The following is a 144,179-nucleotide window of genomic DNA, read 5'->3' as shown; positions in this document are numbered from 1 at the left end:
GCATTTTTATGTCAGATTTTTTTAAGTAAGTTTCATTTCACTTAAAAACTACTTGGTGGTACGCAAGACAAATCAAACTCCTGAAAAGGGTACAGTCATCTGTAAAGGTTGAGAACCATTGGTTTACACCATCTTTGTGTCTTCCAAGTCCTTGGCTGCTTCTGAAGCTGGAGAGGCCCCCAGCATAGCTTAGACAGGCCTAAGGGCCTGTCTACGCAGTCTAAACCTAAGCAGATGTTTACAGTTAAAATATGTGACAAACCTCACTAAAATCAGAGGTCAAGCCCTTGAAGACCAAGAGTCTGGGGCTCTGGTGACCTGAAAAGGGACAAAATTCCCCAGACAAAGGCCCTGAGCTTGCTTTAACATAGATTCTGTAATTTCAGATATCTTGGCTGCCATTTTCTCTTTGCCTGACTCCATGTGGCCCATTCTCATATCTAATGATTCCATTGTACCCCAAAGACAAATCCCATGGGACGGGCTTCATGAAGAGAAAATCTCCCCAAAGAATCTAGTTCTTCATAGACTATTCCATCTGGGGGTTTGCCATTCCTCAAAAGAAGTTCACGCAGTGTGACCCCAGATCTGAAGGCCCCCAACAATATGTGTGGATCCCAGTGCAATCCATGGGGAAAACTCATGCACTGACTTTGGCCTCTGGTTATGTCCCCTGGTCACTGGCAGTGCAGCTTCAGTAGAATTCTCCTGCCTTTACCTGCCCTGGAGCCCCAGAGAAGGGGGTGGGCCATTGCAAAAATGGTGCAACTCCAGGCTTTTTTTTTTCCCCCCAAGGAATCTTCACACTCTACACTAGGAATGATGTATATACCCTTGACCCTGTCCTTGGTCTGCAGTCTAGCATTCCTGCCCTTTGCCTCTGCAAGCCCGTCCAACACCCCTTTTCCCAGCACAGATCTCAGGCCCATAGAGCAGTGCCTTCTGCAGGGTCCAGAGGAGGATGAGTGCCACAAAAAAGGGCGGACCCCACTCCTGCATGGATGGGGAGATCAATGCGTGATGCGTATCTTGTATATGTGGCTCTGAAGGAGGAGCATCGCACCCACAGTTAAGAATTTAAAGTGCTGGAGATTACACTGTCTTGTCTAGTAACCTGGAGTTTACTCCAGATGGCTGAACTGTGTGGATTATTTTTTTAAACAGAGATTCTAGATGCTATCTTCTCTCCAGCCATAGGAGCTGGAGGAGGAGAAGAGGCCTTGCTGCAACTAGAGTAACTGGAAACAAAGGGTTTAAAGTAGTCGTTTTTGTCCCTTTCTCTCTTTTTTACACCCATCCTAGATTTCTGGGTAACTAGAGTTGCAATCTCTCAGCAGAGGTCAAAACCCTAACTATTATAGTGGGAAGCAAGATATCAAGAACTTTATTTACTCAGAATGGATTCTTCCCTGAAACTTGCTACATTTTCTCATTTGTTCCCTCTTTTTATATGTAACAAACCAATGTTTTCACATTATAAATATTAATACAAAGAAATCACTTGGCTTGAGCTTGTGTGCAATAAGATTCATTGATGTATAAGTGTCCCCAGCCAAGTTATAAGCCGCTGAAAAATGACATTTATAACAGAACCCCTGACATGGTCCTAACATTAGCATCGCAGATGGCACTGGTGTAATAACAATGCTATTTTCACTATTTCAGTCTCATCACTGTGTTTGTTTCTCAGTGCACTGTCAGAAGTAATTGAGAGCAATTTAGCTTCACTGTTCACATATATGGAGCATTTTCCATCCACCCCCTGGGATTTGGGCCATAATTTACATAGTAGCCTCTCTACACATCCCAGTGGAAGCCTTAGGATTTTCTTAACCCTCTTTTTTTCCCCCACATTTTCTCCTGGCAAAGGCTGTATATCCAAGACATTAATCTCCTTACTAGGGATATCTTAAGTGACCGGTATTCCCTTTGAAGCCAACACAGCCGTGCCGTTTGTTGGAGGGATTGTTATTGAGTGATATGAGGCTTTTTCCTTTCCACAAGGGGCAGGGCGTGTTGTCTGAGCCCAATCCACAGACTGTGATTGGCCCTGAGAGTGACAAATAAGTACCAACTATGAGTATTCTGTTTGGCAATGCAGAACATTGCTACTGAGTCACTCAGCCTTGTCTTTCCAGGCTTTAAACTCTCCTGCATTCTCTTAATCCCCTCCTTGGGTGTGTTAACTTCAAAGCCTGACAAACACTGCTCCTTAATCAGCTAGAGAAGTTGTTGTGCAGCAACATGAGGCACTCTGATAGGTTCTAGAAATACTGAGCACCCTGCCTGGACATCACCCAATCCTGCTCCTGCCCCCAAAAACCCTCATGGGTAATAAGCACTATGGATGGTAGTAATTGTTCAAAACTCACAGCTCAGACTTGCAGAGCATTAAGTTTGGATCAAGCACTGAAGCAGAGGCAGCCATGCAAAAGGTGGTTGAACTTACATACTAAATACCTTTTGGCAAGTGGAATTTTTCTGAGAACTACTGATACAATAATCCCAAAAATGAGAGCTGCACAGATGAATCTGCACTGAAATAAGTAAGGGGAAGGAGTAATGGCCTAGTAGGCTGAGCACAGGAATATGAGCCATGGGCTCCTAAATTCTAATTTTAGCCTTGAGTAAATTGCTTAATGTCTCTGCCCCAGTTTCCCCAATAGAATATTTTCTTCAGAGGGGCAAAGTCTGTTAACTATTTAAAATTTGTAAACCACGAGGTGATTTTGCATTCCCATAATGTGGATTTATTTTCAGAAGTTCAGTAACTGAAAATTATTCACAGTAAAGCAAGCAAAAATCTCACTGGTTCAAATTTTCTTATGTAGATGCAATCCCAGGATTCACAAGACAATATAAGATGCCCTAAAGGGCCTTAACAATGAAAACCACATCTCAAATTCCACTTGAAAACACATGTGAAGCCAGTGCTGCTTCTAAAACACACTTTTACAATGCTTCTTGCAACAAATGTCACTAAATGGACAGACATTTTGCTGTAGCTGACATGTTCAAGCATTCTTCTGGGGGCAGCCCGAAATACAGCACATTGTGGATGGTTGTGTCTTGAATGGTAATTATTGATGGAGTCAAGGCCCTGATCTGTAGCTCTTTGGAGTGAACAGGAGTCATTCCTTTTACTTCAGGGGACTTAGGATCAGGCCCCTCCTGCCTAATTCATTCTGTGGTGCTGAAATAGCCAACCCCCTTTGCAAAGGATAAGCTTCACTTGTCTCTCTCCCTAACAATGAGGGGTGAGAAGGTCATAACTTTTTTGAGTTTTCTTAGTGATTGTTGTACAGGGGATCCAGCTGTAAAAACAGTGATGTAGAGAATGCTAAATTCAAACTGCAACATATTAAAAAACAACAACGCTATACAACTTGCAACACAATGCAATCCCACAGGTGCCTTACTCACAATGCTCAGATCCCGCAGTTTGTGTGATATCTGATTTGTTGATGTGCTCTCAACAATAAATATTTTGCAATGTTGTAGCCGTGTTGGTCCCAAGATCTGAGAGACACAAGGTGGGTGAGGAAAAATCTTTTATTAGACCAACTTCTGTTGGTGAGAGAGAGAACTTTTCTTCAGGCCTGATGAAAATCTCTGTGGAGTTCGAAAGCTTGCTTCTTTCATCAACTGATGTTGGTCTAATAAAAGATATTACCTCACCTATCTTGTCTCTTAATAAATATTTTGGGTATTTAGGAAGTCCTGTTACAATATGTCTAATATTAAATTGTATACATGTATCCCTCCCACATTTTTAATACAGCTATATTATCTCTGTCCGTAAGTCTGGAAATCAAAGTTTTAAGTGACACAATACGTTTATATGACCCAATAATTTCTTAATAGAGGGCTTTTTTAAAGCCATTTGTTTTTACAAAGGGTAACAGGGTGAGCATATATAAACCTAGATATCACCAGAAGTAAATTCAGAATAAAAGTAATTACATTGCTGAATGCTGATTTTGAAAGTAGTTAGCTAGGATGACAGAAATCAGGTTAAAAATCCGAACATCTGTTTGCAGATAGATTTTAAAATATTTTTAGACACACATTTAGCTGTGCCTTTGTCTGTAAATATTGCCATGGAACTTACCAGGGTTAAAGAGAATAATTCCTTTCAAATAGGCATATTCTTTTGCACATATGTCCGACTTCCAGACCTTCTCCAGGAAATTCTTCATCTTCTGAACGTCTGCTAATGATGCTCCCAGGGAGGAGTTCTCCACTTTGTCACTATCTGTCAGAGACTGATTGAGAAGGATTTTTTTCAACAAACTAGGGACTGAAATCTCTTTCAGTTCAAAATTCACCCACTCCTGTGCCAGGCCCAAGACAAAGAGAGGGGCCCAGCATTGTTGTACTAGAAGTGCCTGATCCTCCTGGGGCAAATGATAAAAAGAAGGCAAGTTTCTTATAAAAGTTATAGTTTTTAAGAGCACTTCAGAAGCTCTCATGCAGGTGACTTCTGGAGTTCTGAGGGCAACTTTCCTGTTCCCCTCACAGGGACAGCCAGCACTTGATATCGAGTAGCAAGGATGGTAGTACTGGGCATGCCATCTGGTCTCATCCTGCTCTTCCTTGTTAAGGATCTGGTAAAGGATGCTCTGGGGATGACTTGTCTCACACTGGCATTTTCTAGACTTCTCAGGTGACTGACTAGCCATACCCACTTCCTTGAGGGTTTCCTGAGCAGTGCACTCACTGCATCAGGATATTATATGCAGAACTATGCTGCTGTAGTGCAAGAGAGTCTTTCTGCCAAACAGCTAGGCACTGTGTGCTTTTTATACACTTAGCTGAACTGAAATGTGACCCTGAGCTGTAAAGCTACCTTGAACTTTATTTGCTCCAGTGTGGTTTTATTCACAGCCAAACAAGGCGTGGCTTAACCAATCCCACTATCTTGCATGACTGAAATTATCTGAATGAGCGAGCCATGGCTGGTTGACTGAGGAATATAACAATAGAAGAGGTATTCTGTGCTGTCAGGCATCACTGCAATTTTGTAGTGACTGTCCCCATGCCATGACACCAAGGACTCTAATGCTGTCAATCGTAGTGATATTTTTACAATTGCAGGCTATGTATCATATATAGCTTGCCCTTGAGGGGAAGGTCAACAGAAAAATATGCTAACTGCAGAAACAAGCTACTTGTATTTTTATAGATACATTGACCTTGTGCATGTCCATGACAAAACAAGATGCAGAAATGTATTTATACATATTAATGCTATTGATTGATCTCAGTGAATCAAAATTTTGATTTCTGTAAATTTGAAACATGAGAGGGATATATTTGCAGGCAGTGTGGTCTTTTATAATTAGTAATGCTTATTTCTTACAGAGCACCAAAGTGTGCTAGACTGAAAGGTAACATGATCCTGCAGAGGTTTTTACACCTGCACTTGTGCATGAAGTTAAGCATGTGCTAAGTGTTTGCAGGACTGGGGCCTAATTTCATCCATGATGCAATAAAGTGAGCAAAAATGTTAGAGGGGGAAAATCAGGGATAACATCAGTAAGGTAAAATGGTTACTCAGCAAGCGCTACAGCAGGATGGAGTAAAGAATTTTTATTACATTAAATACATAGATGTCTATCAGATGAAGCAACTCACTGGACTGCTCTGTGTCTCATTTTCCCTGACTGGAAACATGCCCACCTTGGGGAGTGTGTTTGGATTAAAAAGCACCAAAGAAACCCAAATTGTAATAATTATTATTAGGGCTTTATGAATTGCTGTAGATATTTCCTTCTGGTTTGATCATAAAACCCTTCTTCAGTTTTCATTTTGAGTCTCAGGTTCCAAATCCAAATCCAGTCAAAGGTGCCAGATTTCGCCAGAGTCGCAATGATACATGATTTTGATGCAAAGCCATCGTTCGGCCCAGGTTCAACTGCAAATGGGACCTTGTATGTTCAGAACCAGGCCCCTTTGCAGTTAATTTTTTTCTGATTACAAAGGCCTGCATTTAGATGTTGCAACGCAACCTGAAATTCAGTCTCCAGAGGCTTGGGGGTTACACTAGGGTGACCAGGTGTCCTGATTTTATAGGGACAGTCCTGATATTTGGGGCTTTATCTCTTATAGGTATCTATTACCCCCCACTGCCTGTCCTGATTTTACACACTTGCTGTTTGGTCACCCTAAGTTACACTGACCATTTTCACACAGCTCTATTTAGAACAATGGGAAATTTTGAAAAACAAACAAAAATTTTACTGTTTTTCATGGCAGTACTTCCACCTACATTTCACGTCTGGTCATATCCAAGATAGCACACAGGGACTCATCCCATTAGCCTATATACAGAACATATGAAGAAATAAAAGCAGAGGCACCTAAAAAATGCTTGGTGGTTTTGGATAAATGTCTCCTAGTCCTCTGCTGCATGGCTCAACCCATTCCCACTGTCTCCTTGTAAGCTGTGCAGCCAAGTTGGCATATGGCCCACATAATGGCCTGGTGCCTCTGAACTGACTGCTGAAAACAAAGTAAACAATGTGTCATACTGTCTCTTCCCTTCCTATTTGCTACCAATCGTATGTCAGTTTTTTTAAAAAAATAGAGTACAAGTCTGGTGACACACAGATCTGTTTAGCTATATTATAACAGAGCTAGTAGACAGGAATGATCATGGCCATTCCTTCTATAGTTAAGGGGCTAAAATACATCATTAGGAGCATTATATATAACAAAACAAACACTGTGAACACAATGAACTGAATCTTTAACAAGGGGAAAATTATGCTTGAGCTCTCCATTGCATAGAGCTCTCTCATCTGGTTTTACATATGGGAAAGTTTATTCAGATTTTATTATGAAGCACCCACATTTATATATTTTCCACATTTAGATCTTTATAGACACATCCTAGCCGGTCTTAAAGAAAATCAATTGTGCTGTTTAACTTCAAGTTTTAGCTCTGCAAAAGGCGTATTCCAAGCATATTGCAAACCCACAAACTTGACCCTAGTTAGAATTGGGTTTTCTGTGCTAGTTCATTGAGTTTTGAAGAACATACCCTGTTATTTGCATCTGCGTGATGTTTATGTTGGGAGATTCTTCCTTTAAGGAGGAGAAAGAAGAGAAGAGACAGAAAACTGCCCCAGAAATGGGAAGTCTAGGGGCTTGTCTACACTATGCAGCTTTTATCGACAAGGCTGTGTTGGCACAGCCTTGTCGCTAAAAGTCAGCGTGTGTGAATGCTCTTTTGTGGTATTGTATCAGCATTTTTGCTGACAAAATACTTCCAGCCCCGCGAGTGGCGTAAGCTTTGTCAGCAGGAGAGCACTCCTGCTGACAAAGCCGCGTTCATACTGCATTTGCATCGGCACAACTTTTGGTTTTTTTTTTTTGGGGGGGGGGGGGGGGGATTTTTTAAGTACCCGCAAAAGACAAATGTTTTGGGTGCAACTGTGCAATGTAGACATACCTGAGGTGTCCAATCCTGCCAGACAATGAGTGCCATCAACACCAATTAAGTCAGTAAGTTGAAAGTACTGAGCACCTGGCAAGATCTACCTATTTGTTTGTCTGACAGTTTTGTAGTTGTGCAGATCTCCATAGTACGAGAGTGCCTTCTAGGGTGATTAGATTAGCATGACATTCTGAGGTGCATTCCAGACCAGAGACGGGCTATCACGCCTGCCCTGCTACCTGAGGTATCTCACAAGGTTTTGCTGCAGTAGCTCCCGATCTGGGCTCCTCACAAACAGCCTCCCACCATGCAGATCACACCCTGAGTGTCTATGTGTTGCCACAGCCCTGGTCCAGCAACTCTGACCCCAGCAGCTTGTCAGCCACACACCAGCCACACTCTGGTTTCCAGCAGCCTTGGTTACCACTTGCAGGGTAACCCCAATACACTCCCAGTCCCAGATTTCCCCCAAAAAGCATGTTCTCATGAACAGTTCAGATATATTATGTCCATTGCCCCTCTAAGGGGATCAATGTACAAGAGTTTGCTGCCTTAAATGGAGTTACCTGCACAGCTCACAAACACTGGATTAGTTTTGATTAAGAATAAAACAAATTTATTTAACTACAGAGAGAGAGGCTTTAAGTGATTACAAGTATAAGGCATTAAAGTCAGGCATAATCACTAGAAAAATAAAGATAAAACATTTCCTAGCACTAAACTTAAACTAGGCTTGGTCTGAGGTGAAATTCTTACCACAGGTTCCCGGTAACATTGCTGACAAAGTTTCAGGTCAGGATCTGCTCCCCAAGTCCATAAGCTGTTTCTTTTGTTTCTTAGGTGAAGGGAAGAGATGGATAGGGAGAGAGAGATTTGGGGTGTTTTGTCCCTCACTTTGATAGTTCAGTCACCCTTTGAAATGTACTTTGCTGAGGTCCTTCCAGCTGTCAGGACAGAGACATGGGATCTCCTGGTGAAAGAGGTTTCATACTGTTTGTTAAAATGCAGATTTGTGCTGTTTCAAGGACATGTACTACTAACATGTAAATTAAGATAAATACACATTCCTTTGTTTAAGACCTGCCTGACCAGTTCTGCCTAATCAAGGCTACATGGGTTTGAACATGTTCTACCAACATCATTTGGGGAATTCATAATGTTGCTACATATATGTCATTATGATGTTATTGAGTTATTAGTTTTCAAACGATACCTTAACCAGGCATATTTTGTACACAGATTATTACAATAGCGCATAGGGTGTAAATGTAAGGGTGCATTCAGTCACAATTAGCAACAAAAAAGTCCCCAGTAGATATACAGTCTCTAGATCATCTTACTTTTCATGTTATAAAAGTTCTGCTTGAGCATGTGGGATTTTTTTGTTTTTTTTTTTTGTAGAGGGTAGAGAATTCAAGCTGGACAGGTAGGCTGGCATTTGCTGTGATCAAAATCTAGGCTGGAGCTACTATGCTCATTCCCTCTCATGACTTACGTTTGTGAGTCCATCAAAGAATAGATTTTTCCATCTCCTGACTCAAAGTGTGCTGTCAGTGTTTACACATTACTGTTGTGCTGATCCAGTTGGAACAATAGGCTCTTATGCCTTAGGATAGATCCAGTTCCCACTGAAATCATTGGAAAATAGCCCATTGGCTTCAGTGGGACCAGGTTCAGTCTATTACATCACAAATAATAATTATGCTTATTAAAGTTCCGTCCCAGATTATTTTAACTCCTTTCCCACTCATGTTTGGTATACATATTAGTCACAAGCAGAGTCCGCTGGCAGTAACATATGGTATAGGACATCATTCCTTTTTACCAACATTGATTTTCCTTCATAGTGTATTACATGGAAAGGAGAGAAAATCCTGTTATAAAAGTATAATCTCATGTTCCAGTACATTTTAATAGCTTCATAATTGTTTACCAAATGATACAGAACAAAAGTTAGTGCCAGGGAGAAGGTTCTCATAGTAAAATTGGTAAAGGATCATCAGTATTTTCATCTACTTAATAGATTGCTTAAAACAAAATTGTAAAGCAAAATATAATACTTTGGAAACAAACAGTGACCAAGATTTTGAAAAGCAAGTGTCTAACATTCAGCTTCTAAATGATCCAATTTTCAAAAATGCTGAGAACTATGCAGTTGAATATAGACATGCTTTTAAATTAGGCAGCCATTTTTTAAAATCTTGGCCACTGGACTCTCTACAATACATTAACTGACTGGGGAGAACATCTGCACCCAAATTGCAATGATGACATTTTCTGTTTTTAAATCTGAAAAAGAGAATGCACAAGGTAAAAAAGATTTTTCAGGTGTTAGGAGTCCCCAGATATCCTCACACCAGGCTTTTTTTCATACTCCAGCTATCTTTGGCCAGGTAGACAGGCCTTGACAAGGCAGTTCATTAAAATTACAGCCTGAGCTGGGGTCATGTGTTTTCATCCCACTGTTTTCTGCTTTGCTCCTACACATACTCTCAACCAACAGTTTACAGAGAGAGAAGGGGTGAGTGTGTGCAGCAACAACTGCTCCTTGTGTACACTGCATTCTCCTTCCACTCATCAGTCTTGCTACCCAAGGGAAATTTGGCATACTCCTCACCATTTGGATTACCTATAATGCATTGTGTCCACACAAAACTGCTACCAATGAGAAACATTCATGTCCTTGTTTGGATTACTCCTGATCTGACTGCATTTTCTACCACCATTTGAGGTAGGTTAGGGTTACTGGCCAACATTTCAAACAAATGGGTCCCTAAGGTAGCCTTACAAGTCTATATTTGGGCACCTAAATAAGTGACTTGATTTTTCAAAAGTGATGAGCTTCTAGCAGCTTACATTGATTTCAATGAGCTGACACCAGCATTGCAGCAACAGACCCACTGGGATCAGAGCTCTGCTCATTGTGGTTAGGATGGTGATGGTGATTGCTCTTCTTTTCCTTAAGCCAAGAAAAACAGATACAATAAGATAAGCAATAAGTATCTACTCATATAATTCCTATTTGTATCATTTTCTGTTTCAGGAGCCTGCCTGACTTAAGATTTTATATTGCAGCCCACCACTGTAGAATTTGAGCACCTTTCATGTAAAAATCAACAGTTATAGCAAAGTCTCTAGTTGACTTCATGGAATGCCTGGCACGCCTTCCTTTCCAAAGCTTTCCTTGGGGTAGGCTCTTTTTCTGGTAAGGATTTAAGGGCACCAGGGAATATTAGGCTATGCAAGTCTTACACTTCCAGCATGTTTACTGAAAAAGTTGTTGATCTTTGTTGTCAGATGCTACTGGTGTGGTGCTCTGCTCTGTTCAATGTTGATATCACTCAGCTGCGTGCGTGTGTTCCCTCTGTGTGATGTCCCAGCTTTGCGCAGATAGCTGACACAGTAGACCCAAAGAGAACCCCCAATGACCACAGAGTCTAGTAAGGTACAAAGGCACGTTGACCAGGTTTATCGTCAAACGAAGCACAATGATAGTTCCCTGTAGATTTCTTAGTCTATTTCAGGGCATACTACGAATATGTGCCCCCTGGCAATGGACTCAGCTCAGTCAGTGGCGGGACTTTCTACTGCCCCCTCGGCTGAACAAAGATACCGCCCCAGGGATACATTCTTATACACAGGTACAAACAAGCTACACATCACTCCTGAAGTATGAGGTGCAACCCTCTACATAGTAAGGTACAACCCCTCTATGTAGTAAGGTGCCACCTTTCACTTTGTACATGTTGGTTCGAACAAAACAACTCTATCCCATCATATTACCCTTTTGCCCCTGTCATTGGGATGGGTCAGTCTGTTCCTTGTTATCTGTGTGGAACGTACAAGTTTGTGAATGTTCTGATATCTAGTGTTCAGTACCTTTTAGGTACGTATCTTCTTGTAGCATCAGCCCTTTCCTTGCCAGCTTCTGTGAGCAGGGCCTGCCTCTGGCTCACAGCTTAACTTTGCTTTATGTTAGCAAAGTCTTGACCATTACTTTAGTTCAGGCCTTAGGCCTCATACCAGGCCTCTGATACCAAGGTTTATATCTCAGGGCCTCCTCTTACTACAATCTTCATAAAGAGTGGGGGAAAAATCCTATCATTCAGGATAAATCACCATAGCAGATGGTGCTTGCCACTTTTCCGGAAAGAAAGCCAAGTGCATAGTGTTTGTAATGCAGCCCTTATCAATGGTAGAACATGCACCACCTGCCATAGTAAACAAATAAAGATATGACACCAATGACTGCTCAGTGAAGTCAAAAATGTTAGAAATCATAAAGTGGCAAGTATGTATTATTTTCAAAGTGTGAAAAATCAATGTGCCAGTCTTATCCAGCATCTCTGGAGCCCCTTGCAAAGTCCATCTTTTCCCAGAGGCCAGTCCACAGTAACAGTAACTACAAGGAGGAGGGAAGGGAAAAAACCCTCATAGATTGGCCAGACCACTGAAGAGCAAGAGTGGAGTCTACTTTCATTTTAGTGTAATACCTCTCCTCTTTTCCCTGAAAGCGAGTGCCTAGAGCTAGTGATTAGCACTCTATAAATACCACAGATTAGATAACACAAACATTTAGCATCTAACATTAGATATAGGCAGCCTCAGAGAGAAGAGCATTCATGCCCTTTGAACAACTACAGGAAATGGATGGCAGAATGGAGAACAATGTTAGTTTGTGCTCCTTTCAGAGATTATTAAGTTTGCTGTCAGGCATCAATTAACACTAACTGGAGCCCAGAGCTAACAAATCTTTAATTCTGTGGTTTTCAACCTTTTTTCCATTTGCGAACGCCTAAAAAATTTCAACTGGTGGTGCGGACCCCTTGGGAATTCTTAGACGTAGTCTGCAGACCCCCAGATAACAGAAGCTAAGACAATAACAGAAGCTAAGACAAGAAGGAAAGGAAAGAAAAAAATCCCTACTACAGTGACCAAATTGCTGAAAAGCAACTCCAAACAGACTTTGCCAACACAGATTTCTTCCTCCCAATTCACTTAATCTTCCTTCTATCTGACTCCTCTTTCTAATTTCTGGGAATTTGCACCACCTCTCCTCATGTTTCTGGTCACTGGTAATTGCATTATCATCCAGTTATAGACCAGGACCCGTTGTGCTAGGTGCTGGGCAAACACAGAACAAAAAAGACAGCCCCCACCCAAAAGAGTTTACAATCTAGGTATAAGATAGGAAACTGGTGGAAGCAGACAGACAGATGAGGGAGCACAAGGAAACAATGAGACAATACTGGTCAGCATGACAGAGGGGTTTCAGTACACCAACAGTCTCACCATTGTCAAGTTTTTTGTAGGCCTCATGGCAAAGGAGGATTTTAGGAGGGATTCGAAGGAGGATAATGAGTTAGTTTGGGGGATGACGACAGGGGCTCCTCCCTAGCATGAGGGGCAGCATGGAAGAAAGCATGAAGGCGCTTGTTTGAAAATTTAACAAGTGGGCAATGAAGATTCCTTCTCTTTTCTCACCCTTCTTCCAGTTTCTGAAAGGGGAGGACTGAGCCATCCTCCCATCTTGGTGGATGAGAAGGTTTGGAGCTTTCCTCACATAGTGGTGGGAGAGTTTCTCCTGCTACTTTCTGGCCAGGGGTCACAGCAGCTACTCCTAACCACCTGCTACCTGATGGGGCGAGATGCCTGCTGTTTCCTGTCTCATCCACTACTTCACATTTGGTCATAGGGAAGAAGAGGCTCAACTGGTGGTTCCAAGTACTCGGTCTTTGTGCTGCCTGGAGGAGATCACGGCTTAGCTTGCTACTTATCACCACTGCAGTGTGGATGGAACCTCCCTCCCCTGGCATAGGCAGAAGTCTTTACTAATGCCTCGCATCAAATATTGTGGATCCTCAGAAATTAGTGCTTCCAAACTCAGGATCAGTTTTCCAGCAATTGGTTTTGGGAGCTTATGCACCCTGGCCCAAGCTACAATTCCAAAACCTGGTACATATTTTTGCTAAAACAGTTTCAGTTGGTTTGGACTTTCGATTCTTTAACATTATGAACAAGTGGCTCCAGCTGCTAAATTTGAACATAGATTTCAAATGCCCTGTAAGAGGGTAATCACTCCTGTTTAAAGGCAGTAGGGACTCTGGGCCAGCCCTGTTCCAAGGCATGTCCCCTTGAAGAAAGCTATTCTGGGAAAGATCACTAGATCACACTGGGAATGGGGACCTGAGTCATATGATTGCCTGGGGAGTTAAAAGGAGCACTCTTAGCTCAAATGGGGGGAACCTAGAGCCAAAAGAGAAGGGGCCTGTGGTAGAACCAGCATAATGTAGGGCCGGGAATGTCTGCAAGGATTCAACAGTGGCCCTAAGAAGCAGAGCTATGGAGACCCTGCTCAAGGGCAGTCAGAGCCAAAGCAGGAACCAGGACAGGAAAAGACCTGGAGGAGGTCTCTCCAGAGGAGTCCAGAGTGGGACTGGCAGAGCTCGTCCGCCCAGAAGGAACTGAAAAACTGGAGCCTGAAGACATGAAACAAGAGTAAATTTGAAGCCCTAAGGAAGGAAGGGTTTGAGTCTACGGGCCAAAGGATCTGTGTGTATGTTGGGAGGACTTAATGAATCAGGACCCAAGAGGGGGACATTATTTTAAAACTCCTAGGTGTGTGCAGGTTGACTGGAGAGCTAAGAGGGGAACTGAGGTCTGAGGACTGCAGTGCCATGCCAGTGTAACTCATCCAAAGTTTGAGGGGCTTTCACATCAAGGCTTTTGCTCTGGACCCATTTCTACACACAATATTGGGAGTTTCTGTGCATCTACTCAGGTCAGGACTGTGTTTTTAGTGCTGTGATCAAATCCTCATTACGCTGGCATTTACAGTACTCCTGTCTCTTTGAAAAATAGCCATAAAGTTGTTCAAAGTAAGCACATCTGCAGGAGCTGGACTCCATAGAGCAATCCTGGTGCAGTTTGCCACAGGAAAATCTGCACATAAGTAAAATGCAAGTATTTTAAAACCCAGTGGAAACTCCATGAAAGTGTTTCAGGAAACCTGGAGATCATTAGACCAATGGAAATGAAAATAATACATGCAATTTATTGGCGTGAAATGCACTATAAAACATAACCAACCACCAATTCTCAAGTGTCAGGAAGCACTGGGAATATTAGTAATACTTGTGTAAAACCAATAAAATGATATTTCGTAAATCTATTAAAAATTCACTGAGTGGGACTAGACCTTTGATATTTTGAGTAAGTGTCCAGGATGATACTGGCTCTTCGCAAAAACAATGATACTGTATATTTGAATTACTTTGTGCAAGAACCAAAATTGGCTCTCTGAGACATGTCCAAGTATGTGCAACTCCCACCACCCTACACATACACACCATATTGATGTCCATGGGAGTTGCATGCACATATCTGAGAGCATAATATCAGTGACTACATGGTGTGGGCAAAATGAGTAATTGTGTGCCCAATGGAACGGGCTTGCGCGCACATTTCCAACATGTGGCACTTAAGAGCATAAAACCTATTATGGGCTCAAATGAGACTGTGTGGGCAAGGGAGAGGGTGTGGTCCAACACAGGGCCTGATCCTACAACGAGAGCTGTGCGGGGTTTCACTGAAGTAAATGAGGTATGAAGGTCACCTGTTGTGGGTCTTAGACTGTATGTGGGCTCGAAGGCAGGGCCCTGCCACCTCTTTAGACTGTACAGTACACAGAGTTGGTGACTAACAAAGGAAAATGCTGGGGGTAAGTTCATTATAAACACACAGTGCAGCTCACACTCCCTGAGCTTACAGTGCACACTGCCAAACACAAGGAATGGCAAACTCTGCTATTTGCAATTATAATGGGGATTTATACTTTTAAATCAACGTGTGTTTTATTTTAAGATGTCACCTACATTAATAATGGCCAAAGAAACCTAGAGGAGGTGCCTTTGAGGCTATGTCTACATTGGGATAAAAAACCCACAGCTGGCCCAGGTGAGCAGACTCAGGCTCCAGGGTGCAAAAATTGCTGTGCAGATGCTTGGGCTCCAGCTGGAGCCAGAGCTCTGAGATCCTGCAAGGATGGAGGGGCCTGGAACTCAACCTCCAGCCCAAGCCCAGACATGTTCACAACAATTTTTAGCCTCACAGCCCAAGCCCTGTGAGCCTGAACCAGCTGGCTGTGCCACGAGGCTTTTATCCCTGTGTGGCCATACTCTGAGGGAAGTGCCTTGCAGAGATTTGTTCTTCATGATCCCCCTGAGAAGCACATAGCTTTAGCCCCCACAATGGGAAAGGCTGTGGGACCAGTCACCAAATCTGGTGGATCCATTGGAGCAGCACTACTGGGGATTCCCAACACTGCGCTTCCCTTTGGAACTATATTAACTGTAGCACACTGACTCTACAGATGATTCAACTAATAGCAATATTTAGATGCATATAATGCAATTTTGCTCTGTGTCAGAGTCTTCTGGCGTGCTTTAAACTTTTGTCATTTAGGGTGATTTTATCGCTGTTTGATGTTTTTCCAATTCTATTAATAATTCAATTATCTATTTGTTTTTCAAATCAAATATCAACAAAAAATCAATTACCACCATGGGATAAGGCAAACCCTGGGAATTAACCAGTTATAACTCCAGAAACACTGTGTCCATGTGTGACTTATTAACGTAATATAGTCAAACACACAGTGAAATTAACTGTAATGCAAAGAACCTGCAGGAGGCTCTTTGTGCCACAGAAACTCCACTTAAGTATTTAATGAAGGGCTTGAATTGTACATGCAGCCTTCTGCAAATCCTCTGCACAGGAGGCAAATTTAACGCTTCCTCCCCCCCACCCCCTGATAAATAACCTGTTCTTGGAAAGAGATTGACTTTTAATCTCTCTCTCCCAGCCCAAGTAAATATGAAAGCTGTCACAGCTCTCCAAATGCATCCTGTACGCAGTGTTGTTGTAGCTGTGTCAGTCCCAGGATATTGGATAGAAGATGGGTGAGGTGATATCTTTTATTGAACCAACTTCTTTTGGAGAGAGATACAAGCCTTTTGAGCTACACAAAGCTCTTCTTCAGGGCTGGGAAAGGTACTCAGAGTGCCACAGCTAAATACAAGATCAAGCTTATGCTAAACTATCTGTTTGATCTTGTATTTAGCTGTGACACTGAGTACTTTTCCCAGATCTGAAGAAAAGCTCTGCGTAGCTTAAAAGCGTGTCTCTCTCTCACCAAATAGATCCTAGCAATCTCAAGTTTTCATCCCATTTACTGGCATGAGGGTGGGGTGGGAGGAGAAAAGTTATATTTGTCATAGAATATCAGGGTTGGAAGGGACCTCAGGAGGTCATCTAGTCCAACCTCCTGTTCAAAGGGGGACCAATCCCCAGACAAATTTTTATCCCAGTTCCCTAAATGGCCCTCTCAAGGATGGGAACTTACAACCCTGGGTTTAGCAGGCCAATGCTCAAACCACTGAACTACCCTCCCCCTGTCCTGCTAGAAGGGCATGTAGGCAAAGAGTTATCTTGTAAGCTCTTTGGACCATAGTATTTCAGAGGCATACTCTCAAACTCTGGGCCAGATCCTGTATGAGGCTTGTGCTCTCAACTCCTTTTGAAGTCAATAGGACCACTTTGCAGGATTAAGTCTTTGTGTAGCAAAACCCCTCATTTCCAGATGCATTCGATTTGTGATTTCACTTGACAAAAATACATTTCTTTGAGTGTGCAATATTAAGCATTGTTGCTTTTAACCTGAGCTGTCAAAAATTTGTGTGGAAAGTTTTTCCCACTGAAAAATACAATTTAGTTTCTTTAAATTATTTTTTTCTACAGGAAAATGTCAATTCCAACACACAAAAAATTCAATTTTCCTTACAGGAAAATTTTCATTAAATTTTGACTTAACATGTACTTCTGTTTTTTAAACTGAAGCAAAACAATTTAAGTAAAAAACTGTCATTTTGTTCCGAAATTTTGATCTTTTCATTTGGATCAGTTTGAAACTTCCTGCAAAAAACCAAAATTTAGCAAAAAATGTCTAACAGAGATTTTTCATTTGAAATTGCACAGAGGAATAATTTCAGTTTTCTGACCAGCTCTACTTTTAACAGAGTACTTAAAACATGCTCTGAAAATTAGACCTAAAAAATCTTTTTGGAAAATGTATCATCTTTACAAAATTGATGTTTGCATGGCAGCTTATACGACTTGACATTAGAGATTGTAAGGTTGAGCAACAGCTGTCTTCACAAAAGGCCAAGAATAAAGGTCCAGATGTTTCTAATTTTGTTTCGTAGCTCCTCTGTTTCAAGGTACATTAAGTATTAGCAAAATCTTAATACTTTCTCAAAAAACAGAAGCAAGATCAAGAAGGTCATTTAAAGCAGCAAGAGTAGAAAAATAAAACATGAAAAACCCCCACCAATTTCTTATCCTCATTTTAATGCTTACTCTGTTGGGGCAATCAAGGACTGTGTAATGTTAAACTCAACTCTGACAAATATTATAAAGGCACTTTGCCAAAATACATCACCGCATGCATTGACATGAAACAACTTAATGACTTCCTTCAGAGCAGTAGCACCCATCAACATGATAAAACATTACAACGGTTCCTAGTTTACTACTCATATGCCATTTGTAATAAACATCATAAAAAGAATCAAAATGCGCCACCCAGTCACGCAAATACTCTGTTAGTGACTGAAAAAGGAGAGAGCAAGGTTAAGGGTAGGGTCTTTGTGCATTGTGTTGCACATATATTTCTGAGGCACAAGTTTAACAGGCGGGTTTCAGAGGAAAGGGAAAAGTGGAGAAATAATCATAAAAAGCCTTAGAAATATTTTACTATGAGAATAAACATTTTTTGGCTGGAGTAAGACACTCCTGAGAGTTTTAATTGGAGAAAAGGAAGAAATAAATTCAGAGACATTTTTTTACTAGCAAAATAAATCTTTCCAGGGAACAAAACATTCCTGTTAAACATTTGCTTTGATGCTTACAGAAAACCAGAAAACCTATGATGATTTGGTTGTGTATCATCTGTGAGGAGTGAATATTGTGGTTTTTAAGTTTCAGAAAATTAGTAGTGTATGGCCAGGCACCAACAAGTGATGCAATACTTACCTAGTCAATTGTTCTTAGTTGTGTTACCCTCTGTCTCATTTTTGTTTTACATACTCATTTGTTGCATATTGTCTCAAATTAAGTGATCAACTCTCTAGTCCACAAACCATCTCTTAATAAGTGTTTGTACAGCACTTACCACAATTCAACCTTGATCCTGTTGGGGTCACTAGGCGATATCCCCATACAAAACAAATACACCTCTACCTTGATATAATGCTGTCCTTGGGAGTCAAAAAATCTTACCGTGTTATAGGTGAAACGGTGTTATATTGAACTTGCTTTGATCCACCAGAGTGTGCAGCCCCGCCCCATGGAGCACTGCTTTACCGCGTTACATCTGAATTCGTGTTATATTGGGTGGCATTATATCGAGGTAGTGATATAAATTATATGATATAATATTCAAGGCCCTTATGCTCAAATATAGATCCAGAGTTAATGTTTTCCACCCCCTCAGAACATTCCTAGGTATTAAAGAATAGACTGAGGGCAGAGAGCAGCCTTAGCTCTGAATGTCTTCTTTTTTCTTTACGTTAAATAAGATTACTAATGTTACCTGGAAACAGCTGGTGTGTCCATACATTAGAAGAGTGGCAAATTATTTTTTTGTTATTTGTTGTGATAAAAATACAAAAAATAGCTATTGTACCAGTGTTGGAGAAATAAATGAATATCCTTGAAATATGATGCTGTCCAATGGCAGAAAGATTTCACGACTGTGCTTCTTCCTTAGACCATCTGGCAAATCCAAATAACCTTCAGAATCTTTGGCTTTGTGTACAAATTGAATATGAATAGAGAATTCACCACATTCCTAATGCATATGTATGTGTATGTACGCACACATGCATTTTATCTGGCCAAGATTATACCTCATGATTTTAGTTCTAACTAACCTAAAGGTTAACCCAATAACCTATACAGTAATTGTGAAATCCAAGGACAGAGAATTATATACACATCAAGTTTATAGATCTCCTGCAAAATTACAGCAACTAAAGCATCTGATAGGAAACAAATGATAAGAGAACCAGATAACATGAGACAGCGTAATATAGTTAACGTTTAATTGGGATTCAACAGGAACAAGTATGAGCTGAATATTCTGATTTTATAAACCAAAACTACGTAATCCTCTCTCACTTAAGTTACAAGTGACATTTAATTAAAATTTAAATCCTATCACCTAATTACCACACAATTTGGCACTATTTAATACTTGTCCGCAGCTAATATCCACTGTTTCTCCTGTTCTTCTGAACAAAAGTTTTTGAAAATCAAGAATTGTGTGAAACAAGCAAAGCACTTGTGCACATATTTAACTTTAAACCCTAGTAATCCCACTAACACAGGTGTAAGCAAGAGCTTCTGCCTTGCGGGATTGGGCCCATCAGAAAGCATAGGTCAGTTTTCCTTGAAAACAAGAGAGAGAGATTGTGATTAATCCACTGTTTACTGAATCTCTCCCCAAAGGTGCAATACAAATAGTAATTATTTGAAGAGGGTTCAGAGAAGAGCCACAAGAATGATTTAAAGTATTAGAATACATGCCTTATTAGGGGTAACACAAAGAGCTCAACCTATTTACCTTAACTAAGGCTAGGTCTGCACTGGGAGGGGGGTCGACCTACGATATGCAACTTCAGCTACATGAATAGCATAGCTGCAGTCGGCGTATCTTAGGTTGATTTATCTGGCCGTGAGGATGGCGGCGAGTCGACTGCTGCCGCTCCCCCATCAACTCCGCTTCCGCCTCTTGCCACTGTGGAGTTCCGGAGTCGACAGCAGAGTGATCAGGGATCTATTTTATCATGTCTACACTAGATGTGATAAAATCGATCCCTGATAGATTGATTACTACCCGCTGATCCGGCGGGTAGTGTATACATACCCAAAGAGAAGATCAAGGGGTGACTTAATTACAGACAGTCTGTAATTCCATACCGGGAACAAATATTTAATAATGAGCATTTCAATCTAGCAGACAAAGGTATAACATGATCCAATGTCTGGAAATAAGGTAAATTTTTAACGGTGAGAGTAGTTAACCATTGGAACAATTTACCAAGGGTGGTGGTGGATTTTCCATCACTGACAATTTTTAAATCAATGTTGGATACTTTTCTAGAAGATAAGATCTAAGAATTATTTTGGGGAAATTCTATGGCCTATATTATACAGGAAGTCAGATTAGATAACAATCGTTCCCTCCTTCCAGTCCTGGAATCTAGGAACTTCAATAAGACTAGCCATGTAGGGCATTTGGAAGAGGTAAGTTAAGGAGAGGAGGGGGCATGATGAAATGAGCCAGGGCGCCAGACTCATGGGACTGTTTGAAGGGAAGTCTGGAGTGGACAGTAGAGGGTGGGGGAATCACAAAGGAGCGGCTAGATTGAGTGGCATGGATATAGCAACAGGGCAAGAAGAGAATGGAGATGGGAGCAGAGAAGTAGATGGGATCTAAGTTGTACAGACCCTTGAGGTAAGAAGTAGCACAGGGGTGGGCAAACTTTTTGGCCTGAGGGCCACATCAGGTTTCCAAAATTGTATGGAGGGCCTGTTAGGAGACGCCCTCTCCCCTGATGGCCCCCCTGGGACTCCTGCCCCATCCAACCCCACCTGTTCCCTGCCCCTGATGGCCCCCCGGAACCCCTGCCCCATCCCGTGACCACCCCCAGACCCCTTGCCCCTGACTGCTTCATGGCCCCCCGCATCCAACCCCTCCTCTCATCATTCCTGATGCCCCCCCCGGGACCCCTCTATCCAACCCCCCTGCTCCCTGCCCCCTTACTGCACTGCCTGGAGCACCAGTGGCTGGCAGCACTATAGCCGCGCCACCCAGAGCACCAGGACAGCTAGCCACTCCACTGCTCAGCACAGACCACCGGCTCAGGCTGCGGCTCTGCAGCTGTGCTGCCCGGCAAGAGCTTGCAGCCCCGCCACCAGAGCATTGCGCTGATGATGCAGCAAGCTGAGGCTGCAGGGAAAAGGGAACAGCGGGTGAGGAGCCAGGAGCTAGCCTCCTTGGCCAGGAGCTCAGGGGCCAGGCAGGAGGGGCCCGCAGGCCGTAGTTTGCCCACATCTGAACTAGAAGCTTGGATTTGATCCGGATAGAAGCCAGAGGAATGTGAAGCTACCCAAAACAATTCACCTACAGTCACCAGTGCTGGTTCCTCAACACCCTGTTGAACTTTAAAAATGTTGGTTATTCAGCCCTCATCTCCAAGATATCGATGGGCAGAAGTCTGAAGTCAGAACCGGGTTACACGGTGTGAGACAAGGCAGGGGCCAAAGCAGGAGAGGACTGGAACAAGGCTAGGAACAAGGGGGTGCAGGAGTTATCACACATAGGCAAATGCTTTGACCAGTTGCTGAACTGCTGCTGTTGCTGGCCTTAAGAACTGGTCTTCTGACTCTTCCAACCAATCAGGTGGTATAGCCAATTAGTACAAGCCAGCTGCATTTGGTAGGTTGGCCAGAGACTTGCTTTGCTGCAGGCCCTCATTGCTGATGCTTTCTGTGTAAGTAATCTTTGAATACCCAAGTGTTCTTTATTCCTGTGCTGACAGGCCTAAAGCAGCCCTGTCTTTGAAAGAAGAAATGCAAGTGTTCTGTGCACAGTGCCGGAGCCTGCAGCATTTGCCAACTTCAGCAAGGTAACAGTTCCTTTGATCTTCCTGCTGGCAGTATGCACCTACCACTTCTCCTTCTGTGGAAACTGGCTTCAGATTAATGCACCCCTGAGAAAGGTTCGCTGGACAGCTTTCTTGTAGTGTTTTTGAGGCACTCTGACAGCCAACCATTCTTCATGGCAATCAGCCATTTCCCTCATCCATTCCTGGTTTAGTCAGACTCAGTCAGTCTTCACTGACTAAACTGGAAAGCGCCTCCTTCTCCCAGTGCTATAAACTGGACTTTGCATCCTCCTGACCCCCAACAACAGGTGGTTATTTTAGTGCCAAGTCAGAAACCTCATAGTTGTGTCAAGTTTAAACAAATCTACTAGTCCAGGCTGATGCCATTTACCCACTGGAGACTCTTCCTCAGTCTCCTACAGCCTCACTACTTGGGCAATTCCTGGTAGACTATGGGTTGTCTGAAGCCTGAAGAGAGATGACCCTCTTTTCCAAGAGGCTCTCTTTGTAATTCAGCTAATGAAATATACAAAATATACTCAAGCTCAGGCCCCCGGCTATTTTCAGCTGCTATGAAAGAGGCTGTTTGTTTGACAGGTTCAGTTCCAAACAAAAATGCCAGATTCACACATACAGTCTGTATCAATGTGAGATAATATTCTAGCGTCACAGAGTCTGAATGGGGAAGGCTCAGCCTCCTGATATTATGATGTGAGGTGGCAAGTAATCCTGCAGTCTTCATAACCAGAACCCCAGGCAGCCACTTTTGTTTTTATCCTAGAGGACTACAACTTGCTTGTTCTTGACATTATAAATTCCAACAGTTTTTATTAACCCATGCTCTCTATGGCCACCCAGGAGTTCCACACAACATGCCAGGTTGGCATCTGTGTTTGAGCCCATAGTTTTTTTTAAAAAACGTCTCTCCATTTGTGCGTGTTTGCACACAATACCTACGAACACTAACAGAAGCTACTGTTGGTGCTTACGTCAGACTGATAACGTAGCGTAGAGTATATGACCTTTTTGCTGGGGAGGATGGGAAAGACTCTGATAACCTAGGAGGAGGCAAAAGCGGTTTAGATACAGGTGTCATTACAAGTAATGGGGAAAAAAAAACCAAAAAAACAACAGAGCAGCTGATATTCCTAAACGATTACTTTTATGTTACAATGAAAGATAATTCAAGGTTATAAACTATCATCTTAAGCGAAAACTATGTTATAAGCAGTATGATAGTGCCCTCAAGTGGATGCAGAATGTTAAGATACTTGATGTATTCCATTGTTACAGTGCTGGATGGTTTTTAACTTCAATATTAAAATGAGTGTAAGTGTAATTCGTGCCCACTTTAAGGCCTGTTTACACTGCTAGAGTAGTAATTGGGCTTTCGTGTGAATGAGAATCAGGCCCAAAGAGTGTATAATTTAAAAAAAAAAGTTAATTAGGGAAGGAGTGAAAAGTAGAAATTGAGAGCCACTTTCATCTGTTTACCAATATAATTCTTTCTTTCCCACCCCTAGATGTTCCTTTTCTTCTCTAGCCAACTTGCTTACATTAAAGCATTGCCCCCTGCAGCTATAACAGGCTTTTTTATAGAATTATAACTAGGTTTAGAAAAGCTGATTGTGGCGTTGCACTCCTGCTGATTCAGCCAGGCAAAAAGGAATCAGGTGACTGTAGATCCCAGCTGCAACTCAAAAGCCTTAGACATTGTTTTCCTTTCTAGAACTGGCACCTTTTCCCTTGTCTTTAAAACACCCACTTGACACCTAAGTGACTGGGCCCTATCCCTTGGTGATATGCCACCCAATCACTTCCTTGTGTCATTAGCTGTGAAATTCCCTGTCCTACTTCCATAAATTTGCAGGCATGAACTGAAACACCCTGCCTTTCAAACAGAGGGTTGTGATGGGCAAGTGTTCCTCTTCTCCAAAAGCCTGCACGTGTGTTCCACAACATTCAGCCTGGTCATCTACCCTACTCAACAAGCATATGAAGCCACTGGGGGAGCTGCTAAGACAACGCAGGCCAAAATCTCAGCAACATCACACAATATCCATCTCTCTCTCTTTTTAATGACTGATGTCAACACTGCCATCTTCGAGCTCCCTGGCAGAGAACAGCACCTAAATCTGAATGCATACAAGAAAGAGGGGATACTTATGGGAAGAGAGAAGTACAGTAAAAGCTGTGTTATCCGGAACTTTACTAACTGGAAAGCTCTATAAACCAGCATTTCTGATCTTCATGGAAAGTCCGGTTTATAGTCTGGTTGGTGCAGGGCCAGCAGGCTCCCTACCTGGCTCCGCATGGCTCCCCAGAAGCGGCGACATATCCCTGCTGCATCTAGGCATAGGAATGGCCACAGGGGCTCCATGCGCTGCCTCCACCCCACCCCAAGTGCTGGCTCCGCAGCTCCCATTGGCCAGGAACTGTGGCCAATGGGATCTGCGGGGACAGCGCCTGCAGGCGGAGGCAGCATGCAGAGCCACCTAGCCATGCCTCTGCCTAGGAGCAGCAGAGACATGTTGCCACTTGCGGAGAGCTGCCCGAGGTGAGCACTGCCCAGATCCGGTAACCTGAAACCCCTCCCGTGCCCCAACTTCTGGCCCTGAGCCCCCTCCCACACCCAAACTCCCTCCCAGAGCCCGCGCTTCGCACCCTTTCCTGCAGCCCAACCCCCAGCCCTGAGCCCCTCCCACACCCAAAGTCCCTCCCCTCTTAGTGAACCAGAATTTTTGACTTACCAGCACCCACATTTCCTCAACATGCTGGATAACAAAACTTTTACTGTACTTTGAAAAACGTGCCTTTTTTTTTTTTTTATAACATCCCCTCTACAGAGGGCTCCAGCCAACTGTTCATAAAAACTGATTCACACATTCAGGGTTTGGTTTGGTTGTTGACTCCTCAATACTTCTGGACATTCAAATAGTCACAGTTGCAACAAACACCCAGTTCTGCCTGCAGTTGGTCAGAAGCCTGTGCCCCAACCTATAGGACACAGATGTGGTCACAGCAATCTATTCATCTCTGATTGCCAGACCTCACTACTGCAACTTATTGCATCTAGGAATGAAACCTAACCCCCAGAGCACCAGTTCATACACAATACAGCAAAGTGTCCCCTTAACAACACATCACCATGACCACATCACTCCAGTCCTCTGCTGTCTGCACTAGATCCCCACTGAAAGCAGAGTCCTGTTCAAGCCCTACCTAGCTGAGAGGTTTCCTCTCTTTCAATGACCACGACCTCCCAAAACAGCTACATTCCACTGCAAACAATGAAAATGTCTCTAGAGGGAGAGTCATGAGCCCAGGAGACAGAACTTACATGGGAGCCAGACAGAACTCGCTCCTGCAAGAGGCAAGAGTGATGTCAGGCCCCAGGTGTTCAAAAATAAATATAAAGATTATTTCTTTGACTTAGCTTCTCCTCAATAGCTCTTCACACGCATAGAAATTTTTAAAAAATCCCTTAAAAATGTCTGCTGTCTTTTTTCAACCTGGTTCAATGTGTGGAGAGAGCTTAATTGAACTATTTGTTTCTTTACTTACTTAAGAGGAACTCAAGTACAGTTTATGGCTCTCAGCACAGAGCACTCGCTATCCAGAATTACTTAGTAGTTATGTAGCATTATTCTTCAAAGCACTTGAGAGCTTTAACAAACCTCAGTAAATTAACTTCAGCTTAGTTTTATTTCTCGCCTTTGGCTCCAGAGAAAACAGGCAAAGAGGAAATTCTCATTGTTATTGTATGCAGTTCCAAGAGACCTCAAGGGTGAAACTAAAATCAATATTAACCTGTGCCAGAAAGTACCTCAATGTAAATGTCACTCTGCTGACTGTTAAAATTATAAAAGCCTCAACTTCAGAAGAACCAAATTACACCACTTTCAAGGAGAAAAGTGTGAACATATTTTGGGCAAACAAAATGCATAAGATCCCATCTGAGTGCACCCATGTTTTTTGTAACCAGATTGTGACATGCTCATCTGGTCTGATAAACACGGTTGATTTGTATTCACACATAGTAACTATGTTCACAGCTCACTTATATATCAACCATGTCTGTGCATCTTTGTATATCAGTGCTTTCTAGGAAAATAAGGTTTATCTCACTGGGCATCATTATGGAGTGAACATGTGCACACATTGCAAAATGTGAGGCAATGAATTCTGGGATGTCCAGCTGTACAGAGAACTCTGAAGAGGGAAGAATAGTCAAACCATTTACACTGGCATGGTTAGGGGGCTCCATTATACAGCAAAATTGGTTACTTGAATACAGCCATGGGCCAACAGAGGTGGTGCAGGAGTAAATCAGTGTTATCTGTCATTATTACTAGTAGAGTATTAGCTCAGCGTTATACATATTTTCCAGCCACGCTTAATACCAGCTAAATCACTGCCTGGTTACAAACTCAGTTAAAAGTTATAATGAAGATGGGGCCTGAAGGTGAACTTTTATACACTAGAGCAAATTTGAAAAAGGAATGAGTCATGCCACAGGCTTGGAGATTGAAATTCTCTAACAGCTCTAACACAGGCAGCACCAATGCATTCATTCCCGTACAAAAATGCACTTTGACCCTGTTCTGGAGATGACTTCCCAAGGAAAAAGTTAGCGAACTCTCTATATCTGTTCGGTGCTGTACCTCTGCTGAGACTACTAGTTAATGGCAATGGTTTTGCAGTGGACATCATGCAAGCCAAACACCCAGTCCCTGTACCACACCCCTGTTTCCCACAAACTTTCAAAAGAGTTTCTCTCTACCTCCTCCTTTCTTCCTCCCTACCCTCCAGGTGTGGGGTGGTGGTAGCAGCACCCAAACTGTGTGACCAAGCTTCTGGAAATTCAAAGGCTACACCTGTTTTGCATAGTAATTCACATTGTACACCCGGGTAAATTAGAAACAAGCAAATGTTCTCCTTTCATCTCCCCTTTTCTGCCAAAGAACCACAGTATGCAGGGACATGAATACATAAAGTCCTGTGAAGCAGTTCAACTCTAATGTCTGCACCATTCTGTTTGGGCAGTATTATTATGAAGGGGCCGGTAGGTATGAGTACCACTGCCTTCTGCTGGATAGAATAAGCACTGCTCAGCTGTAGACTAGAGGTCCTTCACAGATAACATCCAATAGACATTTCTGTTTAGCTGAAAGTATACGACAAGGGGTGTAATTTTGGAACAGGATGAGATTTGTTCCTGCCACTGTGAAGTTGAAAGTACTTCTGGCATGTAGCACAGTGACAACAAAGAGAAGAGATTCGAAGTCCTAGCTCTCATCTCTTAGCTGTTCCTAGGCCAGTCCAAGTATTTTTTTCTAGTATTGTCTCCTGTACTGTCTGAACATTTTTATCATCACCTGGCTGGCATGCTAACCCAGTACAAGTTGTCTGCCATGTATTTCAACATTGCTGGACACAGAGAGATGTACCCTCTTGAAGCTTCTGCGTTTATCCATTTTTTTATTTATTTCTCTCTTCTCTTCCATTTTCTCCCTTTCTTATGTTCTATCAAATCTTCTCTCCTCTCTGCCTCTCCTGCATCCTTTTCCTCCTTCTCTCTTCTGCTTAAGAGTCCCTAACCCAGGTCCTCTCGTCTATCTTTCCCTTTGTCCCACACAAATCACTCTCCTTGTACTCTTTTCATCACATCTCATTTCTCATTCCCAGGTATGCCAGGTCACCCTCTCACAACTGGTTTGTTTCCTCATCAGAAGAATGGTGTCTGATCCATTCTTGCTACCCCATCTTCCTCCAAGATACATATCAGGACAGCAAATTACTTGGGCAATAGATACTTTATTATTTGAATGAATAAAACAGCATCAAAACAACCCTCTTGGACATGAGGAAGCAAGGAGGGATGACATTTTTTTGAAAAATTTGAGACAGCAAATTTGAATGGCTAAGATGACTGGTTATTTAATATTTACATTACAGCAACAACCAAAGACCCCTACCTGAGATCAGGGCCTCACGACATTAGGCACTGTACAAATACTGTAGACGCTGTAGTGGGAGACAGTTCTTTCTCCAAAAAGCTTACACTCTGAGTAGACAAGACAAAGGAGGTGAGGAGTAACAGAAATGCAAGAGGGGAAGTAAATTATCCAGAGTCACAAAGCAGGTGAGTAGCAGTGCCACAAACACAACTCAGGTTTCCTTACTCTTATGTGGTCACTTGTTTCACTGCACTTATTTTTTATCATAGTTTTCAACAAATACAAGAGCGTATGATAGGTAAGTACAACTAGGCGAATCAGGATATATGAAGTTTACGTAGGTACCTTCGTTTTCAGGAAGGGGAGAGTTATTTAATTTTTCCTAGGAATTTATCAGTGTTTATTATTACAACAACAAAACAACTGGTGAAAAATCAGTGCAAAACACTATTAATAATTTGTCTGGGTAAATATCAGGGTTTATTTTGATGGACGGAAAAACAGAGGGAAAAGTGTTCAGTATAGATTAATGCTTTGAATTGCGTTCATCAGTGTGGTTTGCTGCAGAACTATAACAGCACTCAAAACACAATGCCACCTCTGAATTTAAGAAAACAATACATCTCTGGTCTCCAAATAAAACTTTTCATTTGAATTAACAGTTTACTACTGTCAGCTTAGAACTATTAGCCTATAGATATTTAGATTTAATAATTGGGTCACACTATTTCCAACGCATACACTCAACTTCATCCTTTTCTCCTGTTTTTGTTCTTTTAAAAACTTTCAAATACTTCCTTGTGTTCTGAAACATATTCTGATACAGATTTTCGTTTTCTTCGCATTTTAGTGGGTCAGATCTTTAAACTGTTATCTGCTAAGAGCTTGAAACATGCACGTGGTGGGTGTGAGATTCATCAGTATGTTCAGATACGCGTGCACTTCAGAGCTTGCGTTCATGCTTATTTGTTTATTGTATCTTCTAGACTAATACATCGCCTTACGTCAACAGGCAGCTTTGCATATACACACAGACTGATGTATCATCGTAATGCGTATATCTCATGCAATGTGTTGTATTTTCTTAATAAAACGAGTTATTTTTTATATATTTGAATGACACAGAAGTAGGGTGAAAATTGGAAAAAATGAATAATACTTTTTGTAAAACCTGGGAATTTTTGGTAAAAATTGGTTCAAACTGAAAACAAAGGGGCTTAAGTTTAAGTAAGTAACAAGCAACCATGAAAAGTCTTTGTGCTTTTACTCAGCCACATCATTCACACATCTCAAAACAAGCATGGAGAGGCACAAGAGCTCTTTTTGTTAATGCGAGAGGTGAGCCAAGTGAGGTGATTAATATTTAAACATTGTCTTTTTCAATATATTTATCAACTGTTCAGACTTTTGGCACAGCAATCCCTCTTTCAATTGCAAGAGCCGCCCAGATTTTTAGCAATCCATCTGATTCAAGATGGCGTGTACTGATTGCACCATTCTGTGGCTATGACTGTGGAGTGAGGAATTGAGGTGAAGTGTCAGATTTTATCTTAGTTCTTATTTCAAAAATTCTCAGGCAAGCATACAGGGGAAATAGGATAAAGTGTCTCCTGCTTTATTGTTTATATTTGTGTTACTGTTCTATATTCTTGGTACATTTTCACTACATGTGAGAAGAGCTGCTCGCGGCCCTATTGCATCTTCTCCAACATTTATCTAACGCCCAGTTTCCAACTTTATTCAATTCAGATGGAGTAAGATAAGAAGAAGTATATGCAATCTGGAATTATCAATTGAGTGAGTTGTGCATAGATATTTCACAAATGCCTAAAAATAGCCAGGTTTTGTGCAGAACAAGATGCACTCTTGTCAGGACCTCATGATTATTTAATTGAGGGTGGATTGGAAGGGTTTCAAGTATTCATTTGCAATGAATTTCCTCATTATTAGTCACTTGCATTCAAGCAAAACAAGAGAAGCTATTTATCCGAGTGAAAGAGGTCTAAACTTCAAGTGTTAATAAAAAGAAGTGCCTGTTTTACCCCTATCTTTAGGTTAGTTCACATGTTTGAGGCCCCAGTTTTGCAGACACCCAGGCACATCTGTGAACCATACACGTTGAGTTCACTGGGACAACTCACCTGGGTGGAGATATACACGTGTGTGTTTGTAGTCTTAGCAACTAAGTGCCTGAGGGATGGCACAAACTTCTTCATTGGTCTGATTTTGAGTTTATCAGGCTGCACAGTTGGCATCATTATTACCCATCTTAGTCTCCATTGAGCTGGTGTACAAGGAAGCTATGCTTAGAAAATGGGAATATAGTTTAGATTTTCTTCCAGCATCATTAGTTCCATAGTTAGCAGATGTTGCCAAAGATTTTTTTAACAAAGAAAAGCATAGAGCAGCAAGAGGTAAAGATAGAAGTATGGTAAGGAAAGGCCTCCTCTCACCATCTTCTGGACTATTTTTATGGAGTCCAGACTTTTCTTGTTTTTGATCCTGAGAGACATTCTGACCAGCCCAGCCCAGAGGAAGGCCCAGCTGACATCACCACCCTGGCTCCAGCTGAATCTCAACCACCACATCGGATGAAACAGGATTGGACTTTAACAGCAGCCACAACAGCAGAAGCTCCAGCCCTTTTCCACTAATTCCTCTTGTCCCCCAAAGAACAGTTAACCATTGGCTAACTTAGGTAAGGAGCATCCTAGCTTCTGTGAATCCCATTCTGAGGCATCTGTCTCTCCCCATTCATTGTATAGGAAACCTAGGTGCCTAACCCAGGCTTTGTGCATTCCAGTGATTTTCTAGGCTCCTAAAAGGTAGCTGTGGAAATGCTCAGCACCACCACGCTTAATTTCCTCTGTGAATCTAGCCCTTAATTTTTGCCTCCATTTCCATAAGTGCAAAATGGGAACATCAGTTCTTAACCTACCTCCTCCAGTTTTTGTGAAGCTTAATAAAATCTCAGTTAAAGGTAACAAGATCCTTGCATTAAAAACTCTATAGAAGTACCCAATATCCAATATGTAACATTAGACATTTACCACTATATATATGGTGTATTCAATGACAAACGTTAAGACATTACCTGTTTGAAAGAGTACGGAAGGACTGGTTTTTACAACCGTGGTTCAATTTATCCGACCATTTGGGTAATTCTATGTGCCAACTAGGTAACTGCACTTGTAAAGAGGCCAGTTTTGCCTCTAACTGGCCAACTATATGCACAAAGTTCCCATTTTTAGACACAATTAAAAACAACCCAGGCCCTCAGTTGCCCAGGATAAAAGTAAATCAGTTTTACTGGAGAAGTGGATAATAGCCAGTAGGAAAAATGTCAGACAAATTACATGAAGGGTTTTGTTTTTATAAATTCATCTGAGTCTTTCAATTGAATAAGGAAAGAAGTTTTCTAATCTAGAATTTTTGTAGAGATTTTAATGTCCGAATGTATGAGGATTAAGAGACAGAAAACTGGGACAATTTTTCTAAACTGTATGGAGGGCCAGGTAGGGAAGGCTGTGCCTCTCCAAACAGCCTGGCCCCCACCCCATATCCGTCCCCTGACTGCGCTCGTCATAACCCCCGACCTATCCAACTGCCCCTGCTCCTTGCCCTCTGATCAACCCCTCCCGGGACCCCCCGCACCATTTACATGTCAATTTGGGTAATTCTGTGTGCCAACTAGGTAACTGCACTTGTAAAGTGACCAGTTTTGCCACCCCTTTTCGAACCCTCCTGTTCCCCATCCCTTGACCCCTATCCACTCCCCCGCCCCGACAGGCCTCCTGGGACCCCACACCTATCCAATCACCCCTGTTCCCCATCTTCTGACCCCTATCCACACCCCTGCCCCCTGACAGGTCCCCTGGAACTCCCACGCTTATCAAATAAAGTTATGCTCTTTGGTGTGAAAGGTGGGCAATATTTGACTTAGGCTCAGATTTTAAAGCCAGCAGGCTCACTGTGCGGCCCACAGCGGGGAATCAAAGGGCTCTGGGCTGCCCGCAGCCGCAGGGAGCCCAGAACCCTTTAAATCCCAGCCGTGGCCAGGATTCAAAAGGCTCTGAGCTGCCCGCAGCAGCAGGGAGCCCAGAGCTCTTTAAATCTCAGCCGCAGCCGGGATTCATAGGGCTCTGGGGTGCCTGCAGAGATTCCTGGCGTCGGCTGAGATTTAAAGGGCTCAGGGCTCCCTGCCCCAGAGCCCCTTGAATCCTGGCCACGGTTCCAGCGGATGAGCTGGGGCTGGGATTTTAAGGGCTTGGGATCCCCTCAGCAGCCTGAGCTCTGGGCCCTTAAAATCCCTGCCCCAGCCCCGCAAAGCTCCGGGTTCCCTCAGCTGCCAGAGCCCTGGACCCTTTGATTTGCCCCTGACAGCTCCCAGCCACCTCTTCAGCTGGGAGCCCCTGGTTGATTTAAAATCAAGTATCACCTCCCCACCCCCAACCTTCCTTTCTGGCCCACAGCTGTTTTGGTGGGGTGGCGCTGGAGAGGAGGTGCTGGAGGGGGTGTTTCTGCAGGGCTGGGCAGTGGTGGGGCGGGGTGTTTCCGCAGGCTGGGAGGTCCTGGAGGGGGTGTTTCCGCGGGGCCGGGGGTTCTGCCCTCAGCTGTTTTCTTTGGAGTAATGTGGCCCTCGCTGCTTTACGAGTTGTGCAGGCCTGATCTAGTCTGACCTCCTGCACATCACAGTGCCATAGACCCTCCCCCTCCCCACTCCTGTAATAGACCCCTAACCTCTGGCTGAGTTACTGAAGTCCTCAAAGACTTCAAATTACAGAGCATCCATCACTTACACTAGTTTAAACCTACAAGTGACCCATGCTGCAGAGGAAGGCAACCCCCCCCACCCCCCGCCAAGTCTCTGTCAGTCTGATCTGGGAGAAAATTCCTTCCTGACTCCAAATATTGTGATCAGTTTGACCCTGAGCATGTTGGTGAGACCCACCAGCCAGACACCTGGGAAAGAATTCTCTGTAGTAATTCAGGGTCTCTGCATCTAGTACCCCCATCACTGGCCACTGGGGATATCTGCTTCTAGCAGTCGCAAATCAGCTATATGCCATTGTAGACAGTCCTGTCATACCAACTCCTCCATAAACTTATCAAGCTCAGTCTTGAAGCCAGTTAAGTTTTTTTCCCCCACTATCTCCCTTGGAAGGCTGTTCCAGAACTTCTTTCCTCTGATGTTTAGAGACTTCCATCTAATTTCAAGCCTAAACTTGTTGATGGACAGTTTATATTCTTTGCTCGTGTGTCAACACTGGTGCTTTACCTGAATAACTCCTCTCCCTCCCTGATATTTATCCCTCTGATATATTTACAGAGAGCAATCATATCTCTCCTCAGCCTTCTTTTGGTTAGGCTAAACAAGCCAAGCTCCTTGAGTCTCCTGTCATAAGGTAGGTTTTCCGTTCCTCATATCTTCCTAGTAACCCTATTCTGTGCCTGTTCCAGTTTGAATTAATCTTTCTTAAACATGTGAAACCAGAATTTCACACAGTATTCCAGATGAGGTCTCACCAGCACCTTGTATAATAGTACTAACAACACTTCCCTATCTCTACTGGGAATTCCTCACCTGGTGAATCCTAGGACTGCACTAGCCTTTTTCATGGCCACATCACATTGGTGGCTATGTCATCCTGTAATCAACCAACACACCCAGGTCTTTCTCCTTCTCTATCACTTCCAACTGATATGTACCCAGTTTATAGCAAAAATGATTAATTCTCCATTGATAGCATGCAAGTCAAAACCATGATTTTTGATACTCCACTGCATTGCGTTTGTTATTATAAGGGACTTCAGCAGAATGTGACCCTGAATCTCTTATTTGTGCTGAGTAGTACCTTCCTGAACAAGTATTGCAACTGATTGCAGTGGGGGCAGGCAGGCAGAATCTAGTCCTGAATTAAAAATAATCAGTAAACCCAGATATTATTGAGCTTTGCCTTTCAAACACATATTATCTTTCCATTTACTTAGTCTATTGTAAACATGGATCTGCACTACCCTGATATTAACTGAAGTAGCATTAAGCCATCTGTCATTAGATCCAACGTGGGAATTAATAGACACTATGACATCAAAAACAAGTTATATTCTTGCCTAGCCATTCCCAGTTATTTTCTTTCCCAGGCTCACAGAGAGTTACAGTCTTGGATGAGATTTATTGTAGCCTTGAGGGCTGAGAACGGGGGAGGTTGTGGTGCTTTATGGGTAGTTTGCAACCTTAAGAAAGGGCTGTTACCTGGTAGTTATGCTTCCCCACATTAACAGATTGAGATTTTCTGACTTTTATAATAATGCAAATTTAGATTATCCAAGGATATTGGGCACTGTCCGTCTTTCACACTAGCAAAAACTGGTTAAAATTCAGACCTTCATTATAATGTCCTTTTTTTTTTTTTTAATGGTTTCAGTCTGAAGTGTCCTATGCTTAGTCACAGGCCAGCAGTTTATGCCTGTTCTTATTGAAAGCTAGTTGCTATATTTATTTTTTAATTATGGGAGGCCATTTTTGCTTACCGTTAACTCAAAAGTGGCAGAAGAGAAGAACACCAAAAAATGGAAGCTGGTTAGGCCTCTCAGACAAAATGAGCTAGTTAAGCATGAGAGATAAAAAGAGCTATTTCAGGTAAAAACTTATTAAAAGAAGCTGCTTCCAAAGAAGGTCAGTGGGCATCTGTTACAATCTTAGCACTGTCTAGTGAAACTTTTCCTTCTCTATAACACTGGAAAGATCACAGGGATAATTACATGCTCAACATCAGTGGTCTCCAAACTTTTTTGATCACGCATCCCTATCAGTAAAAAAATTCTGAGCATGCACCCTCTGCCGCGCTGGTGCTACCATTTTTGCCGAAACAAACAAACAAAAAAAAAAAGAAAAAAAAAAAAAGAGCACTCTTTCTGCTGTGCACCCCCAAGAATCCTCTTGCGCACCCCCTGTGGAGATGTCTGGCTTAAAAGGGGTAGCCTGCTGCTGAGACAACTTGCACAAGGGAGATTTTCAATGAGACATTTTTAATAAGTACTACCAAATAAAACCAAAAACCCCCTTCTTCATCAATAGAAAAAATGTTTCTTGTGTTGATCCCACAAAGAAAGATAATGTGTGTAATGGGGGGCACTTACCTCTTGGATGCTTCCTAGCAGCTGGGAGTGGTAATGCAGTGCTTTTCTCTCTCCTGGCGCCCTGTGTAGGTTGTTGACCTTGTTTGGTGGATCTTCAGGTAATTGATAGCAGCCTTCCAAAGAGGATGGAGCTAGGTTGTTCTCAGTGGTCGCAGATGACAGAACAAGAAACAATGGTCTCAAGTTGCAGTGGGGGAGGTCTAGGTTGGATATTAGGAAAGACTATTTTGCTAAGAGCATGATGAAGCACTGGAATGGGTGTTGGTGGAATCTCCAGCCTTAGATGTTTTTAAGGCCCGGCTTGACAAAGCCCTGGTTGGGATGATTTAGTTAGTGTTGGTCCTGCTTTGAGCAGGGGGTTGGACTAGATGACCTCCTAAGGTCTCTTCCAACCCTAATATTCTATGATTGTATGATTCAGTGGCTTAGCTTTCTGGCTGAGTCTCATAGTTAAAAATGAACCCCCTTCCTGGGTAGTGAAGAGTTCAGCAAACTTGTCTGCCTGCCCTCACCAGGACGTTCACTTGGGCTTCTGGGCCCTTCAAATGCAGCCCTTCACTTGGGCTTCTAAACAAGCCTTGTCCCCTTCTTGGGGTTTAGGACACTTTTCCAGTGGTTGGTGGGGGAACCCATTACTTCACGTTCCAAGTCTGCGACCTATCCACAGCACCCACATACTGCTTACTCATCTCCATCGCTACTATTTCCCTGGGCCTCGTCCTACCATATCCTTGTATCCTCAAGGCCAGTGTTCTCAGGTTCTTGTCTCGGCAGTCTCAACTAGGTAAACTAAGTCAAAAGTGATCTCCGGCTGATTGTTGAGCTCTTCTTCCTCCTTCTGGTCCCAGGCAGGAACTGACCTGCTAAGAACCTGCAGCTACTTTTATCTGAGCCTGCTGGCTCTGACTGGCTGCTTCCACACAGCCTCTCTAGGCAGACCTGGAGGCCCCTCCTTTGCTGCTGCTTTACTGGGATGAGGTGTAGTAGGACCATGGGGCTTCCATCCTATCACATTGTGCCAATATTAAAAAAGGGAAAATGGGATGGCCTGGATAATTATAGACCTGTCAGTCTGACATCAATCTCAGGCAAAATAATGGAGCAGCTGATATGCAACTCTATTAATAAAGAATTAATGGAGGGTAATATTGTGACACTACACTCCATATTCTTCACAGTAACATTATTATGAGCATCGCAAAATTATGATATATTTTATGCAAGATAAGGCATGTGAGATATCATTGAAAAGGTTTCAGAGTAGCAGCCGTGTTAGTCTGTATCCGCAAAAAGAACAGGAGTACTTGTGGCGCCTTAGAGACTAACAAATTTAATTGAGCATAAGCTTTCATGGGCTACAGCCCACTTCTTCAGATGCATAGAATGGAACATATAGTAAAGATATATATATATATATATATATATATATACACATACAGAACATGAAAAGGTTGAAGTAGCCATATCAACTTTCATGTAGATATTCCTGGGCAAAGCCCACTAGGCAAAAGACTCTCAATCTAAATGATTGATTCCCCGCCCAAAGAAGACTCCTGAAAACACCAGAGGAACAAGGAGTGAACTGGGGGAAAGTGCTGGACCCAGGCTGAAGGAATGTTTAGCTTGTGAAAGGAACATCTGGGGTTTTTAAGCTATAAGTAAGTGCAGCTGGCTCCTTAAGAAACTCTGCAGCCTGCTGGAATGATCATTTAGGGTGAGAATTTGCTTATATCCAACCTCTTTAATATATTAAGCTTTGATTGTGCTTTTATTTGCTAGGTAACCTGCTTTGATCTGTTTGCTGTCCCTTATAATCACTTAAAATTGATCTTTTGTAGTAAATAAACTTGTTTTTGCTTTGTCTAAAACCAGTGTGTGGGAGTCGTAACTTGCGGCAGAAAGCTTTTACATATCCTTCTCCGCATTGAGGGAGGGTGCGAATTTTATGAACTTATGCTGTACAGTTCTCTGTGCAGTGCAAGATGGTATAATTTGGGGGTTATACTCCGGCGGTGGGGGAGAAGGATGCCTTAGGGACTGAGAGGTGCCCTAGCTATGCCTTCCTATGCAGGGGCTGGTTAAAGAACCCATGTGTACGTGACTGCAGCTGGGCTTCACAGGCTGGTCACAGAAGTACAGTGTAAAGGGGGCCCAGAGTGGTGGGTCAGGGGAGTTCTATGATACCTCAGTTCCAGGTGGCACACCAAGGGGAACTGGTCACAAGTATAATTACTGTCAATCAACATGGGTTTACGGAAAATAGATCCTGCCAAACTAACTTTTTTGGTGAGATTACGAATTTGGTTGATAAAAGGTAATAATGTTGCTGTAATGTACTTTGATTTGGTACAATATGACATTTTAATTAAAAACTTCAATGCTATAAAAACTAACATGGCGCGCACAAAATTAAGTAGATTAAAAACCTGGCTAAACAATAGGTTCTCAAATGTAATTGTAATGGGGAATGTTCACCGAACAGGTATGTTTCTAGTGGTGTCTAACAAGCATAGGTTCTTGGCTCTATATTATTGAACATTTTTATCAAGGACCTAGAAGAAAACAGAAAATAGTCATGGATAGAGTTTGCAGATGACATTAAAATTGGGGGAACGAAGAGGTCAGGTCATTGATACTGAGTGATCTGGACCGCACGGTAAACTGCACACAATCAAAAAGAGTAGTTTTAATATGACTAAATGTAAATGTATACACCTAGGAACAAGAACATGAGCCATACTTATATAGGATGGGGGACTCTATCCTGAGAAGCAGTGACTCTTAAAAAGGTTTGAGGGATAATCAGCAGGAGCTCCCAGTGCGACACTGTGGACAAAAGGACTAATGCAATCATTGGATGCATAAACAAAGGAATCTCAAGTAGGAGCAGAGAAGTTATTTTACCTCGGTATTTGGCCATGGTGTGAATGCAGCTGGAATACTGTGTCCAATTAGAAAATATATCTTAATTTGATAGACTCCATCTGTTTAGCTTAACAAAGAGAAGGTCAAGGGGTGACTAGATTACAGTCAGTAAATACCTACAAATATTGATAACGGATTCATTAATCTAGCAGTCAAAGGTATATAAAATGATCCAGTGGCTGGAAGTTGAAGCTAGACAAATTCAGTCTGGAAATAAGGTGTAAAGTTTTAATAGTAAGGGTAATTAACCATTGGAGCAATTTGCCAAGGGTCTCCACCAATGACAATTTTTATACTTAAGATTGGATGCTTTTCTAAAAAAATACTCTAGGAATTATTTTGGGGAAGTTCTTGTCCCCTGTTATACAGGAGGTTAGATTAGATCACAATGGCCCTTGCAGCCTTGGAATCTATGAATTTTATGCTGACTAATTTATGCTTCTTTTTGCAATTTCTTTGATGTTAAACAATAAAAAAGCCTACTTATGTTCCATCACCCAGGTACAGTCATCACAGTGTAAGACATATGCTTCTTTCCTGTTAAACCAGTATTACAGAATAACCGTTTCCAGCCAGCCAGAAGCAAACAAGTGTGAACAGACCTCCATCTAAATAAAGATAAGCTTTAAAGTTCATACGTTGTTTATTCAAGTAATAATATTGAAGTCAAGGCAGATTTTTCCCTTTAACAACAAAAGCAGAAAAAGAAAATGAAGGGGGAAAACCCCCCACAATCAATGCAACCGTAAGATTTTGAACTTAAAACAAAAGATTAGGAAAAGAGCTTTGATGCCTCATCACTAGAACACTCATATTTCGTACACACTAGGTATACGTTCAGTAGATACACAAACTCACCACAGAATGGGCTTCACTGAAGACTGCTGACAATGCTAAGCATCCCTGGTGCAAAGAATTCAAGATAAGCCTTGTCTCATTTTAAGATGAGTTTGTACAAAATTCAAGTACATAGATAAAAATCAGACGTGCTGTCTCTCTCGTTGTTTCTTTCCTACGAATGAAGATTAAGAATAGCCCTGTGACATAGAACTGCAGGGTGAATGTTCCACCAGGCACTTAGTAGGAGACGTCCAACTGGGAAATCACAAAGGTTTCTTATAGTCTATTCAACAACTAGAGCAGTGGTTCCCAAACTTTAATAGCCCGTGAACCCCTTTCACTAACATGTAAGGTCTTGTGAACCCCCTCCTAAAAATGAATATTTCCAGGGTTTTTCTCTTTTACCTAAGTATAAATTATAAAAGCAGTGATCTTGGAAATATAAAATTTGTTATTATGACATACTTATTACACACTATTTAGTATCAATTATTATTTATCATTTACAGTATTTTTATTACATTATGAAAACGGCAACACTCTTCCAAGATCTCACTTTCGTAGCTTGTATCACTTTGAATAAGCCTGTTCTAAGACAAGGCTCCTATGTTTCATCGAGTATCAGATGTGAAATAGCATGACAGTATTTAAGAAGCCAACTCAAAGAGTTCCTCCTACACAAGCATTCAGGTCTTGAGCAGTCCAGGCAAACAGTGCACATTACAACAAAGTTTAAACTTGTTCTTCATAATAATTTTAAAAATGATACTAGCTGCCTATTTAATTTTAAAAACAGCAAAAAATATTCACCTCTCTTTCCGTTTCTTATAAGGAGTCTTGAAGTTTAAATCTCCTCAGTGTGACAGATATGCTTGCTTTGATCTGCTTAGCTCTTGGAAGTCCAGGGACTCCAGGCTGCTGGCCCTGTGCTGCCCAGGGTTCCTAGGGACAGCTCTGTCCGCTAGTAGGAAATTTTTTTCCCAAGAATCCCCAGTAATATTTTGTGAACCCCAGTTTGGGAACCACTGAACTAGAGGACTAGATAAAGTCTAGACAGAGGACAGATTCTATCTGTCACTGTGCAGGTAACACAATTTCAACATAATAAGGGGATGGGAATCAACTGATGCTTGGATAGGAAATGCTATTCTAGGCAAAAACTAAAAACTGCTATTATAATAGTAATAATTAATTAAAAAGTAAACATCCTGGGATCTCAGATCAAGTGAACCATCTATATTATGATTCCAATCAGGAAATCACAAATAGAATGCTTCTACATTAGGCTATCATCATAATTTGGCTGGTGTGTTATCACACAGTCTTGCAGGAGTGCTTACAGTGCATGGCTCACTGAACACTTACGACAATAACTCAAATGCAGAGGGAAAGAGTATTTTGGTCTCTTTAAGAGTCAAAAATGAATTATTTACAGATTTCTCCAAGCTGCATGGAATCAGTCAACACTCCTTTAGTGGTATGCAAGCCTGTTCCCCCCCATGTTCACTGACACCCAAATACAGTAGGACCAACCTAGTACAACCTGGGGCTTTACTCAGCAAATCAGAATAATTTTGAACATGGGCAGGGATTTCTCACTTGCTCCTCCTACGAAGGTGTAGCTTCATCGGGAGTGGAATCCTCACGTGCCTCTGTTCTGGTCACAGATTGCTTGGAGTGTTCCAAAGGCTTTGATGTGGAGGCAGCCTGAAGAGAAGGGGAGGGGTGGAAAGACTCCTTCCTGCTTTTCAGACTTAGCCCCTTTTCCTGGGAGAGTGAAGGTCTGTGACCAATGATTCTCTGAGGCACAAATCCCTTTCCACTGCTGTTTGAAGTCAGAGGTCCTTTGCCTGGCAGAGGGAGAGATTACGAGCCGAAAGCCAGACAGGCAATTCTCATTACGCTACAACCCAAGGAAGGGCTGTGCAGGAGTAATAGGCTTCTCTGCAGGCCCAGACATGCTGAAGGGTGGGATGAGTGAATCTGCTACAGAGCACTGTGAGCGCCTCTGTGCAAGAACAAAGCCCCAGCAAACACTGCCTGGGAGAGAGGGGAGGCAAAACAGAGGGTTTAGCTCCTATTTGCTCACCACTTCTCCCTTCATATTAACTGCTACCTTGCAAAGGGGACACTTGCTCTTGCCACTTTAGGGACTCAGAGGCTCTAGAGTTTGAGGCACAGTACTTACCCCATACGCATCGTGAGAATCTCTCCATTCATCATGGAAGTAGGGGGAGCTCTGTAGGCACCCTGCTTCTCTTCCTAGGGAGCGGAGGATTATGGCAGGGAGGGGAGAATGGAAGACAGCTTTGAATCCTTTCAGGGATTTTGTCTCCAGTGCAGGTATGTTGTGGGATTTACCTATGAGGTGGCCAGTTAGTGCCCACCTCAACATTTAGTTCCCTTCCTGAAACACTCAGAAGCTCCACAGTGGCATTTCTGTATTGGAGTTGCAACTGCTTGGGAAGGGAAAAGACCTGACTATGCCAGTCAAACTCTGAGTCCCATGACCTGGCAGCGTGAGGCTCAGCTGGCTGTGAAGAGGTCAGGCAGAAGAGTCCCGGAAGGGAGACTCTGTAGGTGGTTGACGCTACCATACTCCCAAACACCTGATCCACAGGAGGAGGAAGAGGAAGAAAGATTGTAAGTCATTAATGCACAACAACAAATACAAATTAAAGTTATAAAACAAAAATGGTAAGGAGAAAGTGAATCATCAAGTTGTTCCACTGCTGCAGATTAAAAAAAAAGTGGTGGCCTGTGCTGAAGTACAGGGTTCAGCCTGGAGCCTCCAACAATAACAGTAGGCAACAACACTGGCCCACATCCAATGAAAGAGAAGAGAAGCTGTGCAACTTGAAGTGCTGCTGTGACTAGCAACTGTCCTTTCTATTTAAGTTTCAGTTTGTCCTGGGACGTTTTCTGATATGCAGCGCTGGTATTTCCACACAACACCAATAAATCAGTTGAAAGAGCCACAATGAAACATCTCAAATTAGTGCTCCTTCTCAATATAGACATGGTTAGGGGACTGCCTGTCAGTGCCTGGCTCTAAGTGCACAGAGGGCTGGCTAGCACCAGTGCCTGAAAGCATAGTGAGCACGTTGAGCTTTTCAACCTGAGACTCCTAAACCTTGAAAAGACAGGGGAGCGAACTTTATAAGTCTCCATCTCAGGAGATTTAAAGCTTCCAGAATCTGGTGGCAGTAAACTTGAACACCAGGGTTTACCAATCACCAAGGCCCAGCTAAATCCTTTGTGGCAAGACAGTTGGAATAAACATTTTAGGGAAAACAGATTAAAGTTTCCAGTTTTTCTTTTCATAAGACAAAAACGGTCATAGTGGGTCAGACCAAAGGTCCATCCAGCCCAGTATCCTGTCTTCTGACAGTGGCCAATGCCAGGTGCTTCAGAAGGAATGAACAGAACAAATACTCATCAAGCGATCCATCCCATTGCCTATTACAAGCTTCTGGCAAACACAGGCTAGGCAGGGACAACATCCCTGCCCATCCTAGATAATAACCATTGATGGACCTAGCCTCCATGAACTTATGTCATAAACACACAGTAAAGTGTTAAGAAGTTCACCTAGCCTAGCTGATATCTGACCAGAGGAACCAATAGGGGGACAAAATGTTTCACCCAGGAACGAGGGAAGAGTCCTTTGTTCAGTCAGTCCATTAAGTTCTGTGCTGGAGTGAAAAGATCAAGGAATCACCCAGGGTAGTGAGTATTAGAAAAGGAATGAATTAGCTTATATTTATTTCCTTTTGTGACTTTGTCTTTTTGCATTAGAGGGATAATCAAATTGGGTTTTCTTTTGTGTAACTAAGGTTTTGCCCAGGGGAACATCCTGTGTGTTTTGAATCGGTTGTCCGTGAGAGTAACTTGTATGCTAATCTCTTAGAGGTATTTCTTTTACACCTTTTCCTTAATTAAAAGTCTTCTTTTTAAGAACCTGATTGATTTTTAACTTGTTTTAAGATCCAAGGGGTTTGGATCGGTGTTCACCAGGAAATTGGTGAAGTCTCTCAAGGTTACCCAGGGGAGGGTTACAGTACTTGGGAGGGAGAGATTTTATGGGGGAAGACAGAGTTTCCCAAATGATTCAAACAGCTGTTTTAAACAATTTGGGTGGTGGCAGCAAACAGATCTAAGCTGGTAACTAAGCTTTCTCATGCAGGTCCCCACATCTGTACCCTAAAGTTTAGAGTGGGGGTGAAACCTATGACAACTTATCTAGTTCTTTTTTGAACCCTGTTATAGTCTTGGCCTTCACAACATCCTCTGGCAAGGAGTTTCACAGGTTGACTGTGTGTTGGGTGAAGAAATAACTTCCTTTTGTTTTAAACTTGCTGCCTATTAATTTCATTTGGTGACTCCTAGTTCTTGTGTTATGAGGAGTAAACAACACTTCCTTCCTTCCTTTCTCCACACCGGTCATAATTTTATAAACCTCTATCATATCCCTCCCCACCCCTTAGTATTCTCTTTTCCAAGCTGAAAAGTCTCAGTCTTATAAATTTCTCCACATATGGAAGCTGTTCCAAATCCGTAATCATTTTTGTTGCCTTTTCTATACTTTTTCCAATTCCAATATATCTTTTTTGAGATGGGACAACCAGATCTGCATGCAGTATTCAAGATGTGGGTCTACCACGGATAAATAGAGGCAATATAATATATTCTGTCTTATTATCTATCCCTTTCTTAATGATTCCCAACACTGTTAGCTTTTTTGATTGCCGCTGCATATTAAGTGGATGTTTTCGGAGAACTGTCCACTATGACTCCAAGATCTCTTTTTTGAGTGGTAACAGCTAATTTAGACTCCATCATTTTGTATGTATATTTGGGAATATGTTTTCCCATGTTCATTATTTTGCATATATCAGCATTGAATTTCATCTGCCATTTTGTTGCCCAGTCACCCAGTTTTGTGAGGTCCCTTTGTAACTTTTCGCGGTCTGCTTTGGATTTAACTATCTTGAGTAGTCTTGTATCATATACAATTTTACCTTATTTCCAGATCATTTATGAATATCTTGAACAGGACTGGTCTCAGTACAGACCCCTGGGAGATACCACTATTTACCTTTCTCCATTCTGAAAACTGGCCATTTATTCCTACCTTTTGTTTCCTATCTTTTAATCACTTACTGATTGATGAGATGACCTTCCCTCTTATCCCAAGACAGCTTACTTTGCTTAAGAGCCTTTGGTGAAGGATCTTGACAAAGGCTTTCTGAAAATCTAAGTACACTATATCCACTGGATCACCATTGTCTACATGCTTGTTTACCCCTCTCAAAGAATTCTAGTAGATTGGTGAGGCATGATTTCCCTTTAGAAAAACCATGTTGACTCTTTCCCCAACAAATCATGTTCATCTATGTGTCTGACAATTCTGTTCTTTACTATAGTTTCAATCAAATTGCCCAGTACTGAAGTTAGGCTTACCAGCCTGTAATTGCTGGGATGGCCTCTGGGGCCTTTTTTAAAAATTGGCATCACATTAGCTGTTCTCCAGTCATCTGGTACAGAAGCTGGTTTAAATGATAGGTTACATGCCACAGTTAGTACTTCTGCAATTTCACATTTCATGGTATTCACCTTCAGAACTCTAGGGTGAATACCATCTGGTCCTGGTGACTTATTAGGGTTTAATTTATCAATTTGTTCCCAAACCTCCTCTAATGACGCTTCGATCTGGGACAATTCCTCAGATTCATCACCTAAATAGAAAGGCTCAGGTTAGGGAATCTCCCTGACATCCCCAACCATGAAGACTGATGCAAAGAATTAATTTAGTTTCTCCACAATAATCTTATCCTCCTTGAGTGCTCCTTTAGCATCTTGATTGTCCCATGGCCCACTGGCTGTTTAGTAGGTTTCCTGCTTTTGATGTACTTAAAATGTTTTTTGCGGTTACTTTGTGTCTTTGGCTAGCTATTCCTCAAATTCTTTTTGGCCTTATATTTTACACTTCATTTGCCAGATCTTATGCTTCTTTCTATTTTCCTCAATAGGATTTAACTTCCACTTTTTAAAGGATGCCTTTTTGCCTCTTACTGCTTCTTTTACTTTGTTGTTTAGCAAAGGTGGCACTTTTTTGGTCCTCTATGTATTTTTTTAATTTGGGGTACACATTTAATTTGAGCCTCTATTATGATGTCTTTTAAAAGTTTCCATGCAGCTCGCATGGATTTCACTTTTGGCACTGTACCTTTTAATTTCTGTTTAGCTAACTTACTCATTTTTTATAGTTCCCCTTTCTGAAATTAAATATTACCTTGGTGATTAAATGTTACCATGAAAATTCAAATCTATGCCTATACTAAAATGATATAAATGAAAAGGAGGAATAACCTTGGGCTTTGTGAGGCATCTCATTTGGTTTCCACAGCAGTTACCCAGTCTGTAATTAAAAATTAAATTTAAGTGGATAAACAGAATGAAATGAATGATACTACTTGTTCTCCTGAGACTTCTCTCAGAAATGTAACTAATTTTAGCTACTGATGCAGAAGCAGTCAGGGGAAGTGCCTCCAAACATTCTCTTTCACTGACTAGGGGATAGTACAGCCCGCAGTAGGGGAGGTAATCACTGTAGGACTTCCAGTCATTTGTACACTGGGAAACCTGACTCAAGAGTGGGAGTGGTACCTTTGGAGAAAAGGACACTAAAAGAGGACATGATGAATCACGTACATTGTTTTAACAAAAATGATTGTGCAAGAAGTTAAACTTGCAGTTTGCCAACTAGCTTTTAACAGCACAATTTTAAGGATGGCAAAACAATCTTCAAAATGATTTACCTTTCAAGCAAAAGGTAAATGGCTACTTGCTAATCTGATTACTCTTGCTAATTTATTTAAGCATAACTAAAATTCAATAAGTATTTAAAATTGAAACACGCTTCTAAATTAATGTTTAGAACAGTACTTATTAAAATCAGTGTAACAGAATAAAAGTATAAAAAAATCTTGGCACAAGCTTCCTCTTTAGACACTATACTGCAGCTTCTTGTAATAGGTCTACCAACTTTAAAGCATCTTACGTGAAGTTCAAAACAGTACTTTAACTGAAAAAGTTTTTAAAACTAGTATTAAATTTTAGCTCTTTTCTGAACACCACAAAAACTAGCTACTGTATATACTCGTTCATAAGCTGAATCTTTTTAGTAAAAAAAGGAAGCACCAGAGAAGGGGGTCAGCTTATGAACAGGTATAGAGAAGGAGAGGTGGGACACAGCCCCTCCCCTCCAACAGAAGGAGCAAGGAGAGCAGCACAGCCAGAAGGGAAGAGATGGGGCCAGAGTGTCTCTGCTTCTGGCCACGCTGCTCTCCCCACAGCCTCTGAAGCAGCTACAACTCCAGGGCTGGCAGCCTGCAGCCACGCTGCCCGGCCCAGCCTGCTGGAACATGCTGCAGCCACGCTGCCCGGCCCAGCCTGCTGGAACATGCTGCAGCCACGCTGCCTGGTCTGGCCCACCAGAGCAGGCTGTGGCCGCGCTGGCAAGCCTGCCGGAGCAGCTCCAACCAGGCCAGAGATATCCTCCCCGGCCCTCTCCAGATAAGGAGGGAAGGGATAGGATGTGGAGAGTGTGGGGGTCCTGGGCTAGGGGTGGAGTCATGTGGGGGGTGGTCGCAGGGGTTACTTCCCTGACCCCTAGCTTCTCCCCCCAAAAAATATCCCCACCAGTTGCTGTCCTGCCCATCAGGGTAAGCAGCTGGCATGCCAGGACACTTTGTTTACTTAGATTTACCTCCGTACCTGCAGACGTTCGAGGTAAACAAACCATCTTGGCCCGCCAGTGGCTTATCCTTGCTGACCCCTGAATTACAGGATTGGCTTATGAATGGGTCATAAAAATTTTCCATTTTTATTTATCCATCTTGGGGGGAGTCAGCTTATAAACGAACTGGCATATGATCTAGTATATATGGTAAGCATTTTTCTAAGAATATTTTGCACCTTGAAAAAAAACTTGCAAATAGAAAACTGAATTTACATGGAACAATTTTTATACAGTGTAAGCCACTTTATTTACATTGTTCTTCAGAGTTTTATCAATACTTCCAGTGCATCATTTATCATCCAATGACAACTGAAAATCTCAAAGGCAGGATGTTAGATTTACATTTATCAACAAACAATGCTGTGTTTTAGCACTTTAACATTAACAATATTACAGAAGTGTTTATCTTCCAAAAGTCTAAGACAATCCACTGGACCTAATGAAAGTCACTGATATTGACTATGTTTGACAGTAAAGAACCAAACTGTAGAATATACTTTCCAAGTGGCACTTGCAAGGACTCTGTCAGGTACTTTAGATCCACAGTTTGGGTTTTATAGAAATCTAAAAATCCCTCCCATCTTTTTTTTAAAGTTTCCTCAAAGTTGTATTTTATTTAGACATACCCACACAAGTATTTGCAATCCAAATACTATAGTCTTGTGCCAGTACCAGGACCATAAAGTGTGATGGACTAGCTCATTTTCACTATTTAACCAGTGACATTCAGATTATAAATAGACAGCAGATGGTAAAGAGTATATTTGATTTTTTAAATTCTGTATTAATAATCTATGGCATTACTCGCAACAGAGATAATGACCTTTACTTTAAAAATAGGATCTTTATGCTGTCAGTGTCCTTTTTTTAAAAGAGCAGATCAATATATATTTTATCAAAATTATTTTACACATTTCTAGTAAATCATGCATTACTGCACATCATTTCTTTGTCCGTGCTTGACTGCCAGGTTTTGTAAACGCAGATACATCAAGACTTTCACCACTGTTGCACTGTTCGTATAAAGTCTGAAATTTAAAAAGATAAAGGGGTAGAAATAGTCATTCCAAGAAGTACTTATTCAAATGATGTCTGTTTGTAAAATGATAGCATAGTTTGCAAAATTGTTTCGACAGACAGTAATGAGTACCATCTAAACCCAGAACTAAAATTTCAGATATATGCAAATATGAGGAAATTAATAGGAAGACAGGGTAAAGCAGTACTAGCATTAAATGCAGTTTAGTGTCCAGATGGTGAAAAACATACAAAGCAAGACCACTAAGAAAAAAAATGAACATGCAAGTAGGTAGAGTTCCACAGAGGAAATGGAAAAAAATTATTTGGCCCTTGAGACATCTTGGGTGGGTGTCCATATTGACATAGCCACATCACAGGATACAATTAGGGAGGTAAGATAAATTTGTTTCTGTTGAATGGCTGCCATCCATATGGACAAAATAGGTCTGACTACTAGAGATCATATCCAGGCAAGGAAGACCTATGGAGAAGCTAAGATATGTAACGATTCTGTTCTGGCCTAGCTGCCACAGAAGTGCATGAAGGATAGAATGAAACTGTTACTTGCACAGTAACTCTGGTTCTTCGAGATATGTTGTCCATATTTTATTTTTATACTTTACACCCACACCGTTGGTATACGTGTGCCCAATGTACTCAAGTGTACCTGTTGGGCTGTACCCGCTGAGGCAACATATCCTCACACACCTTTAACTGATGGCATTAAGGGCAGCGCTGCCCTAATTACCCTTTAGTTGTTTTGCCATATGGAATCCTGATATTAACAGACTCCAAATAATTAGGATAGAAAGCATGGCATGGAACACACATACAAACACCACATCTTAATCACAACTATTATACAGGTAAGTAACTTTGAGTGATTGTCCATCTATATATTCCACTGCAGGTGACTTCCAAGCACTGACCTTTGCTGGCAGTGTGTACCAGGAATTTAGCAAACACAGAACTGTCCTGCCAAGTTTGTGTCATCTCTGGATGCTCTTACCGTGGCATAATGTTGTGTCAACAAGTAGCTGGAAATAAGACATTTTACACAGCTTCATAATTGGTAGATTTCTGAAAGAGGCTATAGAAATAGACTGAGTCCTTGTGGAATGTCCAGTTACTCTTGAAGGTGGGTGTTTGTTAGGAGTTGGCTGATTGGATCTCCTCTTGTACTGGACTCTATTAGCAAGTCTTTGTGATGAAACAGCCTCATCTTTAACTCCCTCTGCTTATGTTCTCTGCGTGGTTGGTATATTGAAGCAAGTCAGGTTTGAAAGGGACAGAGGCGTAGCCTCGCGTGCTTGGTCACGAAGGTGTAGGAGGCCATGTGACCTACTAGGCTGAGGCAGGTGCACACCGACATTGTTAGGAAGGTTTGAAGACCTCGAATAATTGACACCATTGCTTGAAAACGCAACTACGGGAGGCAGGCTCTGGCCAGATTGGAGTCCAGAACCACTCCGATGAAGTCTATTCTCTGCGTGGGTGTCAGAGTCGACTCCTCTGTGTTAATCATCAGGCCTAGGCTCCCGAAGAGGTCTTTGACGATGCGCAGGTGCTGCAACACTTGTAACTGGGAAGTCCCTCGAATGAGCCAATCGTCAAGATATGGGTAGATGTGTACCTGACGACGCCGGAGGGAGGCAGTGACTACACCCATGCATTTTGTGAACACATGTGGAGCCGTAGAAAGGCCAAACGGAAGTACAGTGAACTGAAAGTGTTGATGGTTGACCACAAAATGGAGGTACCGTCTGTGTGGTGGGTAAATTGCGATGTGGAAATACACGTCCTTCATATCGAGGGCGGCATACCAGTCTCCTGGATCCAGGGACGGGATAACGGTCCCCAGGGTTACCATGCGGAACTTCAGCTTTATCATGAATTTGTTGAGTTCTCGCAGGTCTAGGATCAGTCGTAGACCTCCCTTTGCCTTGGGGATTAGGAAGTAGCAGGAATAAAACCCCTTGCCCCTCATGTCTTTTGGTACCTCCTCTATGGCTTCCATGGCTAGGAGCGACTAGACCTCTTGTAAGAGGAATTGCTAGTGAGAGGGTCCCTGAAGAGGGACGGGGAGGGAGGATGGGAAGGCAGAGTTGAAACAAACTGGAGGGCATCCCACTTCCACCGTGCACAGGACCCAACGATCTGAAGTTAGCTGGGACCAGGCAGGGAGGAATTGGGAGAGGCGGTTGAAAAAGGGAGGAGAAGGATCCGGTAGAGCAACTGGTGGGCTGCCCTCAGGCATCCCATCAAAAGTTCTACTTGGGTCCCACTGGTGGTTTAGGGGGCGCCTGATTTTGACCTCCTTGAAGGCCAGACTGCCTTCGACGATTCCCTCTACCACACCTTCTGCTGAAGTCCTGACATGGCCTAGGCGGTGCATAAGGACGGTGTGGCTGGGGCTGGAAGGTCCTGCATTGGGTCATTTGCGTGTGCATACCCAGTGAGTGCATTATAATGCGATTGTCCTTCAGACTTTGTGATGGGGTCAGTCTTATCTGAGAACAGGCCCTGGCCTTCGAACGGCAAATCCTGAATAGTTTGTTGTAATTCAGGGGGAAGGCCTGATATCTGGAGCCAGGAGATACGCCTCATCGTCCCTCCTGACACCAGAGTTCTGGCTGCAGAGTCCACTGCATCCAGAGAGGCTTGGAGGGAGGTTCTTGCTACCTTTTTACCCTCCTCAAGTAGGGCCGTAAATTCTTGACGGAACTATTGGGGAAGAAGCTCTGTAAACTTCCACAAGGACACCCACGTGTTAAAGTTATATATACTTAGGAGGGCTTGTTGGTTTGCCACCCTAAGTTGAAGGCCCCCAGCCGAGTATATTTTGCGGCCTAGGAGGTCCATGTGCCTAGCCTCCTTTGACTTAGGAGCTGGGGCTTGCTGGCCATGACGCTCCTTTCCGTTCACCGATTGCACCACTAAAGAGCAAGGAGGTGGGTGAATGTAGAGATATTCATACACCTGAGGGGACTCCCCTTGCTGTAGGCGGAATCGAGGCTGGGGATTGCCAAATGGTGTTCACGTTAGCCTGTATGGTGCAGATAAATGGAACAGCCACTTTAGTAGATGCATCAGCCGATAGGATGTCCATGACAGGGTCCTCTATTTCAGGGACCTCCTCCACCTGTAAGTTCATATTCTGAGCCACTCGTCTCAAAAGGTCTTGATGGGCCCTGAGATCAATTGGTGGAGGGTCTGAGGAGGATGTTCCTGCCACCGCCTCGTCAGGTGAGGAGGAGGGAGAAGAGGCCCAGGACCAGGGGGTCCTGTGGGGGCTCCTGTACTTGAGGAGCGTCATCTGCGTCAGGTGGAACCTCGGTGTCTGCAGATAGTATTGGAGCCTCATCCGTGCGCGCGAGTGGTGGGGCGTGGTGTAGTGTGTGTCTCTTCTGTGTCTGATGGGGCCAACTGTTGAGCCACTGATAGTGCACCTTGGCTGTGGTGGTATGCCCACAGAGTCCAGAAGGACCAGTGATGAGGCCCTTGCTTGTAGCTTTGGCTCTCTGGAAATATATGGCTGGGGACGTCAGAGTCACGCTCCTGAGGATAGGATGCACTACCAGCCTGCGATGACACCGATGTGTATCTCGATGGCCACGGCGGTGCCGATAGACCCTGGGAGGGCGCCACTGTTCTCGGTGCTCGATCCCGGGGTGGTACCAGGGAGTGATACTGGAAGCTATAATGGTACCGCGAGCGAGACCAGGATCTTCTACCGTAGTGGTGCCGGGAGGTTGACTGGGACCTCAAGTCCCTTCGTCTGGAGCAACTGCGGGATACACGGTGCCGAGAGCGATGCCGTGAGTCGGACTGGTACTGGGAGTATCTGGCTGGCGAACGAGATGTCGAACGGTGCCGCGAGTACAACCAGTACCGCGATGGAGAGCAGTGCCGCGACTGCGAGCGGCGCCGTGAGCGGGAATGGCGTGCTCGAGAGTGTCTTTGAGACCGTGATCTTGAACGATGTCTCTCTGTTGGACCAACGGAAGATGGCCTTACTAGGGCCGGTTTCCTGATGGATTGTATGATCCGCACCGGTGGTACCGGGGGTTGAGGCCATGTCAACTCCTTTATGGCGATGAGCTCCCTTGCCGTGGAGGTTTCTGGTGTAGAAGGGAGGGCAAGCTCAACCACAGCATGAGACGGGGAGCTGTCAGGTACCGGATTCTACGGCACTTGTGGGACCGGAATTGACGGTGCCGCGCTCACTGGAGCTGCAATCGGTGGTGCCACAGTCGACGGTGCCGCGGCAGATGACGGTGCCGGACGAACCGTCTTCGAAGAGCGCTCCTTCTGTGGAGCTGAAGCAGCTGGAGCACTATGTTGCTTCCTGGGTCTCAGAGACAGGGAGCAGTGCCGAGCAGATGTCGGTGCCGGGGCTCCTTCTCGGTACCGGAACGGTCTGGGGCTGAAGGGGCGCTCTTTACAGAAGCAGTCTGTTGGGCGCTCGGTACCAGTGCTGCAGGACTAAGTGCCGACTCCATGAGGAGCTGTTTCAATCGAAAGTCCCGCTCCTTCTTCGTTCTTGGTTTAAACGACTTGCAGATGCGGCACTTATCGGTAAGGTGGGATTACCCTAGGCACTTGAGGCAGGAGTCGTGGGGATCCCCTATTGGCATCGGCTTCTGGCACGCCGAGCACGGTTTGAATCCCGGTGCCTTGGGCATGGGCCCGTACTGGGATGGAGGAAAGGGGCTAATCCCCGATCCCCCTCAAACTATATACACTAACTATAAATACAACAACTAATACTAACTATAACTATAAGAACTCGAACTACACACACAATAAACAGCAAAGAACTATGAGTAGCTAGGGACGTGGAGATCAGGAAAGCCGTGCTCCACAGTTCCAATGACCGTCACGGGAGATAAGAAGGAACTGAAGAGCCGTTGGATTGGCAGGGGTATATATCCGGCACCATAACAGCGCCACTCCAGGGGGCAACCCAGCCGACCCACCGAGTGTTGCTAAGGTAAAAATCTTCCGACGAATGTGCATGTGGCATGCGCACACCTAACTGGAATTGATATGAGCAAGTACTCAAAGAAGAACTCAGATTTCCTAATGTACTCAGTTCTTTCTTAATAAAAACAAATTGCTCCATGTACAACTAAGAAATGCAATTTTTCTTCACCTTTGAGGTGCATTATTTGGGTCAAATGAACCCAAAACTGTTTTAGGTAAGAACCTGAGGTGTGGTTTCAGGATATCTAGTCATTAGGGAAAATCATGTATAGTGGGTCTGCCACTGGAGCCTGTAAATCTCTCATTCTTCTGGTCGACCTTACTACCACCAAAGAAGGATGTTTTTGATAGAGAGGTGAAACAGAGTATGGAGTGAGAGGCTGAAAGGGTAAAACCAGAGGACATAGTAGAATCAAATTTTAACAGCACATATTCCTTTTCTCAAGTGAAGGCTTATCAGACGTTTTAGAAACCTTGCCACCTTTGGGTGAGAAAAAGTAGAAAACCGCTGTATGATGGGCAAAAAGCTGTCTCAAAGAGCTCAAAGACAGGTGAGAGTTCTTGAGCTGTAGAAGGTAATCTAGGACTGAGATGTGAGACTGATGGAGACAATGGTGATGGCACCTATATTAAGACTCTTTTCCATTTGGAGAGGTAAGTGGATCCTGTATAGTCTTTCTGATAAAATCAGTTATTCAGCATCCTTGCTGTCAGATGGAGTGTTGTGGGATCTGGATACAGGATCTGTCCTTAACTCAGATATTACATCCAAGAGCAGAGGTAAGGTTATTTGGTGACTGAACTAAACCTTTGGAGATTTGCATACTAAATTGCCTTGGCCAAGTCGGGGATATCATAATTAAACGTGGCTCTATTCTGCTTGGTTTTCCTTAGAATTCTTGGTATCATGGCAATTGGGAGATACACACATAATAGTATCCAAGGGCCATGAGATTAGAATTGGATTTTGAGCCATTCCCCCAGAGCAGAATCAATGACATCTCATGTTTTCTCTAGTGCAGTGGTTCCCAAACTAGGGTTCATGAACCCCTAGGGGTTCGCGAAATGTTTCAGGGGGTTATGGGGAAAAAATTCCCTAATGGTCGACAGAGCTGTCCCTAGGGACCCTGGGCAGCACAGGGCCAGCAGCCTGGAGCCCCTGGACTTCCAAGAATTAAGCAGATCAAAGCAAGCATATCTATCACACTGAGGGGATTTAAACTTTAAGCCTCCTTATAAGAAATGGAAAGAGATGTATTTTTTGCTGTTTTTAAAATTAAATAGCTAGTATTGTTTTTAAAATTATTATGAAAAGCAAGTTTAAGCTTCGTTGTAACGTGTTGTTTTCCTGAACTGCTCAAGACCTGAATGCTTGTGTAAGAGGAACTCTTTGAGATGGCTTCTCAGATACCTTCATGCTGTTTCACATCTGATACTTCTTGATGAAACATAGGAGCCTTGTCTTATAAACAAGCTTACTCAAAGTGATACAAGCTACGAAAGTGAGATCTTGGAAGAGTGTTGCCGTTTTCATAATGTAATAAAAATAGTGTAATGATAAATAATTAATAATAGTGTGTAATAAGCATGTCATAAAAACAAATTTTATATTTCCAAGATCACTGCTTTTATAATTTATACTCAGTAAAAGAGAAAATCCCTGGAAATATTCATTTTTTAGAAGGGGGTTTGCAAGACTTGACATTGTGGTGAAAGGGGTGCACAGGTTGTTAAAGTTAGGGAACCACTGCCCTAGTGGAACAGATCTACAGAGGGAAAACCACATCTTGAGAAAATGAAGTGAATCACCTTTTATCTGAATTCCCTGCTGAGGTTATCCACTAGTAAATTGTGAATCCCTGGAAAGAGACTGGCTTTTAAAAATATTTTAAAAAAATATATGGAGATATACCTCTCTCATAGAACTGGAAGGGACCCTGAAAGGTTATAGAGTCCAGCTCCCTGCCTTCACTAGCAGGACCAAATACTGATTTTGCCCCAGATCCCTAAGTGGCCCCCTCAACGACTGAACTCACAACCTTGGGTTTAGCAGGCCAATGCTCAAACCACTGAGCTATCCCTCCCCCTCATGATGTGCAGGAATGCAGCAAGTGCAAAGTTATACTGCCTCCCAACACAGTAGGGAGGATCTGGCTCATCCCTGCTTGTTTAGGTAAAATATAACAGTTGTGTTGGTCATTACTTAAAACAGAGAGGCCTTTGATCTTTGCCAGAACGACTTCACAAATTTGATGGATAGCTCTCAATTCCAGTATGTTTATATGAAATGATGTTTCTTGAGGTGACCAAATGCCCTGAGTTCACAAATTGTCTATATGGCCTATTCATTCTAGGGAAGATGCACCCATCACATGGATCTTAGAGGGAAACGGACCTCTTTGCAGGCTCTCTTTGGATCTATCTACTATTTCAGAGATAGTAAAACTATCAGTGGAACATGCCCCCAAAATTCCTGGCAAGTGACCTGCACCCATACAGTGCAAAGGAAGGTAAAAACTCCCCAAGTTCACTGCCAATCTGACCTGGCAGAAGATTCCTTCTCAACCCCATGTATGGCGATTAGTTAGACCCTGAGCATGTGAGCAAGACCAAGCCACTAAAGCACAAGAGAGAGAGAGAGAGAGAGAGAGAATACTCAGTGCCATTTCAGAGCTGTGATCTTCCACATCCAAAGTCCCATCTCCACCTGTGGCCATCCCTGATGCTTCAGGAAAAGGAAATGAAAAAAACACCTCTAAATACATCGGGGGGGAAAAATCCCTCTGTGACACTTGCAGGTGGCCAGCTGAAACCCTGAAGCATAGGCTTTTAGAGAACATAAGAGATAATAAACCAGAAGTGAATCCCATAGCTGTTGAGGTGCTGGAAGTGGCCTCATAGGTGTTCTCTCTGGATGAGCTCGATGGGGAACTCCTCTTTCTCTGAGTATCCTGTTTCGGGGAGGTCGTGTCTCACTTCCTTGAAGCTTCGGAAGGCTGAGCAGTGCCATTGTTAGAAGCTTTACTGCTCTGTGACTGTTGATGTTCTCTCTTGAGGAGGGTAGTGGGACTTTTCCATTAAAATCATTTTAAGGCAGAGATCCCTCACCTTTAAATTGCTACAGTGAGCACATTTCTGGGGGATATGAGTTTCCCCCAGGCAACAGATACAAGATGCGTGGCTGTCAGAGACCGGTATTGCCTTGTGGCAAGAGTCGCATCTCTTAAAATCAGGTGAGCCTGGCATTACGTCCATTAATTTTTCCCAATCGGGAAGGGAAATGAAAAAAAAATCTAGAAACTGGTTAAAGGAAATGCTCTCTCTACTGCTAAGCTAAGGAACCAAAAGGATGCTTGTTTGTTTGTTTTTAAATAACTGGCTAAGTAAAGTCTAATTAAAACTACCTAAGAGATACAAAAATACTGTTTTTAGTGTTATAACAAGTTACACTCTTGGCACTGAATGAGTCGAGGCTGATGTTGGTATTGAGGTTGATGGCAATCAAAGGATCTGTACCGTATGATAGGATATTGCCAAAGACTGTAGCGGGGCCATAGGCATAGTAGTAATCCGCACGGATGTTATTGATACCAGCAAGTTCAGTGCATAAACTTCTGAAAAGAAACATCCTAAGATGAAATTCTCCTGCTCAATATATCTTCTTAGAAACAGACTTACAAACAGCACGTCAGTAACATACCCTTCACACAGATAAGTTAAGCATCTTGTATGGCCATTTAATAGCATTACTGCCTCACATCATGTACAATTCTTAAATCCTGGGGACTTGTGCTCAGTCATGATGAGACTGCAGCAGGATAAAGAACGTTACAGGAAAGAAAAGGAAAGTTTCCAAATCAAGAAATGGAAATGCTATAAAACATTTCTATCACTAAATCCAATCTAGGTACTAATCAACTAATTATTTACAAGACTTTACACATAAAAAGAGACTACATGATGTACAAAGAACCTTTGTGTGAAACCTCTGACTAGAAGCTATGGGTTGTGAGAAGGAACTATGCGGTGGTTGGGGCATCCCACTTTTAGAGCCACGAGGACATTCAGAGAGCATGTGCTGCCCCAACACACATTGCTGATCAAAAGACTCCAGCCTGAGTGCACTGGGAACACGTGCCCCAGCAGTGGTATTTACACAGACAATTACATGAAGAAATGATAGTGGTCACAGTGCTGCTCAGTTTGAACTATTCTGAACACCCTCCTGTCCAAAAGGGGGTTGGGGGGTGTTGCCACAAAGGGCCATGCTAGCTTCTAGAGGCAGGCCAAAGGATGTAAAATTGAAAGCCATTGCCAAATCTGTCTTCTAGTAGATCCTGGAAGTCAGACGTTCAGTTTATAGAGCCTAAGGTGGCTCTTGGATAGGGTGAAAGAAAATTTGGGAGTAGCACATCAGATTTCTACCGTCTTCCCAATAGGAGGATGGATAGGCTGTATCAGCTCTATGGGGCTGCCTTGGCAGACAACAAGAAGCTCTGTCTCAAACATTTCTGTTCAGTGGATATTTTAAAGATCTGTGAGAAACAAGTAACCCTCACCCACCCTTTATAGGGTTTTTGCAATATGGGAAAGTGCAGTACAGCTGGCTAGTTTGGATCTACTTCCAGCCTACCTTCTCAGGCTGACTACCTGAATTGGGGAGTGGGTGGGATGGAGAGAAGGATTAGGTTCCCCCTGGCCCATAGGGCACTGGAAAAAGTCCCTCAAAGGAATTGAGGGCCTGCTGAGAAATAGAAGATCTCTTTGGTAGATTTTATTCTTTTGGCAGGAAGATGAGAAGATTCTTTGTGGAAAAAGAGAAGTGTAGGAAGGCCAGGGCTCCTAATTGAAGTGATTCCCTATTGGGAGCGAAGGAGGTTCCCCCCTGCCAATCTCCCAGAGATAAAGTGTATCCCCTACCTCTACCATTGTCTTGCAAGCCTCAGACTGGATCTAAGCCCTCCTGGAGATCCTCTCAGATATCTGTGGGAAGTTGGGAGCAGTCAGCCATCTCACTGGGATGGAGTGCTAATAAAGCATAGAACAGTTGCCCAGTTCAAAGGCACTCCCAACCCTGTTCAAGACTGGCTGTGGAGTGGGGCAGATTGGCAGAACCGTTCTCCTCTACGACTGCAAGGAGAGGCAAATTAGGTACATTTTAAACTGCTCTTCCCTATCTTTTTCTAGAATGTCATCTAGGGCTCTTCTGAGGTCTGGAAGAAAGATGACACCTTGGCAGAGGGGTACTCGCTGCTTCCATAGATAGAGAGGAATAATTGGGAAAGCATGCCTCAACACCAGGAGGAGGAAAAACAGCAGAAGTAAAACCCTGCATCTGAACTGGCTGCCTGATGGATATGAAGATTTGTTCATTCATCCATATAGACTGCAGGAAAGTGCTGCAGTACTAGCCCACTTCACAGCAGCTTGTTACTTTTGGTCAGGGCAGAAGAAGAACGACATGGGCTGTGTCAGAGAGGAGAGAGAGAGAATGGAAAACAGTAGTCAGCACAGGAAACTAGGGAGAAACATCTATTGCGCAAGGCAAGGAGATGAGAAAAAATCATGTTATGACCACCACTAACTCCCACTCCACTCAAGGATCATGAGAAATGGTAATTTACTAATCTGCAAACTTCATGACAATATTGCACAGGTCCTTTATATCGGGTGATAAAGTTTTGAAACACTTACTCCTATTAGCTTTGTGATGCACATACTTATTTTAACTAAACTGATTATATTTTAAAGAAATGTGAACATTATATTGGTATAAAAACTGTACTCACTCTAGCAGCTCTAGAAATAGAGTTAGGAGAGTTCAGACCAATAAGTTGGCCAAGGATGCGCTTCATTTCTTCTGTTGTTCCTTTTGTATTCAGACCACCTACGGCTATTCAAATATAGTTATGTTGAAACCTGCATGCTAAGTGTAATTTACAAAATGTATACAATCAGTCTTTTATTCTGAATATATAAGAATTTCAGAATTAAGATACTGGAGCCCTTGTCAACACATACACAAGTGTACCAGAAACACTTATGCATAACTCCAATAACTGGAGAACGCACACAATAAAAGGCATTCCTCTTTAAAATCAAAATAAATTTAGAGAAATCTAGAAAATGTTCACTAATTTATTATAATATAACTTTAATATAAAATGTAAAAATTACCTGTCTGTGGATAGGTTTGAATGTGCACATATGGATGAGTCAACAATTCAGAAATTGATATTCTTTGTTTAGGGTTCCTTATTAAACAGCGCTACAAAACAAAAAGATTGAAAAAGTAGGTTGAGTGGGTGAATAGTTGAAGCTTTGTTTTCTACAGTTAAATATACATGCTTAATTTCCTGATTCACTACTGTTATGCTGGTATCCATGTACAAATCTGTAACTTATAAAACTTGTTTCGGTAGGATATCATCAAATTGGCTGTATCTGTTGAACTGGAAGGAAGCTGTAACACATGTATGGATCCTCAGCGCTTAAAACCAAGATGCCTAGAAATCCCCTATTCACAGAAGAGAAACTGAAATACTCCTGTAATGTCACTCCTTTGCAGACATGAGGAGTAGGAAGCTGTCCTGTTGTAAATGCCAAAGTAGTCTGACATAGTTTAGTTAGGGATAGAACTGGGAAAAATAGTTTGAGCAAATATTTTATTTTATTTATTCATTTACGGGGAATGCAGATTCTAATCAACTAAACATTTCACAAATTTATGTAGAAAAAAATTCTACTTGAAATGACCATTTCAAAATTTCCTTCAATTTTATTAAAAAAAATAACAAAATCAAAACAAAACATTTAATTCAACTAGAAATATTTTTCCTAACTTTATCAGAAATCCCAGCTACACGAAAAAGCAATTCTTCAGGATCTAGATCGGAGTTGTAACTTTCATATCACAGGGTTAACATATACCCCCCACATCCTATATTATCAATGCTTAATCCTAAACTACATGGGCGGCGATTACCTTGGCACTAGTGAACCAGGATAGAGCTATCTTCTAGTTATGTTTTAAATGAAGACACAACTTACCTGAGAAGTTACAATTTACAGAAGAGGTACACTAACAATGGAGCCTTTGACTTGGTTCTGTTTGGACAGATCATGTTGGAATACACGTTTTTTACTTTTAAATTCAGAATTGGAAGTTTTTTAAAAACCTATCTTCTGAATAGGAATTCTAATTATGCAGTCACATTAATTTGTATTAAATGAATGTAATAGCTGCAGATTTAGTCACATTTGTGCAGAAATTAGATGCTAAGAAATTTCATTAACAGAGTTAAGGTTGCCCAGTGGGCTCCCAAAATATGGAGAGTGGCTAAATTTAAACCTCTGAAAACCAGAATGTACTGTGTACACTACCCCCACAATGTAACCTTAATTTTGTCCCCGGGAATTGGCAAAAGTCGCAGAGAACGATTCAATAGCGCAGTGCACCATAATAGGTAGACATGAGGAAGTTCTAACAACGTGTCACTGTGTGTTGTGCTCCACAGCCTTGAATTCCAGCATTTATCTGGATGTGCTCCAACTGCCTTCACTGTGTTAGGTGTAGCTATATTGAATGGTGGAGAAATTGGTTGGAGCAACTTGGCTGAGCTGTTATTACAATGTGATAAGAGGCACGTGTGTTTTTAAAAGTTCAAGTATGCCTCATTTTAATGAGGAGTTTTGTAGACTGTGTCCACAGAGGAGCACAATGGTGTCTTCTTGCCTTGGAGAATCCCAGCACTCAGGTGGCATATATGACAGTAGCCTCCAAGGAGTGAGGGATAAGTGAAAACAATGTCTCAAAAGGAATTCTCAGGGCAAGGGTGGAAGTGTGGTAACATTCAGCAAGCTTGGGATGGGGTTTGGGTGTAGGCCAAGTATAGTTAGCTCCTGTTCGCTATGCCTGATCTAACCATGAGCATTGCTTTTCCAAGGAGAAAGACTTAGACTTTGTCCTACAGTGCTCAGGTTCCCAAAGTGTTCTGTAACATCTGTAAGGGTCGAGTGATAGTATGTGTTATTGGCATAATGGGGCATCATTCAGAGGAAAACGTTAAGGTTGGGTTGGGTGGCTAGTGTGTACTTTACTTATATTTCCTTGTTTTCAGATGTTTAAATTTAGACAAACACTCTCCATATTCTGGAAGGACATTAGGCACCTTAACTCCACGTTAATGAAATTTCTGGGCATTTAGTTTCCTTCACTGGGGAAAAAAAAAAAATCTCAGCTCCCTGATTTACCACAGCCCAGCTCTGCCCTTCCACTGCCTTTGGCTTATAGGCAATGATTATCCCAGACAAAGACAGACTGCATGTTAGTCCCTTCACAACTTCTGCATCATCTCCTCTCCCTTCTCTCTGCCTGTCCAGCATAGCCTGGCTCTCCCTGTCCAACCATCTTTCCCACAGAGAGGCAGGTGTCAGCATGGAACACACAGGTTGAGGATCTGGAGAGAGGCTGCAGGAACAAGTATGGAATCAGTGGGGCAGACAAGGGGGGGAGGAGCATGAGAGGAAGCATGGTCCAGTGCATAGGACCTGGGACTCCTAGGTTCCATTCCCTGCTCTGTGATAGACTTCCTGTGTGACCTTAAGCAAGTCTAAGTCTCCGTACTTTAATTTCCCCAACTGTGAAAATGAGGATAATGGTATGTAAGAACATAAGAACCAGCCATACTTGGTCAGACCAAAGATCCATCTAGCCCAGTACCCTGTCTTCTGACAATGGCCAATGCCAAGTGCCCCAGAGGGAATGAATAGAACAGGTAATCAAGTGATCCATCCCGTCACCCATTCCCAGCTTCTGGCAAACAGAGGCTAGGGATACCATCCCTGCCCATCCTCGCTAATAGCCATTTATGGACCTATCCTCCATGAATGTATCTAGCTATTTTTTTAACCCTGTGATAGTCTTGGCCTTGACAGCATCCTCTGGCAAGGAGTTCCACAGGTTGACTGTGCATCGTGTGGGAAAAAAAACAGTTGCTTACCTTCTGTAACTGTTGTTCTTAGAGATGTGTTGCTCATGCCCATTCCTAGTAAGTGTGCGCATGCCATGTGCACAGACGTCGGAAGGTTTTTTCCCTAGCGGTACCCATTTGTTAGGCAGTGGAGCCCCCTGGAGTTGCGCCTTCATGGCAGTGCATATAGGTCCCTGCCAACCCACCACCTCTTCAGTTCTTTTTTGCCAGGAAACTCTGACAGAAAGGAAGGCAGGTGGGTCTTGGAATAGACTGAATAACACACCTCAAAGAACAACAGTTATGAAATGTGGGTAACTTTTTTCTTCTTCATGTGATTGCTCATGTTGATTCCAAATAGGCAACTCCCAAGCCTTGCTAGGAAGCGGGGTTGGAGTTCATGGAATCGTTGGCTGAAGCACTGCTCGGCCAAATGCTGCATTGTCCCTTGCATGCTGGGTAATGGCATAATCAGAGATGAACGTGTGGACAGACAACCACGTTGCCAGCCTGCAGATCTCCTGGATTGGGACCTGGGCAAGGAATGCCGCCGAGGAGGCCTACGCTCTTATAGAATGTGCTGTTAGTGCAGGGGCAGGTATCTTTCCCAAACCGTAACATGCCCGAATACAGGATGTGATCCACAATTAAATTCTTTGAGAAGACACCAGGAGGCCCCTCATCTTGCCTGCTACTTTGAACAACTGATTTGACTTATGAAATGCATGCTCTATATAAAAGGGCAATACTTGAACATCCAAGGAATGGAGTCTTTGCTCCCGACTGTTAGCATGTGGCTTAGGGTAAAAGACTGAGAGAAAAATGTCCCGATTGGCATGAAATTGAGAGATGACCTTTGGGGGAAAGGCCAGGTGAGGCCTAAGCTGCACCTTGTCCTTATAAAAAATGGTATAAGGAGGGTCAAAGGTTAAGGCCTTAAGTTAGGACATTCTCCTAGCTGATGTTATTGTGACCAGGAATGCCACTTTTCGTGACAGGCAGAGTAGAGAGCAGGTTGCTAGGGGCTCAAAAGGGGGCCCCTTAGTCTTGAAAGAACTATATTAAGGCGAGTATATTCTGTCAAGACATTTAAGAAACTGGCTGACCATCATGTTGGAGAAGATTGAGTGGCCAGCTACACCCGGGTGGAATGCTGAAATGGTGATTAGGTGAACCCTTATCGATGAGATTGACAGGCCCTGCTTTTTTAAGTGCAGCAGATAGTCTAAAATGAGAGGTAAAATGAGAGGCCTGTGTCAGAGGACTGACCTTGCGAGCACCAGACTGAGAATCTTTTCCACTTGGCCATGGAGAACCTCTCTAACAGACTCAGAACACATTAGTTCTACTGGGTTTAGCCATGAAGCTTCAAGATATAAGATGGAGAGACTCTAGGCTGGGATGCTGGAGACTGCCATGGTCTTGAGTGATCAGGTCCGGAAGCAAAGGCAATGTGATTGGGTTGTCCACTGATAGCACCAGGAGCATGGTATACAAGTGCTGGCGAGGCCAGGCTGCTGCTATCAGTACAACTGCAGCCCGCTGCCTGTGGATCTTGAGCAGAACCTTGTGGATGAGCTGGAAAACGAGAACACATACAACAGGTGGCCCATCCAAAGGAACATGTCTGCGAGGGAGTCCGGGCTGTGGTTCTTGAAGGAACAGAACTCTAGGCACTTTCTGTTGCTTTTTGTGGTGAACTGGTCGATCTGGGAAACTCCCCACCTTTGGAAAATGCTGTTCATCATGTCCGGACAAATGGATCACTCGTGGTTGTGGAAGGATCTGCTGAGATAGTCTGCCAAGTCGTTCTGAGAACCCAGAAGGTAGGATGCTTCCAGGTGAATTGAGTGAGTGATGCAGAAGTCCCACAGCCTCAGGGCTTCCTGACATAGGGGAGAGGAACGAGCTATGATCTGCTTATTTATATAAAACATTGTGGTCATGTTGTCTATCACCACCACCGCATACATTTCCCTTGCAAGTAGGCCTGGAAGGCCTGGAACGCAGGTGGACCGCTCTCAGCTTCTTGATGTTGATGTGAAGCGGGAACTCATCTTGTGCCCGAAAACCTTGGGTCCAGAATTCTCCAGATGAGGTCCCCACCCCAATGCTGTCACATCTGTAACCGGGGCCAGCAAGGGCTGCAGTTTGGAGAAGGGGACCCCCGCGCATACTGCCTGTGGGTCGAGCCACCACTGGAGAGACCCAAGAACTGGTGGTGGGAGTGTAACCGCCTTGTCCAGACTGTCACGCCCAGGCCTGGAGAGGTCTGAGCCTCAGTCTTGCATGCTGTACCACATATGTACAAATTGCGACATGTCCGAGGAGTTTCAAGCAATTCCTCGCTGTGGTGGTAGGGTATTGCTTGAAGCCCTGTATGTTGTCTTGCATTGTCTGAAAAAGAGACTGTCATAAATATAAAGGAAAGGGTAACAACCTTCCTGTATACATTACTATAAAATCCCTCCTGGCCAGAGGCACCAAATCCTCTTACCTGTAAAGGGTTAAGAAGCTCAAGTACCTGGCTGGCACCTGACCCAAAGGACCAATAAGGGGACAAAATACTTTTAAATCTGGGGGCGGGGGGCGAAGGAGGCTTTTGTTCTGTCTGTTCCGTGCGGTGTTGGACGGAGCAAGATCAAAGCAAACAAGCAATCCAACTCCTATAGAGTTAGTAAGTATTTGGCAAAGAAATGCATTAGATTCACTTTTATTTTGGCTTGTGAATTTTCTCTGTGCTGAGAAGGAGGGTATTTCTGGTTTTCTTTTTGTAACTTTAAAGTTTTGCCCAGAGAGAAACACTGTTTTCAATCTTATTGCCGATGAGATTATCTTCCATTCTAATCTTACACAGGTACTCCTTTCACCTTTTTTCTTTAATTAAAATTCTTCTTCTAAGAACCTGATTGATTTTTCATTGTTTTAAGATCCAAGGGTTTGGGTCTGTGTTCACCTGTACCAATTGGTGAGGATATATTCTCAAGGCTCCCCAGGAAACAGGGATTGTTCTCAAGCCTGCTCAGGAAAAGGGGTGTAGGGTCTTGGGGGGATATTTGGAGACGATAGGGTGCCAGGTGGCCCTCCCTAAATGTTTGTTTAAATCACTTGGTGGTGGCAGCATAACTTAATCCAAGGTACAAGGAAGGATTTGTGCTTGGGGAGTTTTTAACTTAAGCTGGCAGAAATAAGCTTAGGGGGTCTTTCATGCGGGTCCCCACATCTGTACCCTAGAGTTCAGAGTGGGGAGAGAACCCTGACAGAGACTGTGTCAGGAAGGCTCTGGCCTGACCAAAAGACCAATAAACCCTATTCTCTGAATAGGGGAAAGAGTTGATTTGTGTTCATTCAGAAGGAGACCCAGCCTGTCGAAGGTGAATCTCATCAGGTTGACGTGTTGCTCCACTTGTGCCCTGGAGTGACCCCTGACCAGCCAGTCGTTGAGGAAGACTTGCACCTACCTTCTTCTCAGAAAGGCAGCTATGACTGCCATGCACTTGGTAAAAACTCAAGGGGCTGCTGACAGTCTGAAGGGGAGGACCGTAAACTGGTAATAGTTGTGGTTCACTATGAACCTGAGAAAATGTCTTTGGGCTGGAATTATTGATATGTGGAAGTACATTTCCTTGAGGTTGACGTACCAGTCTCCTGGATCCAGAGATGGGATGATGGCAGTCAGAAACCATGTGGAACCTCAACTTCTTCATGAATCTGTTGAGACCTCGCAGGTCAAGGATGGGTCTGAGATCCTTCGGCTTTGGGGATTAGGAAACATCAGGAGCAGAATCCCTTGCCCATTAGCTCCTGAGGATGTTCCTCCACTGCTCCCACAGCGAGATACGTCTGAGCCTCCTGCATGAGGAGTTACTCGTGAGAAGGGTCCCTGAAGAGGGACGGGGAAGAGGCGGTGGGAGGGAGAGGAGGAGCAGAATTGGAGAGAATATACCACTTCTACAGTGCGAAGGACCCAGCGATCTGAAGTGGGACCATGTATGGTAGAAATAGGACAGAAGATTCAGAAAACATGCTGAAGGATCCATGAGTGGACTGGTGTGTTGCCCCTGGGTGCCCCTTCAAAAGACTTGGTTAGATCCTGATGACTGACTCACCAAGCCTGATCTTTACTGGGTGGTGGATGGGGAGGTATATACTTGCCATTCTTGTGCCGCTTCTTGGAAAAGTCTTGCCTAGGCTGGGGAGGGTAGAAGCGCTGAGAGGGCTGGGGCTTAAAGTGGTTTTGCTGAGTGCTGGGGGTATCCAGGCCCACTTATTTTAATGTTGCCTATGAATCCTTGGAGTCTGTCTGCTCCAAGAACAGTCTCATGCCGTCAAAGGGCAAGTCCTGAATTATTTGCTGGACCTCTGGTGGAAAGCCTGACACTTGGAGTTGTGAACTCCTCTTCATGGCTATGGCAGAGGACATTGTTCGTGTGGCCGAATCTGCCACGTCCAGTGAGGCCTGTAAAGAGGTCCATGCCACTACCTTACCATCCTCTACTCTGGCAGCAAACTCCACTCTAGAGTCTGATGGGACCAATTCCTTAAATTTCATTATGGAGTTCAATTAATTGAAATTATATCTACTAAGGATTGCTTGCTGGTTAACAATCCGAAGCTGAAGCCCCCCAGTGGCTTCTGGCCAAAGAGCTGCAGTTTCTTCGAGTCCTTGGATTTTGGGGTTGAGCCCTGCTGCCCCTGCCCCTCTCTCTCATTCACCACTGCCACGACAAGTGAACCTGGCTGCGGATGAGTAAATAAGTATTCGTATCCCTTAGAGGGGACAAAATATTTCCTCTCCACCCACTTAACTGTAGGGGAAATGGAGGCAGGAGTCTGCCGCAAGGTTTTTGTAGTGGCTTGAATCATTTTAACGCGAAGCAATGCTACCTTGAATGGCCACTCAGAGGTTAACATGTTTACCATGGGGTCCTCAGACTCAACCACATCCTCGGCCTGTAGCCCCATGTTATTGGCCACCCTGGGTAACAGCTCCTGGTGCGCTCTGTTATCAAAGGGGACAGCCCAGAGGACAAAGACCCCGCCACTCCCTCATCTGGCGAGCATGACGAAAAAGCCCTAGGCAGCACTGGGCCCTCCTGTCCCTCCCGCTCCCTAGACAGGTCCTGTTCAGTGCTGTGCTGTTCAGCGCCGACCGCAACCTTGGTGGTGGAGCTAGGACCTGGATGGTGTGCCGTGGACCGAAGCCGTCTCGGTGCCCTGAGGTGTGGGACAATCCCAGGATGTTAGGGGGACACGTACCTTTGGAGAGCGTGCACTGGGCTTGGTGGTTTGCCCACAGGGTCCAAAATGGCCATTGCATAAGCCCCTGCCATGGCACCATCCCGCCTCCTGCCTGTAGCGGTGCCGCTACAATCAGTACTGCCTGCGCCAAGAATAGTAAGACTCCGCCTGTGAGTCCAATGACAGGGACCTTGAGTGCGGACACCACGGAGGTGCCGACTGGGATGGTGCCTGAGACCGGTACTGCGGAGAAAGTGAATGGTGCCACATCATTGCAGGCTTGTCTCTGGGCGGTGCTGGAGGTCTGTCTGGGCTGGTGGGGGGACGGCGGAGCCGTCATGGCAATCAATTCCCTGGCCGCATCAACTATGTCCAGGGTGGAAGGGAGCTCCACCTGGCACACTCTAGTAGGAGAATCCACCGGCACCAGACTCGACTGACTCCTTTGAGAGAGCACTCCTTCTGTCTTCTTGTGCCACTTACGTGGTACCTCCACGGGCTTTGGCGCTAGGGAGTGTCAGTGTCAAGGGTCTCTATGCCTAGAGTCCTTCCTCGGTGCTGTTTCTTGAACAGAGGCTGAAGCACTTTGCATGGAGGTGCTCGGTGCCCAGTCCTGCCAGCCTGGAGCTGGTTGGGGATGGAGGGCTGCCTTCATAAGGAGTTGTTTAAGCCTGAAGTCCCTTCCCTTCTTCGTTCCCAGGTGGAACCCTTTATACATGCTGTAGCGAGCTGTTTGATGTTCCAACCCTGATATTCTGTGTGGGGGAGGAAGAGACCTCAGGAGGTCATCTAGTCCAACCCCCTCCTCAAAGCAGGATCAATCCCCACACAGATTTTTGCCCCAGGTCCCTAAATGGCCCCCTCAAGGACTGAACTCACAACCCTGGGTTTAGCAGGCCAATGCTCAAACCACTGAGCTATTCCTCCCCACTCTTTCAACTACTTTCCACATCCATTTGCAACATAGGAAACAGAGGGGTGAAGTAGCCCATTTATTTCAATGGGATGTTCTCACCTGAATGAAACACCCCATGGAGATGAACACAGTCTGAAACAATAGCTCTGAGATGTGATAACTGCTCCTTTCTTCTCTGTGGGTATTCTCACTCACATTCCCACTCACACTACTACCCTGTACCCTCATGAAACACAGCAAGATTCAAGACAATCCAAGTAAGCATGTGATCATTAAAAATGTTGACCATTAAACATAAAGTGCTGCCAACCCTAACTTTTGGAGAACTGGTATTATGCTACAATATACACTTTGAAGATCAAATACAACATACTTATTATTAAAAAGGGATCATGTAATACAACTGGTTGTGATCCAGTTTTACTTTATGCAACATAAATCATTAGTATTTCCATTAAGTTTCTCAGTTCATGCTCCACAAACATGCTCCATCAACGGGTAAACTGCCTTTGCCAGGTCAAGGGCAGTATCTGGATTCTGAATCTATATTCCCTGCTAGGTAGCATTGTTAGCAACTCAACTGGACTCAGTTTTGGCTTTTTAGAGACATGAAAAAATTGGCTCTGTTCCAGTTTCTGGGGAGTAGGGGAAAAGGCATTTTTTCTGCGCAGAGCATATGTTGCACTTGTATTCTGACTCAGCTAAATCAACCAGGTCATACTGCCTAATCTATATAGTTACTTATCACATTTGCAAATTGAGCTGAAAAATCATACTTGAGCTAGAGGAAGCCATATAGTTAGCCTTAGCACTAATCAATCTTCATTTTGGTGGTCATATCCATCATTACATGCACAATCAGAATTATGCCCATCTGGGAACCAAATTAGAAAATGTTTCAGAAGTCGTCAAGTCACTTCTACTCAAATTACAACAGTCTAGTAAAGGAACAACCGTCACTTGAATCTGAATTCAACTTTTTAAAAAAACTAAATATATTAAAGAAAGTTACCTTTAATACATCCTGGAGATCTTTTTCTGCAATATCAGGGAACTCTATTTCATAACTAGGATCAATTATAGCATGAAGTTTGGTGATCTGATTTGTTATGTGCTGAAACGGAGTCCTCCCATAAGTCATACAATATAAAATGCATCCCAATGACCAAACATCACTTTTGGGACTTATCTAAAAACAAAGTAATTATCTGAATAATAATAATAATAATAATAATATCCATTACTTTAGTTTAAAAGGGAATGATCTCTTTTCTTATAGTTATCAAACATCATTAACTTTGTGTAATATAATTTCACTTAAGCAAGAAGATACAATGGGGTGTGTGTTACATAGTCTGATGATTCGCCTTAGTGATTATGCACAAATGCCAAAGGCTGAGTGCCATTAACTGCCAACATATTTCATTATTAGACCATAAACACAAATCTTGGAGTGTCTTGTTACAATATTAACTTCAAAATAAATATATTCTAAAGAAAAGACGGTTACTCACCTTTGTAACTGTTGTTCTTCGAGATATGTTGCTCATATCCATTCCAGTTAGGTGTGCGTGCGCCACCTGCACGTTCGTCGGAAGACTTTTTACCCTAGCAACACTCAATGGGTCGGCTGGGTGCCCCCTGGAGTGGCTGCGCTATGGCACCGGATATATATCCTAGCCGACCCAGCCACCCTTCAGTTCCTTCTTAATGCCCGTATTGGTCGTTGGAACAGTGGAGTGCAGCTTAGCTGACCTCCACTCCCCTAGCTATTCGTAGTTTCTCATTTATTGTGTATATAGTTATAATTCTTTTACATATATATATATATATATTACATACATACATGCGTATGTATTACATACATACATACATACATGTTTCTTCCTGATAGCATAGTTAGTTTACTAATAATTAGCGGGGTTCGGGGAGTAGCCCCTTCCCCGCACCCGGTACCGGAGCCCATGCCCGGCTCACCGGGTTTCAAACCGTGCTCGGCCTGACACAGGCCGATGCCGACAGGAGAGCCGCACAATTCCTGTTTGAAGTGCCTCGGGGAATTGCACTTGACAGCTAAGTGCCCCATTTGCAAGGCTTTCAAGCCGCGAACAAAAAAGGAGCAGGACATCAGGCTTAAACAGCTCCTCATGGAGGCGGCTCTCACCCCTCCACCTTCGGCACCGAGTGCTGGTCAGTCGGTGAGCAGAAGCGCCTCCGCGGCACCAGACCGCACCGGTACGCCCAAAGACTCTCGGCACCGGCTCTCGACGCTCCCTCTCCCCGAGGTTGAGGAAGGCCATGACTCCTGCTGCTTCAGCACTGCTTGCACTGCAGCCAGAGACTACGCCTAGGTCGGATCGCCCAGCGCCAACACCCGCTGCGGCACCGACTAAATCGGCACCGGCGATTCCGGTCCCACAAGGGCCGTCGAGTCCGGCGCCTGTTAGCTCCCCGGCGCGTGCCGCGGTAGAACTCACCATGCTGTCCACGCCAGAGGCGTTCTTAGCAGCGAGGGACCTGATCGCCTTGACAGACTCAGCACTGCCTCTACCCTCAGCACTGCCGGCGAGGGTAATACAATCCATAGGCAAGTCGACCTTGATTAGACTACCCTCTGTCGGCGCAGCTGACCAGCACTGCTCACAATCGCGGTCCTGCAGACGCTCCCACTCTCGACGCCGCTCGCAGTCCCGGCACCGGTCTACTACACGACACAAATCATACTCGCGGCACCGGTTGGACTCTTGTTCACCCGCTCACTACCCGCGGCACCGCTCCAGTTCTTGGCACCACTCCAGGCACCGTGCCTCCCAAAGCCATTCATGACGCCGAGATTCGAGATCTCGGTCAACCTCCCGGCACCGATCTTGTCGCAGGTCCCGCTCTCGATCCCAGTACCGATACATCCCGGCACCGGTCCCCGATACGTAGGGGAGTGAGGTCCGTTGGAACATCTGCACAAGGCTTCTCCGCTCCTCCATGGCCATCCAGACATATGTCGGTGTCCTCCCACGCGGACAGCTACTATGGCCAAGCCCGCAATTCCTATGTGCCCACCAGAGTGTTTCAAGAAGCCCAATCTCAGGACCCAGGACCTCACCAGTGGTCCTTTTGGACACCTTGGGCGTACCACCAGGCCCAAGGTGCTCTACTAGTTCCGGCCTGCTCTGCCTCATCAGAGCACTGAGCACCAGAGCCACAGTTAGCTGTCCTCCTCCACCCGGGATGGAGGAGCCATTAGTCCACCCACCCGGTTCCCCGGTGCCGCTGGAGCAGGAACCAGCGCATGAGCAAGAGGCCATACAGGACCCGCTTGTCCCCGGCATCTCATCCTCTTCCTCTCCAGATGAGGCAGTGGCAGGGACTTCCTCCTCGGGGCCGCTTCCAATAGACCTAAGAGCCCATTAGGATCTCCTCAGGAGAGTAGCGCTCAACATGAACCTCCAAGTGGAGGAGGTCCTGGAGGTTGACAACCCTGTAGTGAGCATCCTGTCGGCAGATACTCCCACTAGGGTGGCTTTGCCCTTTATCAGGACCATCCAGGCCAATGAAGACACCTTATGGCAGTCCCCAGCCTCCATCCCCCGTATGGCAAAGGGGGTCGAGCGTAAATACATGGTACCCTCTCAGGGGTACGAGTCTCTATATGTCCACCCTCCTCACTAGTTGTCCAATCGGTCAACGAGAGGGAGCGCCATGGCCAACAGGCACCAGCCCAAAAGTCAGAGGAGGCTAGGTGAATGGACCTACTCGGCCGCAAGGTGTATTCAGCAGGTGCCCTACAGCTCCGAATGGCAAATCAGCAGGCTCTACTGAGCCGTTATAGCTACAATACTTGGGCAGAGGTGGGTAGATTTACAGAACTACTCCGTCTGGACTCCCGCCAGGAATTCGCTGCATTCCTAGAGGAAGGGAAAAAGGTGGCCAGAACCTCCCTCCAGGCTTCTCCAAATGCGGCCGACTCGGCAGCCAGAACTCTGGCCTCCGGTATCGCCATGAGACACATCTCATGGTTACAGGTTTCCAACCTCCTGCCTGAGTTACAATACACCATCCAGGACTTACCCTTTGATGGTAAGGGTCTGTTCTCGGAGAAGACTGACCCCAGGCTACAAAGCTTGAAAGACAACAGGGTCATCATAGGTTCCTTGGGCATGCATACACCTGTGACCCAAGGTAGACCTTTCTGTCCCCAGACTCACCGCCCGTACTTTGTGCCCTGACACAGGCAAGACTTTAGCCAGTCCGGACCCCGAGGGGGCCAAAACCACGGGCCCTCAAAACCACCAGCGGGACGGACCTAAGTCTGCCTTTTGAAGGTACGCCCGAGGACGTCGTACCAGTTTCAGGATAGGAACCTTTTCCACTCTTCTCCAACCGCCTCTCCTACTTCCTCCTGGCATGGTCCCAATTGACCTCAGACCTCTGAGTCCTATGCACGGTGAAACAAGGATACCATCTCCAATTTGTTTCATCCCCACCTTCCCACCCTCCAACCCAGTCCCTCTTCAGGGACCCCTCTCACGAGCAATTCTCCTACAAGAGGTGCAGACGCTCCTCGCTATAGGAGCAATAGAGGAGGTTCCACAAGACAAAAAGGGCAAAGGATTTTACACCCGTTACTTTCTGATCCCCAAGTTGAAAGGTGGCCTCAGGTCCATCCTAGACCTGCGAGGCCTCAACAAGTTCATGATAAAGTTGAAGTTCCGCATGGTCTCCCTGGGGACCATTATCCTGTCCTTGGATCCTGGAGACTGGTATGCTGCCCTCGATATGAAGGACGCGTACTTTCACTTCGCCATTTTTCCTCCACACAGGAGGTATCTTCACTTTGTAGCCAACCACCAGCACTTCCAATTTACGGTCCTCCCCTTTGGCCTCTCCACGGCCCCAAGGGTGTTTACAAAGTGTATGGTCATAGTCGCTGCACACCTCCGCCGATGTCGGATACACGTATTCCCATATCTGGACAACTGGCTCATCAGAGGGAGCTCCGAGACACAGGTCAGGCAGCATGTAGGCATTGTCAGGGACCTATTCACAAGCTTAGGCCTGATGCTCAATACTGAGAAATCCACACTGGTCCCCACACAAAGGCTAGACTTTATAGGAGCTACCCTGGACTCCAACATAGCCAAGGCCTACCTACCCCAGCCGCGATTCCAGGCAATGGCAATGATCATTCGAGGTCTGCAGAACTTCCCAACAACCTCAGCTCGCACTTGTCTTGGTCTCCTGGGTCACATGGCTGCCTGTACTTATGTGACCAAATATGCCAGGCTCCGCCTCCGACCCCTCCAAACGTGGCTCAATTCAGTCTACCGTCCAGGCAGGGACCCAACAGACACAATAGTCACCATTCCACCGAGCACCCTACACTCCCTCGAATGGTGGCTAACCCCCTCCCTGGTATGTGCAGGGTTACCGTTCCATCCACCACAACCCTCACTGTCCCTGACAACAGACGCATCAGCTCTCGGATGGAGGGCTCACCTCGGACACCTTCGTACCCAGGGCCTTTGGTCATCGCAGGAGCTGATGCTTCAGATAAATGTCCAAGTGCTAAGAGCAGTCCGCCTGGCGTGCCAGACATTCCAGCAGCATCTGCACAGCCGTTGTGTCTCAGTGTTTACAGACAACACAACAGCCACGTGTTATATCAACAAACGGAGGGACTCGATCTTCCCCCCCCTGTCAGGAGACCATCCAACTCTGGGATTTCTGCATAGCACACTCGATAGACCTGGTAGCATCTCTTCTCCCAGGGGTTTGGAACACACTAGCGGATCAGCTGAGCAGATCCTTCCTCTGTCACGAATGGTCAATAAGACCAGATGTTATTCATTCGGTCGTCCAGAAGTGGGGCTTCCCCCACATAGACCTGTTCGCCTCTCGAACCAACAGGAAATACCAAGCATTCTGCTCCTTCCAGGGTCTTTCACCGGGATCAATCTCGGACGCATTCCTCATGTCGTGGAAGCACCAGCTGCTCTATGCCTTCTCACCGTTCCTGCTGGTTCATAAGGTCCTGATAAGACTGCGCAGGGACAGAGCGCACCTAATCATGATCGTGCCAGCGTAGCCCAGACAGCACTGGTATACCACAACCTGTCCATAGCCAGCCCAAATTACCCTGCCTCAACCTGACCATAGCCAGCCCAAATTACCCTGCCTCTCCACCCAGACCTCATAACACAGGACCATGGCAATCTTCGCCACCCAGACCTGCAGGCCCTTCACCTCATGGCGTGACTCCTGCATGGCTAAACAGGTCGGAGTTATGCTGCTCCGCTCCGGTACAACATATACTCCTGAGCAGCAGAAAGCCTTTCACTCGGTCAACATATCTGGCCAAGTGGAAACGTTTCTCCTGCTGGTGTGAAACGCAGAATACTACTCCCTCTCAGGTCTCGATCCCCATTATCTTGGACTATCTCTGGTCCCTTAAGCAGCAGGGCCTGGTGATATCTTCTCTGAGGGTGCACTTGGCGGCCATCTCCACATTCCATCCAGGAGAGGGTGGCCACTCTGTTTTCCCACCCTGTAGTTACTAGATTTCTCCAGGGCCTGGAGCACCTCTACCCCCAAGTACGCTGCCCTGCCCCTACCTGGGAACTCAACCTAGTCCTAAACAGACTTATGCTTCCGCCATTTGAGCCGTTGGCAACTTTCTCACTACTATACCTGTCCTGGAAGACAGTTTTTCTAGTAGCCATCACGTCGGCCAGACAGGTCGCCGAACTGCAAGCACTTATGGTGGACCCACCGTATACTGTCTTTCACAAGGACAAGGTACAGTTGCAACCACATCTGGCATTCCTCCCTAAGGTGGTGTCGGCCTTCCATACCAATCAGGACATCTTCCTTCTGGTCTTCTTCTCGAAGCCTCACTCATCTCGACGGGAACAGCAGCTGCACTCCTTAGATGTCCGTAGGGCGCTCGCTTTTTATATCGATTGGACGAAGCCCTTCCAAAAATCCCCCCAACTCTTCGTTACAGTGGCTGACCGGATGAAAGGCCTACCTGTCTCCTCCCAGAGGATCTCCTCTGGGATGACGGCGTGCATACGCACATGCTATGACCTGGCTCATGTTCCCTCGGGCCATCTCACTGCACATTCTACCAGAGCTCAGGCTTCATCAGCCGCCTTCCTGGCCCATGTACCAATCCAGGAGATATGTCACGCAGCTACCTGGTACTCAGTCCACACCTTTGCTTCACACTATGCTCTGGTCCAACAGTCTAGAGATGATGCAGCCTTTGGCTCAGCGGTTTTGCACTCTGCCACATCTCACTCCAACCCCTCCGCCTAGGTAAGGCTTGGGAATCACCTAACTGGAATGGATATGAGCAATCACTCAAAGAAGATAAGACGGTTACTCAGCTTTGTAACTGTTGTTCTTTGAGATGTGTTGCTCATATCCATTCCAAACCCACCCTCCTTCCCCACTGTCAGCTCCAGCTCCAGTCAGCTCCAGATGCTGGTGTGAAGCTTGGGTCCTAATTTTCAAAGTAATTAGTGGATCAAGCCCCAGCTACAAGAAAGACTAAATTTTGATTTATGAACCACTGTAATAGCTATGATCCTTTAAAACAACAGAGATCACAAAGCATGTGAGAGCTGGGGACAACTCATTCTTGGTCAAGTGGATCCAGCTAGGAAACAAATTGCTGGAGGAGCATCTTTAGGAAACATTACAAAACTCTCTCCGAGAAAGCCTTTCACCATAAGTGACTCTCACAACATGAAAACAAAAAAAGCCTACCTCAAGCAGGGTTTTGATTCCCAGAAGAGAGAAGTGCTAGAGACTCCATGATGTCCACAAGGGCCTTTGAGCCCTTTCATGTAAAATCAATAACAGCAGATACTACAGTGATAGGCAGTAGTATAAAGCCATAAGATAAAAGTTTGCAAACAAAGATTTTCTTACTGTCTGGGCTTGAAGAATTTTACTTCATCCTTAATGGCCAGAACACAAAATTACTAGTCAGAATGAAAGTCTCCCATGAAGCCCCATTTACATTTTTAAAGAATGCATAATTTCTCGTGCACAGTATTTAACTAGAACATTGACAGCCAGCTTCCTTTTAAAAAGGATTAACATAGCTTATTCTACAAGAGTCTCCTACTATCCTAATTTCCTTTCCTTCTAGCTTCAATCTACTTTTTCCTGTCTTTTCTTTTGATCGAGATCATAATTTCTCAATTCTCCATCTCTTTCCTTATTTAGCACCTCAATCATACTCTCCCATTTCTTGCCACTCGAGACTGCCCTACTCCCCTTCACCTCCAAGGTCAAAGCAAGCATGTACCTGGCCTGTGATTCTACCCAGTTGCCTTGATAAAATAGTTTTCCTCCATGTTCTGGTTATAGTGAAAGTTTTTATATTGTAAGCTTTTGTTTCCTCAAAATGTCTGGTATATTTCCCCCTTTATAATTGATATATATAGACAGAGAAAATAAGTTACCTTTGATCTTGACTTCCCATTTTCTCCGTAGGAAGACATATCTTTGATTGCCTCTGGTGGCATGTAATTAATTGTGCCAACCTAATAAACAACATATTATTTTTAAATTAACCAAGTGTTTAATGGAATCTAATTAACTTGAAACATTTCTTTTGATAGTTTGTGATCTAATAAAAGCCTTGAGAAGCAACATTCTAGACTGAGAATCTGGGTGGATATTTCTGCCATGCTCTGTCTTTCGTGGTCTATACTTTAAAGTTAACAATATGCATGCAATAAGCACAGAAATTCACTATAAATAATGAGTAGCTTAAGCTACAGAAACATAAAAAGCACTCTATAGCACAAAAGTCTAATGTTTGTTGTTTTCTTTAGGTTGGTAAATCACTTAACGTAGCAGACGCAGAAATTACGTTTTATAAAACAGTACTCCATCTACTAAAAATATTTACCTGTGAATCTTTAACAATGCTTGTCACATCTGGCTGCATTTGGTTCGCAATGCCAAAATCAATTAGTTTTAGCATTCCGTCAACTATCAGAAAGTTTGCTGGTTTCAGATCACTGTGCACAATGCCTGCAAGGTAAGAAAACTCCAAGATTAATGCAAATAAGACATGAATTTTAAACTACCAAGTATTTATGATTTTTTGGCCCTCCCCACAAATATATCAATTAAACTTTTGAGCAGGAACCAATGTATTCTTTGGATAAAAAATTCACCCCTTGCTGCTGAATTGTGCTTTAGAATCTCAGATTTAATTTAAAAAAATAAAATTAGACGTTTTCAGTCCTTAACAATTGCAGTAAAAATCATGAAAATGTGAACTACCTGACTCTGCAGATAGTCTGATTTGCACCATTACTCTCAATCAGGGCCCCACGGGCATTATGATTTCAAGTTCACAGAACTGGGCATTTTCCAAAATGCTGCAAAATTCAATACTTTGGCTGCAGCCAAGTGACTGACATTTTGTTTAGCATTTCTTTGCCTTGGTGGGACCTGCTTGCAGCTGCCCCTTTAACTCCAATTTTACTAATAAGGAGAATCTGAGACAACTGGGGTGCATACACCCTGAACTGTTCCATGGAGATAGAACTAGACTCTAGTTCACAGCCAGAAGGTGGTAAATCTAGAAATCCTAAGTGTAGTCTGATGAGCTGGGCTGCCTCAAAAATAGAAAAGCAGAAAAGGTCCAGGATACCAGAAACAAGCTAGGGACAAGTTCTCCCCTTTCTCGGTACACATGGAGGAGCGGGGACAAGAGATTTGCTGTGTGCCGTGTGCCACTTGGACATCATCATCCAAGGCTCATGGAGACAGGCCATCTGGACAAAATAGCAAACCAAACCAAATCCCCAACCCTTTGTTGAATAGGTCATCAACTAGTTTTATGTTCTAGGAGTCAGTTGTGTGTTTTTTTGGGGGGGGCGGGCTGTTGATGAGATAGATGCCAGGTCCAGGCACCTGGGGAGGGAGAAAACACTGCAGCGGGTTGCCCCAAAGATTTTTTTGACTTAGTATACACCAAGAAGTGTGGGACTACTGCACTTCTTGCCCGAGTATCAGAAGGCCGGCCAGAGGGGGGTACCAAGAGCCCCCCTTGTGCCTTTCCCCAGGGTCAGGATCCCCTTTGAGCATATTGGCCTAGAGTTAGTGGGACTCCTGGAGAAGAGCAACACGGGCCACAAGTATATCCTCGTTGTGGTTGATTATTTTATGTGATAGCCGGAGGCTGTCTCTCATCGGTCTACCACTCCCAGACAGATGGGTTAGTGGAGCAATTTAACAGGACCCTGAAGTCGATGCTGAGAACGTTCGTGGAGGACAAGCACTGGGACAAGTTGTTCCCCACACTCCTCTTCACCGTACAAGAGGTTCCACAGGCCTCCATCAGGTTTTCCCCATTTGAACTCCTCTATGTTAGGCAGCCTATGGGAATCCTAGAGCTCCTGAGAGAGACGTAGGAAGGTCTGTCCAGTACATTCCCAGGTTGGGGGAACGGGTCCAAGAGCTGGGTACCTTGGCACAGGAGAACCTGATACGGTCCCAACACAATCAAGAGGACCAGTACAACAGGGGAATGAAGATGAGGATCTTTGAGTCCGGAGACTGGGTCCTGTTGTTATTACCCTCCTTGGAGTCTAAGCTGCTGGCCGAGTAGCAGGGCACTTTTGAGGTGATCAGATGGGTAGGGCCCATCAACTATGAAACATGGATGCCAGGGCGTTGGAGTGGTGCACGGGTCTACCACATGAACCTCCTCAAGGCCTGGAAGGAACGTGAGGACCCCGACAATTGCCCCGTACCCACCAGAGCCTGAGTTGGGGCCACTGGCAAACAAACCCGTGGAGCCAGGACCAGTGGAAGTTGGTCAGGAGCTCGCTACTCATCACCAGGAACAGGAACAGCAGTTAGTATCTGCCTTCCCCACCATCTTGTCGGCCCACCCAGGGAAAAAAAAACCATGTGATTAGCAATCACACTGCTACCATCCCCGGAAGGAAGGTGAGAGATAACCACTGCCCACTCCCCAAGAAGTTGTGGGAGATTATGCAGAAGGAACTAGAGATGATTCTAGCCCTGGAAATGATCAAGGAGTCCTGGCGGAGCCCCCAAAGTACTGGTCCCCAAGCCTGATGAAGCCATCAGGTTCTGCATTGACTTCAGAAAGGTGAATGCCATCTCCCAGTTTGATGCATACCCCACGCCCCAGGTGGACAAACTGCTCGAGCGGCTAGGTGACATGGAATTTATCTCCATCTTAGACCTAACCAAGGGATATTGTCAGATCCTCTTGACATCAGCTTCCCGGGAGAAGATGGCCTTTCCTACACCCTTTGGCCTCTACCAATTTATCATGATGCCTTTTGCTTTGCATGAGGCCGCAGCCACCTTCCAGGGGCTCATGAACCAAATACTGAGTCCCCATAATTCATACACCACTGCATATATCAACAATATTGACATCTATAGCGTCGGTTGGAAGGAACATCTCCAACACCTCAACAGCATGCTGAAAGCCCTGGGAGACATGGGCCACACCGCAAACCCGGACAAGTGTCACTTGGGCCAGCGAGAGCTGACTTACCTGGGCTACACCATGGGTAGGGAAAAACTACACCCCTTAGTGGACAAGGTGCAGGCCTTACGGGGCTTCCTTACCCCCATGACAAAGAGGCAAGTATGGCAATTCTTAGGGTTGGCAAGATATTACTGCCGGTTTGTGCCCAACTTTGCCATTCTCGCCGCCCCTCTGATGGACTTGACAAAGAGCTCCCAGCCACGAAAAGTCCAGTGGTCAAAAGACTTTGAGGCTGCCTTCCAGGCCCTACGAGAGTGGCTGACCCAGGAGCCGCTACTGAACCAGCCTGACTTCACAAAACCCTTCACCCTCCAGACGGACACTTCAGAGGCAGGGCTGAGAGCAGCGCTGTTGCAAGAGCTGGGGGGGCGGGGCGGGGCAGAGGAACACCCCATCCTGTACCCCTAGGAGACCTGCTACTCCACAACAGAATGGGAGGCGCTGGCCATTAAATGGGCGGTCAATGCATTAAGCTATTACCTCTTGGGGAACTCCTTTTCTTTGGTAACTGATCACGCACCCCTCCGATGGATTAATAGTATGAAGGAAACTAACGTACGAATCGTGTGCTAGAACCTATCACTCCAGCCCTACTCCTTCCATGTGCTGCACTGGAACCATATAGAACATGGGTTGCAACCAAGGTTCTGTAGTGGCACCAAATCCTATGTAAAGGGGGTCATATAAGGTGTCTAAGACCAGGTTACGGGTTACTGGTTATGATTATGCTGTCTGTATTTAAAATCTGCTGCAGTCTGGAGGAACACCCCAGAACAAGCTGGTGTTTCACTCAGTCTTAGCCTGCTGATGCCATAAGAACCATCACCTTTACATAATTGACCCTGAGGGAGCGAATACGCCTTGTGACTCAGCAAGGTATGCAGGAACTGCCCATGTGACTGAAACTCCATTTGCTCACTGGTAACTTTCCACATAGGAACAAAGGAGTGTTCTTACACCTGCGAAAAGTCTATTATAAGCGAGGCCTCATCCCAATTTGGTCCTTCGAATCCCTCCCGTCTCCCTCTTTTTTTTTTTTCTCATGCTTCTTACCGGCTGGAGGATACTTCCCACAAGCTGTGAAGCCTACACAGGACTGTTAATGACCCATCCAGGGAGGATGTTCTCAGAGATTGATTTAAACCTGCAGGTTACTTCATCACTTGTTACAAGCCTGTAACTAAGAACTTGCCATTACTGTTATTATTGATTTCCATTTAACCCATTATAGCTCTTTCATCTTTATCTTTTTCCTTTATGATTTAAACCTTTAGATATTTTAGATTCTAGAGGATTGGGCAACAGCGAGATTGTGGGTAAGATCGTGCAGGTGTATATGACCTGGTCTGGGGCTGCTCCTTTGGATCGAGAGCCTTTTCTTTCTGGGGTGTTGGTTTTTCATAACCATTCGATCCCAGGAGTATTGGGACTGTGGTGATACTGGAGACTGGAGTGTCTAGGAAATTGCGTGTGTGACCTTGCGGTTGGCCAGTGGTGTGAACTGAAGTCCTTTATTTGTCTGGCTTGGTTTGGTTGCCTTAGAGGTGGAGAAACCCCAGCCTAGGCTTGACATGCCCTGTTTTGAGCATTGGTCCTAATTTGGCACTCTTCAGTTGGGGTCCCGACCAGAACCACATCGTCATCAGTGGCGTGAGTCGGCAGGATTGTGACGATTGTTGTTCTGCACGGGCCACCTACACACTGTGAGTCCAATATTAGGGACCAATGCTCAAACAGGGCAGTCAACAGCCCTAGGCTGGGGTTTCTCCACCTCTAAGAATACAAACACAAACTCAGCCAGACAAAAAAGGACTTCAGTTTCATCCCCAGTTCACCCCACTGGCCAACCGCAGTCAACAGCAATTTCTTTAGACACTCCAGTTCTCCCAGTATACCACCAGTCCCATACGTCCTGGGGTATGAATGGTTTATGAAACCAAACCCCAGTAATAAGATAAAAAGTTCTCTCGATGCCCAAAGGTCACAGCCCCAGACCCAGGTCAATTATACCACTATCAGATTTCTTACCTCAAATCTCGCTGGTTTCAACTTAGAATTAAAATCTAAAGGTTTTTCATTAAAAGGAAAAAGATAAAGAATGAGAGCTATAATTGGTTAATGAATCAATTACATACGTAATGTCAAATTCTTTAGTTCAGGCTTTTTGTAGTCAGTGATGAGAGTAAACTGCAGGTTTAAACAAGTCTCTGGAGAACATCCCCCGCTGGTGTGTGGGTCATTCCATGAACTCCCTTGGGTAGAGCTTAGGTTTGTGGCAAGTTCCCTCCCACGAGGTAAGAAGCAGGATGAAGACAAAATTGAGATTGAGGCCTTCTCCTTATACAGACTTTTTCAGGTAAGAATCACTCCTTTTGTTCCTACGTGTGGAAAGTTATAGCCAAAATGGAGTTTGCAGTCCAATGGGCCAGTTCTGCATACCTTGCTGAGTCATCAAGGGCGTATTCGCCTCCTCCTCAACCGGTCTTCAATTGTGTATGTGGTCCTTAATGGGCCATCAAGCAGGCTAAGCTGAGCTGACACCAGCTTGTCTGGGGTGTCTCCCAGAACTGCAGCAGCAATTTGAAATACAGACAGCATACAGCCAATATTCATAATTTCAACTACGAAAATGATACAGACATACAGACAACATAATCATAACCAGTAACCCGTAACCTGGTCTTAGACACCTTATATGACCCCTTTACATAGGATTTGGTGTCACTACAGAACCTTGGTTGCAACCCATGTTCTATATGGTCCCAGTTTATATCAATAACATCACAGTCATACCTCTACCGAGCTAGTGGTGGGCAAACCCATCACCAACAGCACCCTAGGTCGGGACCTGGAGGAGAGGGTGGGCCTGGTCCCCTTATCCTGGCCACTACCCACCCCGGGATGATGGCCCAGCTCGCCAGTAATACTGACTCTGGCCATTGGGCCACACTGCCCTGACAACAGGGGCTATAGTATTGACCCTGGCCATTGGGCCACAATGCCTTGACAGCAGGGGCTGTAGTATTGCCTGTGGCTGCACTGCCCTGACAGCAATAGCTGTGGTATTGATTTTGGCCAACAGGCTGCTTTGCCCTGCCATCAAGGGTCGCATTAAGGACTGAGGTTCCTGAGACCTGCGGCACCCCTTCAAACTTGATCGCAGGGCTGTGACACAGCCCTCCCGTGCCCTCATGGGGTGACAGGGTGTATCAGCCCCGTGACACCATCTAACACAGTAGTCAGATCAGATTTCTTAGAAGGTGCAGGAATACTGACGTGGGATAATCCACCTCTCCCAGCTTAATCCTTAATAATCAGAGATTGGTTTAAACCCTGAAGCATGAGATTCTCTGTTCAGTGCTCTTCTTTTAACGTTAACTCTAGATATTCTTGTTATTCATGTAGTCATCCAATTTCCCTTTGAATCTTGCCAAGTTCTTGGTCTCAATGACATCCTGTAGCCTCCAGTTTAGTTACGTGTGAGTGAAAAGCATTTTACTTCATTAGTTCTGAATTTGCCATCTTCCATTTTTGTTGAATGTTCCCTTATTTTGCAGTATGAAAAATGACAGATGCTCCTGATTTGTCTTATTCACCTCATTTACAATATAAATAATTCCTATCTTGTCCTTTCAGTCTGGTGCACACAGACAGGGGGCATATCAGGCATATGGGTCAGCAAGAAAAAAGGCATAAAGAGAAAAGGAAACCGAAGCAATGTTAGTTATCAGATTTAAGGAGGCAGGATGAGAATGTGAGAGGAAAACAAACAGAAGAAGAAAGGGTAGAGTTATATAAATCCTTAAAAGGAGAGGACAAGCAGCTTGAATCTGATATAAAATATCAGCATGAGATACAGGGAAGAATGATGTGATCCAGTCGGTGGATGTGAAATTTTTTTTTCCTGTTGCAAGAGAATGAAAGGGCATTACTTCGGAAATAAGGGAAGATGTCACAGAAGTCAAACTGAAAGTTAACTAAAAAGCATGAACACCACATAAACAAAGAAAAAAGGCTAAGTCTGCTTCTACTCCAAGCCTTATATCTGTGTCTGGTTACCACTGAACAGAGTGTTGACACTATTTTGCAAGCGTTTTAGTCAAGACAACATGGATCAAATTTGGTAAGTTGTGGAGGAAAGTACTATTGCGGTACTTCATTTCTGGAGGGAAATATGGCCTCTGGACTATATCAGAATTGCTCTGAAATACACAAAATAAACAAAAACTCAAGGACTCTGCTATAAAGCCACCCATCCAAAAAGACTCCCAGCTTCTACAAGCACAGAGAGCGGCTACCCCTCCAAACTCTGTAAAATCCATTTGATTTCTAAAACATGTACTACATTAATATCTAGAAATATTTAGCAATACCATGTTCGTGGATTGTGTGAACGGCTTCCAACATATTTTTCCAGTAGCTCTTTCGTTCCCATGGATTAATAGTCTTTTTCTTTTTAAGCCAGCTATTGAGATCAATATTTCCACATTCCATTACCATGTAGATATGGTGTTCAGTGATTTCACTAAAATAAATAATAAGTGCTATCATCATACTGAAATTAAATTTTAGAGAGTAACTGCTTTGAGGAATATTTTGAAAACTTATTTTAAAATGTTTACTCACTAATCATAAAGTCGGATGATCTTATCACTATGTTGCTGTAGCTTATTCAAATGAGCAATTTCATTCTTATAACTCTCAACAGTCAGTTGATCTGCTTCTTCAAGATTCACATATTTGACAGCATACAGCTGCTTCTTTTCATTCAATACCTGAAACACCTGCAAAACAGCAGAGAAACCAAAGTGCCCTCTTTATGCATTCCCAATGTTTCTTCACTTTGTGGTGTGTTTCATCACCATGTCTAGAAATGGGCAAACAGCATTTTTTGGGGAAGAAAACAACAACATTTCATTTTAGTTTACAGAGGAAATACTAAAAGGTTCCCTATTTGACCCCAGAATACTTCACTTAGGCCTGGGCTACACTAGCGGGGGGTTCAAACTAAGATAGCTGAAGTCAAAGTATCTTAGTTTGACTTACCTGGCCGTCCTCATGGCGGTGAGTTGACTGCCATGGCTCCCCCGTCGACTCGGCTTACTCCTCCTGCCGAGGTGGAGTACGGGCGTCGATTAGCGGATCAATTTATCGCATCCAGACGAGATGCAATAAATCGATCCCTGATACATCAAACATTACCCGCCGATCCGGCGTGTAGTATAGATGTACCCTTAGAAGAACAACCTCAAGGGATTCAGAAGGTAGCTCAGATTCTACATCCAGGCAGTTCTTGGGCTCTCAACTGAACCACTTGCACAATGAAAACTGAAAGTTAAGCTGTGGATTTAGCTGGGGTTGGTCCTGCTTTGAGCAGGGGGTTGTACTAGATGGCCTCCTGAGGTCTCTTCCAACCCATATCCGCCATGATTCTATGAAAGCCTATCAAGAGCTGGGCTAGGATCACTGAAGAGACATCAGATAGTCAGACAGTCTCAGTAAATAAACTCAAATGACCAATGGACAGAGAACCGTGGTTTAAAGTTACTGCCCAATTATTTTGTATGACGTTTAACATCTTCCAGAGAGAATAGCAGTTTCTGACTTTCTGCTGTGTTTTCTATTTCATGTCTACCATAACCACCTCTGTTGTTTTCTCCCCATATATTCCTCCCAACTTATCCAAGTTTCCAGGTCCCAACCCCTGAAAAAAAACTGTAGCCTATGCAAGTTCAAAACCAAATTTCCATCTCCACCAACACTTCGAGTCCCAGCTATAAACATAAATCAAATCCAAAACTGCTTTGAAATCACAATGTTAAGATTATATGCAATCTGGATACTGTATATGATTGTGTGTGCAGAAATTGTTTCTTTACTGGCATCCAAATACATCAGCAAGGTTTTTTGTTTGTTTATTTTTAAGGTAGCATCCTTGCATTTCCCCGTTAGCACTTTTATAGGGAAGAAACCTACTGAGAACACCTGGGTGTGGTAATTACAACGTGAGTGTGCATTCATGTTCAAATTCCAAGGTTAAATGCAAATTGTGGGCTGGGAGAGATGCCAACTTCTTAGGTCTACCAGACAACTGATTTGTTTAAATTCCTGCAGAGGTTTCAGCTTTAAAAAAGTTGATTCACATATCCTGTTGAGGAGTAACTGTCTGCCAATGATGAAACATTATGAGTAGGGCTGGTGCAAGGATCAGCAAGCTTTGGCATGCAGCCTACCAGGGTAAGCTCCGTGGCAGGCCAAGCCAGTTTGTTTACCTGCCACATCTGCAGGTTCAGCCAAATCGTGGCTCCCACTGACCATGGTTTGCCTATCCAGGCCAATGGGGGCTGCGGGAAGCGGCACAGGGGTGGTGGGCTGTGTCCCAAAGGTTGCCAATCCCTGATTTGGTGGATTGAACTCAGGGCCCTTTGACCTGGCTGCAACTGAAACAATCTATTGGATTTACAAAATAGTTTAGCTCTATTCAGATAGATGGATAATATTCTCCTGACATCTAGGAGTATGGAGAACAGGTTGGAAGTATGCGATTTTGGAATGAAAACTTGCAGGTATATGATCTGATTCAGTTGAATTCGGAAGTCGCTTTAAAAAAAAACAACCTGGGTTGTAAGAACACCTTATTCTTGTAGAACGTTGTGAAAGGAGGGGGGGATCTGCCATTAAGATGCCACTAGAAACGCTGTTTTCCTAGATAAATTAAGGAAGGAGCAGGTGGCCATTGATTCAAGGGGGTGGGGGTGAGGGGTTGTGAGGCTTTTGAGACCCAAGTTCAGATCCCAGATAGGAGCAGAAACTTTTATCTCTGGGAAGAGATTCTCCAGGCCTTTCGTGAACCTTGTGGTTATGGAGTGAGCAAACAAAGAAAGCCCCTTGATAGTAGTATGAAAGGCTGTTAGGGCTGCCAGATAAACCTTGATGGAATTAAGGGACGGTCCTGATTTCGTAAGCTGTAGCAGGTACTCCTGAACAAGCGGAAACTGGGCAGTTTCTGGATCGGCATTGTGGAGTGCACACTGGTGGCCAAATCTTGTCCACTTTTTGAAGGTAAATAGTTCTGGTGAAAAATTTTCTACTATTTAATAGAACGTGTTGTAACTCAACAGAGCAAGATGACTCTAGCTCCACAAACCATTAAGGTACCAGATTTTGGAGGTGAAGAATGCCAAAGTTGGGATGTGTCAGACTACAGGCGACCTGGGAGAGGAGCTAAGGAATGACTGGGAGATCTGTTGGAGGAAAAAGAGCTAGATGCAACACATAAGGGAATCATACTTTCCTTAACCACATTGGGGTAATTAGAATGATACTGGAGTTGTCCTATTTAATCTTTTTTATCTTCATCCAAGGCTGGAGGAAGGCATCCCCTAGGGAATTGCAAGCTAATCCCCCTCTTTCCTTTGAGTAAAATGGCATTTTTTTGTTTGCAGGTCTACTTCTGGAAACCCTGAACTCCAAAAGATTCCGACCAGAACCTGGGGATCGAAATCCCAGTCAGTCTTAGGAGAAGCATACACTGAGTTTGTTGGTTGTGACATTCTGTATTCCAGGTAGATACACTGAGATCCTTATGTGATACTTTATGAACCAATTCCACAATTTTATTGCCCCAGCACTGAGGAAATGGGATCTTGCCCTTCCTTGGCAACTCACACAAAACATGAAAGCCATGCTGAATGTCATGACTTTGATGGATCTGGGTTTGACGAAAAGAAGGAAATGAAGACCTGCATTTCTGACAGCTCTGAGCTCTAGAAAGCTGATATGGAGGGTAGTCTCTTGGAGTGAGCACCTGCTCTGTGCTGTCAGAGCACCGAGATGCAACCCCCATCCTAATAAAAAAGGCATCTGTGGTCATGGTTACTATTGGTACTCGTTGGAAGAAGGGCACCTCTGTCCCCACATTATGCTTAATCTTCCACAAGTCTTGGGAATGTTTTACCTGCTGGGGAACAGACACTTGCTTGTCTACACTGTATCTGTTTAGAGAATAAACTCTTCTGAGCCACCCCTGGAAACAACAGAGGTGTAAACCTGGCTTGCTCTGTTACAACAGTGCAAGCTGCTATGTGATCCAGAAGCTGAAGACAGTTTTTGACTGAGGTCTGAGAGCTGTCCTGAATCATTTTTAACGAGTCTTGATAATGTCCAGAACCAGTCCATGGGGAAAGATGCCCTAGATGTCAGGGAATCCAAGAAGGCCTCTATGAATTCTACATTCTGAACAGGAGTTAGTATGGATTTTTTTATGTTCAGCTGAAGGCCCAGATCCAAAGACAGAGAAAGTGTAGATCTTGTGGCGGATAACACGTTTTGGTATGATTGATCCAAGTAGCCAACCGTCAAGGTAGGGGAATTCCACAATAGCCGAACAATGCAGGTAAGCAGCCACTACCAACAGGACCTTCTAGAACAGTGTTTCTCAATGACTGATCCGTGGACAGGCACGGTTCATGGCAGCCTCCTTGCCACTTCCTGAGATTTTCCCAACACAGAATATTAATATTTAAAATGTAACGGGATTTTTGTGCTTGCATTTCACATCACTATATTCAATTATTTCTGAACATTAACAAATAAACAAACTGACTACATTGCCATCGGTTGCCATTGTGCTGATATGCAAAGGACATTTGCATGCATTTGTTGGAAAGAAGTAATTAGCAGTGAGTGAAAGTTAAGCTCTAGTAAAAAACCTTTTACTTAGCTAAACCAGACAATGTCATTGTCAAAGCAGTTACCTTTGGATTGATTTTTTGGGACTAACAAAAGTTCAGAAAAACAGATGTGAGTGACTCCAAACATGATAAGGAAGAAAGGTAAGAAAAGAAAAGGAAATGTTCAGCCTTCAAACAAAAATATGATTAGACTTACATTAGTATGGATTTGTTGCAAATGATGATGTAGAACAGTTGAAAATTCTGTCTTGTGTATGGCACAACTCTAAGCAAATGATGCTATGAAACCTTCAGAAATGATTTGACACATTGAAAAAGACAGTTACCTGTTTCGTAACCAGTGTTCTTCCAGATGTGTTGCTCATTGTAGGTGTGTGCTCACCACATGCACCGGTGCCGGAAGTGTCTCCCTCAGAGGTATCCATAGGGGACTAACTCTGCACCCTCTGGAGTGGTGTCCATATGGTGCGGTATAAGGGGCACTGCTGGCTCCCCCTACCCTCAGTTCCTTCTTGCCAGAAATTCCAATAGTGGGGAAGGAGCATGGGTCGTGGAATGGACATGAGCAATACATCCCGAAGAACACCAGTTACGAAACAGGTAAAGGTCTTTTCTTTTTTGAGTGCTTGCTCATATCCATTCCATTGTAGGTGACTCCCAGGCGGTGCCACCAGAGGCGAGTCGGAGTTCATGGATGTGTCGATTGCAACACAGCTCTGCTGAATCCAGTGTCATCTCTGTCCTGCTTGGTAATGGCGTAATGTGTTATGAACATGTGTACTGATGACCATGTAGAGGCCCTGTAGATATCCTGGATGGACACGTACTAGGAAGGCCGCCAAGGACGCTTGTGCCCAAGTCGAGCGGGCCTTTATTATAGGTGGTGGTTTGGTCCATGCCAACTCATGACAGGTTTGGATGCACAATGTGATTCAGTTAGAGATCCTCTGCAAGGACACTGGTAGGCCTTTAATCCTGTCCACTGTCACAATAAAGAGTTGGGTCGACTTGCAGAAGGCTCCAAGTAGAAGGCCAGGGTGCACCAGACATCCAAGGTGTGCAGCCGCCTCTCCTCTGCAGCTGAGTGCGGCTTTGGCCAGAGAACCCAGAGAAAGATATCCTGGTTAACATGAAAGAGAGACACCACCTTAGTCCAAAACGCTGGGTGGGGTCACAGATGGAATTCTTCCAATGGAAACAAGAGGTAGTAAAGGGGCAAAAGAAAATATTGCACACTGCAGTAACGTTAAATGAAAATTTGTTAAAAACATACCTGCTGTCCCTACACATAGTTAAATGCAAGTCACCCTTTACAGGTTGTGAAGAGCTAAACGTGCATCCAGTAATAGATGTCTGTCACAGAATCTTGGGTGATGCAGCTGCCAAAAAAACAAGTTGCATTCCACTGTCAAATGATAATGTCTGACATCAAATCACTGATACTGCAGAAGATATCAAAGCTCAGTTGATAGAAAGGGTGCAAGAGTCAAGCTGGTTTGCCATTTAGTTGGAGGAGTCAATGGACATTTCTAATGCAGCATTTCTTATCGTTTATGTGCATGCCTATGAAGACATGTTTCATGTGAAGAACCCTGCTGTGAAGAACTGCAACAAAACACAAGAGGTGCAGAAATGTTCTGGGTCCTAAATGTGTATGTGACAGGACACAGACTTGAGTGGGGCCACTGTGTTGGAATTTGCACAGATGGAGCAGCCACAATGATAGACAGACATTCAGGGGTAGTAGCAAGAGTAATGGAAGTTGCACCAGTTGCTTAAGCAACACACTGCTTTATTCATCAAGGTCTTGGCAGTCAAGAAATGTCTCCAGAGCTTAATGATGTCCTCGGTATAGTTGTTAAAATCGTGAATTTTGTGGAAGCAAATTGACTAGTTCTCGCATCTTCGCTACAATGTGTGAAGAAATGGGGTCTGAACACCATCACTTACTATTACACGCTGAAGTGTGGTGGTTATCCCATGGCAAAATATTTATCCGAGCGTACGAAACGTGAGCTTCAAGCCTTTCTGTCTCAAAAGATATCTCCTCTGACAGCATACTTTCAGGATTTACAATGGCTCACCAAACTTGCATATCTGGCAGATATATTAGATCACTTTAATCAGTTCAATCTCTCTATGCGGGGAAGTATATCTAGTGTCTTTGTATTGGCTGCCAAGACCACAATCTTTAAAAAAATAAAGCTCCAAGTCTGGAAAGAGAGAGTCGGGCACAACTGTTATGACATGTTCCCATCTCTTGCATTTCTGGCTCTTGATGACAGTAAAGATGTGGATCTGCTTCTCCTATGTAAAATAATGGTATCCCTTCTAAAAATCAGTTCTCCAAAAGTTCGAGAACTATTTCTTATCATACTCTGATCCAATGAAAGGAAAGCAATGGGTTCATGAGCAATTCTCCTGTCTAAAAACTGAGACCTCTCTGTCATCATCAATGGAAGACAAGCTGCTGGAACTGTCAAGTGATGAGGGTCTGAAGTTACAGTTTCATGAAGTTACTCTACCTGTTTTCTGGATCACAGTCAGAAGTGAATAACCACAACTCAGTGAACTCTCTGTCAAAACTTTGCTCCTGTTCCATTCCACAAACCTCTGTGAAACTGGATTTTCAGCAATGACTGCAATGAAAACAAAAAACCGCAATCAGCTGAGCATTAGAAAGATGCTCCAAGTGTCCGTGTCAAACTTTCATCCCAGGATTGAAAGACTTGGGTTCACAATACAGGCACAAGCATCTCATTAATGATATGGTGAGTGAATCCATCTGATTTTTTATTATTATTGTTTTAAAACTGAATAAATTGAACTCTCTGTATAAAATGAGGTGCAAAATTGTAGACAAAATTATTGGTACCCTTCATTTGAAATAATGTTTAAAAATCAAGTTAACATTTTCCTGTCACATAACTGATTGAACTCGACTTTATTTTACCAAACAAACAGACCTGGAGTATTGGCTCTGTGTTGGTAAGAAAGAAAGAAAAATGTTTTACATGCAGATAATACAAAAAAAGAAAGCCCTGGCAATACTGAAAGAAGAGCAAGAAATACCAGTGAAACACTGTTCATTTTTTAACCCCTCTCAAGCAGTCCATGACAGTTGAGGATGACAGCAAGCCAGTCCCCTATACCAAAAAGGTCAAGAAACACTGTTCTACAACATTCTTGGAGCCGAGGAAAGGCAGAAGGAGAGCACCAGATACTGAAAAAGATCCTGGCCTACCACAAATGAGAGGAATCTCTTGTGAGGTATGTGTATAACTATATGGAAGTACATATCCTAGAGGTTGAAGGCAGAAAACCAATCCCGTGAATGTAGAGATGCAATTATAGCTTCCAGGGTCACCATCCTGAACTTCGTGGATCTTACGAATTTGTTTAGGAGTCTCAGATCTAAGATTCGTCTCCACTTACTGCTCTCCTTTGGTATGAGGAAACAGTTCAAATACAAATTCTTTCCCCTGCATTGAGTGGTGTTGAGCTGGTTCTATTGCTCCTAAAACAAAGAAAAGTGTTTATTTTCTGCCTTACTAGGAACTTATGAAAGGGGTCCCTGAAGAGGGCCAGGAAAGCGGAATGAGGAGGAGAAAGGGAGGGAAAGTCAGTGGTGTAGCCTGATATTGCTTCCAGCACCCATTTGTTCAAGATGATATATTTCCATGCATGCTGTAAATGAGAGAGTCAGTTTCCAACTGGGTGAAGGTGGGCAAAACAATGAAGCTGGCAGGTTAATGAGGGGAATTCGAACCCTCGACTGCCCTGTCAAAAGTGTCATTTCGATGACATCTGTTGTAAAGCCACATCAGATGGGTTTACAGGGTCTTTTTCTCTTGAACTTGTGCCTCCTTCCTGGGAAATTCCGTGGGTCTCTGGAATCCAGAGAATTGCATAGGGCAGGATCTTTCAGTTGTTTGCAAGAGTGTAGATGCCTAACGAGCGAAAAGTGGTCCTGTAATCTTTAAGGGTATGTAATGACTTGTCAAGGCTCTCTGCAAACAACTTCAGTTCATCAAATGGGAAATCCTCTACTGTATTCTGGACTTCTTTGTGGCAGCCAGACAACGGTAGCCAGGAAGTCCTATGCACCATCACAACTGTGGAAATGAAACGGGTGTAGTATCTGCAGCACTGAGAGCTGCCTGCAACAATCTTCTTGCCACTAACTGTCCCTCAGCAACAGTGGCCTGGAATTGTTCCCTTTTATCTGGAGGAAGGTGTTCAATAAACAATTCAAACTTTGTGTAGTTGGTGAAGTTTTACTTAGCCATCAACATTTGATAATTCATAATCTCTGCTGCAGGGGGTGGATTTTTAATGGAGTTGTCCGTCTTCCTTGTTCACTGTGTCAATAACCAGAGAATTGGGAAGTGGGTGAGAGAAGAAGAATTCAGAGTCCTTGATGGAGACAATATTTTTTTGTCAGCCCTTTACAAGCAGGTGTCATTGTAGCCAAGGTTTGCTAAATGGTTCCAGCAGAGATCATTAATAGGCAGGGCAACTCTAGATGGTATCACAGAGTGCAGAATGTCCAACAGCTTGTGTTGGGATTCGTTGACCTCCTCACAGCGTATCTGCAGAGAGTCTGCCACCTGCTTAACGAGGTACTGGAACTGCTAATAATCATCAAAAATTGATAGTGGAGGAAGAGGCATAAGGGTCTCATTCGGCAAAGATGATGAGACTGTAGTTTGAGGCATGGCTTCTGTATCTACCCTGGTCTCCTGTTCCTTGAGAGGAGAAGCTTGGATCACTTTATTATCCTGATGGGATAGGCTTGGGGCCCTAGAAAATGGCAGATAAGCTGGCCAGGGATCCCAATATGGCCAGAGATCCAAACAGGGGAGGAAATGGTATCCAGGGTTGCTCCCATCAGAAGTCAAGAGGCCCCAGAACATCTTCCTTACCCTTTCAGGAGAGAGAGTTAGCGTAAGGGTGCCTCTGAGAATCCTGCAATAAAACGGAAGAAGTGGAGGGAAGTTCGTAATCACCATTATCTTCTTCTAATGGAGGAGCTCCCACAGAAAAGGGAGAAGATGGTACTGGGGTTGTAAAAGGAACTGGAGACCAAAGGTTCTTAGAACTGAAAGGTGCTTGGTAACTGCCAGCAGCAGAGACGTTGGTTCAGGAGTCTCTGTTAAGTCTTTTTGGTACCTAAAATCCTGGGGTACTGAATGTTGCTGCAGCACTGATAGATGTTGCAGTAACAATGGGATAATGGCATTGAGCGGGGCTGTGGTATTGAGTGTTTGTCCTTTTCTGACTGTACCAGAGGCCTAGGGTGTGTTGTAGATGGCACCAAAGAGGCTGGAGGCATACACAGTACCATGATGGAGACTAGAGTCAGGTGCAATGGTACCGGTCTTCCGTGCTTGGTGACACCCCAGACAACAGCACCAGATTCTTCCCACAGCCCTATTTACATTTAGCACTGTGGTGTTTTCTCTTCTCACCTGCACCAAAGAAGCCTCTTGCCGCTATTGTACCGAGCCTTGAGGAAGGCCTCTACAAGGTTATATGTTTGTTTAGAGACAGAGGTCTTTCTGAGGGAGAATCCCTGGAAGGGGAACTAGAGCTCCTCCTCTTAGAGGATCTGGAGGAGAACTCTGAGGATTTCTCCCTTCTAGGAGAATGTGGCACTGGCTGGCAACAGCAATCCAGTTCAGTGCCACTATCCCACTTGGTACCGCAACATATATTGGTGCTGAAGCATCATTCGGTATTATAACACCTGTTGGTATCACATGACTTTACATATGTGATAAATGAAGGAAGGGGAGGCCCCCATTTATGAACACCCAGCCAGCCAGTTAGCTGTAAAATCCCTCAATGTCTGTTCTCTGCTTGCTTTACCTGTAAAGGGTTAACAAGTCCACAGGTAAAAGAAAAGGAGTGGGCACCTGACCAAAAGAGCCAGTGGGAAGGCTAGAACTTTTAAATTTGGGAAAGAAACTTTCCCTTTGTCTGTTGTTCTTTGGGCTGCAGGGACATGGAGCAATAATGCTGTAACTAGCTTTAAACAAGGTATGATTATGGATTATCAAGTTATACCTCAAACCTACTTATCCAGAGCCTCAGATATGTAAGTAAAATTAGAGAATGTCCAAAAAGATGCGATTAGAGTTATTTCTTTTATTTTTTATTTTGGCTTGTGGATCTCCTCTCTGCTAACCCCAGATGCTTTTGTATGCTTGTCACTTTTAAGCTGACTCTCCAAGAAAGCTATTTGGGTGCTTGATTTTTGGAATTGCTCTTTTAAAATCTGGCAAAAGCCTAAGTTCCAGATGTACTTTTTCCCTTTTTGTGTTTAATAAAATTTGCCTTTTTAAGAACAGGATTGGATTTTTGGTGTTTTAAGAGGTTTGTGCATGTTTGATTAGCTGATAGCCACAGCTAATTTCCTTTGTTTTCTTTCTCAGCTCTGCCCAGAGGGGGGAGGAGCGTGAAAGTGCTTGAGGGTACCCCATAGAGAAGAATTCCCACATGCTCCTTCCTCGATTCAAAGGGGTTTTTTTGCATTTGGGTGGGGGCAGCGTTTACCAAGCCAAGGTCAGAAAAAAGTTGTAACTTTGGGAGTTTAATACAAGCCTGGAATGGCACACATTCATTTTTAGCATCTTTACAGCCCCCACCTTCTGCACTCGGAGTGATAGAGCGGGGATTCAGCCTTGACAACATCTAAGAGAGACTTAACAGTTACTGTTGAACCAGAGTTTCCGTTGCTGGCAGGTGGAAGGGATGCTAGAAACTCCCAGAGACAAATGTCTTAGAAAGGTAAAAAATGATATCACCGGTATGTCTAAGGAGCCTTTGAAAATTTAACTCTTAAAAACTAGATAAACAGCTCTCAGGCATTTATACATGATAAAGCTGGGTGGGCAGGGGGAAAGGAATCCTATTTTTAAATGTTTGTTGACTCTAGCCTAAAATTTTCAGAGTCACTTAAAGGAGTTAGGTGCCCAACTCCCACTGATTATAGTCATAATTTGTTCAGAGCTTTGTCACATTCACAACACAGTAAAAAAGGATGCACCTCTTCTATTTCTATCTGTTTCTTTTTCTTCTCCATCCTCCTCTCTCCATTTCCTGTCTCAGAGAATCTCTTGTCTTCTTTTCTCCATATTTCTTTCCTCTAGCATCTCCCAGGTCTCAATCCAACGTGCTTCTACTATTCCTATTTCATCCACTAAAGTGACCAGTGATTAAAGTCACTAATGTTCACATTAACAAGACATCACTGGGCTTGAAAACTGATACTGCAATTAGATTAATAGGGGCCATGGGTGTTCACACCTGTCACTGTTTCAGGCTGTCTGCAGACTCAGGCAGACATTATTACAATGGTTAAATTCTGGTCACATTTGGAATGTTCCCTGCAGCTACGAGGGCTAGAAACTAAGCTTTCACTTAGTAAAAAGTAAGATTCTGAAGAATCTGAATGTATTAGGTGACCTGCATAACACATCATCCAGGTTGTCTCTAGCAAATGACCTATCTGTGTGACACCCATGATCTATGTATTTGAACAGAAGTAGTCAGATTAAGACTAATGGAGTCCATTGTTTGTAAAGGTTAAAAAAAAATAATCTCCTACCTTACTCGAGCCACCGCTACCTATTTGTTTTAATATGGTGTACACTCTTCCCTTAATGGCCAGGCATTCATTTGAAGATGTAGAAGCTGAAACCTGCATTCAGAAAAATTAAAATGAAAATAGCTATTTGTGCGGGTGCTGTGATACTTGCTAGAAGCTTGCTCATTAAATACTGTAAACATTCCAACTGCACTGCAAACATTCCAGGTCCTGAACTGTACTGTGGGGGGAAAAACCAAGCTAATTTAATTAATCAGTGTTTATACATCAGGGGACAAAACTAAGATTTCATGGGCAATCTTACTTCTGGCATTTTGTAAGATGGTACTTGATGAGACAGCTTTAAGAACAGTTGTAATTATTTTTTTGATAGCTACAACCATGTTATACACACACCTTCTTGACCAGATCAGAGATGTGTCATTGAGACATTCTAAAATTTCCCTTTGGATTACAAAAATATGCACTAGTTTAAAATTATATATATATCAAGTTTTATTTCATTTAAAGAGGAAATAGTATGGCATTTGTTTTATGAAAACAAATATGTGCAGCAGTTTGAATTTCAGCCATTAGTAGATTTCAGATCTAGATACTGAGAAACCTTCTTGACTAAATTAAGGTTATGCAAATTTAGCAATTATCAGAATTGGCAGACAACTCTTGTTAGACAGATCAATATTTCTGGACAGCAACATTTACTTATGAGATAACACTTATTCCCCCAATGGAGATTTTGAAATCTTGATGAAGATTATCACAATATTGCTAAGTAACAATACAATTACAAAAATCTTTGTGGCTTTCCCTATCAAAGCACTTAATTCAGGGCTCGAAAAATCCACCCAGCACTTAATATCTTGAGGATGGAAATATATATTTATGTAATGATACTTCCTATGTATCCAAAGCCAACCTTTGCATTACAAGAATAAAAATATTTTACCATGTTCAGTTTATATTTTGTCAATTCACTTTTGTTCAGCAAGTTTAAAAAAAGCTTACTATGTTCATTATTTCTGTATACTTTCTTTCCTTTCTTGGCTTCATTCCACTTTACTTTAATAAAATAGATCATGGTGCATCTTTTCCTGCACTGTTTTTGGAGTCCTAAAGTTTCCTTTTTCCTCCTTCCACTCCATTATACTCCTCCTTTCTCTCTTTATATTGTGCACTTTACATCAATCTCTCATTTTCTGTCTCCCTCTCCCCTACTTCTCTTTTCTAACTTATCCCATCAGTTTCCCCCCTTCCTCTTGCACAGGGTTTGAAAAAAAGAGGAAAAAATTCTTAGGCACCTAACAGAGGATTAAAATTAAGAAGATGGGCCCCTCTGCCCAGGGGTAGTGCCCTAGTGAGAAGTACAGCCCCATAAAGTAGTGGGATTCCTCCCAGGATCCTGTCCCTGGGTTCTAAGCTATTCCATTTTTCAGATAGTCACCTGCTAATATATTTCTGGAACTGACCCCTCAAATCACACTGTCTACTAGCAAGGAGGAGGACCATAATCTCTTTATTTCCCTTTTCCCTCTGCCCTCCTAAGCTTGCTGGATGCTGTGAAGGAGGAAGTTTCTGCCTTTTACCCTTCTGCTAGCCTCTTTTTGGATCCTTCTCGGCATTGAATAGCTCCAGTACTTCCCAAACCTGAGCAGAGTGAAACACCTTATTCTTGCCAGTTTTGTCTCTGTCCAAAGGGGTCTAAAACAACAGCAGGAAAAATCGACAATAGGTAGTTCTACTTTAATTCAGTTGCATGTTGCAGCAGAGAGATACAGGAGTGAGCTGTTGGCAAATTCATGAAGACATCACTGCACTTGCATTAATTTACATTTGGAAGACTACTTTCACAACTGTAAAGGATTAAAAAGTCCTCCATGCCACCTTTAAAATGAAGTTTAGATTTCACAGATATTGACTGAATTCTCCCAAGAAATCTTTTTTTATATGGCTTAAGGGATTTTTCAAGCCTTGACTTAATATAGTAAACATAAATTTCAGTGAAATGACAGAGGTAGAAACAGTTATTCTTTTCTGATTACGGCAATATGAACTCTACCATATTCCTGCTCCAGATAGGTGATCTGCAACAGCCTTAGACATACGTGTAAAGGTGAACTAAATCTATACAAAACACACACCCACTTCTCCCTTATTGAATCAAGAAAAATATGGGGCTGGAAAATCTTGGAAAGAGCTAAAATATTTTTCAAATGAAAGGAGATAAAATTCAGGTTACCTGTAAGCCAATTTGGCTTTGAAATGGAGTTGCTGGTGTATGTGGCTGGAAATATGGAACCTGATTATATGGAGTGGACACTTGACACGCTGGTGGGAAATCATTCTTTACAACTGGAGTTCTGAAACTGTGGGAAAGATCTGTCATCATCAAATAGAGGTTTGTTCCTAATCAGTATTATTACAAAAATATAATAATAAATAATAATACCACCACCACCTAGCTATTTATAATGTTTTTCATAAGTAGACTCAAAGTACTTTAGAAGAAGAGGTATCATTCACATTTTATAGATGAGGAAAGTGAGGTACAGGTCAAGTGACTTGCCCACAATCACCCAGCAGCAGAACTGGGAATAAGAACCCAGGTCTCCTAATTCCCAGTCCAATGCCCTATCTGCTAGGTCACAATGCCTAGTATGAAAGTAGGTCTATTACAAGTTGAAATCTGTAGTACTTCCTAAAATCATGACAGTTTATCGAGTCTGTCACTGAATGCCTTTGTCACTACTTTATTCATGCTCCTATTCATTAGTACAGTTTACTATATATAGGCTCTCAAACTTGAGATGAAAAAGTACCTCTCAAATGTGAAGTATCTAAGTAAACACAAATAATATTTAATCTTCAGAAATATTTCATAAATGTTAACTAATTGGTCAAAACACCTCTCTGAGATATTATCCTCCTGCCCAAAAAAAACTGGGAGGATGAACATACAAAATAGTTAGAAAACCTAACCATGTTCAGAGGCAGTCTGTGTGTCAGAACCATACCTGGAATTCTTTAGTTTCAGGCTTGCAATCTTTTACTCAAATTTACACATTTTAGGATAAAGACACTGGTCAAGATTTAAAACATAAAAATGTGAAGAAATGAGTGCCTAAAGATGGGCACCAAGGTCCATATTATGGTACCAATGTATAGACTTAGCAGGTTTTTAAAAGTCTTGGTCACTCTGTGTATGTTGATATATCCAGATAAGAAACACATTAGAACAACATTAAGATTGCAGAATGAAACACTCAAAAAAGTTAGGAAATGCCAGAATTAAGGCTCACTGTACAGTCTTCAGTTTGGCTATCTTATGTATATATGTTATGATTCAGTCTTTAATTCCATCCTGATATACTATTTTTTCCACTGGACCCTTGCCTCATTCACTGCAAAGAATTGTGCCCATTGAACATGTAGTCAGACAGTATTTCTTTTAATCATCATCATTCAGTGTGGACCCATTCATCATTTACTGCAAGCCATCCAAATTCTTCACTGAATACAGAATTATTCATTTCCTTATGAGTTTTTCTATGGTGCTTTCACTAAAGTATCCAAGTGCTCTACAAACATCAATGAATCTTCATAACATCCCAGTCAGGTATATTATCCCCGCTTTACAGATAGGGAACTGATCATCTCTGTGTAAGACCAAAACTGGGAAAAGTGTCCATTAATTTTACATGATCAACTTGACACAGCTTGGACTGAGTTTTTTGTTGTTTGTTTAAAATGACATAGAGGTTTTTTTAATAGTACTTAGGACGTTCAAAGCACAGCTCCTTTTGACTGCAATGCTCAGCCCTTCTGAAAATTCAGTACCAAGAAAATAAGGAAGACAACTAGTGGCCAACTGCGAAAAGTCTGGTTTAAATGACTTGACCAGCATCACACACAAACCTGGTGGGAGAAGCAAAAATGGAATCCAGGATGGCATTCAACTACCTCACCCATGAGACAACCCACTCTCTTCCTGAAGTCCTCTACTTCATTCATATCTTCCAACTTCCACAACAAACAAGGCAGAGGTGTTATAAAAAGCCTCATTCATACACAATTCGGATCCCTTCCCAGAGCACAGTCCATGAGTATGGAATCACATAATTAAAGAGCATCAACGCATTTTCACAAGGTGCCTAATTAAAGGTTGCATGGGTGACCTTTAATTCTGACATTTCCTTACTTTTGAGAGCTTAACTTTTCACCTTTATGTTCTTTTAGCACTTTTCTGCACATAAAATGCTGTAGCAGCACAGCTGCACCACTGTAGCACTTCATTGAAGACAATACTTATGCCAACTGATATCTCCCTTTGGCATAGGTACTCCACCTACTCAACAGGCAGTAGCTAGGTTGATGGGAGAATTCTCCTGTTGACCTAGTGCTGTCTACACAGGGGGTTAGGTCAGCTTAACTGCATTGCGCATCGGGTGTGGATTTTTCACAACCAAACAACGTAGTTGTACTGACCTAATTCCCTAGTATAGATCAGACCTCTGTGTAGTTTTTTTGTTTTAAGTTTCTGAAAAAATTCTATCATGTGGAATCATATTGATTCACGCATGGGCTCCTCATCTGAGCTGGCACAACACAGAATCCACAGCACAGATCTCTAACACTTGAACTAACAGAAATTGGTAGCAGTAATAGGCTGTTTGCTTCTATGTGGACCAGTTATTAGAGGAATGAGAGATACTTTGCCAGTGGGTTTCACACTTATATGCTTAACTGCAGAGGAATGCCAAGACTCAGAAATCCTGGGATCCAGTCCACATTCTGGATGGGAGAGTGCTCTAGTCATTGTAAACTCTTCTGCCCTTGTTCTTCCATGGGTCCTTTCTCTCTCCTCCTATCCCCCACTCCAGCTCCTACCACTTCCTTCCCAATACATTAACACACTCTTCAAAGGTACTATTCCAGAAAGGAAACAAGTTCAACCACTCCAGAATCTACAATACTGGTTTCTCAAATTTATGCAGATTAAAAGACCCATATTGACTTGAACAATTAATCAATCCCAAAATTAGGGATTCAAAGATAAAAAGTGTCCTTGATTAGTGACTAGATATCAACATTTAAGTGTTTGTAACAAAGACCCATTGTTTAGATTTAGTATTGAAGTCCTGATTTTGGAACTTGAAGCCAACAAATTCCTTATATTCTAAAATCATTCTGACTTCTTAGAGTGATGTGCTGTTCCTGATATCATGGATAAAGATGCATAGAAATCTTTTCTAGACTCTCTTACTCCTGGGGGAATTCTGTGCCACTGCGCACATGCAGAACTCATGTACAGCACAGATATTCTGCCCGAGAAGTGCTGCACTTCTGCCTTTCACCCACCAGAGGTTGCTGTGGCGCCAGAACAGCCAGCAGGCGGCTGCATTCAAACAGCACCTTTCCCATGGAGCCAGGTTAGGGCAGACAGGAGCACATGAGACTACTGGGGGCCACAGACTGGGGTTCAGAAGGGCCACTGGGGCAGAACAGACTGGGGTACAGGCTCAGGAACTACAAGGGTGACAGCACTGAGCCAGGGGCTGAGTGGGAGGGGTGCCAGAGGGCCACAGGAAGATGGGAGGCAGGGACACATGAGGATGGTGGAAGGGGCTGAAGGACACATGAGGAAAGGAGCTGCAGGACATACAGGAAAAGGAGCAGATGTGCCTAACTGAATGGGAGATCCTGGCTGAATCCAAGCATCTGCATGAGGGAGGCTTCCCAACTCCCTAACAATCCCCTTGCTCCTCCCAAAAAACAACCCCTATTCCATACTTCTCCCACCCATAGACAAAAACCCTCCAGTTTCACTCCCAGGTTCCTTCTCCCTCTCCCTCAGCTCCTCCATTACCCCAACTCTACAAAGCCTTTTCACTGCTTCTGAGGGATGGGAAATACATTTCTGTATTGTAGTTTAAATGAATTACTCAAAGTTCTGTATTAATATGCCTATTAAGGAATCTGCCAGATAAAACCATTACCTGAATCTTTTTTTTTCCTGTCCCTATTTGTTACAGATATACTAGCTCATAGACTTTAAGGTCAGAAGGGACCATTATGATAATCTAGTCTAACCTCCTGCACAACGCAGGCCATACAATCTCACCCATCCACTTCTATAACAAACCCCTAACCTATGTCTGAGTTATTGAAGTCCTCAAATTGTGGTTTGAAGACCTCAAGCTGCAGAGAATCTTCCTGATAGGTATTTTGAAATATATTACCAAAGTAATTGAAACTGGCATGATTATATTGTGTTATTTTGATAAATAAAATATGCAGAATTTGGTCAAATTTTAAAATATTGTGCATAGAATTTTTTATTTTTCGGAGCAGAATTATCCCAGGAGTAGCATCTAAACTTTAGGTTTGCAGTTTAGAGGCCCTAAACTAAGATATCTTAATAAAAGTATTACAAAGTTACTGTGGTAAGTCCATTTAAACACACAGACACACACACACACACACACCGACCTTACCAGGCCATATAATCACTCAGCGTGTTGTTGCTTGGTGTTCCACAAAAATACACTGGATCTTTTCTTTTAGGAGCAGCTTCTACTGGCGATGATCTTTTTGAAATGGGAAGGATAGGCTGTTCAAAACTTGATCGCTTTCCCTAACAACAGTAAAGTAGGCTGTTAGTTCAGAAATTCTCACATAGAGTAAGAGCACATTAGTCTCAATTTAGTGAGCATGAGCTTTTATGAAGCCCTGTAGATTTCTGCATCCATAGCAATACGTAAGAAAACAAAAGAAAGTGACTAGACAAAACCACATTTTACATTTCTATACAAGAAAAGAATGAAGTCACCTCTGAGTAGCTCTTGTGTGTCTCTTCTGGAATCTCCCATTTCTTTGCAGATGTAACACAATTTAGTTTTAACTGCGCCACTTGTTTTCTGTAACTTCCAAGAGAACTGGACTGTTCCTCATGACTTTCCAGACACCTCAACTCTGGTATCCTTTGTTCCTGATGCTGCACATTTGTTTCTGAAATAAGTCATTTTTTCTTCTATTATTAAAGGAGACAAATTTTAAATAAACCAAATTATGTGCATCTCATTTTCTGGGTGCTGAATTTGACTTAAAGGTCTGATTCGCAGAAGGAGTAAGTGCTCACATTGGCAAATAAAGTTAGTAGGAGCTGTGTTTTAATCAGATAAAGTGCTCTATAATGGCAAGTATTCTAAAAAAATCAGATCCTAAGCAGCTCACATTGGGCACCCAAAATTAGTGGACATTTTCAACTTTAGTGTTTGTGCTTCAGTTCCCCATTAGCAAAATGGGGATAATACCCCCTTATCTCACAGGGATGTGCTGAAACCAAGTGTTTCTGAAATATTCAGATGCTATAGCAATGAGGGACACATTAAAAATCCATGCAAAAGTTCATAATTCTGTCTTCAGAGAAGGGTTTGAACAGTGTACAGTAAATAAGGCCTGGGGCCACCCACTGAATAATGGAGGAGAAAACAAAATATTGACTCGTTTATTGAGTGTCATGCATTCTGCACCCTGAATGAAGCAAGGGAACCCTATCGAAAAACTGTGTATGATTAAGCCTACATTTTAGTCACGGGTATTTTTAGAAGTAGTCATGGACAGCTCACAGGCAGTAAACAAATATTCACAGCCCATGACCTGTCCATGACTTGTACTATATACTCCTGACTAAATCTTGGGAGGGGGGTGGCCCGGGGGTGCCGCAGATGCTCGGATGGGGAGTTGCCTGGGACCCCTGCTAGTGCTAGGGGGAGATGGGAGTTAGTGGGGCTGGCAGGCTCCCTACCCAGCTCCATGTCTCTCCAGAAGCAGCGACATCCTTATCGGTGGAGGTCTCCCCCTAGGAGCTGAGAGATGTCACCGCTTCTGGGGAGTGCCACCCCGAGGTAAGTGCCACCTAGAGCCCTCACCCACTCCCCAAGCCCCAGTCCTGAGCCCCCCACCCAAAATCCTGCTACTGTTGAGCTGGGAGGGGGAAACTGCCCCAGCAGTGGCCGGTGCAGCTGGTTGCTGTAGAAGTCACAGAGGTCACGGAATCCATGGCTTCCGTTATAAACTCGAAGCCTTATGTATGATCGTGTGATTAAAGATTGTATGATAACGCATATGAACATGTGGGGGCATATTATAGTTGCACAGACATCCTCAATTCATGCATTTCTTAAATTTTGAATGATTGATTTTGCAATCTTAATGTTCTTTTCATGTATGTATTATATTAATAACTAATGCTAAAAAGAATGTTACCTTTTGACGGTTTCTGCAACTAACTCTAATCAGCCTTTGAGTACATAAACTAATCACACTTATTTTCAGATAATAGAAATGGGTGAGTTGTTCAGTTTAAAAATGAGCTACTTTTTGTAATAGATTTTTACTACAGACAGTGGGTGTTTTCATGACTGATCAAATTCTGCTGTTGGAAATAATCAGAAGCTAGCAAGAGGATTATTAAGCACTTTGTTAAAATTTGTGTGTGCATTTTGTCCCCAATTAAAAAAGTAAATAGGAGCAAAAGAGGTGGCTGCAAGTATCCCTTTAAAATATTAGGTTTTTTCAAAGCTGCTCTTCATTGTTAGACCTTGATACTTCAGTTTCCCAGAAACTGTTTCCTTTAAACACTATAAAAAGAACAGGTAAAAAGAAGGTGGTTTAAGTCACAAGCTCTCTATCACCAAGTTTTAAGTAAGAGTAGGGTAATATCTTGTCAATTGCTTGGAATCTTCACGTAGAACTTAAGAATATTTCCAGGATCTATCAAAAATATTACAATTATCTATAATAAATTAGCAAAAGTTTTAAACTATACGAAATAGTGCAGACAGGAATCTGGGCACTCAGCTGGCGCTGAAGCTTTTTTTTTCCCCTTTCTTTTTTTAAATAGCTGGTGCTCAGACACAAATAGATACTGATCCCAACAGTGACAGCAACTGCACTCACTGAAAATTTAAATATAGGTCAGAATACCATCTGAGGTTTCACCATCACCATTTTTACTACGAACAGGCGTCTACATTTGTTTGTCTCTTAAACAGAATAAAGAATTAGACCCCTAATCAATAGTACCACTCATACTCTCTTGCTCTCTCACACAGATAGACACACATTCATTTACAGGCAGCATTTTATTTTAGTAGTGCTATTTGGACTATGCAGGTAGGATGACAATGGTAAACTGCATAATCTTGCGGCAAACACAAGGTCAAGTCTCTTTCCATCTGCCCCAGAGACTACAGAAGAATCACTTTTCAACTGAAGAAATGAGTGGGAAAAAGGAGGGGGCGAAACAGCAATCTGTCCAATTAAAGAGCAGTGTTGGCTGCAAATAAGATTTATTCTAGTCTGTTTGACCAAAGGTATGACTACTAGAATACAGGACCAGAGTGGGGAGTTGAGCCAGTTTTAAAACGTGGCAGCGGAATTTTGAATTTAACTCCCAACATCTGAGACTGATTAGTCTCTTGCCTTCCCTGTCCCTATACACAATTAAATAACATTGGTAATTAGCCAGATCCAACAATGCCTAATGTGTTCGTCTGACTTTTTGTTTGTAGGAACTGAAAGTGTGAATTAACTCAGTGCCATTTTGTCAAGGGCAAGATTAATTAGAGTTGCCTGAAGGAATCTTATGGATTTTCAGCTATCTAAGAGCAAAAGGGAAGAAATAGTCTTTAGTTTCTGGAAGTTAGCTGATGTAACAAAAGAATTCTTCTGATCTATTTCATTTATGAATTGATAAAGAAAGAAATTGTGGCAGAAATGAGACATTCTTCAGGGGAAAGAAAATACACGGACAAGTGTTTCACATTCCACATTATGTAGATTTAGAAAATAGCAAACACCTCAAGGCAGGGAACATAAAATGGTGTACAAGACCTTGAAGCATTTATTAAAACCCCCTGAATCCACTACATACTACCTCAACTGACAAGATCACCACCAATGTTTTTAAAAATATTAAAAGGCATGTTACGGACTCTTTATTTAAGCAGACAAAGAGAGGACAATTTCATTTCATGGCTCTCAAAGGGATCAAAGAGCGAGCCTGCTTCACATTTGAAACACAAGACTCAAAAGTAGGAACGTAGGGTAACATTTTAAAAGAACCTGACAAAGTCAGTGAGACTTTGGTTCCCAAGTGCCTCAGTCATTCTTGAAAATGGTAGTTGGGCACTTTAAAAAAATGTACCCTTGGTCAATATATTATTTTTAGCCAGAGCTACTTTTAGTTACTACTGATGAAGGCTAAATTCATGCTGGTAACCTAGATAAGAGTTATGCATCCATTTCTAGTCTAGTAATCCATCTAGTCTGATGATAGGAAATAGTATCCTCCAACTTTGTCGTATTGTTTAGCTGAGGAGCTGGAACTTTGCCTTTTGGGGGGGGGGGGAGGGGGAGGGGGGAGAGAGCAAGCATGATATTCAAATTGCCAAAAGTCTTGCTCTCCAAAGGTCAGGATTCATGTAATTTTCAACACCCTGTCTACTCATAAAGAGCTAGCAAGGACAGAGTAGATGAACATTACACCTCTACCTCAATATAACGCTGTCCTCAGAAGCCAAAAATCTTACCGTGTTATAGGTGAAACCATGTTATATCGAACCCGCTTTGATCCATCGGCGTGCACAGCTCCGTCCCCCTGGAGCACTGCCTTACCACATTATATCAAATTCGTGTTATATCGGGTCGCGTTATATCAGGGTAGAGGTGTATATACAGGCACAGCTGTTACAATTCCAGCACTCAGTGGTGAGAAGTTAACAAGCTTCAGTTTTAAACATATTTACAGTCCTTTCTTGGAAGGTTGACTTTGCCCAACCTCACCCCACAAAAAATTCTTCCCTAATCACAAAAGTAGTAAGTATTGGCAAGTTATAAGGTTCCCTTTAGCAGACATTCTAAACAGAACAGCCCACTTAAAATGCTTGCTCCATTTTGGATTGGTAAAAATTTAGTCTTATTAGGACAATTACCTTCTTTTCTTTTTGTTGCAAGACTTGAATCTGTTTTATTTTTTAGGGTTACAGTTGATACAGTTGCAGTTTCTAAACTCTCTTCATCTGATATCTGTGATTGCACAGAGCTTTCATCTTGTAAGGACTAAAGAAAACAATATATATTTATAAAAGCATAAAGAAAAAGAACTCAAACACAGTATCTAAAAGTCATTTCCTTGGAATAATAGCTTGCCATTGATATATCCCATACCAAATAAACACATTATTAGTTCTAAACTTTAAATATATGAATATAGAGAAGTTTACACCTGTGTAATCATTCCAATTCTTCTTCTTCTCTAAATTTTCCTATTTCTGGTATGTTTTTTTCCTTTTTTAAATAAAGTGAAGCAACCAACAAAATAATTTTAGTATTCTTAATCCAATTCTAAATTGTTTTATGCCAACAACAAATCTGCATATCTTGAGCACTCTTTTTTGTTAATAAATCCTGATATTCATATTATCTTCTTGACTACCACCTCACATTGCATTATTTATGACGAGACTTTTATTCATTTGTCTCTCTCATCATTCCTTACTAGCTTGAAAAACCAGTTACTATAGGATAAGTAACTGTACTTTCTTCAAATGATTATTCACAGATTCCACTCTGGGTGTGTAGCAAACAGTCATCCCAGCACTAAGAGGAGTGAGAACAGAGGCCTACCTATCACACTTTCTATCCAATCTAGAAGCCTGTGAACAGCGAGATGTGAAAATGTGGCCTGACCTACACATTCCCACTTAGCATATCTGAGATGTGGACATTAGCTAACTGGGCCACCAAGACGGCTGAGGTTGCTTGGGCATGGTAGAGTAAGCTCTAACATGTCCTTATGAGTCTTTCTTGGCCAGGCCATAACAAATCTTAACACAGTCCAAGACGCATTTACAGAGTTTGTGCCAACACCACTTGTCCCTTAGCCCTTTCAGCAAACATCACAAAGAACATGGCACTACATCTGAATGATTTAGTCCTGTCCAAATAAAAACAATGATCTTATGACATCCAGCATATGCAGTCTCATTTCATTCAGGGAAGACCAGGAGATGAATAGATCAGTTAATATGGCATCAGAACATCTTCGGCAAGACAATGGGGTGAGACCTGAGGGCAACTATCCTTGAGGAAAGCTGTATATGGCAGGCCCACCCTGCATCTCCCCAGTTTTCTCTAGTCATTGTGATGACTGACAAGTGATAAAGGAAGAGGTTACTCACCTTGTGCAGCAACTGAGGTTCTTAGAGATGCGTGTCCCTGTGAGTGCTCCACTTGAGGTGTTCATGAGCCCCTACGCTTGTAGTCAGAGACTTTTAGTACCAATGCCAGTTGGGCTGCACATGCGTAGTACCTGCCTTGCGCTGCTGCAGGCAGTTAACCTATGCGACCAACTCCCACTCAGTTCCTTCTCTACTGCAGAGACTAATAAAGAAACTCCGAAGTAGAGGGGAGGAGGGAGGGTAGTGGAGCACCCATAGGGACACACATCTCGAAGAACCTCAGTTACTGCACAAGGTGAGTAACCTCTTCTTCTTCGAGTGCTGTCCCTGTGGGTGCTCCACTTTAGGTGACTTCAGAGCAATGACCGCCGATGGAAGGAAGGGCTTCAGAGTTAAAGTCATGACCTCCGATAGTAGAGAGCATCTGAAGGAGGTATCAGTTGTTTCCTGTTGCTCTAAGGCATAGTGCTGTCTAAAGGTATGGACTGCGACCCAGGCAGCAACTCTACAAATGTTCACAATAGGTACATTGTGCAGGAAAGCCATGGAGGCTGATACGGCTCTAGTGGGATGTGAGCGAATCCCCATGAGGGATTGGCAGTCACACTGATGAGACAGTTTTGTGCCATTCTGGATCTACATGGAAAGTCTTTGTTAAGAGATGGTGCTCCTTTTGGAGCATACAGTGATGGATAGAAACAGTCTGGGTGATTTATGGGACGGTTTAGTCCTGTCTCTGTAAGAAGCCAATGCCCTCCAAACATCAAATTAAGGAGCGTGTAATGTGTTCTATCTGTGTGGAGTTTAGTGGTGTGGTCTGAGGGAGACTTCATCCTCAAAGACCATGTATGGAGGGTCTGCCATGAAAGCCCTAAGTGCTCCCACACGTGTGACAGATGTCATTGCCACAAGAAATGCTACTTTCATAGAATGGTGTAGCAGTGATTAATGTCATCCTGGGTTCACATAGGGAAGAGGTGATGATTCGAAGGACCAGGTTCAGGTCCCTTGGTGTAGTAGGCTCACGTAGTTCAGAGTAGGCACTATTGAGTCCTCTGAGGAAACACTGGGTCAGTAGATGGGTAAAGATGGGATGGCAATCACCTTGGAGTGAAATGTTGTGATGGTAGGTAGACGGACTTACTGAGCTCATGGATAGGTCTGAACGTCTGAGTGCTAATAGGTAACGCAGTATAGAGGGTAATCTCCCTGGATGGAAGCCATCCGTTTTAGTTGGTACCAGGCCTTAACTTGTCTCCCCTTCAGGGTGCATGGGCAACAGTTCATTTCTGTTCAACTGAGCCTTCCTCTGAACAGGTCAACTCAGATTCCGTGAGCAATGGAGGAGCCATGATCTGAGATGGAGTTTCCGTGGATGCAGGACACAGTCTGAGTCCTGGGACAGCAGGTGAGACAGAAGTGGGAGTGTGATTCATGGATGCATGGTCATGCTGAGGGAGTAAGAATATCATGGTTTGGCGAGACCATGATAGTAGAATTACTGTGGCTCATCCAGCCTGATCTTGTGGATCACTCGGTTCAAGAGAGGAATAGGAGGGTACGCATAAAGAAGGGGAGCATTGCACTAGAGGAGGAATGCATCGCCTAACGACTGCACATCGAGACCTGCACCAGAACAAGCACATCGAGACCTACACCAGAACAAAAGCAAGGGTGTTTGGTATTTTGTGCAGTTAATAAAAGGTCTACTGAAGGGAACCCCCAGTGCTGAAGTACATGCAGGAGCACAGTGTTGTCGAGCTCCCTTCGTGGTCCTGAGAAATTTGTCTGCTGAGGGTATCTGCTGTGGTGGTGTGGATATTGTGTCTGATGCACCATCGTCAGGGTTTTATGACTTGCACGTAGAGGTACTGTGAGTGTGCTCCCTCTGGTCTGTATATATAATACATACAAGCTAAGGCTTCAAATAGCCTTGTCCTTGATGAGTTGCAGGAATTGGGAGCAAGCGTTGTGGACAGCTTGAAGTTCCAATAGGTTTATATGTCGAACGGATTCCACAGGAGACCAGCAGCCCTATATAGAATGTGGGTGCATGTGGCTCCGCATTCCAGAAGTGAGGCATTTGTGGTCTGAATGAAGAGTGCCCTCATGCATACATTAGTCAGTCTTGCCCACCAGAGAAGGGGGTCCTTTATTTTGCCCGATATTGTTAGGTGTTTGTTTATGCTGTGCCTGTGTGGAACAAAAGTTTATACGCAGCCTTCCTTGTAGGCAACGGATGTTTAATCTGGTGTGTCTGACAGCAAATGTTGTGGCTGTCATGTGGCCAAGGAGCTGGGGGTAAGTCCTGGCAGATATCTGTGGGCTATTTCACACAGCAGGTATGAGGCTGGTGAGATTGAAAGAACATTGTCTCTGTAGTGAGGCTATAGCCTTGATAGAGTTGAGGTGGGCCCCAATGAAGTCCAGTTCTTGCACTGTTGTTAGAGTGGGCAGGTTGGTATTTATTAGGAAGCCCAGATTTGTGAAGAGGGTTACCATCTCTTTGGTGGCTTGCAATGCTGTTTGTTGGGTTGATGCTTCTAGCAGGCAGTTCCTTATAGCATATAGTATGACCATTTTTAATCGTGTTTTTGATGAACTTGTTGAATTATCTGAGGTCGAGCATTGCTCTCCATCCATCAGAGTTCTTGTTAGGAGAAGTTGATGGTTGGTATGCAACTTAAGTAGATTGTTGTCCACTCAGGGCCTGTGTCTGCAACCCCAATGAGTCAAATCAACACTGTTATCGTGAACAAATTGGCCGGTGGTATCATTGGGATGTAAAGTATCAGAGGGCTAGCCGTGTTAGTCTGGATCTGTAAAAGCAGCAAAGTGAATACCCACTTCGTCGGATGCAACCGTATTCACCCATGAAAGCTCATGCTCCAATACATCTGTTAGTCTATAAGGTGCCACAGGACTCTTTGCTGCTTTTATTGGGATGTAAAGTAATTCCTCTGTTTCCTCTTCGGTTTGGGGTTATAGGTTCCCAAGGATCGGAGAGCTGCTTGTGAGTCCGTGAGTGAGTGGAGTGAGTTGTCTGCCTTTCTGGTGAATAATTTGGGCTGGCAAGTCTTCCACCATGAATTGCACCTCTTCAGGGAAGCCAGAAAGATAGAGCCATGAACTTCTCATTACAACCACCGTCGGACACAGATGTTGCAGCCCTGTCCTCAGAATCAAATGCTGTGAATTGTTCTCCCTTATCCTTGGCAATACAATTAATCAATTCAGACATTTTTGTGTAGCTTGTATAGTTGTATTTTGTTAGTAATGTTGCATAGTTGGCTATGCGGCGGTGAGGAGCGGCCAAGGCATAAGCCTTATTGCCAAAACTGATCAAGTCTTTTCCAGTCCTTACCATGAGTTGTGTTTCAGGACTGCTGTTGCATGCCACGTTGCTGGACTGCATCTATCACTAAGAAATTATGCGCTGGATGCGAAGTCGATGCCCTTTGTTGGTACACACCTCCTGCTGGACCTTCCACCAGCTGGAGGCGCAGCTGCAGGGGTCCACAGAATGACCCTTACAGGGTCCATCAGTGCCTCATTCATATGAAGAGAAATTTTTTTTTTTTAAACGAAGCAGATGTATGCAAAAAAACTCACTAGCCCATGCTGTATCACAGGGACCTCCTCAAGGAAGATGTCCAGAGAAGGCCACCCTCTCAAATAAGCCATGGAATAGTTTGAAATCATCCCCAAGATTAGGGGGAGGAGGCATAAAGGTGTACGCTGTGGACAATGATGGCAAGTGGGTAGGTGATGTCTCCTGCAGGGGTGGAGATTCTTCCTCCCCTTCCCCTGGTACCACTGAGGGTTCTGGTACAGAAGCTGTGGGGAATTACTGTGTGCTGGGTCTGGCTGTGGCGGGCAGTCCCCCCCTTGTGTGGGGCATATGACCCAACGAGTCCAGTATGCCCACTGGGATGAGAGCTGCATAGGGGGTCCCCATACCACTTACGTATCTGGGGACAGCATAATAGGCCCCAGGAGAGACTCCTGCGTTGACTGACTCCTGATGGATAGGAGCCAATGGGGGAATAACTCCCTGTTCTTCCTGATCTTTCTCCTTCAAATAAGGAGCGAGACAGCAAGTGATGTTGGGGATGGAAGGAGACTTGGTGCCGAGGGTATCATTCTCATATCGGTACCGCAAATAAAGGGATCAAGGGCAGAGCCAAATACCAGAACCCTCTGTCTGAGGAACTGCTGCTGTGCGGGTTTGACTGGCCCCTGGGGCTGCGTCCTTGTCAGTGCCAGGGCTGCGGAGGGGAAGGCAGTGCTGCTGGCTGCACCTCTGTGCGTGTTGGGTGCACATTTGAAGAAGCCACCTTTTATAGTGGCGCCGCACCGCCATTTGTAGACAGCAGTGCAGAGGAACAGGGTTTTGGTTTCTCCTTAGTGCTTGTGTCAGAGCCGGCTCTTGTAGAGTCTCTGGCTCTAGCGGTGCCAGGATATTATGCTACTTTGGCTCCCAGTGCTGACAGCACAGCCGGTGCTGGTATTGGATGCCCGCTCACAGAACGAATATAAAATGCAGTGCGGAGGCACAGGGTTTTGATTTCCCCATAGTGCCTGTGGTGCAGCCAGCTCTTGTAGTCTCTGGCTCTAACGGTGCCGGGATTTTCCACTACTTTGGCTCCTGTTGCTAACAGCACAGCCGGTGCCGGTATTAGATGACTGCCCGTGGAATGAACGTACATCATGGTGCAGAGGCATGGGTTTTGATTTCCCCATAATGCCTGTGTTGAAGCCGGCTATTGTAGAGTCTCTGGATCTAGCAGTGCCGAGGTTTTCCACCATCTCAGCTCCCAGTGCTGACCACACAGCCGGTGCCAGCACTAGATGCCTGCCCGTGGAGGCACAGGACTTCGAAGCCTCTGTCTGAAGCGGTGCCAGAGCTCTCAAGCATCGGAGCTCCTGGCGCTGACATCACAGTCGGTGCTATTATCTGTGGGACGGCTGTGGGTTTGTTTGTTTGTTTTTTATTCCTGCAGTGGGGACCCAGGTGCTCTCTCGAGTGATGTCTGGTGGGGCACTCCAATGTGGGGTTGGAGAAAGCACTCCTGTTCGAAGCTGCGGCTGGTAAAGGGGGGAGAAGGGGCCAAGCCTCATGCCCCGATGCAAGTCCTAGAGACCTCTCCACTCCCTGCCTTTCTGTGAGCCTGAGGAAATGCAACACTTTGTTAGTTCCTGCGTAAGAGGCACTAACACATAGGTAGCAAACACACCAAGCGTGGCTGTCAGGGACAGACACTCCGAGCCTGGAGGAAAGGTGCTGAGAGCCCGGGAAACTGAGCATTCCCGTTAGGGGGATGGGAGGGGACTACGCACATGCAACAGACCCAGCACTGCTACTAAACGTCTCCGACTACAAGCGCAGGGGAGCACAAACACCTGAAGTGGAGCACCCACAGGGACAGCACTCGAAGAAGCAGCACATAGCTGATTTACAGCAGGGGGTTTCACCTCAGGCTTGACAGCACTAGGTTAAGGTCTCATGATAGAGGGGGGTTTCTGAACTGAGGGGAAGACATTAATAATCCACTTAAATAATCTTGATACCTCAGGGTGCAAGAAGACTGTTTAGCACTGGACCAGAGGGTGATTAGCAGATGTTACTGCCTAAAGCACCCATATTGAGCTGAGTGAGGTCAGCGAGTTTTAGAGAAAGCAGACAGTCTGATATCTATCTTCTTCTCTGAAGTAATATGTCCTAATGTCAGCTAGCTAGCATCCAGGCAGTCAGGAGACATTATACTGGGTCCAGGTGAGGAACTCGCTGTTGCACTGAGAGACCAGGTCCAGTTGAGCTGGTAAAGTGATGGGTCATCAAATGGATACACTCGCTAGGGATACCAATACTGCCTGCCCCAAGTCAGTTCTATCATGATGACTCAGTCCACATCCTGTTTCAACTTTCTCAGGATCCCTGGTATTCCAGGGATGGGGGTAAAGTGCATATTAGGTTCAGAGCCCAACCTAACTAGGCTAGCGCCCCCTCTGAAACAAAACACTGGGTATTATTTGTTGTGACTCACGGTGAAGCTGTGACCAACCAGTGATTGAAGGTGACCAACCAGTGATTCTAAATATGCAGCTCCTGGTCTGCATGTCAAAATTGATGTTTCCCTGTAGGGCTCCAGAAGGGAAAGCAGTCAAAGAGGAAGTGGAGCTGTCTGAGGTGGAAATGTGACCTCTTCCTCAGGGATTCCAAATAAGTAGTACTGCTGCAGTCTGGGTCTGTTGCTGTTGATTCAAGAACTTCCTCTTAGGGGCTAGGACAGCAGTTCTCAGACTGAGAGTCGGGACCCCAAGTGGGTTGGGATCCTGTTTTAATGGGGTTGCCAGGGCTGGCGTTAGACTTGCTGGGCCTTGAGAATGAAGCCAAAGTCCAAGCCCCACTGCCCAAGGCCGAAGCCCGAGGCCTTCAGCCCAGGGTGGTGAGACTCAGATTACAGGCCTCTCAGCATGGGCTGAAGCCCTTGGATTTCAGCTTTTCTGAACACACACCATGCTTAGGGTAGCGGGGCTCAGGCTTTGGCCCCCTTGCCTGGGGTGGCAGGCCTGGGTGGCCTCAAGCTTCAGTGGGTTCAGGCCTCGGTCCCCACTCCTAGGGTCATGTAGTAATTTTTGTTTTCAGAAGGGGATGATGGTGCAATGAAGTGAGAACCCCTGGGCTAGGCTATAAAAGCCCAGGGATCTCTATGTGGCCCTAGATTCCTTTAGAGTATGCAAGGTATTGTCAGTGGCACTGTTCAAAAGTTTATTGTCCTTGAAAGTGAAGTCTATGGCTGTCTGGACCTCCTGAAGGATGCCAAATGCCTGCAACCACTGCACAACCCAAGAAGCAGCAACACAGTATTCTGTCTCACTCTGAGTTTCTAACAGGGAGCAGGAGGAGGCATATTCCTCTTCCGGAAGTGGAGCTGACTTTTCCAGTGTGCTTCATCTCTGCACATGTACTGGAGATAGTTTAGTGGACACCTCTCACAATCTGTCAGAGGGATGAACTCAGCAGGGGGGCTGATCTCAAGGTGCAGTGTATTATGATGCAGTGGGGGAAGGATGATGATGAACCTCCATCATCAATTCCTATTGCCAAGGTAGAGATGAACAGTTCTGATGCAGGCATGGTGCAGAGAGAGAGAGAGAGAGAGAGAGAGCGCGTGCACTTCAGTGGCTCTGAGGTGCCCAGTATGGGGACAATCAGTGCCATGGATATTGTTTCCCTATTTGTGCTGATGGCAGTAAGAGTCTTAAGCTTAACAACTGCTGGTGCCATCATAGAAGGTTCGGTATGGGACTTGGTCTTAAAAATCTCTTGGTGGTAGTGTCTTAGGGGAAGCCTTCCATCCCCATTCCATTCCTTGGAGCAGTACTCCATACATTCTCTCCCTGGGGTCATCCCCAGTGCAGCTGATGCAGAGTGCAGATTAGAGGGAGCATGGGAGCTCAGCATGGCATAACTGTTAGTAAAACTGCTGGACACATGTGGCTGGCTTGATATCAGGGTTGTCTCTAATGGTTTTCCCACAAGAGAGGCCACTTATATAGAATGACGTGAGAAAGAGCTTCAGCTTTGATTTCCTTGTCATCTAGGTCTTCTTTGAAAAGGACCTGCATGGAACAGTATGATGGAACATGATCCAGACCATGGCACTGGGCACAGCTGTCAGTAACAGGCATCGTAGGACAGGCAAATTTTGAAGCCCAAGGATTTAGGCCCCACCATCTTATGGGAGTGTACAGCGGTTTGGGAATTCTAGGAACAGAGGAAAACCCCAAGGAGGGTAGAAAACCTATCCCAATTCTTTGCTAAGCTAAAAAATAGTATAAAACAATACAGAAAATTTAACTAGAATAAATTTTAACTACAAAAATTGAAGTGTACCTAATAAACCACTGTTAAGAAATGCAAACACCATGGGTTCCATCTTGTGCCACGGGTGGTACAAAGGAACTGAGAGTGAGCTGTGGCTGCCCTGCCCTTTATACCCACTGCTACAGAAAGCAAGAGAGCACACAGGGCACAGGTGCAGCCCCAGACACTGCTATTCAAAACAATCAGATCTTGTGTGCTTGAGGCACATGCACACTAACAGTGGAACATGTAGACGATCACTTGAACAAACTAATTTTTTCAATGTACCAGATTTCAGAGGGTAGCCATTTTAGTCTGTATCAGTAAAAACAACAAGGAGTTCTTGTGACATCTTAGCAACTAACAAATGTATTGGGGTATAAGCTTTCATGGGCTATAATCCACTTCATCAGATGCATGGAGTGGAAAATACATTAAGCAGGTATCAATATACAGCACATGAAAAGATAGGAGTTGCCTTAACAAGTCGGGGGGGTCAGTGCTAATGAGGCCAATTCAATTAGGGTGGATGTGGCCCATTCCCAACAGTTGACAAGAAGGTGTGAGTATCAACAGAGGGGAAATTATTTTTTGGAGTGACCCAGCCATTCCCAGTCTTTATTCAGGCCTAATTTGATGGTGTCAAGTTTGCAAATTATTTCCAGCTCTGCAGTTTCTCGCTGAAGTCTGGTTTTGAAGTTTTTGGAATTAATTTTCAAACCTGACACTGCTTTCATTCCCCATCCCCCCCACACATACCTAAAACATCTTTAGCTTTCTACAGTTTCTTATTTGAAACAGAAAAATAAAGTTACCTTTAAGTCTCCCAGTTCATATGAATCATCCTCATTAAGTTTTGGTGCATGCAGTAAAAGAGGCGCAATCAAATTTGTGCATTTAGAGCCAGATATCTGCCTGTTTATATAAAAGACAACATTAAGAGTAAAAGAAACCTCAAACTTCAAAATTTAAGGACAAATGTTCACCTGTTTTGAGCTAGCTGTGCAAACGCTGGACAGAAGTCACAAAATCATAGGAGCAGTGAGAACGTTCCGATAGCATAGTAATGAGTACAATATAAAAATCTAAACAGATGACACACTATCCCATGATATGGCAGAAGCCGCTCCATATGATGAGTTCTACTTGGTTTGCTTACCCAGTAAATGGGTACATATGTAGGTTTGGAATAATGAGGTTTTTGTTTGCCCTCGCCCCTCCTTTTTTTAAAACATTTTTGAATAATAATTGATGCGTTTCTTAAGCTTTTTTAGATTTTTATCGATTTAATTTTTCACAGTTAAAGGAAATTACAAGACGGGATCAAACAAATTCAAAACGTTAAAGCTTTATAACCATTAAAACAACAATTGTCAACATACACAAAGCAAATATCCTTAAACTCTAAGTTTTCAAGCAGCATTTTTCTTACTTTACCTATCTGTACATTTCTATAATTATCTATGGAAATATCTTTTCCTTAGTTTGCATGCACATGGTGAAATTGATGTTTATTAACTTTTACCAAAAAAAAATTAATTCTTCCAAGCCTACCTATACTCCTGTACAAAGATTTGACTTGGGTGGTCATTTGAAAAAGTTAGTGCATCACGTATTCTTACCTATGGTAATACAATAGGTGTGTGGGTTTTTTTTGTTTTTTTCCCCCAATTATCATCGTTGGCAGTTATGACCAACTAAGTTGTCCATGTCCTGAAAAGAGCTGTCAGTTCTACTGCCCCACAATATCTTTAGAGTAGACAGATTAAAATCTATTGTTTTGCAACAAGATTTTAATGTAATTAACTGTACCTCTTTGTAACACTAGTTGTAAGTGGAGCATCCTTCTTCTTCACAGTATCCACAGCATCAATTACTAACTTAACAGGAACTCTCCCAAATGGGCACACCTAAACATTTAAACAAATTGAAAGTGATCAAATCTGAAAAACAGGGGCGGGGGGGGGAGGGGAGCGGAGAGAGAGAAGTAAGCATTCAAAAAGCTTCCACCTGGTTAGATTTGTTTAATTGCTTTAAGGGATTGCGCCCAACCCGGACTGCATCAAACTCTTGTGGAGAGTTGTTGTTCTTCCTAAAAAATGAGAATACACACTGCAGTTATCTCAGCAGTTAAAAAAAAAAGACAAAAAAAAAAAACCACCACACCTTGAATAAAATATAAGAATTTAAATCGTTACCCAAGAGAAGATCTGGGGGCATTAGCAGAAATTTCACCAGAATCACTTTTTTTCCTACTCCGGACATTTCCAGCCATGTTTTGTGGTCCGGATTCTTGTATACTTGATACTATAAATAAGTTAACAAGTATTTTGAATTATTAAGTGACTACCAATGAAATATGTACCATATTTCAAAATATTAAACTGCCCTAAGCTTGCATTAACTGTAGGATTTTAATGCACATCAGTGAATAAGTTAACTGTTTTTCTCCTTCAGCAACTACTAGCCTCTCTGTAACTGTGTTCAAGATATGTTGCACATGTCCATTCTGTTGTCCGTGTGTGTGTGCGCGCGTGCCCCTCAAGCACAGTTGCTGGAACTTTTTCCCCCAGTGGTATCTATCGGGTCCACTCTGGCACCCTCTGGTGCAGTGCACTCGTAGGGCCAGTATAAAAGGCCTGGCCAACCTGCACCCCCTCAGTTCTTTCTTTCTGGCCAACTCGAAAGAGGAGTAGCAGTGCGAGTGGTGGAATAGACATGTTCAACAGATCTCAAAGAACAACAGTTACAGATAGGTTAGCAACCGTTTTTATTTTGAGTGCTTGCGTAGGCTCATTCCATTGTAGATGACTCCAAGCAGTAGCATAGGAGGGGGGTCAGAGTTCATGGAAATGACGATTGCAAGACAGCTTGACCAAAACTGGCGTCGTCCCTGGCTTGTAATGGCCTAGTTGTCAGCGCATAAGTTTTCTGCCAACCAAGTTGGTGCTCTGCAGATTTCCTGTAGAGAGACCTGGGCCAGAAATGCCGCTGATTAAGCTTGAGACTCCGTGGAATGGGCAGTCAGTATAGCTGGCAGTGGAACACCCGCCTGTTCGAAACATGTGCAAATGCACTAAATGATCCAGGAGGAGATTCTCTGAGCTGAGATGGGGAGGCCTTTTATTCTATCAACTATTGCTATGAAGAGTTGAGTGGATCTACAGAATGGTTTGGTCCTCTAAATATAGCATGCTAGGGAACATCTGACATCCAGAGAAGATGATGCTGCTCTGAACCTACTGTAACAGCATGTGTGTGTGTGTGTGCTTAAGATCTAATAAAAAGTAGTTTTAGGTAAAAGCACTCTGGTTTGTATCACTCATATATCAGAAAGAAGAACTGTGTTCCCCACTGATTTATTCCTGGCACCTCCTGGAGAAAAACAGTTAAGTTATCACTGCTTTGGATTCTGAAAACTCTGTGCTCCCACTGAACAGTGTGCTCTCCATTGAAGCAGAGGCACTTGGTGCTAGGTCTGACCATTCTGGCTCTGACCAAGGTCTCAAGGACACCTCCATGAGTAAAATCTTCAGCCTGGCTTCGCAATCCATTTCTGTGCTGGGCTTAAAATCTGAAGATATAGCAACAAGGAAATTCCATCTTGGCCTTCTTAACTAGAACTAAGGGCACTACATCACTACATTTTTTTAAATGTTAGAATAAAAGGACTATCTAGGTATTTACATGGCCCTCACCAACAAACAGCATTCAAGAACCACAATCATTTATGAGTCTGATGAAGTGGGTATTCACCCACAAAAGCTTATGCTCCAATACATCTGTTAGTGTTAAAGGTGCCACAGGACTCGCTGTTGCTTTTTACAGATCCAGATTAACACGGCTACCCCTCTTATACTTGACAATCATTTATGGATTTTATCCTCAACACACCTGTGAGACATGGAACTATTTTTCCTATTTGCAGATGAGGAATGGAGGCACTGGGTAACTTAAGTCAATTGCCCAAGGTCTGTGACCCAACGAAGAACTGAACACAGGTCTCACATCTCAGTCTAGTGCTTTATTCTCTAGAAGATCCTTCCAACTATATTAGTACTGTTATTGAATCATTCAAAAAACAAAAATAAATAAATATTTAAGCTCAAGTGAAACTTTGGAATACTGAAGTGACTAACCTGTGAAGTTCTCTTTTTCTTCATCTGAAAGCAACTGCCTTTTCTGCAAATGTAGGTTTTGTAGAGCAATTTCCAACATTTCTGGTGGAACCGCACAGCATTCCACAGCTTTTTGAAGAAGCTGTTTACACTTCTTTACATTTCCTAGTAAGCAGTAAGGGACAGAGAATTCATTAAAAGCCAAGCTACCCCCTCCCCTACTTCTTCCCCCAGCGTGCTGCCTTCCTGTGCCTCCTCCTCTCCTTCCCTGCGCTGATCAGCTGATCGCCCTTGCAGGGAAGGGGGGTGCGGAGCGGAGCCGCAGCATGCTCGCTGCTCCGGGGAGGAGGCAGAGAAGGGGAGGGGGCAGGCAGACAGGCCCCTGGGGAAAGGGGTGGAATTGGGCATATCCCCTCCAGCCCCCTGTTGTGAGCCATTCATGGCAGGAGGCTGGAAGCACCCCCACGAGCTGAGCATCCCAGCCTCTGCCCTGACCCCTGCACTCCCTCATACACACCCATCCCTCTGCCCTGACCCCTGCATCCCCCACAACCCCAGCCCTGACTTCTGCACCCCTCACCCATACCCAGGCATCCCACACCCTGACTCCTGCACCCCCTCACACACCTCCAGCCCCCGTTCTGACTCCTGCACCCCCCCAACATACCCAGCCCCCCCACACCTCATGCCCCGACTCTTGCACACACACACACACACACACCCTTGCACATCCCCACCCTCACCCTCAGCACCAGACAGGAGCTCCTGCACCCCCTCCCCCCACATTCCACCTGCACCCTTAGCCTGGGGTCCTGGCCGACAGCCCTGCTCAGCCCGCTGCCGGTCTGGGGTCTCGGCTGCCGCCCCTTGCCAGCCGGGGTTCCGCAGGCCCCGCTCAGCCTGCTGCCAGCCTAGGTGAACGGAATCCAGGCCGGCACCGGGCTGAATAGGCCAGCAGCATAAGAGCAGCATTTTAATTTAATTTTAAATTACGCTTCTTAAACATTTTGAAAACTTTGTTTACTTTACATACAATAGTTTAGGCATATAATATAGACTTGTAGAGACCTTCTAAAATATGTTAAAATATATTACTGGCACATGAAACCTTAAGTTAAAGTCAGTAAGTGAAGACTTGGTACACCACTTCTAAAAGGTTGCCGACCCCTGGTCTCTTGCATCTCCAGAATCCATTCCAGTAAGTGTCTGGAGCACACCTAAGCCCACACAAAGCAGCTGGAGGAGAGGTGGTGGTGCTGCCCCTTTTATAAACTTTCAGGCCAGTGGTTATGGCACTTACCCAGGCTATGGGAGACAGGTCCATTTCAATATGTATTCGTAAAAGGGGACTGGAATCTGGGTCCAAGATGAGTGCCCTAACCACCAGGCTAGTCTCTTTCCCCCTTTCTGGCCCAATAACAGTGGAAGAACTCCTATAAGAGGGTGAGAGAGACCTGTCCCAGAATACCCCAAGCCCCAGACATTAGGGCAAATCATCTGGGAGGTGGGAAACAAATTCAAATCCATTCTCCACATCAAGCAGAGGGGGAAATGGAACAAGGTCTCCCAAATCCAGGGTGAACATTCTAACCACTGGGCTGAAAGTTATAATAAAGGGACACTACCGCCACCTTGTTTTTTGAGAAAAAGGGCTTTGACATCTAACCCCAGGGAAAAGTTCAGGCTGAATTTCTAGTGGAGTTAAGTGCTTACGTGCTGGTTGGGGGAAGTGCATAGGTCCCCTTGAGGAGGATGGGCTTAGGCCACTCTCCTCTCCTTGGCATTTCCTACTAGCTAACTTGGACTGCTGCCTGCTCAGCTTGCTGGCTTTTGTGGATCCCGTTCTTAGGCACCTAACTCTTTCCATGAATTGTACAGAATGCCTCGGTGCCTCACTCGGAGCTGTGGATTCCACTGGGTCGCAAGGCACCTAAAAATCAGATGTTCTAGCCCACAATTAGTGATAATTGGTAAAAATGTGATTCAAGTGACTTGCCCAGTGGCACAAAGGAACTCTGTGGCAGAGACAGGGATAGAATCCATTTTCTCCAGGATGACATCCAATTACCTTAACCGAGAGACCATTTTTTCTCTTTCAACAATCCCCTACCTCATTCACTACACACTTTCCAGCTTCTTCAACTAATAAGGCAGGGGTCCTACAGACAACAATCTCATTCACTATACAACCCTGATTAATGTCCACATTAATTTCTGAGCACTGAATAAGATGGGATCCTGTGGGGGTCGGAGGGTACAACTATGTGACCATGCTTTTAAAAATCTTTCATAACACATAGACACAAGGGTGTCAAATTAAAGCTGTATGGGCAATCTTAATTCTGGCATTTTCTACTTTTGAATGCTTGACTTTGCAATCTTACTATTCAGAGCAGGGTATTTTTGGAAGTAGTTAGTATTCATGATAGAAAACAACTATAGCATTTACAAATATTCAGTAAGTCTCTGTAAATGAAGACAAAGGAGGAGGATGAGCTGTTGGGGCAACTAATTAAGTCAGTCAGTGACCAGGCATAATTATTTATCACATTCCCTCACAGCCTCCAGTGTCTAGAAAGAAGAATCTAATTCTCTGTAAGAAGGCATACATAATGAGAAAGTCTAGCTGCCTCCTCTAGGGGCCACTGTGGCATTAAAAAAAGGAAACAAGAGTCACTGCCAATTACTGGAGGCAATTTTTCTAGGAGGAGAGGAACATTTAGAGGAGCATAAAACAAAGCAGTTGGGTAATATGTCTTAATAACAAGGGAACTAAGTTACAGGGAAGCATGGGCTCGAGATCAGAATAAGGGAACAGAACAGACAAGGACGGGTGTCTGTGAAACTGAAGACATTGATTAACTTCCTCCAAGAAAGGTTATACTTATTACATTAAGTGTTGCTAAAATACTTTACTTTTCCATTTAATTAAGTTCTGTAATTACTTCAGGAATTTTGTTTGATGATAACACAGGTGTTTCATAAGCCACTCTTTATTAAGACATGCTCCATAGTATGATAAAGTTTGAGAACTCCTGCTATTGTCTACCTACTGCAGTTTGTAACAGAGTTGTGACTATAGACCCCAACTATACAGACTATATAGGAGCATCGCACTGAGCACAGACCAGCAATATCAGTAAGTACAGATGTCATGAGTTGAGGCTGAATACAAACCTGACGAAAGAAGCTCTTTTCATAACACAATTTTTATCCACTCTGGATATCAAAAAAATAAATATTTAAACATATTTTCCTTTTATAAAATAAACCTGAATAAAATTAAATTTGAAATTATGACAACCTATGTTAAGCCCTAATCTATTAAAATCACTTAAAAAAAATAAAAAGTACACTGCATCACTGAGCCTTTCAAAAACATTATTGGGTTAAAAGGTGCTGCTGTTTTAATTATATACAGAATTGAGGGAAATTTTGACTAGTTAGGTCAACACAAGCTTCATAAATATTTTATAACGTCACATGCTGCATTAAGTATCTGTATTATTTTCCATTTTTACAACAGAGAGAATGCTCTAGACGTTTTTCTAAGTGTAAGTACTTCCAGTTATTGTACAGATAAGCTTTAGCTTCAATTACTTTAGGTTTCAGTTTAGCTAGCAAGTACCGAGAGAAGAAGTTACTCACCTTGTGCAGTAGCGATGATTCTTCAAGCTGTTCCCTCCTATGGCTGCTCCACTGTAGGCATCCCTGCATCCCTGCGCTGCTGATCGGAGAACTTTAGAAGTAGTGTCCATTCAGCCTAAGCATGTGCTGCCCCTCGTGGTCTGCCACAAAGCTAGTCAGCATGCATGGGCGAACCCTCCTCAGTTCCTTCTCTACAGCAGAGTCAATGACAAAAACTCCAAAGTGGAGGTGAGGAGAGTAGGTCATGGAACACTCATGGGGGGAGGACGGGGGCATCTCAAAGAACCATCGTTACTGCACAAAGGGTGTCACTTCTTTTTCATCGAGTAGCTTGCTAGTGGATGCTCCACTGTAGGTGACTCATAAGCAGTGCCCCCCACTGGAGGCTGGGGCTTCAGAGTTGAGTCTGTTATAGCATTGCGACACTGAATCTGGCGTCTACAGCAGAGTCCCCAGGATTGCACAGTGTTCTGCAAAGGTATGTGCAGATGCCCAGGTAGCTGCTCTGCAGATTTCTGATATAGAGATATCCTTGGAGAAGGTGACGGACGAGGAGACCAATCTCGTAGAGTGCATCCATATTGAAGATAGAGGTGCTACATTACACATATGGTAACAGAGTTTGATACAGTTCAAGACCTATTTAGAGAGTTTTGAGCTGAAATCACTGTACCTTTTGACCTATCTTGCAATGGAGAGGAAGTGTCTAAGATTTTCTAAACGCTCTTGTCCTGTCCAAATAGAAGTCCAAGGCACTCCTCACATCAAGCATATGTAGAACGGCTTCCCTATTATCCTGATGAGATTTGGGAGAAAACGGTGGAAGTTGAATAAGTTGGTTGATATGAAATGTGGAAGTCACCTTCGGAGTGAACTTTGGATGTGGTCTAAGTGTAACTTTGTCAGGGAAGAACAATGTGAAGGGAGGATGTGCCATCAGAGCTGCTATCTCCCCTATCCTTCTCACCGAGGTGATGGCAATCCGAAATGCCATCTTTCTGGAAAGCTGAATTAAAGAACAAGTGGTCATAGGTGATCGCGATGATGGGATGGATTAAACCCTCAGCAAGTTTGAGGATGACACTAAGCTGGGGGGAGAGGTAGATATGCTGGAGAGTAGAGATAGGGTCCAGAGTGATCTAGACAAATTGGAGGATTGGGCCAAAAGAAATCTGATGAGGTTCAACAAGGACAAGTGCAGAGTCTTGCACTTAGGAAAGAAGAATCCCATGCACTGCTACAGGCTGGGGACCAACTGGTTAAACAGCAGTTCTGCAGAAAAGAAACTGGGGATTACAGGGGATTAGAAGCTGGATATGAGTCAGCAGCGTGCCCTTGTTGCCAAAAAGGCTAACGGCATATTGGGCTGCACTAGTAGGAGCACTGACAACAGATCAAGGGAAGTGATTATTCCCTTCTATTCGGCACTGGTGACCCCACATCTTGAGTACTGCATCCAGTTTTGGCTCCCTACTAAAGAAAGGATGCGAACAAATTTGAGAGAGTCCAGCGGAGGGCAATGAAAATGATTAGGGGGCTCGGGCACAAGACTTATGAGGAGAGGCTGAGGGAACTGGGCTTATTCAGTCTGCAGAAGAAAAGAATCAGGCGGGATTTGATAGCAGCCTTCAACTACCTGAAGGGGGATTCCAAACAGAATGGAGCTAGGTTGTTCTCAGTGGTGGCAGAAGACAGGACAAGAAGCAATGGTCTCAAGTTGCAGTGCGGGAGGTCTAGGTTGGATATTAGGAAACACTATTTCGCTAGGAGGGTGGTGAAGCACTGGAATGGGTTACGTAGGGAGGTGATGGAATCTCCTTCCTCAGAAGTTTTTTAAGCCCCAGCTTGACAAAGCCCTGGCTGGGATGATTTAGTTGGGGTTGGTCCTAATATAAGCAGAGGGTTGGACTAGATGACCTCCTGAGGTCTCTTCCAACCTTAATCTTCTATGATTCTATGGGTTCAAATGGAAGTCTAGTCAGACCTTTTAACACTAGATTGAGATCCCATTGTGGGGTAGGAAGTCTGGGCTGGGGAAAGAGGTTCACTATGCCCTTGAGAAATCTCTGTAGCCTGGTGGAAGAAATTTGAGTATCCTTCCACCTATCAGTGAAAGATCGCAATTATTGCTAAATTTACCTTCAGTGAGCTAATAGGGATCCCAATTTCTTAAAAGTCAACAGATATTCCAGGACTACAGGTAGAGTGGCTATGTCTGGGGTGATGCCATTGGGCTGGCACCAGATTTGAAACGTTTTCCACTTTTGTAAGTAGGTACAATGAGCAGCTACTGCCTTACTGTGTAATAACACCTGCTGTACCTCCTCAGAGCAAGATGTCCCTACATGCTGGAACCATGAGGGAGCCAGACTTTGAGCCACAGTATCTGCAGGTTGGGATGGAGTGTCTGTCTCTGATTCTGCGATAGAAGGTAGGGAGTGACTGCAAGAGTCATCAGTGGACCCAGTGTCAACTGTGACAACTAAGGATACCATATCTGTCTGGGCCAAATAGGAGCAATTAGTATGATCTTTTCTTTTTCTCTTTTTACTTTCAATAGGACTTTCAGTAACAGAGGGAATGGAGGAAAGGTGTAAAGAAGGCCCTTGCCCCATGAAAGGAAGAGAGCATCTCCCATGGAGTGTCGTCCAGTCCCCACTCTGGTGCAATACCATGGACATTTCTTGTTCTGGAAAGCAGTGAACAGGTCTATTGTCGGTGTCCCCCATTGTTAGAATACGTTAGGGAGTCTCACTGAATCTATTTCCCATTCGTGGTCGTGTGGGAATTTGCGGCTGAGACCGTCTGCCGTTATGTTGTGTACTCCCAATAGGTAGACTGCTGATATTGTGACATTGGGGGAAATGCACTATAGTTCCATAGCTTCAATGATTCTATGCACAGGGAGGGTGACCTAGCACCTCCCTGTAGGTTTATGTAATACATGCAGATCATATTGTCTGTCGTGACTTTTGCGTGTTTGCCTTCAATCAGGGGGAGGAAGTGAACGTATGTGTTTCTGATCGCTCTGAGTTCAAGCACAATCTCATCATCATTGCCAGATGAGAAATGGCCTTGAGGGGTAACTTCCTCCTCAACTTCAGCCTCCTGTTCCTCCCTTGTCTTTTCAATGGGTTCAGAAGCCCTCAAAGCAGCAACTGAAGGACAGTGTCTCTTTGATTGCTAGTAGGCCACACTTGAACGATGGGAGGCCTGTTGTATTTGAGCCTGACAGGAACCCCAGTATCACCATTGACATGGAAAGGGACCCAGTGGTTGGTACCGGGGCTGTCCAAATCAAAGAAGTTGTGGATCAGGACGACAATATGACTGAGGTCCATAGTGAAATTAGGCATCTTTTGTAAGGTGAGAAGAGAGGCAGGAAACCATGTCCTCTTGCTCACTTTCTGACACGGAAGATGAAAAGGGTGGTGTGAGACAAGAAGTCATCAGCAAGTCAAAGGTTCTGGGTGAACTCAGTTCCAGGGCCTTGGTACTGAGCAGAGGCAAAACTGGTGCATCAGACACCAAAATATCTGTCATGCACCAGAAGTCCAGTGGTGATGAAGGGAACAGTATCAGTGGTGGTTTTAGGTGCCAAGAGGCCTGTACTGACGCAGTTGGTGATGTGGACCTGATAAGTATGGTCTGTCGCTGCCTGGAGTAGCACAGGGGGTACTGATGTCCATGTCTGTACCAAAGGAGCCTTGATGGTACTGATGCTTCCTTGTCTGTGCCCATTGGGTCCATAGGCAACCTGACGTGCACTGTCAGGAGGGTACAGTGAGACCACTGGGTATCGGATTTAGATGGTGGTGATGGTAACGATGATACTGATCAAGCGGGGGAGACAGTTTTCGGCTTGATCTGGGCTCGCTATGGGAATTCAAGGACTTTTTCTTAGAGGTCTCACATAAGTGGCTTACAGGCATCTCCTTAAGCTCACCTCCCTTGGAAGTAGAGGGTTGTGGTGAGGTTTCCTGACACTGCTCAGGTGGCTGAAGGGCTGACTCCATAAATAGGAGTTTTCTTCAGTTGCGGACACAAACCACACTTCTGTAGGATGTTTCTCTCTTCCAGACAGCAAACGCATTGAGTGTGTCCATCTGTCACTGGGATAGATTCCTTGCAACTGAGGCATTTCTTGAAGCCTGGGGAGCCAGGATACACTTCCATGCTGATGACAAGTTCTACTCGATAACGATCCAAAGCACTGCAGTCTAATGCACATTCATTTTCATCATCTGAGTCAGATGCCACCAACAGAAGGTTGATTTTCTGTTTCCGTGATTCAGGTTCTGTACTTTCTGCATCATGTTGCTCTTTTAAGACTTCTGAAAGCACGTCCCACATCTTTTCCCTCTCAGATTTTGGAAGGCACTTCAGATTCTTAAACCTTGGGTCGAGCGCTGCAGCTATCTTTAGAAAGCTCACTTTGTGTTTTGTCAAATATGCAGTGAAAGTGTTCTTAAATCAAACAACGTGTGCTGGGTCATCATCCAAGATTGCTATAACATGAAATACACGGCAGAATGCGAGTAAAATACAAGCAGGAGACATACAATTCTCCCCCAAGAAGTTTAGTCATAAATGTAACCACCACATTTTTTTTTTTTTTTTTAAATAAGCATCATCAGCATGAAAGCATGTCCTCTGGAAAGGTGGCTGAAGCATGAAGGGGCATACAAATGTTTAGCATATCTGACATGTAAATACCTTGCAACAACAGCTACAAAAGTGCTATGTGAACACCTGTTCACTCTTTTAGGTGACATTATAAATAAGAAGTGGGCAGAATCATCTCCCATAAATATAAACAAACTTGTTTGTCTTAGCAATTGGCTGAACAAGAGGTAGGACTGAATAGACTGGTAGGCGCCAAAGTTTTACATTGTTTGTTTTTGAGCGTAGTAATGTAACCAAAAAAACCCCAAAATTTGTAAATTGCACTTTCATGATAAAGAGATTGCACTACAATACTTGTAAGAGGTGAATTGAAAAATACAATTTCTTTTGTTTATCTTTTTTTAAAGTGCAAATATTTGTAATAAAAAAACAATATAAAGTGAGCATTGGATACTTTGCATTCTGTATTGTAATTGAAATTAATATATTAGAAAATATAAAAAACATCCAAAAATATTTATAATAAATTTCAATTGGTATTCTATGGTTTAACAGTATGATTAATAGCGATTAATTTTTTAAATTGCGATAACTCATGCAATTAACTCAAAAAAAGTAAACTGCAATTAGTTGACAGCCCTAATAAAAATTAAGAATCTGAATACATGTATGTGAAGCTATATAATTGCTTAAATGAATGTTTACATAGTGTCATCCTGGTTAGCAATGAGTCCCAAGTTTAGTATAAAGTTTATATTAATTTCAAATCAACATGTTTGAATACCAACAAACGAGAATGAATCTTTAAGAAAGGAGTGCAATGCAAAACAAGACTAAAATCTATGATTAAATCAAGGTTTCCTGCTTGATTATTTAAATCAAGACATTTAAATCAAACCACCATGCCCTGGATGGTTGAGACAATACAGCAAAAAGAAAAAGCAGCATCTTGAGAATGAAGTCATTAGATTACCTGTAAATAAAGTTATAAGATTGACGAGTCAGTAACAAGGAACTAATTTTTTTTTAAAAATGTGATTCAATTAAATTCACATTCATAGGTTTTTAGGTCGTCTGTGCAATAGAATACTTCTAATCTGTTGTACTTAAAAGTTCTGACTTTGAAAAAGGAAACTGTCATCCTAGAATTCTGAGTGTATTGCTTCATCTACTTCCCAGATGAAATTTATTTAGTTCAGAAATAAAATAAGAAAGCAATCTTTCCTGAATGCCAGTCCAGAAAACTCAGCGTCAATCTGAAAGTTTTTTCTGACTCAAAGGATCACCAAACGTGTGCAGAATCTTTATTTGGAATTTATCTAACAGTTTTATTCATAATGACCAAACCAGAAAATAATTTGGCTTAGTTTTACTAAACTAAAAGGGCAGGAATAGTTTAAAACCAAACAGAACACGTTTATCACTAAAAGGGCTAGGGGACTGCTACCTCTCTATCTCTTCATATAAAAAGGTGGAACATAGCTTTTTTCTCTTCCAGCCTCCTGTGGCCCACAGAGTGGACTGGGCAGACTGAAGGAAGAGAGTGCACTACCATGAAGGGCAGCACGAATCCACCTTGAAGTACCCTGTGGCACCTTGGAACTGCACCAACCCTCTCTCAGGGCTATGACTGAATGCCATAAAAGCCTAGTTTAGCCCAGAGTGAGCAGATGATGAATCAGAGTACTCCTAGCGAGCCAGAGCAGTTAAGTGATGTTTTTATCTTTAAAGAAAGTCATTTTTCAGACTAGGACTGCATTTTCAGCAGGAAAATGGATGCTGTAAAGTAAAACACTCTTGTATGAAAACATCCCATAGCCAAATGATATAATCAAACAGGTGGAGTTGGTAGATATATAGGTCAATTTAATCCCAAATAATCCTTGACACCATTTTTAATTTCTGTAATTCACTCAGATTCTATGATGAGTGAAATATAAGTGATGAGAGAAATATAAATAACAGTAGCCTTGACATTAATATCTTACCTATTGCAGAACCATTTGTACTCATTTATGTGTGCAGTAGTTCTACAGATATTGCCAGTGTTCCCAAAATAAGGTACACCTCTACCCCAATATAACACTGTCCTCGGGCGCCAAAAAATCTTACCGCTTTATAGGCGAAACCATGTTATATCGAACTTGCTTTGATCCGCCCCCGTGGAGCACTGCTTTACCGCGTTATATCCGAATTCATGTTATATCAGGTTGCGTTATATCGGGGTTGAGGTGTATAAGGTCTTCAGTTTGGTTTATTTATTATATAGCACCATTAGTGTGCATGGCACTTTGACAAATCACCCTGCCTTGAATATTTTATAGCCCAATTTAAACAGAAAAGTAAAGTGAGGAAGTTATATCATTACACAAATGCATATTTTTTTCTTAGATGCAGGTGGCAACGTTAGTAAGACACAGAGTCTTCTGTCAAATATTACAAATGGTAGCCAGTCTGGAGTGAGGAGTTCCACACTAAGGGCTTGGCTACACTGGAGAGCTGCAGCGCTGGTGAAGGGGTTACAGTGCTGCAACTCACTCTGTGTACACACTTACAAAGCCCAGCCAGTGCTGCAACTCCCTGGCTGCAGCACTGGCTGTACACCTGGTCTGACTGGGGTGTAGCGATTCCAGCGCTGGTGATGCAGCGCTGCTCATCAGGTGTGGACACACAGCACTGTTATGGCCTCCAGGGTATTAAGAGATCCCGTATCCCAGAATCCTGTCCCAACAAACCGAGAATGTGCTGAACGACAAGCTCTAAAAAAACAAACACAGCTGCTCTTTGCTCCAGCGAGCGAGCGAGCCGAGGCAGGGGAATTGCTTGGAATGTTCACAGCTGTTTGGAAGGGAGAGGGAGTCTGTGTTGAGCAGCTGCTTATGTGGTCTGAAGGCTATTTGGAGTGCATAATTTGCATTAGTGATAGAGAGGGGTGGGAAGGGTCAAAACTTTAAATGATTGAAGTAGCTGTGTGTATCTCCAGTCCTTAGAACTGCAAGGCAGGGAGCTGAGAACAGCTGCTAGTGTTTGCTGAGAGAGGGAAACAGAGGCGGGGGGAGGAGTCCGTTGGAGAAAGCTGCTTTATCTGGTCTGAAGCCTTTTTGCATTTAAGAGTGATTGAAGAGGGTGGAGAGAATGGCCAGAGATTTGCAAGGCATGGAGTGTCACAGTGTCTGCTCCAAAAATCCACTCTCTCTTCTCCCACGCTCCTGTCACACTACCCCACTCCTCTTTGAAAAGCACGTTGCAGCCCTTGAACGCTGGATACGCTCCCACAATGCACCATCCAACGCGCTGCAAATCCTGCAAATGTGGCCACACTTGCAGCGCTGGTAGCTGTCAAGTGTGCCACAGCAAGCACTTTCCTACACAGCTGTACAACCACAGCATGTAATCCCAGCGCTGCACATTCAAGTGTAGCCAAGCCCTAAGCCTTCTCACTATTGAGAATCTCCAAAGACTTAAGAAAACTTATTGGCTATTTAGCAACTCGCCACAAATGTATCGCCTGATGAGACACAGTAGGTTATATTACACTGTTGCAGAACAAGAACAATAAATTGCTTGATGCACATTGCTAGACAACCATTATATGTGCATTTTATTTATATATATATGCTTGCTACACGATCAAGAAGAACAACAGTATGTACCCACCCTGGAAAATGAGGTTGGAGGATAAGATCAAGGCGACTCGGAGAGAGAAGTTAGTCAGCTGTGGACTACAGAAGGTGTAGAGATTAAGGATAAGACTTGGCTACTGAAAAATACAAGGCCTGACTCCATCTGAAGCCCTAGAGACTGCAAACAAAGGCTCACGCAACTGTGCTACCAGCCTAAGGATATCACTAGAGAAAGCAGAGGCCAAAAAGTAAATGCCCTGTCTCCAAGAACCATCCAAGGTGTTACTCCCAACTGCAGTGCAACAACACAAAACAGCAGAGCCACCAGCAGCAGAAACTGAACAGTACTGGAAGAACGTATGGGAGAAAAGAAACTCATACACCAGTGCAAGTGGCTGCAGGACCTGAAACAGCACGCAATCTCCCAGAACAGAAACCAGTCACCATCACAGTAGAAGACATCCAGCAGCGGGTCAAAAACATGAGAGCTGGACAGCACCTGGACCAGACATGATCACACCTACTGGCTAAAGAAAATTAACAGCAGTGCATGACGCCTAGCAGCACAGATGAACCAGCTGCTAGCAGCAGGCTCCCACCAAACTGGCAAACACAAGGAAGGACAGTGCTGATACATGAAAGACCCTGCAAGGGGACAGAACCGGCCAACTACCGCCAAATACTGCCTCCCCACACGTGGAAAGTCCTATCAGGCATCATAGCTGCCAAGTACAGACCACATGGGCCAGTACATGAGCACAGCTCAGAAGGTCATTGGGAACAACCCACGAGCTCAAACACCAGTTGCTCATAGATAGAGCAGTCGCCCAAGACTCAAGGTCTAGACGACCATCTAAGCACAGCCTGGATTGACTACAGGAAAGCTACGCAGCTCAATGCCGCACACGTGGATCTGTGAATGTCTGCGCTATACAAGTCAACAGACACTAAGGATTCCTCAGACTCAATGGGACATGGAAGACACACGAGAAGTCAACTCAAGGCAACTTGCACAAGTGGCCATCAAGTGCGGCATATACCAAGGTGATGCACTGTCCCCGCTGCTGTTCTGCATAGGCTAAACCCCTCAGCCAGATAATCACAAGGACTGGATACGGTTAACAGTTCAGGAGTGGAACTACATTACAGCCACCCTCTCATGGATGACATCAAGCTGTATGCTAAGTATGAACGAACATCGACTCTCGGCTAATCCACTGACGCGGATCTACAGTGAGGAATCGGCGATGTCATTCGGACTGGAGAAGTTGGCGGATGGTAGTGAAGAGAGGAAGGTAGTCAAGACTGATGGGGTGGAACTACCAGCGGGCCACATAGCAGAACGACAGACCAGCTACAAGTACCTTGCATCCCCAAAGTCACATGGAAACCACGATGAGGAAGCAAAGAAGAACAGCAACCCAAGTATCCAAAGGATAAGACAGGTCCTGAAGACCATCTCAGTGGGAAGAACAAGATCCACTCTCATCAACGGATACGCCCTGCGGTCATCAATACCCTGCCGGTAATAGTGAGTGGCCAAGGAGAATGGAGGCTGCCATGGAAAACCCGGAAGCTCCTCACAATGCACGGAGGTTTCCACCCCAAGTCCAACACCCAGAGACTGTATATACCAGCGGAAAGAGGCGGGGGGCTTGGTGAGCGTCAAGGCCACTATCCTGGATGAAACCAACATCCAGGAGTAAATCAGTAAATGCCCCAAAGATGAGCTGCTGAGAGAATGCCTGAGGCGGCAGCAGCAGACATGGGAGGAAGACCAAGCAGAAGAAGTGCCATGGCAAGACAAGACCTTCATGGGATGTACCATCGACAGATAGCTGAGTGGCTGACATCGGAAATCCTACCAGTGGCTGAAGGTGGAACTAAAGACAGCATGAGGACTGATCATAGCAGCACAGGAAAGGCACTGAGCACAGATCATTGAAGCAGGGGTCTACACACTAAGAGGAGCCAAGGTGCAGACTGTGCAGAGAGCCAGAACAGATTCCAACACTAGTGGCAGCATGTAAGATGCAGCGCAGAACAGCATTACACTGAACGGAACCCAATGGCTGGCATTTGTCAAGGAACATTCTGCACAGCTATGGGCTAGACCCCTCCAACACAGATGGGAGATTCGCAGAGTTTTGGAGAATAGCAGGCGTAACGATCTGTGGGACTTCCATACCAGAGGACAGGCAGGTACTGGCCAATCAACCAGACATCGTGGTAATAGACAGGAGCAGAGGACAGCGGTGTGATAATATAGCAGTGCAAGTGACAGCACAGTCAGGAGAAGGAATATGAGAAGCTGAGAAGTACAGGGCTGAAAGAGAACTACGAACAGATGGGAAAGTGAAGCCAAAGTGGTCCCAGGGTGGTAGGACCCTGGGCTGTGATCCTAAGCTGGGTGAGTGGCATCCAACAGATCCCAGGAACACAGCAGAGCTCTCTGTCCAGAAGAGTGCAGTGCTAGGAACAGCTAAGATACTGCGCAGAACCCTCAAACTCCCAGGCCTCTGGTAGAGGACCCAAGGTTGAGGAAGACACATACCATCCATAGGGGTGAGAGAGGAATTTTTTTTTTTTTATATATATATATTTTTTTTATATATATATATTTTTTTACACATATATATAAAATACACATATAATGGTTGTCTAGCAATGACAGGAAAAGGAGATGAAAGGAGAAAAATTTAAAAGGGCCTAACCAGAAGCAGGAAGATAATTCCTTCCCTAAAAACAGCAGCCTATCTACTTTAAGGGCTTCTGAGGCAGGATTTACCTAAAAACTGATGAAAGTCTGCATCAGCTCATGGTTGTCTGGTACAGTCAGTACTCCTTGTACAAGTTGTAAACAGAGAGGATTATGGGCAGAGTACTTTGATTTAAATCAGTAATTTTAATCTTGATTTAAATCTGCAAGGAAGAAACTTTGGATTTAATCATTGATTTTCATCTTGTTTAGCATTTGTACTCTTTCTTGTTTTATAGAAAGGTTTGTTCTCATTGGTTGGTATAACATGTTGACTTGCAACTAAAAATAGCTTCTTCTCTGTAGGAAAGACACCACCTACATTTCCACTAGAGCTTATGCCCCCTTCTGGGCTAAAAGAGGAAGTCTGCTAAAGAGAAGAAGAAAAATAAAGCAGTATAGGAGGACATCTTCCTCATCCCATCCACTGGAGCATCTTTAACCTATGGTTTCAGATCCAAGTAGCCCCTGGGAGGGTGGCAATTGAAATTGGAGGAAACAAACGTGGATATCAGTGATAAAGTCAGAGAGAATAAGACGACGACTTCTTGGAGGGAGTAAGTCTTTGGATGTATTAGAATCCAATTTCACTAGCCCATCTAGAAATTTAGGTGGCCTGAAACCTGGGTATTTGAGACATGCAAGACTTCTTCCCAGATGAGCAGGGGGAATCCTTTATGAGCAGTTTCCTCTTGGTTCTGAAAATTCAGGTACACCACCACAGCTCTATTTTCCAACATGGTTTGGACATGGCTGGACAAGGTTATTCTGGTCCAGCCATAGATATCAGAAAAAAAAACTTGTCTCCTCGGGCCCCCCCAATTCACAATTGTGGAAAAAGAAACAGAAGAGTCAGAACTATTTTAACTGCAGTCACCTTGACTGTAGAAGAGTTAGTTTTGGATCTTAGCTTGCAGAAGAACATGGGTGGAATTGAGTCCAATCAGACTTATATTTCACTGGGTATTTGCTAATGGAGAAGAAACAAATTGAGGACTTAGCTTTGCTTCACTTGAAAAGCTGGAGTGGAGAGGTTTAAGACCTCCTTGAGAACTGAAACTAGGCCGTCACTAAGGAACCTTGTAAGGAAGAACGAGGCAGATCTCATATTAAATTTCTCCTCCCAGTTAGATCCTGTAGCCTCTATAAAACCTTGACTGAAAAATTTCAGGATGACAGTAACTAGAATGATGGAAAATCCTGTCTCATTTTACAGAGGCTGTTGACTGCTAAGAAACTGAGAACAGTCTATATTTCCATCAGCCACTAATAGCTGACCTGGAGATGCCCAAACATAGCTGCTCACACAGTTTGATGGCTCTGCTTTTCAGATGAGAATCTCAAAATGGGCACCCTCTAGAGGAAGGTAGATGACTTCAATTCAGAAAACATGAGCAAGTTTTCTCCAAGAGAGATTCTGGTAGATTTTATGGAGATATCCAAGCAGTGGTATGCACACAAGAACAAGGAAGCACAGCCTGCCATGGCCATTTCTGAAATAAGGAGACTGACCAAGACATGTTGCAAAAAAACATCTCCCTCTAAGATAGCTAACCTGCCTCTTCCTGGATTTTTTTTTATTTCAGTTGAGAGTTGTTTAGAAGTTTGTCAGAAATATTAATTATGAGTTAAAAACTACAGGGCATGAGGGGAGATGATTGACCTAAAATACTTTTTGGACTGGCTGCCCTGTGCTTGATTGAAAGATGGGAAACACTTCTTTCTACTCGTGGAAAAAGCTTCACAGAAAACTCAAGTCTTTACATACATTAAACATTTCCATAGAAAAGTTTTGTGCAGACAAGATTTATATCTCAGACTTCTAGGCAGTGAAGCAGCATTAAGAGTCTCTCCTATCTCATATGAAGTGTGACAAAGTTCCTCCTCTACCTTGGTGGGTCCTGCGCTTCTTGGCAGATTTGCTCACCTCAGTGATCTTCCCCACAATCTGCGTCAACTACACCTATGTCTCATCAGGAGTTGGGAGGTTTGGGGGGAACTCGGGCCCGCCATCTACTCTGGGTTCCAGCCCAGGGCCCTGTGGATTGCAGCTGTCTATAGTGCCTCCTGTAACAGCTGCATGACAGCTACAACTCCCTGGGCTACTTCCCCATGGCCTACTCCAAACACCTTCTTTATCCTCACCACAGGACCTTCCTCCTGGTGTCTGGTAATGCTTGTACTCCTTAGTCCTCCAGCAGCACACCCTCTCCCTCTCAGCTCCTTGTGCCTCTTCCTCCCAGCTCCTCACACGCACTTCCTCTCCACTGGCTCCTCCTCGCCTGTCTGGACTGAGCTCCTTTTTAAACCCGGGTGCCCTGATTAGCCTGCCTTGATTGGCTGCAGGTGATCTAATCAGTCTGTCTGTCTTAATTGGTTCTAGCAGGTTCATGACTACCTTAGTGCAGCCCCTGCTCTGGTCACTCAGGGAACAGAAGACTACTCATCCAGTGACCAGTATATTTGCCCTCTACCAGACTCCTGTACCCCATTGGTCTGGGTCTGTCACAGAAGCCATACTAGAATATGTTGGAAGATCAGCTTTTTTTTTTAATGATATGGATTACGTAGGCTTCAGTAATCAGTCCTAAATATACCATATTCAACAGAACACACTTTCTAAAACAAATCTGAGACCCATATTCTACTAAAAGAAAAAAAAACACTTTTCTGAAGGGAAGAAACCAATATTCTATTTTCTTAATATATTAACAATTATACTGATTTGTTAAACAAATATAAAATAATGAGACAAAAGCTTCCAATATTAGACCAACTTCCACATACCTTGTGACAGTTCGAATTGTGCCAAAGCTACATGCACAAAAGCAAATTTCTTGCAGTTCAGTCTGGCAAGATGAAACTGGTCACGTGCTTCCTCTGGGTCTTGAAAACTGTAAAACAAAACACTGATACTTATGTAGAGAGGAAAAGCTGGAAATGAAAGAGTAAAGGAAATTTAAGGGCAGAGTTCCATATATTTAGTGATGGACAAGGAATCTACTGCAAAATTCACCTTTGTCACAGTACTGCCCTCCATTAGCTAAACAAAAATCTGTCTACTCCTCACAACTGTTAAAAAATAAACTAAACAAATATACACTGTTTCCTTGAGTCTGCAGGAAGACAAAGAATAACAGAGGTGTTAACTGCTCTAGTCAATACCAGTGAGGGTATTCTCAAATCTGAGGAGGATAATTTTAACTACCAATACTTTTTTTCTTGAAGATAATTTTAGCTGAAAAAAATTAGCAATATATTTAAACCACACACAAACCTCCAACATCTGTATAAGGTGCTAAGACCCAAAAGTGTTAAAGCCTCCAGCTTTTCCCTAACTTATGTTTTTGCCGCTATAAAAATCTGCAGTGTACCAAAAATATTAGAATGAGGTGATAATGTGAAAAAAATTAATACAACATCAAGACACAGGAGCTATTCTATTAATTGAATTCTGAAATGAATCTGTCACAGAATTTCCAGTCTGCAACACCAAACTGTTGCAGAATCCAGGAATTTTGCCACAGAAACACGGCCCAGTTTCCCAAGACATATAGGGGATTTTGTTTTAGGGACATGGCCAAGGTTTAGAGGTCCTCGTTGAAAAGTACAAATTCATATGTATCTCCTCATACTTAGCTTTAAATTGCAAGGAGGACGGTGTTTAACATCTGGTGAAGGCACAGCACTAAAGTAACTACTAACAAACTACTTAAACTATTTAACTAAATAACTAAAAAGGGTACTACTGAACTAAAACTATTTACAAAACACACAGAGAAATCTCACTGTGGTGCAGTAAGCAAGGGGGAAAAAGGGACCAGGGAACACCAACTCAGTTCCTTCTCACCACCCGCTGCCTGTGGTGGTAGGATGCAGAATGTCCACCAACTTATGTGGGTTTTCTTGGAGCAGTTGCACCTGGATTCCCAGGGAATTAACCATCCTGCTAATGAACTTTTGCTATGTTTTAAAGTCATCTGAAATCAGTGAAAATGAATCAGGACACAAGGCTTCATCTAGTGATGCAGATGAATTGTTGGCATATAAAAAGGAGTCCTCAGCCTCCAACTCCATGGTTGTTGCGCCATGGGTACTGAAAGATTGGGTACCTGGGGCAGGCTGTTATCAAGCCCTGTACTAGGCACAGGACCTTTATGTCAATGGGATGCACTGAAGAGCTTTGTCTAGACTGCTCCAGGGAATCCGATCCAGAAGCTGGCGGAATGTCCCATGGGTTCCCATATGGCCATTTGTATGTATGGTACTGGGGGAAAAGGGGACAGGCAGGCACCTGGCAGACAGCCAGGGTGATCTCTCTCTTGATCTGCTACTGTATTGATGACTATGACGTGCTAGATTTTGCCACCGAAAAATGAGTGGGAGCTAGTATAGATCTTCTCTTCAGGAAAGAGAGACACAGCTTTTCCGCTGAATCCAATAAACAGAAACAGTACTTCCTGTGAGATGTAGCTGTATGTACCATCTTCAGAACTGTTACAAAAGGTTTAAGCCTCACTGGTACTGCATGTCTCAAAGTTGGTACCAGAGATTTCCTTACCACAGCAGTAAAGGTATCCGATGGGACTGGTATGAAAGAGGGGAGCCCCATATCAAAAAAAGGCACTAACTGTGGTACCGACTGCATGACTTGAGCAGAATGTCAATACTCTGCCATAGTAGACTGTTTGTATGGATTCCCCCTAAGTTCTTTGCCATTGCACCAACTACTGCTGTCATCTGTACCAAAATTGCTTGTAGCAGTGCTGAAGTTGGTGCCTCAACTACTAGTCTCACCTGTGCTGGCCTCGATGTTACCTCAGCAGGTACCAAGTCAATGACTAGGCTTCTTGTAGAAGTCCACCCATTAGTAACAACAAGCTGCGAGTCTCCACACACACTCTAACCTTGCTACACAATGGTTCCCTAAAGACTTACTGAAGCTTTACAGTGTCTCAAATGTCCTTTAGAAGAGGAACCCTTTTTTGCTTTTGAAGTCAGATTTTATCCTGAGACTGACTTGTGGGTCTTACAAGGTGTTCTCAGAGAAGGAAAACACTTCTTCTCCAGTCCCAGAATCTCTGACCATACACAACAGGGAAGTCAGAAAGAGCCATAGGAGAACCACTTGAGGCCAAGAGAGAAGTGCTGAGTCCAGACAACCCAGGTCCAAGGAGGGATGCATGGCACACTTGGGCAGAACCAAGCTTCTGGTACCAAGGAAAAATAAGCTTGGAAAAGTAAACATAAAAAACCTTTACAAAAACTGAAATAAAATATTGCCAAGGGGAAAAAAAAGCCATGTATAACCTAAACTACTATTTACAATATGAAGAAAAAGTTTTCCTGAGATAAAAAGGAAACCTTGAGCAACAGTCCACAGACAGCTCCACAGGTAGTAAGAAGGAACTGAAGAGAGCATGGGGGCAACTCCACTCTTTACACCATCAGCTTGATGTATGAAGAAGTGAATAGCACATGCGCTGCCTGACAGGTACCACTAAGGAAACTCTGGGTAGACATACTAGTACACTAGACACACACAGAACAGACATGTGCAGTCTCTCAAAGAAGAACCAGCCCTTTCCATTCCTGTTTCACTGAGAATAAGTTAAGGGGATGTTCATTAGTTTCATTTTATTGGGTAAAGTTATATTTTGGTAATTGTCTTGTTTATCTTACTGATATGAAAGAAACAGACAACAGTGCCTCTCATTCTGGAATAGTCAAGGGAGCAGGCATGGATAAATCCAAATAATGTTTTTTCTGAAAGATCCATTACTATAAATAGATAAGTTGCCCCACTGACAAGCAAGTTGTGTACCACAACACAAAAGTTATAGCAAGTAGGTTCTAAAATTCCAAAGAGGGAAAAAGCATGTTTTTTGAGATGAACAGGTTAAAATACAACTAAGCATTATTACCAACAATACAGAGTTGAGGTGAAACTTGTTAAAATTACAAGTTGCCTAGTTTTTTGGTACTTCCACACAATATTTAAGTTTTTACAAAATTGGGGTGAAAGGGAAGGAAAGAATAGGAGGCCTCCTTATATCATTTTCAACCTTACTCACACATACAATCCAAGTAAAAGAAAATTATTTTTAAACAAGTGTTACTGAAAGTAACGTAACTGACTAATATTTTGGTGAGATGTGGTGTGTTCCCCCCTCCCACATCCTTATGTGTTAAAAATAAGCTGATCAATCACACTCATCAGCATATAAGAAAATATTCCAGCTGACGTCACAATAAGTAGCAGAGGGGTAGCCGTGTTAGTCTGGATGTGTAAAAGCAGCAAAGAGTCCTGTGGCACCTTATAGACTAAGACATTTTGGAGCATGAGCTTTCGTGCATGCATCCAACGAAGTGGGTATTCACCCACGAAAGCTCATGCTCCAAAACGTCTGTTAGTCTATAAGGTGCCACAGGACTCTTTGCTGCTTTTACAATAAGTAGGTTTACATTAGTCACTTATCCTGCACAAGCAGTTAGTTTCTGTTGGTCCTAGGTGCCCTCTAAAATACACCTCTACCTCGATATAACGCAACCCAATATAACATGAATTCGGATATAATGTGGTAAAGCAGTGGTCGGGGGTGGAGGGGAGGGGGAGAGGCAGGGCAGCGCGCTTCAGTAGATCAAAGCAGTTCAATATGTGGTTTCACATATAAACGCGGTAAGATTTTTTGGCTCCCGAGGACAGCATTATATCCGGGTAGAGGTGTACAAGTTAAATAACATGAATATTAATAGGAGTATTTATTTGTCCTAAGGGCAAAAGAGACTTTTGTTAATAGTGTCTATTTTGCCATTAGTAAAATTCAGAAGTCCTCTTTTGGAGTTTTCTTATTGTAAATTGGTGATTAGTACTTACGCTTTCAACTCAGCAAATCTTACTAGGATCCGAGCATAGTTCTCATTTTGGCTATGTTTTTCTGCAGGTAGTGCAGCAACTGCTTGACTGTAACGGCCAATCAATCTATTCAATAGACTAATATCAGTCTGAGGTATACCCTTTTTTTCCAGTTTAAGCAAGAAACTCAGCCAGTCTTCGGGATTATTTGCAGTCATCATAATTTGATTAACAGTGCCAGAGTTATCTAAGAGAAAAATGCAACAACAACCAAATACATTCTTAGATTTATGGTTATAAAGTATTATACACACACGCGAACACTAAAAGAAGGGGGGGGATTTCAACATTTGCAAAAAATTCTAAATATGAGTAATCTACAAACAAGGGCAGTTACTGAAAGAAAGGATCTAAGCAGCATTATTAAGAGGAACTGAAATTTGTCACTTGTTTTGGGCATCACTTCTTAGTCTTAAAAAGACTGTAAAAAGAAAATGCTGAAATAGATTCAACTGTTTTTGCTTAATAGTTCTCAGACTAGTTGACTTTATCATCAATTGCAGTAAGAGTGAAAGTGCAGATTAACAAAAAAAAACATACCTGTTGTATCAGCTGAGACTTTAGTAAAATTAAGCTCATCAGTAATATTGTCTTCATTTTTATATTTATTTTTCAGGTCTCTGACTCGATTCATGATTGAAGCAATTGTCAGTCCTCTTTCGCTTAAATCCTCCTCCTCCATCTCTAGACACACAGATAAAAGACAAGGTAACTACTGCAGAGTTCTGTTGCAGTCAAGGTTCAAGTGAAAGATTCTGTAGCAGATACCCGTTAGAGAAGCCTGAGAGGTGTCCTCATGTACATTTTGAAGATTAAGGCCATTCGATATCTATGTATGAGATACTTATTTCAGCAAAAGCTAAGAACTTCTGTTACCAAGGCAATTTTAATATACTTTTGAAACAAGTTATTTTTACTAGTTTGTTAATGGTGTCTACAACCTAGCATTACTTTTTCCCTACACATACACAAATGTATTTAAGAGCATTCTTTGAATGCAGGGTGTGCATTCCTGTTCAACAACATAGCACTTTGAAATTTTTCAAGGCAATTTATTCCTTGATGGATTTGACTCAATAGTACATTTCAATTGAATGTTACCATCAAAAAAAGTGCAATTAAAAAAAGATCTGATGCCCTTAAGTGAAACAAACACATATACAAATATTTTTTTAAAGTCACACAAACACACATTTCAAAGTATTTGGTTGTTATGGTTCCTGCAGACACCTGGCTTTACAGTGCTGTAAGTTTCCATGGTGCTTTATAAGAGTATTACAAGATAGATCCCTCTCCCAAAGTTGCAACCTAAATAAGACATTATACAGACAGTAAAGACAAACAGGTATATGTCTTGATGAAACAGGGAGGAGAAATGATGGCTCAGCACATGAAGACCACACTGTTTGTAATATGAATTGAATATGCCTTTTGTTAAATCCAGGTTGGTTGATTTGTTTGCTCCGATGGAGGAATACAGCCCACCATGGGAAGCAACAGTTGATGAGAAGATTAGCAGCGAAAGGCTAACCAGAAAACAGACAAGTTGTACAGATGGAAAAAACTGAGGAAGAGCAATTCATGCAAGATCACACAAAATCTATGGCAGAGAGAGCAAGGAAAAAGGCCAGATCTCAAATCCCAATCTTTTGTTTTAACCATAAGACCACCTCCCCTCCCACTGAATAGCTCTATTTCTTCAACTGTAAAATGTGTATAACACTTAACTAACAGGGGTATTAAGAGCCTTAGATTTATTTTGTTTTTAGACAATGTAAGTGCCAACTATTATGTAACTGCAAAAGATGAAGGATCTTATGGATAAGAGGCATCTTATTTACTCTTTCCTAAGCTTCTTTCTTCAAGGGCAATATCTCACAGAACGAGTCACACCACTTTTGCAAAGATACAATAGAATCACATAGGTGGGTGCCAGTTTGTCTGTCAAGCAACTAACCCGTAAACCTAAAACATTGCTGATATGACCACATTTTACAAGAATCCCATTTGTTAAAACTGTGCAAAGCTACTTGCCAATAGACTTTCAGAGCCATACATTTGCAACTTTGGTGCTGTCAATTCACTTTATCATCTATCCCGCCCTCCAGGTAGAAGATATGCAAATCCTAAGACTTTTTAAATACTAGTGTGCCGAGATACATTCAAGCACCCACATACTCCAATTTCAAACCCTTTATGTGGGGTACCAACAATAGAGACTTTTTTTGTTTAAGTATGTTTGGTAATGTTAGTCTCAAATTTGCTGTAACAAATTTGATTTACATTGTTTTTATTTATTCTGTGCTATTAGAATAAAGTTTAAAATAAGCTAATAATGATTCTATTTTCATTACATTTATTCAGGTCTGACAATGGATGGGGAATTAATCTGCCATTCTGCATTAGTCGTTTGGAGAGACTTGCTCTGATTGTCCATTGCCTTGAATGACATTGTTGGCATCACTGACATTGTTGGCATCACTGAAACTTGGTGGGATCATACACATGATTGGAATGCTGGTGTGGATGGGTATAGTTT

At 43.5% G+C, this 144,179-nt stretch overlaps 2 protein-coding genes across 3 annotated transcripts in view; both read right to left on the bottom strand.

The window, feature by feature from the left end:
- The window catches only part of LOC116821638 (nuclear receptor subfamily 0 group B member 2-like), a 5,703-nt gene extending 946 nt beyond the window's left edge, over positions 1-4,757 (bottom strand). Inside the window, exon 1 of the mRNA XM_032774991.2 lies at positions 4,112-4,757. Coding sequence (XP_032630882.1) covers positions 4,112-4,682 — 571 coding nt within the window. The 5' untranslated portion in view covers positions 4,683-4,757. The remainder of the gene's footprint in view (positions 1-4,111) is intronic.
- Positions 4,758-47,050: 42,293 nt separating this feature from the next.
- Positions 47,051-142,339, bottom strand: TTK (TTK protein kinase). Of its 2 annotated transcripts, none has more exons than XM_032774990.2 (21): positions 142,181-142,339; positions 141,602-141,827; positions 137,512-137,618; positions 120,091-120,234; positions 118,150-118,258; positions 117,962-118,043; positions 117,764-117,861; positions 116,767-116,866; positions 106,834-106,960; positions 102,666-102,844; positions 102,331-102,470; positions 98,076-98,202; positions 95,840-95,932; positions 84,161-84,318; positions 83,908-84,059; positions 76,901-77,025; positions 76,449-76,529; positions 68,990-69,166; positions 59,026-59,116; positions 58,638-58,741; positions 47,051-47,870 (listed from the first exon to the last, which is right to left on the bottom strand). In XM_032774990.2, the coding sequence occupies exons 1-21, from the start codon at positions 142,320-142,322 to the stop codon at positions 47,784-47,786; spliced, it is 2,649 nt and encodes an 882-aa protein (XP_032630881.1). In that variant the 5' UTR covers positions 142,323-142,339; the 3' UTR covers positions 47,051-47,783. The 2 variants fall into 2 exon arrangements, with proteins under 2 accessions (XP_032630881.1, XP_074919918.1); XM_075063817.1 differs by having other exon boundaries at positions 58,638-58,735.
- Between the last annotated feature and the right edge of the window lie 1,840 nt (positions 142,340-144,179).

Source organism: Chelonoidis abingdonii, chromosome 3 (assembly GCF_003597395.2).
Source record: "Chelonoidis abingdonii isolate Lonesome George chromosome 3, CheloAbing_2.0, whole genome shotgun sequence".
Taxonomy (NCBI): domain Eukaryota; kingdom Metazoa; phylum Chordata; order Testudines; family Testudinidae; genus Chelonoidis; species Chelonoidis abingdonii.
Note: the sequence above shows the minus strand (reverse complement) of the source record. Positions and strands in the feature narration are given on the sequence as shown.

What these genes read in the sequence shown, in the direction of transcription:
- TTK (XM_032774990.2), bottom strand. Translation starts at nt 142,322, where the DNA reads ATGGAGGAGGAGGATTTAAGCGAAAGAGGACTGACAATTGCTTCAATC. An exon ending in AGATTTGCTGAGTTGAAAGC is followed by an intron (nt 137,619 to 141,601) that starts GTAAGTACTAAT and finishes TTTGTTTTACAG; the next exon opens with TTTTCAAGACCCAGAGGAAG. An exon ending in ATGGGAAGTCAAGATCAAAG is followed by an intron (nt 69,167 to 76,448) that starts GTAACTTATTTT and finishes CTTTGTTTTTAG; the next exon opens with ATAAGTCCCAAAAGTGATGT.